The sequence below is a fragment of the Leptodactylus fuscus genome, chromosome 2 (assembly GCF_031893055.1).
Source record: "Leptodactylus fuscus isolate aLepFus1 chromosome 2, aLepFus1.hap2, whole genome shotgun sequence".
In the NCBI taxonomy this organism is placed as follows: Eukaryota; Metazoa; Chordata; class Amphibia; order Anura; family Leptodactylidae; genus Leptodactylus; species Leptodactylus fuscus.
Window position 1 is genome coordinate 49,681,908 of NC_134266.1, and position 144,179 is coordinate 49,826,086.

Sequence of the window (144,179 nt, forward strand, 5' to 3'; positions counted from 1 at the left end):
ACCTGCTGGAGTAAATCATCATTGAAGATGGCCATCATCATCTGAGAGTGCACCAGAGCCCAGGGAGAGGTAAGTAACAGTGTTTTTTTATGTTTGTATCCTCACCTGGGTCTCTGATTATTATACTCTGGGGTCTGAAAAGACCCCAGAGTATAATAATAGTTCATGGGTGGTCCACAATAGACATAATACTGTGTGCAGAGGCCACTATGGGCTATAATACTGTGTGCAGGGGCCACTATGGGGGATAATACTGTGTGCAGGGACCACTATGGCGCATAATACTGTGTGCAGGGGCCACTATGTGGCATAATACCGTGTGCAGGGGTCACTATGTGGCATAATACTGTGTGCAGGGGCCACTATGGGCTATAATACTGTGTGCAGGGGCCACTATGGGGGATAATACTGTGTGCAGGGACCACTATGGGGCATAATACTTTGTGCAGGGGCCACTATGGGGGATAATACTGTGTGCAGGGACCACTATGGGGGATAATACTGTGTGTAGGGGCCACTATGTGGCATAATACCGTGTGCAGGGGTCACTATGTGGCATAATACTGTGTGCAGGGGCCACTATGGGCTATAATACTGTGTGCAGGGGCCACTATGGGGGATAATACTGTGTGCAGGGACCACTATGGGGCATAATACTTTGTGCAGGGGCCACTATGAGGAATAATACTGTGTGCAGGGGCCACTGTGTGGCATAATAGAGAGTGCAGGAATGGGGGTGGGGTCGGATTCTTCGAGGGGGAAGGGCAGGGCCGGCGTCAGCGCACGGCATAGTCGGGCAAGTGCCGGGGCCCGCAGAGCCTCTGGGGGCCCCCCGGCACTTGCCCGCCCCAGCACTTGCCTGTCCCAATATCAGCTCATCGGCGTCGGACGGGCGCCGATGAGCTTAATTAAATACATAAGCGATTAAAGCAGGAGCTGTGTGTGAGCTCAGCTCCTGCTTTAAAGCTGTGGCCCGGCGTGCGTGTGTAGGCACGATGACATCATCACATCGCGCCTACAGACACAAGCCGGGCCGCAGCTTTAAAGCAGGAACTGATCTCACACACAGCTCCTGCTTTAATCGCCTATGTGAATGGAATGAGCGTGGAGAGAGGAGCGTCGGGGGAACGATGGAAGGTGAGTGTAAGTGGTTTTTTTGTATTAATTATTAAGGTGGAACATAATGAAGGGGGCCCATGAAACTGGGGGAGGGGGGAATGGCATGACACTGGGGAAGATGAAGGGGGTGGGGAGAGAACGGCATGAAACTGGGGACAGAGATAGAGGGGGCCCAATGAAACTGGGGGGCAAATGAAGGGGAGGGGGGGAACGGCATGACACTGGGGAAGATGAAGGGGATGGGGAGAGAATGGCATGAAACTGGGGACAGAGATGGAGGGGGGGACGGCATGACACTGGGGCAGATGGGGGGGTGGAACAGCATGACACTGGGGCAGAGACGGGGGCCATGAAACTGGGGCAGATGAAGGGGGAGAACGTGATGAAACTGGGGACAGAGATGGTGGGGGGACATGAAACTGGGGGCAGAGGAAGGGTGTATATGAAACTGGGGGAGAGATGGAGGGGGGGCATATAATTTACGGGTGACTGTAGGAGGATTATACTGTGTGGGAGCACATGATAAATTAATGAGAATGGGCAGAGTCAACATAAGTGGGTGGAGCCAAATTTGCCGCGGCGCGCAGAGCACTCTTTCTACTCTTTAAAAATTGGGAGGTATGGCGTTGGTGACGCCACACTCCTGTGTGACGTCACTCGCTTCATCTGCAACACACAGTGTCTCGACTCCCCCACCTCCTTTACAAGGGGGCCCACTGAGGCTCTGTCGCCCAAGGGCCCATAAAAACCTGGAGCCGGCCCTGTCAAATGTTCACCTTGGCGCCCTGCCATTTCATAGTTACGCCACTGCACCCCCTTATTATTGTCTTGCATGTACCTCAATAATATTTAGCAAAAAAATGATGCACATGTTTGTTATAGAAGTGTTCTAACCTATATCAGCCACTTTCTCACAACTTATGAGGTAAGTGTGAAAGTGTGGAAAACATGAGATAAATCTTGTACATGTCATATTCTTTGACATATGACAGTAGAAGTCTGGTAGGTTCTTCTTTTGTAGGTATGTGTTCACACAACGCAGTACAGCTTGGTTCCATTGCACAGCATGTCTCAGAGCAGACACCAGACTGAGGAGGGAGGGGGCGCAGCGCAATAATGGCAGCAGACGCTTCCTGATTCACTGCTTAGCAACCAGAGCAAGCCAAACACAGCGGAGACTGCGAGACACCCAGAGCACAGGCCTGTCCATGGGGAGAGCGGGTGTCATATTTTAGCAGAGCATTCATTCCCCTGCTCTGCTGTCAGCATACAGGTAAGAAAATAGACAAAAATAATTTCTTTAGTTTTCTGTTCATTTTCTTTTAAGGCCGGGACGTCACTTGGGGTAAACGTGTTACTGTACCTGCAAAGTGGACGGGACTCTGACTAATCCCATCCACACATTGCAGAAAAATATCCCCAGTGCACATGCTGTGATGTCAAAAACTGTTGCGTTTTTGGAAATCTCACCATGTCAATTATATCTACGGAAACGCTGGTGTTTTTTGTATAGATATAATGGAAAGCAGAAAGTCCACTGAGGAAAATTCTGTGAAAAGCATTGCAGGTAAAAAACGTGATGCGTTTCCGCCACAGTTTTTTCCCACAGTGCTTTGTGGCTGTGGCCCGCTACGTGGGGCCTTAACCTAAATGACACCAAAATTTGCTAAGACTGGAGGATTTTTGTGATAATCTCAGTAATGGGGCCACATCATCTAGTAGTCAGGAAATGAAATACATTTATAAAATAAAAATCCATTTCCAACTAACTCTACAACAATCTGCATCGCCTTTGGATACTATACCCACTAGACTATATCTTTAGATATTATACCCACTAGACTATATCTTTGGATACTATATCCATTATACTATACCTTTGTATACTTTACCCACTATACTATACCTTTGGCTACTATATCCACTATACTATACCCACTATACTATACCTTTGTATACTGTGCCCACTATAGTATACCTTTGGCTACTATACCCCCTAGACTATATATTTGGATACTATATCCATTATACTATACCTTTGTATACTATACTATACCCACTATACTATACCTTTGTATACTGTACCCACTATACTATACCTTTGGCTACTATACCCACTATACTATACCCACTATACTCTACCTTTGTATACTGTACCCATTATACTATACCTTTGTATACTGTGCCCACTATAGTATACCTTTGGCTACTATACCCACTATACTCTACCTATGTATACTGTACCCACTATACTATACCTTTGTATACTGTGCCGACTATACTATACCTTTGGATACTATACCCACGATACTACACCTTTGGTTGTTTTACCCACTATATTATACCTTTGTATACTGTACCCACTATACTATACCTTTGGCTGCTATACCCACTATACTATACCTTTGTATACTGTACCCACTATACTGTACCTTTGGCTACTATACCCACTATACTATACCCACTATACTATACAGTACCTTTGTATACTATACCCACTATACTATACCCACTATACTATACAGTACCTTTGTATACTATACCCACTATACTATACCCACTATACTATACAGTACCTTTGTATACTATACCCACTATACTATACCTTTGTATACTATACCCACTATACTACACCTTTGGTTGTTTTACCCGCTATACTATACCTTGGGATACTATATCCACTATCTTTCGAAATTGTACCCACTATACTATATCTTCAGATACAACACCACTGTACTCTATCTTTGAATAATGGGTAATGTTCACACTGACTATGGTTACAGCAATGTTATTATTCCAGGATCTGTTTGGAGATGCAATTTTTATTTCACTGCAAATTCTTAAAAAGTTGCATTTCATAAATGCCCCCTGACAAAAACTGGCCGGAAAATATTACTTTTTTTTATTACAGATTTTGAATTTATGGCTCAAGGAAATAGCTAGCACACAACTCTGGTGATCCTCGGCGCATTATGCTGCGGCAGCTTTCAGATAAACATGCTGTTCAATTTCCCTGATGAAAATTCGGCAGTGACGCCATCCCTTGTGCCCACAGCCTTAGGCCTTATTCATACAAACATAAACCTGTCCATTTTTCATTATTTTTTTTTAGTACTGACATGTGAATATAGCCTATGGGAGATTTATTACATTTTTGGAACACAGCAGTCATGTTTTTCGAATCCGAGACAGCCCCTTTAACCAAAGTATATTTACATGGCAAGCATCAAATGTATTGTTTTTTACATACTTTTTAGACCTTTCTGTAAAGCTTCTAGTAAAAAGTGTGGCTTAGTATAGTTGTAAAAGGTGCTAAATTTATTAAGGATCACGTCTGTATGAATTTTAATTAGAGTTACGTCTTATTTTCAGTAATATTGAGATCCAGGCAGTTATACAGTCGAGTCACATTATTATAACCACAAGTTAATATCCAGAGTAGCTGCCACCATGTACAGCAGCTAGATGAATCAGTAAGGTGCTGGTAGGTTGCGTCAGGTATCCGGAGCCACGCTGACTGTAGTGCATCCCACACTAGCTGGAGGCTGCGTGGGGGAGGATCCACTGAACGAACACAATGATCAAGGTGTTGCCACAGATGCTTAATTGGGTTCATGTCTGGGGAATTAAGGAGCTACGGAAGTACTTGGAGGTCTAGGTTGTACTCTTCCAAGCACATATCTAGCCATGTGACATCTCACATTGTCATCCTGAATAATTACATCTGCCCTAGGGAAGACAAACAGCAAGTATGGGTGTATGTGATCTGCAAGTATGGATTTAGACCTATATCAGTTTGGAGCATCTTCCAGATGGATGAGCGATTCCAGAGAATGCTATGAAAAAATTCCCCATTAGCCACCATTAGCTTGTGTTCTTCCAGCAATGGTTGCAGGCCATTTGTTCTCTGATGTTTCTCGCCTGACTTGCCAATATCTATTTGTTTGATGAATGAAATTGTGATGGAGAAGGCAACCCTTTGCCGATCAGCAGAGGTCCCATTCTGATTCTGCTATGCAAATTGACGCCTTTTTTTCTGATTCATTTGTATAGGTGCATTGACCATCAGCACCAGAGCCCCATACACAGGAGAGTTCACTGACTTATTATTTTAGACACATGTCCGGTTCATGTTTACAGTCAGTTCCTCCACTTTAGCTTGCCACTTGGCTCTTGCGCACCTTTGTAGTCAACATTCACCTCTCATATGAATAACACATGGAGCTCCACAGTTTCCATGTTCTTCTTAATGGTGCCATTTGTCCTTTTCCTACAGCAGCACATGAACAGTTCACAAACTGTGCTATTTCACAACTACAACCACCTATGGCCCAAAAACCAAAGATCACACTTTTTCGTAACTCTGACAAATTGCCCCTTTTACCCACGACAATGAGGAATGACATGTCTTCAGACTATCACACCGCGTAAATACAGTACCCACCAAGTCAGCCCACAACTTATATGGGCTATACACTGCCAACGTAGGTAGGAGATGGTCATAATAATGTGACTTGACTGTGTATTATTGTTATTCTTAAGATTATTTGTGATCTAATACTGTTACTATATCTTTTAACTTAGAGAACTATGGAACCAGGATGCAGTGGTGACTCCATGGAGAACTGTGATTCAGTGATAAATGGCTTCACAGACACTTCAAAAGGTAGTTTGTGCCATTCTACCGAGACAGAGGCCGGCTATAAAAAGATATTTACAGATACAATGCAAGAGAGGGGAATAAAACTGCAACAGAGAACACTAGAAAAGATAAAGATACAAAGACAACGGAGGGAGAAACTTGAGAAGGAATCCCCGGCTGATGCACTGGCGAGGGATTGGTTCAGCCAAGAAAAAGCTTCCGCAGACACAAGAACTTATCTTCTTGACCAGTTGATGTCTTCAGTTGTGCATGGTGTTGAGTCTCTTCTCATGGAGTTGGAAAAGAAAAAAGTTCTCGAAAATGATTCAGTAAAGTTTGACCCAGTGAACTATCTTGGAGAGTTCCTCATGAGACAAAATCCGGAGTTCATTTCTAGGACTGAGAAGTCGGCCTATGTTCGTGGCTTGGAGGAAGTAGTTGCTGATCTGAAAAACAATGTTTTTGATCTTGAATTCAACAGGTAAGAGTAAAGAATGTTGTTTGGCTAAGTCTTACATTGTGAAATCCTCCTGCATACACCTTCATAGAGGGCTCAAATCCACTGTGCAACCTCTTCTTTAACACCCCTCACCTCTCACTAACTCTTAGAATCGGTTTATGACATTTTAGTTTTAAGAAAAGTACGACTCCTAGCATTGACTAAATTGGGTATTAAGCCTGGTACATGGTTATGTTTTTACTATATTCTTTTTTTTACTTCATGGTATTGTCTTATAATACATTTTCATTTACATAGTGCCAACATATTCCATAGCACTTTATATATTATAGGATTCATGTACAGACAATATTAGACAGTACAGGTTATGTCCATTTCTGTGTCAGAGTCTCCATCACAGATCCGTCAGACGAAAAAGTCCTGAAAGCCAAACTTTTTGTCATTCAGACAGACATCCAATGGACACCCAACAGACCCCATTATAATCATAGTATGTGTCCATGATGGAATGGATTGGTTTTTCCATTATTCTGGTCCTCAATTCACACAATATGAGTGAGGGCCCTGCTTGCATGAGCTTACAATCTATGGGCTAGTTCACATGGGGCAAAATTATCAGGATTTTGACGCGGAATCCGTGACTAAATCCTGTCACCTCCCATTGCAATCAATGGGAGCCGGTCATTTCCTTTTTCCGTGAGCGGTTTGTTCCCGCTCGCGGAAAAAAGAAGCGAGCTGCCCTTTCTTCAAGTGGATTTCACGGCTGATTCAGTAAACATTTCAAACTGCATATATTGGATATTACTCTCATTCCCTTATTGTCTTGGTTAGCGCGTTCCAGAAAACTGGTGCAACTTATGAGAAGTCTTGGGGTCAGGAGAGGAAGGCTTAAGAGTATTGAAGAGATTACTCTTAGATCACTGGCAGAATTGAGATCATGAGAATGGTGGTATACAAAGATGAGGAAGGAGATGTAGGGAGGCGCAGCACTGTAAAGGGATTTTTCGGGTGAGAATGAAATATTTAAATTGCTTTCTATGCTGGATGGGCAGCCAGTGCAGTGACCAGCACAGACTGGAGCCATCTTATATTATAGATAATGCATTACATTGTATTAGTCACGACTTTGTTGATGGCAGGCTTGGTCAGCTAAAAGAAGAACTAAAGGAAAACCAAAATAAAAGAGTAAAGGTGGAAAATATCCAGGGCCAGGTAATGGAGAAGAGGAAAGGAGCTTTGTCTTTGCAGTTTCAAGAATGGACTTTGGATGTTAGCAGCAGGATTCCTCTTGCACTGGTAAGTGTAAATATACATGGACATATATGTATCTATACTGGCAAGTCAGTAGATTAATAATGTCCTTTATTTTATAACATTTATGGAATTCGATACAGTGGCATAACTACCGAGGTAGCAGGGGTAGCGGCTGCCACAGGGGTTGGGACATTAGGGGCCCGGCGACAGCCACTACCGCTGCGTTTTTTTTTTCTTAATAGGCCGTTAATGGCGGGAGTTACTCCAGCCGGTAACGGGCCCTATTTACTTACCGATCCTGGCAATGGCCGGGATTGGTAAGTGACGCCACGGGCCCCACAAACTTCATGATTATACTCAGGGTTCTTTTCAGACCCCCGAGTATATTGATTGGAGGTCCAGTGGAGGTGAGGGAACATAACAAACACTGTTACTTACTTCTCCGGGCTGGTTCGGCCCTACTTCTGTGACTCTCCCTGACGTCACATGACCGGGGCCTGTGTCCCGGGTCATGTTGTGTACCGGTTCATGTGACTCCCGGGAAGATGGCCGACACCATCGAAGACGGCAGCGGAGCTGGAGGTAGGTGAGTAACAGTGTTTTTTATGTTGGTACCCCCCTTCGGTCTCCGATTATTATACTCTGGGGTCTGAAAAGACCCCAGAGTATAATAATTGTTCATGGGTGTCTACAGTGAGGCATAATACTGTGTGCAGGGGCCACTATGGGGGATAATACTGTGTACTGGGGCCACTGTGGGGCATAATACTGTGTGCAGGGGCCACCATGGGGCATAATACTGTGTACAGGGGCCTCTATAGGGGATAATACTGTGTGCAGGGGCCACTATGGGGCATAATACTGTGTGCAGGGGCCACTATGGGGCATAATAGAGAGTGCAGGAATGCAGGGGGATTCGGTCGGGGTCTTCGGTGGGCGTCAGTCGAGGGGCCCCCATGTCAAAAGTTCGCCACGGGGCCCCGACGTTCCTAGTTACGTCACTGATTCGATGTATCCATCATTAGTCCTTTCAGTTCAGTGACTGTTTATATAAGGTATATACCTACTTTTAAAGTTTGTAGATCTCAGTAAAGTAAGTCTAATATAATTTTCTCCCTCCTCTCTGAAATTATGCATAATGGATGTAAATGATGCTTCATCAGCTAAGGATAGGGATACAATTTTGTCACATAATTTAATAATTCTGAAAAATTTACATATATATATATGTAGTTAGCTGTCTTTAAAGGCTGTAGTATAGGATGTTATGCCTTAGGTATAATATATAAATATTTAATTTTATATTTCCCCTTCAAATATAGGTACAAAATGCTTTAAAATCCTTTGGTGAGGTCATCTCTCAGTATGCAATAGACAACAAACCAGGTAATTTGAATATCCACTTCTTCAACTAACATTATTTAAAGATGTTTTTCCATAAATATTATATATCACGATTCACGGGATAGGGAATAAATATCTGAGCACTGGAGGTCCCAATGTTAGGCCAATCACAAGGAATGTATATGACACCGTTCTGCCTGCCCTGACCTCTGCCTTGCTTTAAAGGGTTGGTCTTGTTATGGAAACTTATCCCCTATGCAAAGGACAGGGGATAAGTGGGAAACCGCTGGTGGCTGGATCGCCGTGTCCCCCAGTGATTAGGAGGAAAGAGGACCAAATGTCCGCCTTAGGTCTCCTTGTGAATGGAGCACCAATGCTTGAGTGACCAGTGCTCCATTAATTTCATTGGGGCTATAATTCCTACAACCTCATAGAAGTGAATGGAGTGCCGGTCATGCAAGGACACTGGCGATCCATTTACTAGGAGGCCTCAGGGAGACTTTTGTTCTGCCATTTACCTGATCACTGGACTGTCCCCCAACCATGTCTCTGACTGTTCCTTTGGTGCCACGTGTAACCCACATAGGTCAGCTAATACTTCTAGTGTAAGAGGTAGTGACGTGGCGATATCCCAGGGCACCACTTAGACAACACTTTTAGGAGTAGCAAGAAGTCAAACCTGTTCAGTAACACAATGGGACCACATGGGCTGCACTACAAGGAAAAACCACAAAAATGAATGACAAAGTTATACTGGCTCCTGTCACGCATATTTATTATAAACTATAACATTTTGCTGTTACACACACATATGGATATATATAACTATAATTATAACTTCTCTTTGGCAGTATACAATAAGGAGCTGGTGACTGCAGACACAATGGAGCAGAAGATAAATGAGGAAGAATTTGTAGAGGTGAAGGATAATCCTGTCTTTCTGTCCTCTCCTTGTACGCATCACAACTTTATCTAGATATTTTCTAAGTCTTTGTACATCAATTCATCCTACGAATGATTTGTTACTTACTTATTGAATGTGCGATGAATCACACTCTATGCCTTTATTATATTATCTTACCTTTTTCTTTACAGTATGTGTATCCATTTATCAGTCATCTGAGCACAGACGTATTCCAGGAGTTCCTGCACCACATGGCTCAGTGCGCTGACATGTTCCGTGAGACAATTCGCCATGATATTTGGAGACAGAGATTTTCGGAACTGTTTCTTGCATGTGATTCAGGAAAGGTTTGTTCAGTGATGTATTCTAGTTATATATATAGGCTCTGTTCACATATGAGTTGTAGCTTCAGTTCATCATGGACAACACAGTGCTCTGCTAGATCTGTAATCAGAACAGCTCTTGGGACTGCAGGAACCTATGATACAGCAAATTCAGGTTACTAGGTTCACAATTGAGGAGCCATAATACCGTCCATATAATATGGGTAGCTGTCTGAATAAACTTCTATAGATGGAGACTACAAACAGAGCCTTCAATGCAAATGTAAGCACATATCTAAAACAATGTTACATGACCTGCTATGATATATTTGTCTGGACCATTGCAAGCCCATGTGAAACAATCAAATCTACCGGCTGATGACAAAATAAGTTTTTTTGTTGCAGATTTTCTGCAACATTCATGTGACCGGTGGCTATTCACATGACTGTTGTAATAGGCTGTCAAAAAATAGGTCATGATTAGAGATGAGCGAACACTAAAATGTTCGAGGTTCGAAATTCGATTCGAACAGCCGCTCAATGTTCGTGTGTTCGAACGGGTTTCGAACCCCATTATAGTCTATGGGGAACAGATACTCGTTAAGGGGGAAACCCAAATCCGTGTCTGGAGGGTCACCAAGTCCACTATGACACCCCAGGAAATGATGCCAACACCTCTGGAATGACACTGGGACAGCAGGGGAAGCATGTCTGGGGGCATCTAACACACCAAAGACCCTCTATTACCCCAACATCACAGCCTAACAACTACACACTTTACACACTCAATACCACATCTCTGACAGTAGGAAAACACCTTGAAACATGTGTATTTGGCACTTGCAGTGAGGAGAGCTTGTCACCAGCAGTGAATTTGGCCCTTGTAGTAAGTTGAGGTTGGCACCAACATTTGTTTTGAAAATCAGGGTGGATTGAGCCTCTAACCAGCAGAGTTTGGGCAAATTCATGGTGGAGGGAGCCTCTAAACACCCCAGTTTGGGCAAATTCATGGTGGAGGGAGCCTCTAAAAACCCCAGTTTGGACCAATTCATGGTGGAGGGAGCCTCTAACCAGCCCAGTTTGGGCAAATTCATGGTGGAGGGAGCCTCTAACCAGCCCAGTTTGGGCAAATTCATGGTGGAGGGAGCCTCTAAAAAACCCAGTTTGGACCAATTCATGGTGGAGGGAGCCTCTAACCAGCCCAGTTTGGGCAAATTCATGGTGGAGGGAGCCTCTAACCAGCCCAGTTTGGACCAATTAATGGTGGAGGGAGCCTCTAACCAGCCCAGTTTGGACCAATTAATGGTGGAGGGAGCCTCTAACCAGCCCAGTTTGGACCAATTAATGGTGGAGGGAGCCTCTAACCAGCCCAGTTTGGACCAATTAATGGTGGAGGGAGCCTCTAACCACCCCAGTTTGGACCAATTCATGGTGGAGGGAGCCTCTAAACAGCCAAGTTTGGACCAATTCATGGTGGAGGGAGCCTCTAAAAACCCCAGTTTGGACCAATTCATGGTGGAGGGAGCCTCTAACCAGCCCAGTTTGGGCAAATTCATGGTGGAGGGAGCCTCTAAACAGCCCAGTTTGGGCAAATTCATGGTGGAGGGAGCCTCTAACCAGCCCAGTTTGGACCAATTCATGGTGGAGGGAGCCTCTAAAAAACCCAGTTTGGACCAATTCATGGTGGAGGGAGCCTCTAAACAGCCCAGTTTGGGCAAATTCATGGTGGAGGAAGCCTCTAACCAGCCCAGTTTGGACCAATTAATGGTGGAGGGAGCCTCTAAACAGCCAAGTTTTGGGAAATTCATGGTGGAGGGAACCTCTAACCAGCCCAGTTTGGACCAATTCATGGTGGAGGGAGCCTCTAAACAGCCCAGTTTGGGCAAATTCATGGTGGAGGGAGCCTCTAAAAAACCCAGTTTGGACCAATTCATGGTGGAGGGAGCCTCTAACCAGCCCAGTTTGGACCAATTAATGGTGGAGGGAGCCTCTAAACAGCCAAGTTTGGACCAATTCATGGTGGAGGGAGCCTCTAAAAACCCCAGTTTGGACCAATTCATGGTGGAGGGAGCCTCTAACCAGCCCAGTTTGGGCAAATTCATGGTGGAGGGAGCCTCTAAACAGCCCAGTTTGGGCAAATTCATGGTAAAGGGAGCCTCTAACCAGCCCAGTTTGGACCAATTAATGGTGGAGGGAGCCGCTAAACAGCCCAGTTTGGACCAATTCATGGTGGAGGGAGCCTCTAAAAACCCCAGTTTGGACCAATTCATGGTGGAGGGAGCCTCTAAAAAACCCAGTTTGGACCAATTCATGGTGGAGGGAGCCTCTAACCAGCCCAGTTTGGACCAATTAATGGTGGAGGGAGCCTCTAAACAGCCAAGTTTGGACCAATTCATGGTGGAGGGAGCCTCTAAAAACCCCAGTTTGGACCAATTCATGGTGGAGGGAGCCTCTAACCAGCCCAGTTTGGACCAATTAATGGTGGAGGGAGCCTCTAACCAGCCCAGTTTGGACCAATTAATGGTGGAGGGAGCCTCTAACCAGCCCAGTTTGGACCAATTAATGGTGGAGGGAGCCTCTAACCACCCCAGTTTGGACCAATTCATGGTGGAGGGAGCCTCTAAACAGCCAAGTTTGGACCAATTCATGGTGGAGGGAGCCTCTAAAAACCCCAGTTTGGACCAATTCATGGTGGAGGGAGCCTCTAACCAGCCCAGTTTGGGCAAATTCATGGTGGAGGGAGCCTCTAAACAGCCCAGTTTGGGCAAATTCATGGTGGAGGGAGCCTCTAACCAGCCCAGTTTGGACCAATTAATGGTGGAGGGAGCCGCTAAACAGCCCAGTTTGGACCAATTCATGGTGGAGGGAGCCTCTAAAAACCCCAGTTTGGACCAATTCATGGTGGAGGAGCCTCTAAAAAACCCAGTTTGGACCAATTCATGGTGGAGGGAGCCTCTAGCCAGCCCAGTTTGGACCAATTAATGGTGGAGGGAGCCTCTAAACAGCCAAGTTTGGACCAATTCATGGTGGAGGGAGCCTCTAAAAACCCCAGTTTGGACCAATTAATGGTGGAGGGAGCCTCTAACCAGCCCAGTTTGGACCAATTAATGGTGGAGGGAGCCTCTAACCAGCCCAGTTTGGACCAATTAATGGTGGAGGGAGCCTCTAACCAGCCCAGTTTGGACCAATTAATGGTGGAGGGAGCCTCTAACCACCCCAGTTTGGACCAATTCATGGTGGAGGGAGCCTCTAAACAGCCAAGTTTGGACCAATTCATGGTGGAGGGAGCCTCTAAAAACCCCAGTTTGGACCAATTCATGGTGGAGGGAGCCTCTAACCAGCCCAGTTTGGGCAAATTCATGGTGGAGGGAGCCTCTAACCAGCCCAGTTTGGACCAATTAATGGTGGAGGGAGCCGCTAAACAGCCCAGTTTGGGCAAATTCATGGTGGAGGGAGCCTCTAAACAGCCCAGTTTGGACCAATTCATGGTGGAGGGAGCCTCTAAAAAACCCAGTTTGGACCAATTCATGGTGGAGGGAGCCTCTAAACAGCCCAGTTTGGGCAAATTCATGGTGGAGGGAGCCTCTAACCAGCCCAGTTTGGACCAATTAATGGTGGAGGGAGCCTCTAACCAGCCCAGTTTGGACCAATTAATGGTGGAGGGAGCCTCTAACCAGCCCAGTTTGGACCAATTAATGGTGGAGGGAGCCTCTAACCACCCCAGTTTGGACCAATTCATGGTGGAGGGAGCCTCTAAACAGCCAAGTTTGGACCAATTCATGGTGGAGGGAGCCTCTAAAAACCCCAGTTTGGACCAATTCATGGTGGAGGGAGCCTCTAACCAGCCCAGTTTGGGCAAATTCATGGTGGAGGGAGCCTCTAAACAGCCCAGTTTGGGCAAATTCATGGTGGAGGGAGCCTCTAACCAGCCCAGTTTGGACCAATTAATGGTGGAGGGAGCCGCTAAACAGCCCAGTTTGGGCAAATTCATGGTGGAGGGAGCCTCTAAACAGCCCAGTTTGGACCAATTCATGGTGGAGGGAGCCTCTAAAAAACCCAGTTTGGACCAATTCATGGTGGAGGGAGCCTCTAAACAGCCCAGTTTGGGCAAATTCATGGTGGAGGGAGCCTCTAACCAGCCCAGTTTGGACCAATTAATGGTGGAGGGAGCCTCTAAACAGCCAAGTTTTGGGAAATTCATGGTGGAGGGAGCCTCTAACCAGCCCAGTTTGGACCAATTAATGGTGGAGGGAGCCTCTAAACAGCCCAGTTTGGACCAATTCATGGTGGAGGGAGCCTCTAAACAGCCCAGTTTGGGCAAATTCATGGTGGAGGGAGCCTCTAAAAAACCCAGTTTGGACCAATTCATGGTGGAGGGAGCTTCTAACCAGCCCAGTTTGGGCAAATTCATGGTGGAGGGAGCCTCTAAACAGCCCAGTTTGGGCAAATTCATGGTGGAGGGAGCCTCTAACCAGCCCAGTTTGGACCAATTAATGGTGGAGGGAGCCGCTAAACAGCCCAGTTTGGGCAAATTCATGGTGGAGGGAGCCTCTAAACAGCCCAGTTTGGACCAATTCATGGTGGAGGGAGCCTCTAAAAAACCCAGTTTGGACCAATTCATGGTGGAGGGAGCCTCTAAACAGCCCAGTTTGGGCAAATTCATGGTGGAGGGAGCCTCTAACCAGCCCAGTTTGGACCAATTAATGGTGGAGGGAGCCTCTAAACAGCCAAGTTTTGGGAAATTCATGGTGGAGGGAGCCTCTAACCAGCCCAGTTTGGACCAATTAATGGTGGAGGGAGCCTCTAAACAGCCCAGTTTGGACCAATTCATGGTGGAGGGAGCCTCTAAACAGCCCAGTTTGGGCAAATTCATGGTGGAGGGAGCCTCTAAACAGCCCAGTTTGGACCAATTCATGGTGGAGGGAGCCTCTAAACAGCCCAGTTTGGGCAAATTCATGGTGGAGGGAGCCTCTAACCAGCCCAGTTTGGACCAATTAATGGTGGAGGGAGCCGCTAAACAGCCCAGTTTGGACCAATTCATGGTGGAGGGAGCCTCTAAAAACCCCAGTTTGGACCAATTCATGGTGGAGGGAGCCTCTAAAAAACCCAGTTTGGACCAATTCATGGTGGAGGGAGCCTCTAACCAGCCCAGTTTGGGCAAATTCATGGTGGAGGGAGCCTCTAACCAGTAGAGTTGGTGGAAATCAGGGTGGAGGGAGCCTCTAACCAGCAGAGTTGGGGGAAATCATGTTGGAGGGAGCCTAGTATTAGCAGAATTGTGCAACGCTTATGGTGGATGAGTATGAGGATGCGGAGGAATTGGAGAGGTTGAGTACAGACATGGAGTTTCATGTTGGGGTGCTTTACACAGGTGGGCACAAAAATGAAGGCTCTATCCAGTGGTGGTTCATTTTTATCAAAGTGAGCCGGTCGGCACTCTCAGCTGACAGACGGGTGCGCTTGTCAGTGATGATGCCACCGGCTGCACTGAACACCCTCTCAGATAGGACGCTGGCGGCAGGACAGGACAGCACCTCCAAGGCATATAGGGCAAGTTCAAGCCACAGGTCCAACTTCGACACCCAATACGTGTAGGGCGCAGAGGGGTCGGAGAGGACAGGGCTGTGGTCGGAAAGGTATTCCCGCAACATGCGCCTATACTTCTCACGCCTGGTGACACTAGGACCCTCCGTGGCGGCACTTTGGCGAGGGGGTGCCATCAAGGTGTCCCAGACCTTAGACAGTGTGCCCCTCGTTTGTGTGGACCGGTGAGAACTTGGTTGCCTACTGGAGGAACTGCCCTCCCTGCCGCCAACGTCACATGCTGGAAACATCTCCATCATATTCTGCACCAATTGCCTGTGGCAAGCATTGATGCGATTGGCCCTCCCCTCTACCGGAATAAAAGACGAGATGTTGTTTTTATACCGGGGGTCAAGGATAGCAAAGATCCAGTACTGGTTGTCCTCCATGATTTTGACAATACGCTTGTCGGTTGTAAAGCACCCCAACATGAACTCAGCCATGTCTGCCACAGTGTTAGTTGGCATGACTCCTCTGGCCCCACCGGAAAGTTCAATCTCCATTTCCTCCTCATCCTCCATGTCTACCCATCCGCGCTGCAACAATGGGACGATTCGCAGTTGCCCGGAAGCCTCCTGTATCACCATCACATCATCGGACAACTCTTCTTCCTCCTCCTCCTCCTCCTCCATTAAACGCAGTGAAGCGGACAGATGTGTGGACCTACTCTCCAGCTGTGACGGATCGGATGCTATCCCTAACTCCTCTGTGTGATCTGAGTTATCCCTGATGTCAATCAGGGATTCTCTCAGAACACACAAGAGCGGGATTGTAAGGCTCACCATCGCATCCTCAGAGCTCACCCTCCTTGTGGACTCCTCAAAGACCCGTAGGATGTCACAAAGGTCTCTCATCCATGGCCACTCATGGATGTGAAACTGAGGCAGCTGACTTTGTGGCACCCTAGGGTTTTGTAGCTGGTATTCCATCAAAGGTCTCTGTTGCTCAACCACTCTATTCAACATCTGAAACGTTGAGTTCCAGCGTGTGGGGACGTCGCACAAAAGCCGGTGTTGTGGCACATGCAGGCGTTGCTGGAGAGATTTTAAGCTAGCAGCGGCTACTGTCGACTTGCGAAAGTGGGCGCACATGCGCCGCACTTTCACCAGTAGCTCTGGAACATTGGGGTAGCTCTTTAGGAAACGTTGCACCACTAGGTTGAAGACGTGGGCCAGGCATGGAACATGTTGGAGTCCGGCAAGCTCCAGAGCTGCTACCAGGTTCCGGCCGTTATCACAAACGACCATGCCTGGGCCCAGGTGCAGCGGCTCAAACCATATTGCCGTCTCATTGAGGACGGCATCCCTCACCTCGGAGGCAGTGTGCTGTCTGTCCCCCAAGCTGATCAGCTTCAGCACAGCCTGCTGACGTCTACCAACGCCAGTGCTGCAACGTTTCCAACTCGTAGCTGGGGTCAATCTAACAGCGGAGGAGGAGGCGGTGGCGGAGGAGGAGGCGGTGGCGGAGGAGGAGGCGGTAGAGGAGGAGGAGGAGGGGGGTGTTCTTCTCGTGTCCCTGCCAGGAATGTTAGGCGGGGAGACGAGGTACACCGGGCCAGTTTGGGAAGCAGTCCCAGCCTCAACTACATTCACCCAGTGTGCCGTCAGTGAAATGTAGCGTCCCTGTCCGCATGCACTTGTCCACGCGTCGGTGGTCAAGTGGACTTTTGTGCAAAGCGCGGAACTAAGGGCCCGCCTGATGTTGAGTGACACGTGCTGGTGCAAGGCGGGGACGGCACACCGGGAGAAGTAGTGACGGCTAGGGACGGCATAGCGAGGTGCCGCAGTTGCCATCAGGTCCAGGAAGGCGGGAGTTTCAACAAGCCGGAACGCCAACATCTCCTGGGCCAGCAGTTTAGCGATGTTGGCGTTCAAGGCTTGCGCGTGTGGGTGGTTAGCAGTGTATTTCTGCCGCCGCTCCAATGTCTGAGAGATGGTGGGTTGTTGTAAAGAAACGCCTGATGGTGCCTTTGATGGTGCAGGAGAAGGAGATAAGACAGGACCAGGGGAGGATGAGGTAGAAGTCAACAAAGTGGCGGAGGCAGATGAAGTGGTGTCCTGGCTCGTCCTCTGGAGTGCATCGCCAGCACAGTCAGCAGTGGCAGTGGCAGAGGCAGAGGCAGTGGCAGAGGCAGTGGCAGTGGCGTGAACGGCAGGCGGCCTTTGTCCTGCCGTTGCTGCCTGCCACTGATTCCAGTGCTTGGATTCCAAATGACGGCGCATTGAAGTGGTGGACAGGTTGCTCTTCTCAGAGCCCCTAATCAATTTCGAGAGGCAAATTGTGCAGACAACACTATATCTGTCCTCGGCGCATTCCTTGAAAAAACTCCACACCTTCGAGAAACGTGCCCTCGAGGTGGGAGTTTTTCGGGGCTGGGTACGAACTGGAACATCTTGGGAGATTCCGGGTGTGGCCTGGCTTCGCCTAAGCTGCTGACCTCTGCCTCTGCCTCTAGCTACCCTTTTTGGTGCTGCACCTGCCTCAACATCCACACTACTTTCCCCGCTTGACATCCCCCCTGTCCAGGTCGGGTCAGTGTCCTCATCATCCACCACTTCCTCTTCCAACTCCTGTCTCATCTCCTCCTCCCGCACAATGCGCCGGTCAACTGGATGCCCTGACGGCAACTGCGTCACATCATCGTCGATGAGGGTGGGTTGCTGGTCATCCACCACCAAATCGAACGGAGATGGAGGAGACTCTAGTGTTTGAGCATCTGGACACAGATGCTCCTCTGTTAGGTTCGTGGAATCGTGACGTGGAGAGGCAGGTTGAGGGACAATGAAAGGAGCGGAGAACAGCTCTGGGGAGCAGGGACAGTTTGGGTTATTGTTCTGTAAAGCTTCGGAATTTTGGGAGGAAGGAAGACAAGACTGTTGGGTAATAGGAGGAGAGGAGGCAGAGTCTGACTGGCTGCTGGACAATGTGCTGTAAGCGTTCTCTGACAGCCATTGCAAGACCTGTTCCTGGTTCTCGGGCCTACTAAGGTTTGTACCCTGCAGTTTAGTTAATGTGGCAAGCAACCCTGGCACTGTGGAGTGGCGCAATGCTTGCTGCCCCACAGGAGTAGGCACGGGACGCCCTGTGGCTTCACTGCTACCTTGCTCCCCAGAACCATTCCCCCGACCTCGCCCACGGCCTCGTCCACGTCCCTTTCCGGGAGCATTGCGCATTTTGAATTCCTAGTTAGAAATTGGCACTGTATACCAGTAGTAAAAATTGTGGGTGCACGTAACCCCAATATATTCTTTGAATTCCCAGTCAGACACTGGCACTATATGGCAGTAGCAAGAAATGAGGGTATTTGTATTCCCAATATATTCTTTGAATTCCCAGTCAGACAATGGCACTGTATACCAGTAGTAAAAATTGTGGGTGCACGTAACCCCAATATATTCTTTGAATTACCAGTCAGAAACTGGCACTATATGGCAGTAGCAAGAAATGAGGGTATTTGTATTCCCAATATATTCTTTGAATTCCCAGTCAGACAATGGCACTGTATACCAGTAGTAAAAATTGTGGGTGCACGTAACCCCAATATATTCTTTGAATTCCCAGTCAGACACTGGCACTATATGGCAGTAGCAAGAAATGAGGGTATTTGTATTCCCAATATATTCTTTGAATTCCCAGTCAGACAATGGCACTGTATACCAGTAGTAAAAATTGTGGGTGCACGTAACCCCAATATATTCTTTGAATTCCCAGTCAGACACTGGCACTATATGGCAGTAGCAAGAAATGAGGGTATTTGTATTCCCAATATATTCTTTGAATTCCCAGTCAGACAATGGCACTGTATACCAGTAGTAAAAATTGTGGGTGCACGTAACCCCAATATATTCTTTGAATTCCCAGTCAGACACTGGCACTATATGGCAGTAGCAAGAAATGAGGGTATTTGTATTCCCAATATATTCTTTGAATTCCCAGTCAGACAATGGCACTGTATACCAGTAGTAAAAATTGTGGGTGTATATAGCCCCAATTCTATTGCTAGGGGACTTGCAGGGTATTTCTGGGGTGAAGGTGGGGGGGCACACCGTTGGAACGGGTATCGGGGTATATATCGGGTATACGGGAATACACTGACAGTGTATTCCATTCAGGATCCTGGGAAAGCTGGGTTGCGGCGATTGAGCCCGTCAGTGCCACGTTACACTGACAAGCTTCTCCCTGGAATTTAGCTCTTACAAGAGCTGTTGTGGTTGTCTTCTCCTTCCTATCCTAGCCTGTCCCTGCCTACCCAGAATCTAAGCCCTAGCTAGCTGGACGGAAACCTCCGTCCTCGGTGAATTGCAAGCTCAGAATGACGCGAACCTGGGCGGCGCTGTTCTTTTAAATTAGAGGTCACATGTTTTCGGCAGCCAATGGGTTTTGCCTACTTTTCTCAACGTCACCGGTGTCGTAGTTCCTGTCCCACCTACCCTGCGCTGTTATTGGAGCAAAAAAGGCGCCAGGGAAGGTGGGAGGGGAATCGAGTAATGGCGCACTTTACCACGCGGTGTTCGATTCGATTCGAACATGCCGAACAGCCTAATATCCGATCGAACATGAGTTCGATAGAACACTGTTCGCTCATCTCTAGTCATGATCTATTTTTGTCTGTTTTCATGGACCTTCAATACATCCAAATGTGTGAGGAATCTGTGAAAATAAGCGCCTTTTGTGTGAATCCAGCCATACTGGTGACTAGAAAACATTTCCTGCCAACAGAGCAGAGAATGACTTTAATTGATCCCAAGGTCTTTGCTTAGGACAGGTCATTTCAATGCAGCCTACCCTTAGGCTAAGACTCTACACAATGGGCCGCAGCAAAAAAGCACTGCGGGAAAAACTGTGGCAGCAATGCATCACAGTTTTTCCCATATTGCTTTTCATATCAAGTCCAAAGAGGTTTCCTCTGCTGAATTTCTGCTTAAATTATACCTATAGGGAAACCACCGGCGTTTCCATGACAGTTTTGGAAGTCGCAGCATGTCCACTGCACTTATTTTTCTACTGTGTATGGGTGGGATTCGCTAGAATCTCACCTACTATGCAGCGACTGTAAAAAGCCGCGTTTTTTTCAGTTTTCATTTTCAGGTTTCACACTGACAATATATGGGGGCATTCACACGGAGTAACGCCGGGCGTGTATCACAGCCGTACACGCCGGCGTTACGGCAGACTGATGAACACTTCCCATTCACTTCAATGGGAGCGCTCGTAACAGCGGCGTTTACGAGCGCTCCCATTGAAGTGAATGGGAAGTGTTCGGCAGTCTGCCGTAACGCCGGCGTGTACGGCTGTGATACACGCCCGGCGTTACTCCGTGTGAATGCCCCCTATCAGTGTTTCTTATTCTTGTCATGGAAAAGGAGGGTTCCCCACTCTCTAAGCACTCAGATGCTATGATCACTATTGATCACATTACCTAAAGGGTTAATCTGTGGGAATTTGGTTAATCTGGCATTCTATCCAAAGGTGTTAGAGACTTTCAGGTCCTGGCTGTATATTACAGCTGGTACCCGATAGATGTAGCAGGCACAGCATACATAGATTCTCAGTCTCAGTCTCTTTTTGTTGATAATGAAAAGTAGTCAGAATCAAAAAGTGCCAGCAAAATAGCTTTTTAGAGAACTTGTATTAGTCTGTGTGTTTTTGTGCTTGCAGGTTGGCTTCCTAGACAGGCAGAGAGTTCTTTCTCTCTTGGAAACATTCTATGACAATATAAGCTTAAAGGCAGAGACATGGCAGCCGCGCAACCCTCGCCAATGTGAGACCTTATATATGCTTTTTTCCTTTTATTACAGTTTCAATCATTGATATTCATTATTGTACCGTCTCATGTCCACGGACATGTCCTATTATTTGATGACCCGTTAAAATGGACCATCAAAAAAGTAGACATGTGAATAACCCCAATGTGTTCTAAAAACGGCCATGTAATGCACATTACAAAAACATCCATCACACAGCCATCTTTCACTGTTATGTGCATGGGGTCTAAAGCTTACTTACTGTATAGGTTGTCACTAGGGTTGAGCTGATCTTGAGATTTCAAGATTGATTTTAAAATCCGATTTCCGATCATTTTCCAGCCGCTCTCGATCCCGATCGTGAAATTTGCTCGATTGCCAATCGGAATCCGATCTTTTCCCATCCCGATCCTCAACCTTAGTCAATGCTTTTCTATGGGAAAAGTCACTTTTGGGGTTGAGCCGATCTTGAGATAACCTCCGATCTCAATCCCGCTGGAAAAGATCGGGTTGGAATTCCGATCGCGATCGTGAAATTTACTCGATCGCCGATCGGAATTCGATCTTTTCCGATCCCGATCGCTCAACCCTAGTTGTCACTGGACTGGTGCATTTTGCTTTGGATTTCTATTGTGCTAAAATACAGTGTCCTGCTTTGACTTATTTGCTACCTCTCACTTGTTAGGCTGGAGCTAAACATGAGTCTCCATACGTGGCCAAAGATCTCGGAGTTGCCCTCCATCACCTGAAGTACTTTAATACAAGTGAATGGGGAAAGATTGTGATCTTCAGTTTACTGAGTCACAAAAATAAAACCAAAACAAGTCAAATCCATCTCTAGGCAATCTTCTAGAGTGGAGAGTTTAATATTGTCATTCCTATTATATTCTTGGCTGTAGTAGTAATACCAGATGTATTACTACACAGGGGAATATTTATGGCAGCATGGTGGCTCAGTGGTTAGCCTTGCAGTGCTGGAGTCCTGGGTTTGAATCCTGACAAGGACAACATCTGAGAGGAGTTTGTATGTTCTCCCTGAGTCTGAGTGGGTTTCCTCCCACACTCCAAAGACATACTGATATTTACTTTAGTATCTCATGCTGATAGAATAAAGATTACTAGTAGTTATTCTGGCCATGCACATTATATTATCCAAATCTGCCAATTTCAAAGGAATTAGCAAATGCCTATAATGGAAGCCTTACCGTAATCTAGACCCTGCTTTGGACAGTTTGACAATATCTGTAAAGAACTATAGCACTATATAAGTACGAAAAATAACATATGGTGTGTGGCAGCAAATAGCCTGGTCCTCTGTGGAAAAACATAAGTCATTGGGCAAAATCGGTTCCTAACCGTGACTCAGTTTTTTTTTTCACATAGAGAATATGATTGAAATCAACTACTCTTCATATCTGATTTCATTTTTGGTTCTCCTATAGGGCCGGTCATTGAATTGGGAGAAATGGATCCAGCTGATTTCTGGGCTGAGTTCCAGGAAGGAGATAATCAATCCGAAGAGAAAGGGGAAAACCATACTACTACAGTGCCGACTATAGCCAGTAGTTCTGAAGAGGAAGGAGCAAAGGAAACACAGTCAGAGGACACTGGACAAGGTAGAGCAGTATGGTAACATGTGGAATATACAGATGCTCAGAGGTGACTGTGGTCCTGATAACCAGTTATACGCCATGGATATGGAAGAAGCTGTAATTTACCAAGTATTCTTTTAAAAGGTCTTTCTCATGAAGATAACCCTTTTGTAAAAGGAAGCTTGCTTGTTGATTGACAGATCACCATAGATCAGAAAACCTGGCAATCAGCTTTTAATCCCGGGATTGGCGATACATTTTTCCTGCAGTGGCCTCTACAAGGAAAGATCAGCATTACATTTAGATCATTGAAATTATATATACCTAGAGTCTACTATAGTTGGTACTTCTTATAGGACACATAGAAAGGGGTTATATCCATGGGACAAAGTCAGTAATACTATTGGATATGGATATGATAGCAACTAGAATAAAATACTGAAAATTTTCTACGTTTTGTTCCTGTAACCAACTCAAATGCCTATTGGAGACCTATTAAGTAATAATTCAAGGTGTTTATTCACATCTGTAATTTCTGCCTTTTTTTATGAAAATTACATGAACATATTTTTCCTATAATTATTTTTTATAATAGGTATGTGGCAAGAACATGTCAAAACCACAGCAAGAATAACGTTATACAAAAATGACTGAATATTGCAAAATAGACAGGGAAATCATTAATATAGCTTTGTTATTCTATAAATGTACAGGTGCAGTACCTAGAGAAGAGGATACTAAAAACCCGCAAGCTGAAGATACTACAAGAAAAGTGACCCCTCTTATTGAGGGCAAACCCTGGTCCGGTAAGTAACAACATACAGCTCCTAATCGTATATCAGATTAAGGCTAAGACCCCACGTAGCATTTCACAGCAAAAAAGCAGTGAGGAAAAACCACAACGCATTGCCATGGTTTTTCCTGCAGCACTTTTTACAGAAATCTCGCAGAGGTTTCCTCTGCAGACTTTCTGCTTCCATTATACCTATAGAGAAACTTCCAGTGTTTCTGTCTGTAATGGACATGCTGCCACATGGGGCCCCAGCCTTATAATTGATATTTATGTATAGCATATGGTAGGATTACTAAACTATGGATATTTTACAGTCACAGTGTATTAATCTATATCTATGTAGGCAACTTGCTGACTTCAGATCTAGCTATCAGGTATAGCTCATATGGAGATAGAAGTGAAGAGGACTGCTGTGATGCTGGCTCCAAATTCACAGGTAATAAGAACCGATCTACTTTTGCTCCGTACACTGTTAGCACATTAAGGCTGTGTTCACACTGCCATTGTCTTTCCGGTTGATCAGAAAAATGGAAAAAATAAATCCCTATAAAAGGATACAATTAGAAGACTTTTGCTTGTATGTGTCTCCACTTACTTCAAAAAAAGATGGATCTCTTCCAACAGGTTTCTATGTTTTTTGGGTGCAATATTTTTTTTCTGTAAAAAAAGGATACCTGAAAACGCAAAGCCCACTAAAATCAACAAATTATTTAACTTGACACTGGTGGTCAAGACTTGCAATCTATCTCCCCATCAATTTTGTAAGATAGAAATAACATTTCACGTGAGAGGTCCCTAAGACAGGTAGTATTGGAGAGTCAGCGATATATTAAGCCCAGAAAACTCCCTAAGGGGGCATTCACACTACATAACGCCAGCGTGTATCACAGCCGTACACGCCAGTGTTACAGCAGGGCTGCCGAACACTTCTCATTCATTTCTATGGGAGCCGGCATGCGAGCGCTCCCTATAGAAATGAATGGGCTGCTTCTTTCACTGCGAGCAGTCCCATTGAAGTGAATGGGAAGTGCCGGCGTGTACGGCTCGGCATGAGCAGAGCTAGCCGTATACGCCGGCACTTCCCATTCACTTCAATGGGACTGCTCACAGTGAAAGAAGCAGCCCATTCATTTCTATGGGGAGCGCTCGCATGCCGGCTCCCATAGAAATGAATGGGAAGTGTTCGGCAGCCCTGCTGTAACGCTGGCGTGTACGGCTGTGATACACGCTGGCGTTATGTAGTGTGAATGCCCCCTTAGGCCGGGGCCCCACGGGACGTAAACGCCGCGATTTGCCCGCAGCGGAGTTGCTGCTGGAAAAATCGCAGCGTTGTACAGTGCAAGCAAAGAGGGATGGGATTCATGGGAATCCCATGCCCACTTTGCGGAAAAAAACGCAGTCTGGAGACGCTGCGATTTTCAAAACCGTTGCTGTTTTGAAAATCGCAGCATGTCAATTATATCTATGGAAATGTCAGCGGCTTTCACATAGATATAATTGTAACAGAAAGTTCACGGAGGAAAACTCTGCGAACTTTCTGTTGAAAGCGCTGCGAAAAGAACTGCAGTGCGTTCACACGGCGGTTCTTTCCACAGCACCAAAGCGCTGCAATTACGGCCCGTGGGGCCTTAGCCTTAGGCTGAGGCCCCACATTGCAGAAACGCAGCTTTTTTTATGCAGATTTTGTTGCCATTTTTCAAGCCAAAACCATGAACAAAAGGAATGGGAACTCTATAAAAAGCTCTTATACTTCTCCCTTCTGCTCAATCCATTCCTGACTTTGGCTCAAAAATCTGCAACAAAATCTGCAACAAAAAAAGCTGCGTTTCCACAGCGTGGGGCATTAGCCTTAGGCTCCGTTCCCACGGAGTAACGCACCGCGCATTTAGACACGTATACACGTGTCAGAGTGTGAGCGCTCAAAACAGATCCCATTCACTTCTATGTGTGCCGGCTCACGCACGCTACACATTGAAATCAACGGGTTAAAAAGCCTCCATTGATTTCAATGTAAGCCAGCACACATTGAAGTGAATGGGATCTGTTTAGAGCACTCACACTCTGACACGTGTATAAGTGTCTGAATGCGCGGCTCGTTACTCTGTGGGAATGTAGCCATAGCCTTAGACGAAAGCCCCATGTTGCAGAAATGCAGCTTTTTGTTGCAAGTGCTTATACCTTTACCTTCTGCTCAATCCACTCTTGGCTTTGGCTCAAAAAACTTCAGCAAAACATGCAAAATAAAAAAGCTGCGTTTCTGCAACGTGGGGCCTCCGCCTTCAGGCCTGGTGTTTTACACTTGGTAGCTCCAATTACACTACTTGTTTTCCTAAAAAAAAATATGATAAGGTTCCCATTAAACTCTATTCCCAGCAGATCAGTGGTGCAGAGACAGCAAACCGTAGCGGAGAGGGTAGTTACTGAAGCACTGCCCCATTTCCCTGCAGTACCTACAGCAATATTTATCTGGTGCTAGCCAGATAGTTTACAAGTGCCCCTTTATATATAGAGGATATATGTATAATTACATTTCACTACCATTAAACTCAAACCTATCTCACAGAGTCCTTTACAGCTTCGGTATATTCCAGTCTCATGCCCTTTAATATGTTCTGCAATGAGAAAGGTTCACAGTATTTACTAAAATGGCTGTGACGTCCAACGTGCCTTTTAAGACTATTACATTATTATACTCATCATTGTCTGCTGTGCAGGTGGATATTCCTGACCAAAATAATGAGATCTGCTGTATTCATAAAAAATTGCTAACCCTTTATGCTCCGTGCCATGTGAAACTAGTGCGTGAAACCTCTGACATTTACTTTGAAGTGGCCATTCACTGATACTCGTTGTGTTTCATTAGTAGCAAGATCAAAGGAGGCTTCAGGCAGTCTGACCGTACACATAATCTGTCCATTTTAGAAGAAAATGGCTTCTTGGAATTTCCCTGACGCACAACATAAAGATACCAGAGCCTATATAATGAACCTTTTTATGTGCATCCTGGCACTGTACAAAGCTCAAAAGTCTCCATATTTGTTACTTCCTTTGAAGTTTGCTGAGTAGACTGAGAAAATATCAAGTAGTGTTTGGTATTGCAAATAATTAAGAATATATAGATATTCATTTCATTTACTTCCTGTTTTGAAAGGATATTGGCACAACTAACATGAAGCTCCAGATCAAAAATTTCAAAAATATTTCAAAAGTTCCATCATGTAATGTTTTTATTTTAAACTTCCTTTATCAGGATGATAAATCAGCATCCAGCACAGCTATGCTTGGGAAGAATATAGGGGCTTCATGCGCCATTCTTGAAGGGATTGTCCTGGCAAAAATAGACATTTTTTTTTTTTATCGTACTCCCTTTTCCTCGATGCTCCAGTGATTCCTAGCATAGTTTGGTCCTCTCCTTTCCCCGTTGTTGTCTTTGTGGCCCCGTTGGGTGCTCTATGAGTAGTCTGAGGCTGTGCAACCCCCTACTAGATGTAGTGACATCTTTCTCTCATAGGCAGTATTACCTTTTTTAGCAATTTATACTACAGTAGTTTTTCTATGGTTTTGTAGCAGAAGGGCAAACTTTCACTTCCCCCACACACACTGATGCACCTTGGCAGCCCATGTTGCTGCTTCACCAATTGTCCTTCCTTGGACCACTTTCGTAGATAGTAATCACTGCATTTAGTAAACCCCCTCATTTAGACATCACATCACCCCTCATCTAGACAACACATATCTATAGCCCTTGTGAAAGTTGCTCAGATCCTTATGTTTTCCCATTTTCCTGCTTCCACCAAACTGATTCACGTCCTGCCTAATATATCATATCTCTTGACAGTTCCATTGTCTTGAGATGCTTGTGTTTTAATGAAACAAAAATTATCTTATTAATATTAAGTGTAATTTGTTTAATTTTCAGATTTACGAACCATCATCTCAGATATTAATAGCCGTGCCCCATCACGTATCCCTAGTGCTTTCAATGACAGTGCCCTCAACTTGCCCCAGTTTGTTCAGCTGATGGAGACGTTTGTGGGAGAAGACGCTCCTTTGGCCGCTGTAGAAGAGTTCATATCTTTTATACAAAGGGAATACGTTGAGACAGAAGAGGAGAGAATTGCATTGTTGGCAAAAGTATGGTAGATTTTGTTCCAATATATTCATATTTATACCATATTTTCCTTTGGGTCGTTGGCGTTCTTTTTGGATACTCAACCTCCATTGGATTCTCAGGGCAACAGTAAGGAAAAAGAGCCTTAGCTGTGAGCCATGAGAGTGTCTTGCCTGGAAAGATTTTAACAAACTGATGGACATGAATTAAGGATAATGTTTTAATGTGGCCATTATACAATATTCATAAATAGTTGAAGATTAACTTCATGCATAAATATTTTATAAATGGAAAAGCTATTTAAGTTTCCCATAAAATACTACCGTAAGTCTTACATTGCACTATAATATTCTGCCTTATTACTTCACATCTCAAAGGTACGGCAAGATGCTCTTCTTGCAAAACAGAAGCTAGTGCTACAGGCCCTGTTTGAGAAATGGGACAATGATGGATCAGGATTCCTAGAGCTTGAGGAGGTAGAAGGAGTGCTGGTCAAATATAAAGAAGGGATGGAATCTGAGGTGGTGTCCAAAGGTGAGATGTTTTTCTAAACCAACATTTTTGGAAGCCTCTTGCTTCTAAACCAGTTAAATTTCAGTGTAAGTTCTTGTGATACTTCTGGATTATTGGATTTGTCTAGAACAAACCAGGGGGCAAAGGTTAAGTCTAAAGAGATTTTGCACTTTAAAACGGGGACTGTGTTCTGGGAATCTCCAGGTTTTGTCCTTTATAATGGTCTCCCATAACTGATGCTTTGCAGATGACATTCCCAAAGGGAGATAATAAGCAGAAATGTGGTACAAATCCAAGGTCAGGTCCGGGTTAATGCGATATGATCAGTGTTACTCACCTTCCCTGAGCTCCAGCACATCTTCTTTGGGCATCTTCCGGGGTCCTGAATTATGTCATAGACCTCACAGACCTGTAATTGGGCCTGTGGGACATTATAGTGTATGAAGGCCCACTGTGGGAGATTATACTATGTGGAGGGGTCAGTATGAGATATTATACTGCATAGGAGGGGCCGTTATGGGATATTATTCTGTCACAGGGATCTTTGTTGTGTATGGGGCAGGCCTGAGTTTTCTAAACACCCTAAGGTCCATGGTACTCTTAATCCACCCCTGCAGATATCATTTATATATAGATAACATTATTTAATATAGCTGATATCACAGCTTATCTACTCCCCCTTTCTGCACAGGGTATTTCTAGAAAACTATCCCATATATCTCAATGAACAACTTCATACTGTTGTGTATAAGATCCACGTGGCTGCTGTAAAGCCTATCTCTGCTCTTGCCAGTAGCTCTGGCAGAAGGACTGCTTTCATAATCATGTGTAGAAAAAATAGAATACAAAAAATCTACAATCAGTCAAAACGGAGGAAAAAGTAATGTTTCACCATCTGGGTTTAATTATTAAAAAAAAAAAAGTGATTCCGTCACACCATGCATGAACATACCACTATGGACATGCTTTTTGTTGGTCGAGGGATGTCAGTTGCACAGGTTGACCACTATTTAGACACTCATCTATCACACAGATATAGATAGTAGCTATCCAAGCACTCAGACCGATCAGGAGTACAGGGGTCTTTCATCCCCCGTCCTAAATGGAGTGAGGGAACAGCTTTATGCATTTCAATGGGATTGCCCGAGATAGCCAAAGTATAGCACTGAAATGAATGTAGCAGTTTGTGTACTACCCGACCACCACTCCATTCAGGATGGGATGGATATGGATAGAGAATTGCTTGCTTCAAGGGAAAACCCCTTTGGATGCCCTGATACACTTTATCTAGAAAATTACATTGCCCATATGCAAAACCCAAATGAATGTGACATATAGAATTTAATGTATTCATGTCATCAGGTGTAACTTGAAGCTCCTAGGCTCCAATGCAAAATATGTAATGGGACCCCTACTCACCTTGTGTCTTTTAGAATACTATTATATTTTGCATGGCAAAGGAACATTTGGGGCGCCCTCACATTCTTGGGCCAGTTTTGACTGTTACTTCTGCACGCTCTCAAGCAAAACATATGTAATCCTTGAATACATAAAGAATTCATACTTGCATGGCTGTTTTTTTTAACGTGTCTTATTCAATTATAAATTTAGGTATAGATATAAGGTATAGATAGAAAAGAAATGAACAATTCTCACCATATTATCAGCGTGGAGTACATATCAGGCACATACAGCAGAATAAAGGGCAAAATATCATCAGTAGTACATGGTTCATATAAAGGGATCTGGCTCAACAACAAGCAAAATGAAGTGGTAGACAGAAGCCTCTACACCACAGACCCCAGAACCTTTCGAAAGGCATTGTCTCCATTGAAGTATTTTTAATTATTTCTTTTATATAGGAAGGGAAAGTCTTAGCTCCTCACAGTCTCAGCGCGAATCAAGAAAGTTGTCAGTGACGGAGTTCATCAAGTACATCTTGGGTTTAATCCATCAGCTTCCAGGTCCAGAAGAAGAGGTATATGAACATGTGGTGGAGTTTCTAACCACCAGTGTGGAGCGGACTCAGGTGGAGAAGCTACGAGGAGCCTCGCGCAGGAAGTGGCTGCAACACGTTCAGTCGGTTGCTGAAACCAGTGGTGGAAGATTTGAGCCAGTGTACAAAGCTGTATTTCAAGCCATGTATAAGGCATGTCTAAATCAACATGGTGCAAGATACATTAAGTATCCCCGTCAGTAAACATCTAAAGTGTTATTCTCTGTATATGTACAGGATGCCGAGGCGCATGGGAATAATAAGAAGATCAGTGCCAGTATCGCTCTTCTTGAGCAAAGTTCAGTGAGCGAAAAATGGAATGAAGTTCTACGTTATGTCGCATGTACTTCTGAAGATGCCATATATGTATTAAATAAGACTCTTATGAGAGATATGAAGGGTGTGAGGTAAGAAAGTAACCATGTATTTATGGTGGTGTTACTTTAGTGGTTCTCTGCTCTTGTAATAACTTGTTCTTGCTTGGTAGAACAGTAAGGGTTTTATCTCCGTGGACATTCTTAGTCTTCATCACTTCTCACCTCCTTAGTCCAGCTCCAGACTCAAGCACACCATGGTTCTAGTAAGAAGGCTCGTCCTCAAGCCCAATCATCACACAGGCCAAAGGCATCTCTAATAGATACTACACAATATCCATACATCCCTTCCTCCTATTAGCATCAAAACTCCACTTTTATCTCCATCTTACTACTCTTCTCATTGTGACAGCATGGTGCACTGGTGTTACAATGCACACCTTTACCCCTGTAGAATCAGGGCTCACCATTCCTTATGGCCGACAAGAATGAAAATGTTATTTATTTTCACAGCCAGACATTATAGTCTGTCATGGCAGCATCGCAACCCACCATCTGAACAACTGCAGCAACCCATTGGAGGAAACCTGAGTAGTAATACTTGAACTTGTCACTGTAGCTATGAACTCTATCAATTCCTCCAGCTCTCCTCCTGGGCTTGTGCAATGCTGAGGGGGTCTGTAGGGTACCTGATGGCGGTGGTAATATTTTCCCTGGGCATGTCCTAGTTGTGGTTAGCCTTCCTGAGCCTGATGAGAGTGGGAGTATCCATGATGGTCGTGCAGGAATAATACTCAGAGACATGAGGCGTGCAGGAACAGGGTTCAACTTTGCTTGAGATAGAACAGAATATAAATATGGTGGTACACTTCTTGCAATTGTTACCACTGTGAGTTGAGACTGAGCTGCTAGTCTGCTCTTTCTTTGCTAAGGATGTCTATAGTCTAATAGTAGTGTCTATTTCTCTCTAATGTATTGCTAAGGGCCCCTTCACACGGCGTAAGCGCTCGGCTCATTCCGAGCCATACACGCGAGCGCTTCTAAACACTTCCCATTCACTTCAATGGGAGTGCGCGTAAAGCCGGCTTTACGAGCGCTCCCATTGAAGTGAATGGGAAGTGTTTAGAAGCGCTTGCGTGTACGGCTTGGAATGAGCCGAGTGCTTACGCCGTGTGAAGGGGCCCTAATACACTTTTATCAGTTTTGCTTTCTAGATTATTCTGCATTTTATAGATTTGATTTTTTTCCTGCAATCCCCCAATGTTTACTATCTATAAAATATTCAGCTTTGCAGCGGTGGACAGCGGGTCACCACAACATGTGCCTCGTGTTCAATATCATGGTAATATTCAGTTCTGGAATACAGAGCGACCTGAAGAAGAGAGAAAGGGTTCACTCATTGTACTGCCATTAATGGACATGCAGCAGCGAGTATTCGGTGCCCTTAGCATTGACACTCTGAGAGAACTCAAAGACCGGAATATATTCCTCTCACATGAAATCAGTTTTTATCAGGTACGTATGATGAGCATCAGTCCTCTTCTTCTGGATAATGGTTAAGCCACGACTGGTTTTATGTCCTGTCATTTTGTGATTAACCAATTTACGATAGATTTACAATAGCGTCGTCGCTCCGTTGTAGGAGGACCAGAACAGCAGAGAGTTAGACTGATAAAATAACAGTAACACACTGATTGCGGCAGACCCCATTGACTATAATGGGGGTCCATTGAATTTCATGTTGTTTTAAAACTGTAACCGGCAGAGGAATAAGTCCTTTGTGCAGGATTTTATTATCCACCAATTTTCAAGCAGACACTGAGACGGAGATTCCAGCCCAGATGTGAACTTTGCCTTAGCTATATCTAGATATACATAAAAAAAAAAAAACTTTAAGGAGATGTCCACCCTTACAACCAACAAATATATATTACCGCATCACATCCAAAACTCCTCTCCAGTCTTATACACTCACCGGCCACTTTATTAGGTACACCATGCTAGTAAGGGGTTGGACCCCCTTTTGCCTTCAGAACTGCCTCAATTCTTCATGGCATAGATTCAACAAGGTGCTGGAAGCATTCCTCAGAGATTTTGGTCCATCTTGACATGATGACATCACACAGTTGCCGCAGATTTGTCGGCTGCGCATCCATGATGCGAATCTCCCGTCCCACCACATCCCAAAGATGCTCTATTGGATTGAGATCTGGTGACTGTGGAGGCCATTGGAGGACAGTGAACTCATTGTCATGTTCAAGAAACCAGTCTGAGATGATTCCAGCTTTATGACATGGCGCATTATCCTGCTGAAAGTAGCCATCAGATGTTGGGTACATTGTGGTCATAAAGGGATGGACATGGTCAGCAACAATACTCAGGTAGGCTTTGGCGTTGCAACGATGCTCAATTGGTACCAAGGGGCCCAAAGAGTGCCAAGAAAATATTCCCCACACCATGACACCACCACCACCAGCCTGAACCGTTGATACAAGGCAGGATGGATCCATGCTTTCATGTTGTTGACGCCAAATTCTGAGACTACCATCCGAATGTCGCAGCAGAAATCGAGACTCATCAGACCAGGCAACGTTTTTCCAATCTTCAATTGTACAATTTCGATGAGCTTGTGCAAATTGTAGCCTCAGTTTCCTGTTCTTAGCTGAAAGGAGTGGCATCCGGTGTGGTCTTCTGCTGCTGTAGCCCATCTGCCTCAAAGTTCGACGTACTGTGCGGCGTTCAGAGATGCTCTTCTGGCTACCTTGGTTGTAACGGGTGGCTATTTGAGTCACTGTTGCCTTTCTATCAGCTCGAACCAGTCTGGCCATTCTCCTCTGACCTCTGGCATCAACAACGCATTTCCGCCCACAGAACTGCCGCTCACTGGATGTTTTTTCTTTTTCGGACCATTCTCTGTAAACCCTAGAGATGGTTGTGCGTGAAAATCCCAGTAGATCAGCAGTTTCTGAAATACTCAGACCAGCCCTTCTGGCACCAACAACCATGCCACGTTCAAAGGCACTCAAATCACCTTTCTTCCCCATACTGATGCTCGGTTTGAACTGCAGGAGATTGTCTTGACCATGTCTACATGCCTAAATGCACTGAGTTGCCGCCATGTGATTGGCTGATTAGAAATTAAGTGTTAACGAGCAGTTGGACAGGTGTACCTAATAAAGTGGCCGGTGAGTGTATGTCTCCATGGTAACAGACTACACAGAAACCATATGTAGTCTCATTTTGTAGGGATATTCTGTCTCCTACTTTTTGCTAGCATTAGATAAATTAGCAAGTAAGTATAAGGGTAAGTTCACATGGAGATTTTTGGCCAGGATTTTGGGGCCGTATCCACCTCAAAATCCTGAGCAAAAAGACGCCTCCCATTGAAATCAATGGGAGCCGCTCAGGAGTTTTTTCCGGGAGCCGTTTCTTCCGGGTTCCGGAAAAAAGGACCAAGATGCTCATTCTTCAGGCCGAATCGCCTCGCAATTTTGTCTGAAGACACTCCCTCCTCAGGACTAGGCCCATTCATTGGGCCTAATCCGGAGCAGAGTGCGTGGCTGGATACCAGTACAGTTCACCAGCTTTCAGTTGCGGCTACCCCGTTTTTGGACTGGAACCTGAGGTGTCCTCCGCCTCAAGTTCCAGCCCAAAAAACCCGTCTGAACTTACCCTTAGTCTGTAGCTATGAGGACACATAGGTCTACATTGGAGATGTGGAAAGAAATTGGTAAGGTACTGAAGACTCTTTGAAAAGTTGCTTTGCTTATTATTTTAGATACATTGTAATTTCTTGCTAGGCCAATGGTTAGTACTGTTCACTTGGCAATGCGTTTTTTTGGACAGAGCCTTTTGCTTGCCTGGTTCTCCTTCTAACACTAATTTCATCCACCAAATGTGATTTTTTTTTTTTTTACCCCTATAAAACAGTAAAATTATAGTTATAGCAATAGTTTTTGAAGTGATATCATATTGTTGCTTTTATTTCCCTAGGGTGTGACGAATGCCTTCAGTACAGCATACCACCATGTTCAGAGGCAAAGAAATATAGTCCAACTGGTGAGCAGTGCACTGGCTTGGATCTACAGCCGTGCACCTGATATTCGGGCCATAGACACTTACCTGATGGAGCCATGTGTAGATAAGGTACTAATATTTGTTCAGATTATCTGCCAGTAATAAAATATGTTCTTTATGGAGATTCTAGATCTATGTATTTCTAAATACAGTTAGTATGTAGCTTTTATTGGTTGGCCTTAGGCCACAGTCCGACTTTTACTGTGTATGGCCTTTGAGTAAAGTTTAAAATAATCTCTTCTTGGCAGGTCATAGTAATAGTCATGGGATCATAGTAATCTGGAGCTGCTATATATACTAGGTATACAGCTATATATAATGGCCTCAAAGCCGTTTGTAGTTGATACTGGACTGTATTACTACTTACATAGGCGCAAGGATATGTATTCCGGAACATGATGCACACAGACAACAACACAGGAATGTCTGAAATCTACAGTACTCCAACCACAATGCGAAGACGCGACAACTTGTTCAGGTCAGTGTCAGCACACTTTATGAGTGTCTGTCAGTTTGTTGTGCTAGATAGGAATAAAGGGATTTTCCAGGACAAAACTATACGTCTTCAGTTCTCTGCAGCACCAGTGCCACTGCTTCAGTGGTCCCTGCCAGTCTCTGCCTCCTGCAGCGTTCATGACGTAACACGACTGCTACAGCCAATAATTGGCTTCTGCTGGCATATATAGCAGAGGACCAGGGAGCCCAGTGATTGGCTGCAGCAGTCATATGAGTGATCTATTGCTCATGATCGCTGCAGAAATTAACAAACACGCAGCATATTGTTGAACTCTAAATTTGTATCCACTGCTTACCATTAGTTTTTCCAAAGACATACATGTCACTTTACATTGACATAAAGTTTGGCTGAGTTTTCCTTAGAGAGCTAGAAACTGGGTAGCTCAGATTCAAGGAGCCCTGACAGTGTTCTACACTGTGTTTTATAGATAGGTTCCTAGGAGCCCTGACAGTGTTCTACACTATGGTTTATAGATAGGTTCCTAGGAGCCCTGACAGTGTTCTACACTATGTTTTATTGATATGTGCCTAGGAGCCCTGACAGTGTTATACACTATGCTTTAAGACAATTTAAAGTGTGGTTCATACTAAACTTGTTCAACCCGAAATGAATCTTAGTCCCAAACCACCTGAAATGCAACAAATATTTAAAGGTTTGCCCATCTCTACCCATCACCATAGCCCACTGATCCAATGACCTACATATATTAATTGATGCCAATTTTTAACTTGTAATTGTTATGATTTCTTGTATGTTTTACAATTAGGCCGGGTTCACATGATGTATTATGGCACGTAATGTGGTACGTAGATGGCGCGGGAGCTTTTGCGGGCCGTATACGCTCCCATTGTTTTCAATGGGAGCCGGTACCGTATACGCGGCGCTATTTTGCAGCCATGATTTTGCGGCGGCCGCAAAATAGCGCCGCATATACGGTGAACCCGGCCTTACTATTTCATATGTTCATATAACTTGTTTGAAAAAAATCAAATCAATAAATACAAGTTTTCTTTTGTTATATTATGAGAATAATACTAGATATCTGTTTGGACAGGGACTATCTATTTAAATGTGCAGACAGCTCAGAAGTGATCACAAGAGATGCCTATGGAGAGCGCCACATTGCTGTACCCATCCGTGATCTGACAGGAAGAGCTCTTGGAGTTCTGGATCTAAACACAGGCCACTGCAGGGATCTACCAGCTCACGAGTACCAGGACCTACAGAAAATGTTGCAGATGTTACAGGGAGCTTGTTATGAAATTTTGGAAGAAGAACCATCTATAAATAGCCAAAATAGGGCTGTGTTAGGTGAGAGGTCGAGTATTTATACATGTAACTATTGGTTTTTTTTTTATGCACCAACCATTCAAACCAAAACCAGATATTCCATTAGGAAATAAAGAAGATCTTTCCTACTGTCAATTAAGCTTGCTGTGATCTACTGTATATCATAGGAAAGTAAACAGGTCCACAATTAAGGTACTGAGCAGTATTTTTGTAATTTACCACTAGAGAGCAGTATCATCCTGTTTAATGGTGGACATGCTCACACAGTAAGGTATTGCACAGAGATTGTCACTGCTGGGGTTGTTCAATGTTATGTAAATAAAGTGGGATCATTATATAATGAACAGTTGTGCAGTATTGTAATATAGTTTTCAAGATTTTTGCAGATGTCTTAATGGGGGTTATCCAGTTTCTAACATTGATGGCCCTGAAATTTATGGGGCAGCACTGCAGTACCTACCCCGGGCCGCTAGATCTCAGATCATGGTATGTTTTTTAAATCAGATGATTTTTATTAACAAATTTTTCTTTACATAAAAATAAAACAATCGACAAAACAACAGCAACACAACAACAATTCAAAGTAAATATGGAGACACAATCCGACATATAAAGGGGGGGGGGGGAGGGGAGTCCATTAGGACCCCCCTGCTAAATCTCCCGAACTTCCTTTGATTTCCATGCAAAGAATAGCACTCAGGAGATCAAGGAGACAGATAAAGTAGAAGTGAGAGATCTGTTCCTAATCAGAGACAGGGAGGGAAGACCAGGTGTGTCCAAACATGCTCCCCAAATTTTTTAAAATTTAGTTTGGGCCTTTCTCTGTATATACAGTCCTATGAAAAAGTTTGGGCACCCCTATTAATCTTAATCATTTTTAGTTCTAAATATTTTGGTGTTTATAACAGCCATTTCAGTTTGATATATCTAATAACTGATGGACACAGTAATATTTCAGGATTGAAATGAGGTTTATTGTACTAACAGAAAATGCGCAATATGCATTAAACCAAAATTTGACCGGTGCAAAAGTATGGGCACCTCAACAGAAAAGTGACATTAATATTTAGTAGATCCTCCTTTGGCAAAGATAACAGCCTCTAGTCGCTTCCTGTAGCTTTTAATCAGTTCCTGGATCCTGGATGAAGGGATTTTGGACAAACAATTCAAGTTCAGTTAAGTTAGATGGTCGCCGAGCATGGACAGCCCGCTTCAAATCATCCCACAGATGTTCAATGATATTCAGGTCTGGGGACTGGGATGGCCATTCCAGAACATTGTAATTGTTCCTCTGCATGAATGCCTGAGGATTTGGAGCGGTGTTTTGGATCATTGTCTTGCTGAAATATCCATCCCCGGCGTAACTTCAACTTCGTCACTGATTCTTGAACATTATTCTCAAGAATCTGCTGATACTGAGTGGAATCCATGCGACCCTCAACTTTAACAAGATTCCCGATGCCGGCATTGGCCACACAGCCCCAAAGCATGATGGAACCTCCACCAAATTTTACAGTGGGTAGCATGTGTTTTTCTTGGAATGCTGTTTCTTTTTGGACGCCATGCATAACGCCTTTTTTTATAACCAAACAACTCAATTTTTGTTTCCAAAATGAAGCTGCCTTGTCCAAATGTGCTTTTTCATACCTCAGGCAACTCTATTTGTGGCGTACGTGCAGAAACGGCTTCTTTCTCATCACTCTCCCATACAGCTTCTATTTGTGCAAAGTGCGCTGTATAGTTGACCGATGCACAGTGACACCATCTGCAGCAAGATGATGCTGCAGCTCTTTGGAGGTGGTCTGTGGATTGTCCTTGACTCTTCTCACCATTCTTCTTCTCTGCCTTTCTGATATTTTTCTTGGCCTGCCACTTCTGGGCTTAACAAGAACTGTCCCTGTCGTCTTCCATTTCCTTACTATGTTCCTCACAGTGGAAACTGACAGGTTAAATCTCTGAGACAACTTTTTGTATCCTTCCCCTGAACAACTATGTTGAACAATCTTTGTTTTCAGATCATTTGAGAGTTGTTTTGAGTAGCCCATGATGCCACTCTTCAGAGGAGATTCAAATAGGAGATCAACTTGCAATTGGCCACCTTAAATACCTTTTCTTATGATTGGATACATCTGGCTATGAAGTTCAAAGCTCACTGAGGTTACAAAACCAATTTTGTGCTTCAGTAAGTCAGTAAAAAGTAGTTAGGGGAATTCAAATCAATAAAATGATAAGGGTGCCCATACTTTTGCACCGGTCAAATTTTGGTTTAATGCATATTGCACATTTTCTGTTAGTACAATAAACCTCATTTCAATCCAGAAATATTACTGTGTCCATCAGTTATTAGATATATCAAACTGAAATGGCTGTTGCAAACACCAAAATATTTAGAACAAAAAATGATTAAGATTAATAGGGGTGCCCAAACTTTTTCATAGGACTGTATACTCCCCTCTCCAGCCTAATAGTGTTATTAACTCTAGATATCAATTCCACCAGAGAAGGAGGACTCGGGTCCAACCAATGATAAGCAATCAATTTTCTTGCCTGGTATAATACCCTAGACAACCCTATAAATTCCGGGCTTTCCGTGTCCACACCCTCCCCCAAATGACCTAGGAGGCAAACTAATGGTGGGCTAAGAAGTGTAATAGAATACACCTGGCCAAGCAAGGACCGTACTACTAAACTCATGGTATCTAAACACCAAGAGCCATGCTGCCTGGGTAATGGAAATCTGCGAGAGTCCCCCACAGATTTAATATTGATGACCTATCCTAAGGATCAATGTTAGAAACTGGATAGACCCTTTAAAATCTGCACAAACCTAATCCTTTTCCTATGTTCTAGGGAACTGTCAATGGAACTGTAATGTAGATTGAATGACACCTATAGGAAAGAGGGAGGGGAAAGTTAATTGGGGTTACCCTCTTCTTCATGCATTAAAAGTGCCCCTACACATCATACCAAGCGATATTATAACAATAGTTTACCAATAGCTGGAAGCCCTGAGGCAGCATTACTCTTCAGCAGGTGTGGGGTATACACCTGTAACCTAATGTCTTTGCAAAAATGTATTGGAGTATACACATATTCTGCATTCTGGCACATTATAGGTAAAGTCACATCACAGGTAAAGTTTCTCAGTGCTATGAAAATATTACACTCCATTAAATAAAAATACTATTAAAATGCTGCAAAAGTAAAGTAAAACGTTATAGTTGCTGGAATGTGGGGCGGATGGAAATGCAGTTAAAGTAAATAGATTACAGTTTCTATAATGTAACTATAAATGAGTTGTCCCAAAATTGACTTTTATCAGCTATTTACAGAATAGATGTCTGATAGCTGGTGGTTATACGTGTTCCCTGCCACTCCATTCAGTGTCCATGTAGTTGATAGATATTGCCTTGTTCAGTGCTTTGCCCTATTCATACTGAGTGTAATGAAAGGCTGCATGCCCACTACCCTAGTCAATCTCTAGCAGTTCAGGACCCCTGGTCTTATGGGGTTCCCAGCAGTCAGATATCTATCACTTATCCTGTGACTAGGTGATAAACGTTCATTGTGGAACAATCCTTTTAAGACTTAGCTTGATGCTTTGATCTTATATGGGAAAATCCATTTTGACATATGGGAGAGCCAGAGAATCTTGTGGTTATCTACTTCTTTTCTTTCTTTTTATCTATATGACTGCAGAGGCAGAACAAGGACCAGGACAGAGAAAAGTAGGAGTATTATTCCATCGCTTCATGCTGCAAGACCTGAGACAGTGTGTCAGTAAACTAGACCATCAGTCATTTGCTGAACTAAAAAGTTACAAGGAGCCTCCTGTCATGGTGCATAGCATCCTCAAGGCTGTGTTACTTCTGTTTTCTCCAGACTGGGCTGAATCAGAGGAGATCCACAGCTGGAATCGGTGCAAACTGGTAGGTCAGAGATGAGAATAGAAGATGTAGACTATGATACTATACATACAAACAGGGCCGGCTCCAGGTTGGGCGACAGAGCCTCAGTGGGCCCCCTTGTAAAGGAGGCGGGGGAGTCGAGACACTGTGCATTGCAGCGATGAAGCGAGTGACGTCATGCAGGAGTGTGACATCACCAACACCATACCTCCCAACTTTTGAAGAGCAGAAAGAGGGGCAAAATGTGCGGCGCGCTCTGCGCGCTGCGGCAAATTTACCTCCACCCACTTTTATGTTGACCTCACCCATTCTCATCCATTTTTCATGTGCTCCCACACAGTATAATCCTCCTACAGTCACCCGTAAATTATATGCCCCCCCTCCATCTCTCCCCCAGTTTCATATACACCCTTCCTCTGCCCCCAGTTTCATGCCGTTCTCCCCCTTCACCTGCCCACAGTTTCATGTCCCCCGTCTCTGCCCCAGTGTCATGCTGTTCCACCCCCCCATCTGCCCCAGTGTCATGCCGTTCCCCCCCTCCCCTTCATTGGGCCCCCTCCATCTCTGTCCCCAGTTTCATGCCGTTCTCTCCCCCTTCATCTGCCCACAGTTTCATGTCCCCCCGTCTCTGCCCCAGTGTCATGCCGTTCTCTCCCCCCCCCTTCATTTGCCCCCCAGTTTCATGGGCCCCCTTCATTATGTTCCAAACACAAACACTTACACTCACCTTCCATCGCTCTCCCGCCGCTCTCTCCGCTCTCTCACTCCATTCACATAGTTGTAGGCGCGATGTGATGTCATCACATCGCGCCTACACACGCCGAAGCCGGAATGCAGCCTTAAAGCAGGAGCTGAGCGCACAGCTCCTGCTTTAATCGCCTATGTATCGGGACAGGGACAGGCAAGTGCTGGGGGGCCCCCAGAGGGTCGGTGGGCCCCGGCACTTGCCCGACTATGCCGTGCGATGACGCCGGCCCTGCATACAAACTTTCCATTGAAAGGAAAGTGAGACATGATAAATTAAATTTTCAATGCCATTTGCATGCAAGTGGCTCTGGTGATTTGCTTCCTGGGTTGAGTTGGTATAGTCAGGGGTGAACATAGACAGTCCCCATAGAAGGCCCAAATACAAGAATGAACTATTACTATTAACTATTAAGTTAACACCTACACCCAGATTCCGTCCCCGAATCTGCTTGAAAAATGTGGAGAGAAAAGTCCTGTGGGTTTTCATGGGTAACTGCTTAAGTGGATTGGGTTTTCGTTTTTCGTCCCCAAGCAGACCCAAAGAACAGAAACCCAAACACGTGTGAACCTAGCGTCACCTAGTGCAGTTGTATCAGGACTAGAGATTAGAAATTAATGGATGCACCTGGTACTTCTGCTTTGACGGTGGCCGGCCACTTAACCCCCCGCGTGCCGGCTACGTCCATTCATTTCTATGCGAGCGTGCTGTTTGGATCGGCTGATCCGAACAGTACTCGCTCATCTCTAATCAGGACCCAAGGGCCTTAAGGGCCTATAAGATATGTCTTCCCATATGAAGAAACTAGTATTATAAATAATACATCATAGTTGCAGGTCTGGTTTGGATTTTACTTTGGAGCCTAGAAGTTTCATGTTACTTCTCTACCAAGGTATGTGCGACCACCCCGGGAGAACTGTGCAGGAGGCTGGACTGTCACGGTGACCTTATAGGCACCAGAACTCCCAGGAGAGGTGCACAGGGTAATAGGCAGAGTCAGTTAGATGTGACGCCAGTTGGAGTATTGAGACACCCGCTGGTCCCTGGGCTGAGATGGTGATGTGGGTGCCAGTGCTCTACTCCAACAAAGAGCTTTAGCCCAGGGCTTAGCTGTAAGGAAGGCAATGTCCAGGCCAGGATCAGTAGAAGTATTCACTGCTTTATTGTAACAGGCATCTGCTGGTCACTTGTCCTGTAGCAGTGAGCTGTGGCACAGGGGCTTGTAGCTGGCTGACACCTTCCCATGTATTAGCAGAGAGTCTTAGATGTCTGCAGATCCAGCTTCTGGTATACTGCAGGGGCTCAGTTACCTTGTAGAGGTCGGTGCAGGCTGCCAGGGTTATAGCTCTGCTTAGCCTGATATAAGCCTGTCCTCTTACTGATGGTGATGCAGGGCTCTGTCACACAGCTTCTCTGTCCTGCTACTGCTGTGGAAATCCTCACAGCACAGTGTCTGAAACACAAGATGGCCACTGCCACACTTCTCCTTCCTTCTCCTTCCCTGGCTCTTACAGAATACTACTTCCTGTCTCTGCTATGACTATTTCCTGTTCCAGCTACAGATCCACTCACCATAGTGTGTGTTGCTATGGAGACCACAGCTCACTAGGACAAGTGAAACCAGAGAACAATAGCTTAACAACATTACACAAATGAATACAGAATGAACATGGCAACACATACAAACTATCATAACATGTAAGGCACTTATATGGCCAAATAACCATTAGTAACTCCTGTGAGGGGGTTACATCCCTCCCTTCTTGAATGTAGCACGTCCTCGGGCTACCAATAACACAGAAAACAGTCAATGGCTTAAATATCCCATAGTCCAAAGTAAATGGAATAAACGTTAAATAGGTTAGGAACAAATAATAAACATAGAGGTAGAACTTTGGGCAGTCCAAGCATGGTGTCGCCACTATGGCACCAGGTATATGGCTTATTTGTTGAAGTGAAAATAAACAACAGTCTCCAAGGCAGATGATCAGCTGAAATGCACAGTCTACTATGGCTGATCTTGGAATGCTCCTTTAAGGGCTGTAGCGAACTGAGGGTTTACCCTTGTTTACCCTTTGGGATCTCCTTTGAGAAATTGTTTCAGGCTCTGAGGCCTCCTCTCTGTCAACAGGGAGTACCTGAGTATCCGGAGTCTCTGATACAAAGTCCTCTAAGGAAATGGAGTCACTTGTTTCCCTTGACACAGAAGGAGTCTCTCTTTGCAACGGTGTAACCGTAGGTCTCACAAAGAAGTATAAGTTAGGGGAAGCCAGAGCAAGTCCTAATTCTGTACCATGTTGGCCAGGAATGGGTATACAGGGTAATGTCCGTCTTGGTTGTGACAGAGCGTGTGGAGTAGCTGGTAACCGACGGGTCACTCTAGGACTTGTATAAGAGGAGGGACAGACTTTGAGATCATCTCGAGACACTAGCTGGGATGGACCTTCTCCATCCTCTGGAACAATTTTACACACTTTAGAGTTATCATGTGGTGCCTCTTGGACAACATAGGCTTTGTCTTCCCAACGATCCTCTAACTTATGATGCCTAACATGTCGCCTTTTTAGGACCTTATCTCCAGGTTGCAAGGGTTGAGCATTTGCTCCTTTGTCATACTGGAGAGCCTGTTTGTGTCTAGCCTGGTCCAGAGATTTACACACAAGTTCCTGAAGTTCTCTACTAACCCTTAGTCTTTCTGCTACCCAAGTGTCATTTGGTAAAGGTGGGGACCTAACCTCTGTAATCACTCCCATTTGGTGATCAGCGGGGAGCTGCCCTATCTGTCCTCTAAGGAGGTATGCAGGAGTGTACCCTGTGGAATCCTGTCTGGTGTTATTATAGATCTCAGTGATCTCTGGCAATAGCTCTGGCCACTCAGATCGTTTTTCACGGGCAACTGTTCTCAGCATGTTGATAATGATTTGATTGGCTTTTTCACAAAGCCCATTACCCTGGGGATGGTAGGCTGTAGTGCGGATCTTTTGACACCCATAGAGGTTGCAGAACTCTTGAAAAAGCTCTGACTCAAATGCAGGACCTTGATCAGTAAGGATCTTTTCAGGATAACCGTAGGGTCGCCCAAAATGTCTTTGGAATTCCCGAGCTGCTGTTTTACCAGTGAGATCTTTTACTGGGACTACAACCATGAATTTTGAAAAATGATCAATCATTGTTAGTGCATAAGTGTAACCTGACCGACTTGGAGTCAACTTGACGTGGTCAAGCGCTACCAACTCTAGTGGTCTGACTGTGACAATGCCCTGTAGAGGGGCCCGTTGGTTAGATCCTCTCCGCAAAGCACATTGTGCACAATCCCGGCACCACTGTTCAATTTGAGGGCGCATTCCCACCCAGTAGAAACGATCCTTAATGGTTCGTTCTGTCTTTTGGGCATTGAAATGTCCTGACTGATTATGATACGCATCCAAGATCAAAGGAGCGTCTTGTCTTGGTATCACAATCTGAAACACTCGCTCATGGGTACGAGGATTTACATAACGGCGGACCAGTTTTCCCTGCAGATAGGTTAAACGACCGCGCTCTCGCCAAAGATTTTGAAGTTCAGGGCTTGCATTGTTATCTGGACCTATTGAATTTGAATCTTTTAAAAGGTCTTTTAATCTTTGCAATGTTGGATCTTGTTTTTGGACTTGTTCCCAATCCATATGATGGAGGGACTCAACTCGCACGGTCTGAAGGGTACAATATTTGGTCCGGACATTTTGATTAACACGTTGAGTGACTTTATCATAGAAGTCAGGGAGTTCAATTTCTTCCCATATGTCAGGGTCATCTAGGTCATTAGTTGACTCTTGGGGTAACCGAGATAAAATGTCAGCATTAACATTCTCTCTCCCTGCACGGAATTTTAAGGTAAACTGATAATTGGCAAGACGTGAAGCCCAGCGCTGCTCAATTGCTCCCAATTTGGCAGTGCTAAGATGGGTCAGAGGATTATTATCTGTGTATGCAACAAAAGGAGTGGCGGTGAGATAATGATGGAATTTTTCGGTAACCGCCCAAACCAAGGCCAGAAACTCCAACTTAAAGGAGCTATAGTTAGAGTCATTACGTTCAGTCGCCCGAAGCGATCGACTGGCAAATGCAATGGGTCTAATCAAACCTTCTTGTTTCTGGGACAGGACAGCACCAAGTCCAGTTTTACTTGCATCTGTTTGCAGAATGAACGGTTTACTGTAATCAGGGTAAGCAAGGACATTCGGACCGACTAAGGCCGCTTTTAACTCATCAAATGCTTTTTGCATTTCAGGGGTCCATTGGATAGTTGGACTCTTACCAGATCGGGTGGTAGACTGACCTATCAGTACAGCCTGTAAGGGTGCAGCAATTCGGGCAAAGTTTTTTACAAATCGGCGGTAATAACCGGCGAACCCAAGGAATCTACGGATGTCTTTTACCGTTTCAGGAGTTGGCCAGTCGCGTATCCGTTCAGTGTACTGAGGATCTGGCGACACTCCATCAGCGCTCACAATGTGTCCCAGGTATTGGATTTCAGATTTTAGGAGATGGCATTTGGAAGGTTTGAGTTTCAGACCATAGCGATCCAAAGACTCAAACACTCTCGCAAGGTGATCCAAATGCTCTGCATATGTTCTGGAGTAAACAATTATATCATCCAGATATAACAGGACAGACTCAAAGTTTAGATGACCTAAACAGAACTCCATGAGCTGTTGGAATGTGGCAGGCGCATTGCACAACCCAAATGGCATCCGGTCAAATTCAAACAGACCCATTGGTGTTGTGAAGGCAGTTTTTTCAGCATCAGTTGGGGACATAGGGACCTGCCAGTATCCACTGGTAAGGTCCAGGACAGAGAAGTAGGCTGCAGACTGAAGAGCTGCAAGGGACTCCTCTATCCGGGGCAGCGGATATGCATCCTTGTGAGTGATATCATTCAATTTGCGGTAATCCACGCAAAGGCGAATAGTACCGTCCTTCTTTTTGACGAGTACTAAGGGAGCAGCCCAAGGGCTTCGGCTGTCCCTTATAACACCGGAATCCTTCATGTTTTGGAGTAAGCCTTTTACTTGTTGGTATTGTGCTGGGGGAATGGGCCTATGTCTTTCCTTGATGGGAGGATGATCACCAGTTTGAATTGTGTGTTCTACTGCAGTGACATGCCCAAAGTCCATAGGGGACTTGCTGAAAATGTGTTCGAATTCGTGAACTACCCGCAATACCCCTTCCAGCTGAGATGAAGGCGTCTCAGGGGTTCCAAGGTGAATCTCTTGCCACCATTCTTTTTGCTCCCCAGTGGGGTTACATGTGGGTTGTGAATTGGTGGTCTGAGCTCCACAATGGACTCTCTGGAGGCAATCAGCATCCTGAACTCTGGATAATTTGGCAACCACTGTATACCGTGGTAGTGTAACTTCAGAATCCCCAAAATTCAACAATTGTACAGGGACTCGTCCATGGGTCACCTTAGCCAAACTACGGGCAGCAATAACTGTACGATCCGTAGGCATTGACTCGATGAGCACGGAGTAATCCCTGCCTTTGACACCAAACCTGGCCCGGCACCAGACCATCATCACATGACCAGGTGGTAAGATGATGGGTCTAGCGTCAGTCACCCTAGCTTTTCCGATCTCACCTTGGGAAAGTTGGACCTGTTGTTGTTGTACCAAAACCTTAATGGCCTTATGGTAGATGTGTCTCTCTTTTGGAGCGGCTATTTGAAGAGTGTCAGACAAGGCAGCAATGGCTTCATCAAAACAATTAACTAAGACATTGGTCCCAATGATGATGGAGGGAGTGTCTCTGTCTTTGGCAACGTCCACAATGACAATCCCTTGATCCTTCAGTTCGGTTTTGCCAATCTTAAGGGTGGCTAGGAAGTATCCTACCTGTTTAAGTTCTTGTCCATTGCTGGCAATTAGAGTCACATGCTCATGAGGATTGCATGGTTGTAGCTGATCTCGAGACCAATATTTTTCAAACTGGGCAAGGGGCATGGTAGTCATCTGTGATCCCGTATCCAAGAGAGCAGTCAGTGGGATGTTGTTCATATTGATGGAAAGGATATGACGGTCTCCAATGAAACGTCGGCCCCATTCAGGTGATAGTGGACCATGGTGGTGGTTGTCTCCTGGGGGTAGGTCCTCTGCCCCAGGACGGCCTAGTTTAAAGACTGGCATTCTCGTTCAACGTGTCCTGGTAAATGACAACTTCGACAGATGGGCCTTCCGGATGAATCAAACTGGTCCGTGACCCTGCGACCGGGTCGGAATAACGGTCTGCGTGAATACTGACGTGGCGAAGGTCGCTGCCAGTGCCGGGATGAGGGAGACCTCGGTGGTGTCAGCTGAAGGTCCTCCACTTTTTTGCAAAGCTTAATTAGATTCCTTGAAAGTTCAGCGATTTGTCCTTGGAGTTCAATGTTGGAGTCAGAAGGTTGGATCTGTGCGCACTGAGCAATGGATTGTTGGATTACACAGGGCGGAGGTGCTGTAGAAGCTGAGGGCACATTATGCTGCTCCACTGGCATTGTGTCCACTTTAAGGATTTGGATGGCTGTCTCTTTAAATAGGTTGAAGGGTCGGTCAGGGTCTTGAGAGTTAAGCATACGTAGTTGCATTTTAACTGCATCAGGTGTAGCACCCTCGATGAATTGCTCCTTCAGCGTGCAATCATAATTGTGAAGCTCATGAGGATCTAGTTGCGCAACCTGGCGGAGAGCTTCATCCAAGCTCAGAGCATAGTCTCTAAGACTTTCACCTGCGTTCTGCTTGCGGCAAAAGAACCGAGCTTTTAGTTCTGACAGAGTCTTAGTTTCAAATATGGTGTGCAGTTTATCAAAAATTTGCTTAACAGTTTGTTTCTCCTTAACATCCCAGGACTTAACTTCACGGAGGGCTGCTCCTCCCATCTGACCCATTAAGATAGCAACCTTCTGCTCAGCAGTGAGGGGATAAACTTTGAAAGTTGCTTGCATCTTTTCTTTAAAGTCCTTTAGGGTATTTGGCTCGCCTACATAGAGTGGCAGCCATGGCACGCCTGGGTAATAAGGCATTGTGATTGGCATTACTGCAGCTGTGGGGGCTGAAACACTACACCCCTCTTCCTCATTACTGAACCCTTGGTGTTTAAAACTGACAAAATCCCTTTTTTCTTTGTTCCTAAACATACTGGCAGTACGTGGCTCACCTGCTGTTGCCTGTGCTGTAGATTCAGGTATAGCGTGCGATGCAGGGCCAAGATGGCGATATTGCACAGTGTCGCAGTCACAGATCCTTTTTTTCCTGCCGGCAGCTCAAGTGCCTCCCTTCTTTTTCATTGGCACAGCAATCCTGTTCGTGACGCCAACTGCGACCACCCCGGGAGAACCGTGCAGGAGGCTGGACTGTCACGGTGACCTTATAGGCACCAGAACTCCCAGGAGAGGTGCACAGGGTAATAGGCAGAGTCAGTTAGATGTGACGCCAGTTGGAGTATTGAGACACCCGCTGGTCCCTGGGCTGAGATGGTGATGTGGGTGCCAGTGCTCTACTCCAACAAAGAGCTTTAGCCCAGGGCTTAGCTGTAAGGAAGGCAATGTCCAGGCCAGGATCAGTAGAAGTATTCACTGCTTTATTGTAACAGGCATCTGCTGGGTCACTTGTCCTGTAGCAGTGAGCTGTGGCACAGGGGCTTGTAGCTGGCTGACACCTTCCCATGTATTAGCAGAGAGTCTTAGATGTCTGCAGATCCAGCTTCTGGTATACTGCAGGGGCTCAGTTACCTTGTAGAGGTCGGTGCAGGCTGCCAGGGTTATAGCTCTGCTTAGCCTGATATAAGCCTGTCCTCTTACTGATGGTGATGCAGGGCTCTGTCACACAGCTTCTCTGTCCTGCTACTGCTGTGGAAATCCTCACAGCACAGTGTCTGAAACACAAGATGGCCACTGCCACACTTCTCCTTCCTTCTCCTTCCCTGGCTCTTACAGAATACTACTTCCTGTCTCTGCTATGACTATTTCCTGTTCCAGCTACAGATCCACTCACCATAGTGTGTGTTGCTATGGAGACCACAGCTCACTAGGACAAGTGAAACCAGAGAACAATAGCTTAACAACATTACACAAATGAATACAGAATGAACATGGCAACACATACAAACTATCATAACATGTAAGGCACTTATATGGCCAAATAACCATTAGTAACTCCTGTGAGGGGGTTACATATGTCTATCCTCATCATTGCTCTGCTCGTCCGCCCCTGTAGAAGGGTCCTAACAATCCCCCAGTAATTGTGAGTCATGAGATTATCTAGCTCAGATGCTTATGTGAAATCCACCGTAATAGTAGGAATCTGCTTTTAAGGTGGCAGGGGGTTCCCCTACATACTGTACTTAGCCCCCTGCATAGCTGCACAAGTTGCTTATATGTCGTGTTCACCCATGGGTACTGTCTGCACTCCTGCCAAGTGTACAATACCCATGGGTGAACAGGAGACAAAAATAGTACAGTGAATTTTTAAGCGTTCTAAGGTGTTAGGATGTCAACCCTGTTTACAACTTTTTTCAATAGAAACCAGCAGACTTGGGAATTCAGCTGTATCATGTCATACAGACACAATATCAGTGCCTCAAATGTTGAATCCTCTTCACAATTAGCTGCCAAATCATTTATCTGTGTGAACATACCCTTAACATTTTTTCTTTCTATATTTGTAGAAAGTGAACAGTGATTTAATAAGGAAAATATTGTCTTTTGACCCTACTGCCCAGTCTGTACAGTTCAACCCAGAGATCCTGGCTAAGTATATTAAAGGTAAGTAGATTTTTCCATTCATTAAGGCACTGTAGGAACAATATATGTAGAGCCCAGGATAGGTTCAGATCATTCCTATTAAATCAGGAACTGGGGTGCTTTTCCTCACAAAGTTTCCCAATGCTGGAATCTCCAGCATTCACCTGTTACCTGTTGGAAAATATGGCATTAAAGAGGCCCTGTTGCCAGGTCTGAAAAGTCCAATACATCATCTGATCAGTGCTGTCACCCTGAGCATTTTGGTGTTTTGTTTATCCAAATCTGTTCAGCCGTTCCAAAGATATAAGCCCTTTTACTACTGATGCAAACTAGGGTATACTAGCCAAGTGGGTGGTAACACTACATGACATGCAACACACAGAGACCCCATCCCCCCAAGAAACCACCATGTTACTGCCCACTTGGCCAATATACCCTAATATGCATCAATGCTAGATGGGCTTACATCTTTGGAATGGCTGAATGATTTGAATAAAGAAAAGACCAAAATGCTCGGAGTGACAGCGCTGATCAGATGGTTTATGTTACTGGGCTTTTCTGACCCATTGCCAGGTTTTCCATAGTTGTTCAGTTTCCCTGTAGCGCCACAACATGGCAAATGCAGGAATGTACAGTTCTCATTCAAGTCAGTGGGTTGTCTGTGTAACACAGGACAGGGCAGTGAGACATGCTCTTTGTAATTGATCTCTACTCCTATCAAGAAGATGACAATCTGGACCAGGAGATCCATGGGGTGTATGAAAATGGGTTTTCTTACCTAGGCAACCTTAAATATAATCTGATGCACGTAACTGTAATAAGAATGTGTGCTTTTCAAATTGCAAAGACTCCTTACAACATGACTGATGTGTTTCAGGTATTCCTAGAGGAGCAGTCTGGAAACATGGCTCTATCCCTGCAGAGCATCTCTATAACTGGGCCTTCACCTGCCTCTCGCTGATGGAGCTCAGCCAGAAGACGCAGAACGCACAGTCACCATCTCTGGTCACAGCACCAAACTAAATGTGAATTAAAAGAAGCAGAACATAAACCTGTTGTATTCTGTTTGTATGTGATCTATTACTACATGACCTGAATATATTTAACATACACAGACAGAAATCCATAGTGTAGGTGAACGGAATAAACTATGCACTAAGTTCTTGTGTCTTTAAATATATACTTCTGTCTTTACTTCTATTCTTAATATAAAAACCCCCCCAAAAAACATGATAGTCTTCAGTAGTTGATACCTTTTTAATGGCTAACTAATAATGATGACAGATTACAACGTTTCGGAACTCTAGGCTCCTTTCTCAAGTAAATTTAAAAACCATTTCTGAAGGATGCATATTTATATACAAAAGGACACATAGGGATAGAATTGGAGGAGGAAGGGGGGCACAGCTTGAGGAACAAGTTCAGTGGCAGGCCAGATTGAGAGTTTCCGAAACGCTTGAGATGCCCCAACAATCACAGGCATGCTGCGAGGAACAAGTTCAGCAGCAGAACAGCTTAAGAGCTGTCAAAACGCCGGAGCAGGCAAACCATTGACGGCAGCAATTTGCTGAATATAGGCGGATCATCCACTCCAACAACCCGCAGACGAAGTCGCTGGCAGAAGCTAGTACCTGATAAACCCAGTGTTGTGAAAGAGAACTTGCCCTGCATCTGAAAACCAAAATTTAAGGCCATCAATTTTTAGCCTGGGAAACATTACAATGCAAACCTTGTCAGGTGCCACAACTAATCTTAATGGGCAGTGGGGTGTCTGTCAGGAATTTAAAATAGGCTATGGGGGTCGCAGTAAAGTGTTCAAAGAGCGTTTTGGAACAGACCAGTTATACCCATGAACCTCAGAACATGAGCAATGTAGCTCCAGGACAAGCTAGCAAAAACTTTTTCCGTAAAAAAGGCCAATTGGGAGATGGGCTTGTGATGTTGATTGGCCCAAAGAATAATATTACACTGTTTTCTTACGTAATCCAAGGCCCAACTACTTGGGATGAAACCAACTTGGTCAGAGTGTATCAAGGACTGCAGCAGACCATTTAACCTAGAGGCTAAGATCAAGGAAAAAAGCTTATTATTTAAATATAAAAGTGAAATGGGACTATAGTTGAAACTGGAGAGGGGACGGCTTTGTGTCCGTGCAAAAAAAAAGGTTTCCAGGCGGAGGGGCTGCATACAGACACCGGTGGTCACCTTTAAAAACTCATTCAAATAAATGGATTTTAAAATTGGCCGCCGGCAAGCCGTCCCCTGTCCAGTTTCCCCGGGGTTTACAATGGGAACCCCGAGGCGGACAATGGCAGTAGTGTGAACACCACTTAAGGAGATTTTCCATCTGTCAACGGATAGAAGATGTCTGGAGAAAGAAGGGTCTAACATGCCCGATACTTTATTCTCAAGGGAGATAAGCCAGAGAGATGAATGTATCATGATGTTGACAAGTCCCACATGACCCAATCACAGGCTGAAGTGGTCCTTTGGGGCCGCTGACGTCATTCAAGAGGCAAGAAGCGGTTGGACAAGAATGAGGACCCCATGGAAGTAGAAATTGTGCCCGGAAGAGGTAAGTACAACTTTGTTGTGTTCTTTCACCTCCCCTTATTATACTCAGGGGTCTGAAGAGACCTCAGAGCATAATAGTGGTTCATGGGTGGCAAATCCCAAATTTTTGGAAGATTCTTAATGAACCTGGCTTTTTATGAACTGCTTCGCTCACTCATAATTATAATGATGCAGTTTTGTCATTTACCATTCACTACCCTGAGCCCACCTTTTAGCCTTTGTGAGTTTACTGCAGAGAAGTGGTTAAGGTTTTGTGAATAGACTGCGAGATTCCATCTATGTAATAACATTCCAAGTAAGAACATCTTTTTAATAAAAGCTAGATTTGGGAAATGGCATCTGTCTGTTATTCTATCTTGCTGATAATACATTGCCAATGTCAGGTCAGAGCTGTCGTACTGATTCCACCGGGATAAGATGCTCTTGTTATTGTGCTTCCTGATGCCACAGATAATCTGTTCTCGGGTACGTATTCCTGTAAAGGGATAATTAGGGAGAAGCGGCCATGTTTCCAGGAATAATCTTAGAAAAGATATTAAACTGCCAGTACATAACCCATATACTGTTATCCTGATTTCCAAACACAATATGAGAGAGACTTCCATTTATACACTAAAGAATTGATGTGCTGAAAGATCGCTCATTTAAAGCAGGACTTGAAATACTTCTTAAAGAGGACCTTTCACCATATCTGGGCACAGGCAGTGTTATATACTGCCAGAAAGCTGACAGTGCGCTGAATTCAGCGCACTGTCGGCTTTCCCAATCTGTGCCCGGTGTAAAGCGCTATCGGTCCCGGTACCGTAGCGCTTTACAGTCAGAAGGGCGTTTCTGACCATTAGCCAGAGACGTCCTTCTGCCTCGTGGCGCCAATCGCGCTGTGCTGAAGAGCTACGGTACCGGGCCGTAAGCTCTTCACACCGGGCACAGATCGGGAAAGCCGACAGTGCGCTGAATTCAGCGCACTGTCAGCTTTCTGGCAGTATATAACACTGACTGTGCCCGGATATGGTGAAAGGTCCTCTTTAATATAAACTTATTGCTCCTAGATTGCTTCATATTAAAGGGGCTGTACAAGAATTATTATTTATGGCTCACCCTTAGGATATGCCATAAATACATGATCGTTGGGGGCCGACAGGCCGTCCCCACATGGATCAACTAGCTATTCCCAGCCACCTGTACTATACAGTGCATGGAGCCAAAGGCAGATGGTCCGTGCCCCGTTTAGTGGCCAGGAGCCGATACTGCAGCTCAGTTTGTATTGAAGTCATTGAGAGCTCAGCTGCAGTAACTGCACACAGCTACTATACAGGGCAGGAGCCATCTACTTATTACACTATATAGCATGGGGATCAGATGCAGCCCGAATAGCTGATACCATCAAATATTTCTAGCCTATTCTGAAGATGTGTATATTTATATTACCAGTTTTCATGGACATTTTTTTTTTTTTTTTTAACGGTCATAATAATGTAGCTCATACTGTAAATTTGCTTGTTAAATGTACAGAGCCCCTTTTAAAGAGGACCTTTCACCATCGGGGGCACATGCGGTTTAACACACCGCTAGAAAGCCGTCAGTGCGCTGAATTCAGCGCACTATTGGCTTTCCCATTCTGTGCCCCAAGTGAAGAGCTATCGGTGCCGATACCGTGGCTCTTCACTGTCCCTATCCTCACAGTGCTCATCCATAGATGAGCACTGGGGGAGGCGTTCCTCACCGCTCTCACAGTACAGCGCAATGGATGCTGCTGTGAGGAAGGGCGTTCCTGACTGACTGTCAAAAACCCCCTTCTGACAGTGAAGAGCTACAGTACTGGCACCGATAGCTCTTCTCCTGGGGCACAGAACGGGAAAGCCAATAGTGTGCTGAATTCAGCGCACTGTCGGCTTTCTATTGGTGTATTAAACCACATGTGCCTCAGGAGGTGAAAGGTCCTCTTTTGTACAAATCTAAACTGCTACAATCTTAGGCTTGGTTCAACTCTGCATTCGGAGATTCCATTCCCCTCTTTGCATGAAGAATACATTTTTTCGCACTGAAACTGAGAGGAAACTACACAGACCCCATTATAGTCTATGGGTTTCGCGGGTTTCCTAAGGTAACCACTTTTTTATGTGTATTAGGTTTCCATTCGGAGGGTCCCCAAGCGGACCTCCCAAACGGAAACCCAAACACAGATGTGAACCTAGCCATAAAGAAACAAGACAAACTAGTTTATAGCTGTACTAGCTTTTACCCGCGACTTCGTCTGCGGTGATTTGAGAATTGGGCGGACACAGACGTGTGAAACTGTAAAAGTGCTTTAAAAAGTTTGGTGGGCTAGCAAATGTGATGTGATGTATAGTGTATGTAGTGATACAGACAATGTGATGTCTTGTATTGTATATGTAGTGATACAGACAATGTGATGTGTTGTATTGTGTATGTAGTGATACAGACAATGTGAAGTGTTGTATTGTGTATTTAGTGATACAGACAATGTGATGTGTTGTATTGTGTATGTAGTGATACAGACAATGTGATGTGTTGTATTGTGTATGTAGTGATACAGACAATGTGATGTGTTGTATTGTGTATGTAGTGATACAGACAATGTGATGTGTTGTATTGTGTATGTAGTGATACAGACAATGTGATGTGTTGTATTGTGTATGTAGTGATACAGACAATGTGATGTGTTGTATTGTGTATGTAGTGATACAGACAATGTAATGTGTTGTATTGTGTATGTAGTGATACAGACAATGTGATGTGTTGTAGTGTGTATGTAGTGATACAGACAATGTGATGTGTTGTAGTGTGTATGTAGTGATACAGACAATGTGATGTGTTGTAGTGTGTATGTAGTGATACAGACAATGTGATGTGTTGTATTGTGTATGTAGTGATACAGACAATGTGATGTGTTGTATTGTGTATGTAGTGATACAGACAATGTAATGTGTTGTATTGTGTATGTAGTGATACAGACAATGTGATGTGTTGTAGTGTGTATGTAGTGATACAGACAATGTGATGTGTTGTAGTGTGTATGTAGTGATACAGACAATGTGATGTGTTGTAGTGTGTATGTAGTGATACAGACAATGTGATGTGTTGTAGTGTGTATGTAGTGATACAGACAATGTGATGTGTTGTATTGTGTATGTAGTGATACAGACAATGTGCTGTGTTATATTGTGTATGTAGTGATACAGACAATGTGATCTGTTATATAGTGGAAAGCTATATGTAAATGTGAGTGAGTAGAGTGAGGGCTACTCCTGAGGTGACAGTAAGGAGTGTGCAGGCAGGTTGAGGCAGGAAATGCCAGGCAGTGTGTGTGAGTCTATAGCTGGGGCTAGGAGTCCTGCTTTTGTGAGTCTCCTGCTAGGAAGCCATGTTGTTTAGTGGCACCAAAAGTAGCCTGTGACTCAATCCTAAGGGAAAACTATGTCCCCTAGTGGCTCACAGACATTTCACAGATGTTTAAAAAAAAATTACAAAGTATATATACACACATACACACACACACACAAATATAACATATATGTAAGCACTAGTGTTTAAATGCAATGGGTGCCAGCTAAGCAGACCTTGATCTACAGTCACTCATACTCGTTCACTTGTGCTACCGAATTAAGTCACATTGAGACTCCATTCAGTTCCGCAAGTTTATAGATTAAAAAAAAAAAAAAGCTTCCAGACAACCCCTTACCTTAATGTGACAATATGGACACTTATTCCCTATTCAGAGGACAGAGGATAAGTGTCCCCCAGTGATCTGAAGGAGGAGAGGTTGGTGCTACTGGATTATAGAGTCCCAGCAGCCCCATGCAAGTGATTGGAGTGCTGGTCATACAAGTATACTGGCGCTCCAATCACAAAGAGACTTTCAGGGGACTTTCAGTCCCTCATACTCTTAGTCATTGAGGGACCCTGCTTTCAGGCCCCCAGCAATCAGACCCTTATCCCCTGTGCTGTGACTAGGGAAGAATTGTGCATAACGGCACAACTCCTGATTGAAATTAAATATATATGTATAATGTTTAGTTGTAGAATTTAATGTGTTGAATGTATCTATGCCCCACAGGAGCAGGGGAGCAGTGGAACAATGAAAATGCTAGATCTCACAAACCCACTGGGACTTGCTAATAATTCTGCATCTTATAAACAAACTTCCTTCACAAAAATCCTTTACCCTTAAAACATACACAAATTAATCAGCAAATCGGTACAAAAGCAAACATAGGACAGCGTATAGTTTACATATACTGTAATTGTTTATCCTCATGTCTAATGATATCTGTCCTGCTCTGTGGTCCAGAGGTCCCAGGGTGGATGGCGTCAGAGGTGTGTGTTTGGGGGGGGGGGGGGGGGGATGGGGCATGTTCTGCTTTATAACCAGGATCACTAGTGAGCTGGCTGTTGTATTGCAATTCCTGCACAGTATTTGGGTGAAAGTAAGACTGAGGCTACACATTACAGAAATGGCTTTGGCTAAAAAGAAAAAAAATAACTAAACGCCGCAACATCTGCAACACAAAAAAGCTGCGTTTCCACAATGTGGGGCCCGGTAACAAATTCAGTACCAAATTCCTCCTTGTGAACATACATACATCACACATAGGAATTTGACGCTGAATTTGTCAAGCAGCAAAAGTCCGCTTTATTTTTTCTACTTGACACAAATCAATACCAATTTTGACCCTGAATTTGATGTGGAATTCAGAAAAGAGTGCCACTGTATACTGGCGTTATGGGCAGGGCCAAATTCCATGTCCAATTACCCATCAGTGGAAAAGATGTATTTTCCACCTTTCATTCATTTTAATGGGAGTTATCAGGTAGAATCTGCTTGCAGAACGAGAAGGACGCTCCGCTAGCAGAAAAAATCAGCTACTGCTTCCCATTGAAATGAATGGACTTCAGACTTTTCATTAAAAAAAATGGCAGGAAGGCTCAGTGCGAAATCCACCTGAAAATCAGACCGCCCACTTAGGGACTCTGCAATCTGATATCTGAGGTGAGATGCTCATTTCGCCTTATAATAGATAAGCCCCTGAACCCAGGTATTATATTACCCTTTACTTTTTCTTTGTGCCCAATGCTGACTATGTATAAGTCCTGATCTCTTAACCGCATCTGTTGTCAGTTACTGTCCCATATAATTATACTTAACCCTTCCTCTCCTGCTGTCATGCATTCTTAGATCTCTATGAAAACTTCATTGATGATATTTATATATTTGCTTCTTTCTAGTCAAAGACCAACCTTACTGCCCACTGTGCAGGGGCAGCATTGGCATTTTCTCTTGTTGCCTTTTATACTTTATGTCAATCTGCATGTCTTCATAAGAGATCTTTCAGTAGACGGCGATGAGTTCCATACAATGATGAAGTAGGAGCCATCCACTCCCTGCTTCATCATTCATTCCTTCTCTTTCCTGGGAGCTACAGGAGTGATGTGATGACTTATGAAACCTTTGCACTAGGCCCACCAATGTGTTTATAGAGCCCTGATTGTGGTACTGCTGATCTGTATCCTTTTAGACACCTGAGGACCAGACCACGCTGGGATACCTGGAGCACCAGGGACAGGTGAGTATGAATTCCCTCCCCTTACGGTATATGATCACTTTTTTGACCCCCAGAACCCTTCAGCATCGTGGTGTAGGTGCAATGCTCCGTAGATGTGACAATAGATCAGGCCTGCACAGACGTGTGGACAGGTGAGTAAATTCAGCTGACACCTTTTGCAATAGTACAATAAGTAGCGGCCAAAAATAGGAAAATAATGCCATCCCCTAGTTTATTCCATGAGGCACCGCCTGAGGCCAATGCTGAATATGTTCTCTTGCTTAGGTTGTTCAAAGTGAAATTGCTCGCTGTCTGTGATATCACGGATTCCTTCTACTGAAGCCGATGACTGGCCTCTGAGGACATGTGACTGATGAGGCCAATCAGCGGCCTCCGGAAGAGACCCGTGATGTCACATAGTGACATCTTTTGCTCTTCGCTGAGGTCGCTGATTGGCTTCAGCAGTCACATGTGGCTGGGACTTCCACCACATGTCAACACTGGACCGATAAAGACCGGACCACGCTGGGAGGCACCAGAGCACCCGGGAAAGGAGAGTATGATTTTTTAAATATTTTTTTTTCACTACAGTTTTGCCTGGATAATCCTTTAAAGCTTGGTAAAGACCGGTCTAGAGCTACATCATGTCTTTGGCCATGATCTCTGACGAGCAACCAAAGATCGCCGCGTTGTCCTGTGATTCGAATGGTAGTAATGGAGTGACACAGAGAACCCAAGAGTTCTGAAACTGCAACTTGAACAGTTGAAAAGTTGTCTTTTTGCTTGAAGTTGTAGCTGCGGCACCCTTGGGGTTGCAATGCGACTCTATTCACTAATAACATTAGTGAAGGGGTTACAGGGCGAGCCAGCAATCTATGATCACAACCAAAATCTTCTTGTGTAGTCCTAGTAGTCTGGGCATGTAGATAAAAAGAAAAAATACATCTGTAGGTAACTATACAGCTCAGGCTTCCCTAAAAAAGCATGCAAGGAATCAGAAACAAGGACGTTTGCAGATCAGTACAAGGCTTCACAATGCATATTACACAGTGCTACACTATAGATGTTTCCAGCATATAAGATTCGGCCGATGTATTTCTCGCTCAGTACGATCTGATCGCTCACTGCTGATAGAGGAGTCTCTCACGACACTACGAAGTCATTCCCCAGCGAATACAGCTCTGAGCCGCGAAAACTACAATTCCCAGAGACACTTGGGCGACATCCACTAGCTTGCAGTTCCTGTCCGCAGATTCGTAACGCTGCCTCTCGTTTAGCTTTAGTTTTATGTTAGTAGCTGATGCAGACTTATTCACGGACTTATTTTACCTCATTATATGAAACATTGAGACGCTTGTACCCTGACATCTATGTATTACAGAAATTATACATAGTGCCGAATGTGCAGCTCTGTACTCACAGCTTCACTGCGCAGGCAAGATGGCGGCTCCCGGGAAGCAGTAAGTACAAGCAGAGCAGACTTGTTACAGGGTGTAATAGTGACTAGGAGTGTGTGAGGAGGTTATACCCCCAGTCCTGTGTACAGGTGGGACTTATACTTGAGTCTGACTGGACTTCATTATTGTCACGTGGTCCACATCTGGTCTGTGTGTTATCCTAGGCGTGTCAATGGTTGTAGCGTCAGGTGTTGTGATACTACAGCCATCAGAGCATGCTGGGAGTTGTAGTCTTACAGCATCTGGAGAAGCACAGGTTGCAGGTCAGTGCTATGTAAGTATTGGTGTGTATGTCTAACAGTATTTCATGATTGGGCAAAATGGTGCCATATGGAGGTAGAGGCATTGCATATACGTACAGTGTGGCTTGGGTGATATACAACTATGACCTCCAGAAAAGGTGAATCCCCAGGTCAGGTGGGTCTCTGGATTCTGTCAGAGTAGGGCACACCTGGCATAGGAAGATTTAGCACATCAAACACTGCTGATTTAGGCAAGGCTCACGCCTACGCCTGCTCTCTGGTGGGAGATTCTGCTTCCCATTTCGCTTGAAAAATGGGTATTGGGCGGAAACCTTGCGGATTAGGTTTCCGTTCAGGGGTCCCTAAGCAGACCCACTGAACGGAAACCCAGATGCAGGTATGAACCTAGTGAAAGTGTCCCAAAGCCTGATGACTGGTTCCTTTTAGTGGGGGTTATGCCACAAAGAGTATTTATCCTCTGTCCATAGGATACAGGATAGCTATATGTCTGGATATTTCCGTGGTCTGGTCCTTACTCACCGCTGCGCGTGTAGCCTGACTGCAGCCAGGCCGAATGTGTGTGTGTGTGACTGGTGATTACAGACGTTTACCTTCACTTCAATGGGAGCACCAAAAATGGCAGAAGTCAAGCATTCCACTGTGTCCCCATTGAAGTGAAAGGGGGTTCCGTCCACCATCACTCATGCCCACATTTAGCCTGGCTGAATTCACAGTGGAGGGAAGAGACTTTTGTACTTTCTTCATTTCATATCCCCTCTAAGGCTAAGGCATTGCGTACTAACAGCATATTAAAGGGGCTCTATCAGCAGAATTTTGCTGTATGAGCCCCACATATGCGTGAATAGTCTTTAAAAAGGCTATTCAGGCACCGCTAATATAATTTTAAACCCCCCCACCCGTTATAAAATAAAACTATAAAAACATATATGTAAATCAATCATACCACAACGTGCATGATACGACGTCATCTTTGGTCCCTCTTTCCTCTTCTTTCAGCGACGTCCTCCTGTTCTGGCTCTTCTCCACCTTTATCTTCTGTTTTTCCGGCGGGTTGCGTTCAAATTCCGCGCGTGCCCAGTAGCGCTCCCTACGTGAGCATGCACAGTACGCTCGCGAACGTCTTCATATCTGGAAGAAAAGAAGATGAAGGCGGAGAAGAGCCAGGACAGGAGGACGTCGCTGAAAGAAGAGGAAGGAGGGACCGAAGATGACATCGGATCGTGCACGACCGCCCAGCGTACACGTTCAGGTATCATTTACATATATGTTTTTATAGTTTTATTTTAAACCGGGCAGGGGGTTTAAAATAAGATTAGCGGTGCCTGAATAGCCTTTTTAAAGGCTATTCACACGTATGTGGGGCTCATACAGCAACATTTTGCTGATAGAGCCCCTTTAACTATTGCAAAACTCCTGGTGCCTAAACTGACGCAATATACACCAGCAGTTCAGTAGATGGATTCTATTCTTTCAACAATGTCCAACTGCTTCTGCTACATCTCTGCACACAGAAAATGCCTGCTAAGGAAATCACTGGCCATAGACACGATCCATCTAAGGCTGAAGTCCCAAGTTGCAAACAATTTCCTTTTTTGTTGCAAATCTTGCTACTTTGCTTCAAGCCAAAGTCAAGAGCGGCTTCAATTGGAAGTCTATAGGAAGTTCTTATCTACTCCTGGCCTTAGAGCAAAATCTGCAGCTAAAATAGCAGCTTTTCCGCAATGTGGGAACTTAAGGCTGAGGCGCCACGTTGTGGAAATGCAGCTCTTTTTTTTTTTCTTTTTTTTTTTGAGCCACAGCTAGGAGTGGATCGAGTAGGAGGTAGAGGTGTAAGAGCTTCTTATATATTACCAATTCCTTTTCTAGCCATTCTTGGCTTTGGCTGTAAAAAAAAAAAAAAAAAAAACCACAACAAAATTTGCAATAAAAAAAGCTGGGGCATTAGCCTAAGGCCAGGCCCCCACGGGCTGGAAAGGCTGCGATTTGCCCACAGTGGAAACGCCGCGAATCCCATCCCCACTTTGCAGAAAAATAACGCAACGCAGACACGCTGCAATTTCCATAAGCGTTGCGGTTTTGAAAATCGCAGCATGTCAATCATATCTACGGAAATGCCGGCAGCTTCCCCGTAGAAATAATTGTAACAGAAAGTCTGCGGATGAAAACTCTGTGAAGTTTCTGTTCAAAGTGCTTCGGGAAGAACCGTGATGCGTTAACGCCGTGGTTGTTCCCGTAGCGCTTTAGCGCTGCGTTTACGGCCCTTGGGGCCTTAGCCTAAGGGAGTAATACCAGGGGGTCCCCAAGCGGACTCCCTGAATGGAAACCCATGTAGATGTGAACCAGGCCTTACTTTGTGATTGTTGTTTATGGAGAGAGGGGGGAGTGAGCTTACAAACAAAACTTCACAGCATCATGTGACCGTCAAAATCCTGCCGCCTCCCATTGAAATCAATGGGAGCCGGTCATTTCCTTCTTTCATGAGCGGTTTGTTCCCGCTTGCAGAAAAAAGGAGCAAGCTGCCCTTTCTTCAGGCGGATTCAGCCGTGGTGTCCGCCTTGGGACACCACCCTCCGGACTAGGCCCATTCATTTGGGCCTAATCTGGAGCGGAAAGCCGCAACGGGATGCTGGTGCTCTGCACTGAATCCCATCACGGCCGCTTAGACGGAATGTGTTCACATGGAACCCCATGTGAACTAGTCCTAATAATTCTGTTGCACGGTGGGAGGTTCTGTATTCCAGAAATGAAGTATATACTAGTACTGACATATATTTCAGATATAATTCACTCCAGTTTTTTTAGGCAGGAGTTATAGCAAATCTGTATGTCTCAGGCATCCCGCCCCGGCCCTCATTGATCTCTGTCCCGACCTATTTTGTAAGTGGCAGAGTTTTGCCACAATGGCTGTTCACCAAAAATGCTTTACCTTTGTTGTTTCCATGGCAGGAGCAGCAGCGCTCACGTGTCTCACTCATAGTGACGGTTATGAGTTACTGCGGTTGTGTCCCATTAAGTATCTTTTTATATGCTGGTGAAGCCTCTCCCTGGGACAACTGCTTTATTTGTATATATTGGCAATACAGGATGGATTTCCCTAATAAACCTTAGTTATAGCGCTGAGAAAACTTTAGAACCTGGTGTGGCTTAAAAAAAAAAAGTTAATAAAGTATATTTTAAGAATGTTAAACAAACCCCTCCCTGCACAATAGTAAACCATAAACCAAAGGAAAACTACAGGGCTCAGTTCACATAGTTTTTTGGTCAGGAGTTTGGTCAGGAATCCGCCTCAAAATCAGCCTCCAAAAAAAGCCTCCCAATAGAACTCTATTGGGAGGTTTTTTTGGAGGCTGATTTTGAGGCGGATCCTGACCAAATAACTCTGTGTGAATTCAGCCTTTACACCTTAAAGGGGTTCAGAATCTGAAGGTAGATCATCAGTATCAGATTGGTAGGGGTATGACACCTGTCTCCATCGTCTGTTTGCGCCTCTCGAGCATCTCTGTTCCTACTCCACTGAATGGGAGCGGGGCTGCAGTTCCAGTTGTCCAGTGAATTAAAATGGCTCAGAATAGTGATCAAAAACAAAAAATGTGATTTTACCTCACCAGTCCTGCTCCAGCACTGCCCAGTCTCCCTGCTAGTCTCTCTCTTTGCAGCAGCAATGACATTCCAACACAGGGACATATAAGTGCTGCAGCGGGGACCATCAGGGGGCCAAGTAGCATCAGCGCTGCACCTCCCATGAGGCGACCTGATGCGACTGCTTCAGGCGGCGCTATGCAGGGGCCCCGGGGGAGGGCGGCATTTTTGCTGACCTAAGCCAGTCCAGGAGAAGCTGTCCTGGACTGGCTTAGCGTCACCGTCTCAGCAGCCCGGCACAGGAAGCGAGTGGATTGGGGCGGCCCTGTGGATGCAGCGCTGCTCCAGCGGCTGCCCCTCACGCTTAGCAGAGAGCAGGTCCTCTCCGAACCTGCTCTCTGCCTGCAAACTCTACTGGCCCCGCCCCCTCCTCTCGGCCCCGCCCCTCCACTCCGACCGCTCCTCAGGGGGTGGGGGGCGGCTTTCTGACAGCCGCCTCAGGTGGCACAAAGCCTAGCTTCACCCCTGGGTAGCATCAGAATAGTAGCGAAGGAAAGTCCTTGTGAAAGCCCTTTTTTTTTTTTTTTTTTTCTTGCTTGTTTCAAAAATAATTAAAGGTGTATTCCGGCCTAAGATTCTTTTTTAGAAAATGTCTGCTACATAGTAGATGAGGTTGGATAAAGACATTAGTCCATCAAGTCCAACCTATAACCCTACAGTCCCCTACAGTGTTGATCCAGGGGAAGTCAAAAAACCCCATGAGGCTTATGCCAATTGCCCTATTTCAGGGGAAAAAATTCCTTCCCGACTCCAAATCTGGCAGTCAGTATAAAAACCCTGGATCAACGTGTCCTTAGACTCTTAGTGCTATTAATGGGTTAATAAATGCACCCAAATAACTTTAGCAGTGACTTCTGGGTTTCTCTGGGAGCTCCTGGCATCTTCTGCTTTTGTTTATAAGGTGTAGCTTCCTGCTGTCTTAGCTGATGCAAAGCATGATGGTAGTTGTAAGCTTATTCACACTACCACCCTGTCACTCCTTCTCCCACCCTGTCTCCTTAGCTATCCCACCCACCACTAGCCCTTCCAAACTAACTCAGCCCAAACCCACCCCTCCACCCCATCATACTTACCTGACTTCCTTTTGTGGGACGGCTCCTCCTCATCTTTGACTCTGCCTATGTGTGCGTAATAGTCCAGGCAATCCATTTCCACTGCGCAGGCGTAGGAGGCTCAAACGCCGACCAACATCACAGAAGAGGAGGAGGCGTCCCACAGAAGGAATGAGGGAAGGAATGAGGGAAGGGGGGGGGGGGAGTATTGGTGACGTTCTGTTTCCGGAAACTAAATGTGTCGCCGGATAATTAGAAAATATGCCTGGGGCGGCCACATGACTGCCCCAGAGTTATGGGTAAAGGTACTTTTTTTTTTTTTTTTTTTTTTTTTTTTTTTTAACTAAATGATGTAATTTAGAAAGTAGGTGGGGGGAGGGTGTTTAGATTAGTGTAGGAGTTCCACTCTATCCCAGACTTCTCCTTTAAGGCTTTGTTCACACCACATTTTGTGTAAAGGTTTGCTGTAAAGTGCTGTCCAGCTATAAACCTGTCAAATGATTGCAGGTTTATGGCTGTATCCAAATAGAGGGTTCAGCACAGGACACTGCACTTTTCAGAGTTTTTTTTTTTTTCTTTTTCTTAAAGCATTAAAAAATGTGCTTGACAGGGCATAAATGTGGTGTGAACATGGCCTAAGTTAACTTTTGTTTTGTGTATGGAAATGTTTTTAGCCTCTGTAGTTTTAACTATCATTGTCCAGCAGGGGGCAGCAATACGCAACACAACCAGACCTTACACTTCTATAGTGATCGGCTGTATAATGGTCACGTTATCTCATGGTAATAGTACTGTAAGTGAAAGCATGCTTTACATAAAGGGACGCACTGGATAAACCTTACCAGTAAGAACATATTTTAAGCCGGGGTCCGTGCTGTGAAAATTGGTGTTGTAAGTCTGATCTTATAGTCACTGTTAAAGTATCAATAATCAGAAACAAGCTCCATATACTGTACCTCTCCCGACCTGTTAGTGTAAAAATTGTATATCTTTCCTTTACACTTCCTAAAGTACCTCCTTTTACCCGCTGCCTACAACTTGTCTTGCAGTCAAAGCAGACCCTCTTCTCCCTTCCTCAATAGTCACAGCAGTCCCCCCCCCCCCATCACACTCATCAAAATAGGCACCTCCACCCCTTACTGAGAGGTCAGTACATTAGTGATCACAGCAGGACCTCCTCCCCTCACGTAGCAGTATCTCCCCTCTCCATAGACAGTAGTAGCAGCATCTCCCCTCTCCGTAGACAGTAGTAGCAGCATCTCCCCTCTCTGTAGACAGTAGTAGCAGCATCTCCCCTCTCTGTAGACAGTAGTGGCAGCATCTCCCCTCTCTGTAGACAGTAGTAGCAGCATCTCCCCTCTCTGTAGACAGTAGTAGCAGCATCTCCTCTCTCTGTAGACAGTAGTAGCAGCATCTCCCCTCTCCGTAGACAGTAGTAGCAGCATCTCCCCTCTCTGTAGACAGTAGTAGCAGCATCTCCCCTCTCTGTAGACAGTAGTAGCAGCATCTCCCCTCTCTGTAGACAGTAGTAGCAGCAGCATCTCCTCTCTCTGTAGACCGTAGTAGCAGCATCTCCTCTCTCTGTAGACAGTAGTAGCAGCATCTCCTCTCTCTGTAGACAGTAGTAGCAGCATCTCCTCTCTCTGTAGACAGTAGTAGCAGCATCTCCTCTCTCTGTAGACAGTAGTAGCAGCATCTCCCCTCTCTGTAGACAGTAGCAGCAGCATCTCCCATCTCTGTAGACAGTAGTAGCAGCAGCATCTCCTCTCTCTGTAGACAGTAGTAGCAGCATCTCCCCTCTCTGTAGACAGTAGTAGCAGCAGCATCTCCTCTCTCTGTAGACCGTAGTAGCAGCATCTCCTCTCTCTGTAGACAGTAGTAGCAGCATCTCCTCTCTCTGTAGACAGTAGTAGCAGCATCTCCTCTCTCTGTAGACAGTAGTAGCAGCATCTCCTCTCTCTGTAGACAGTAGTAGCAGCATCTCCCCTCTCTGTAGACAGTAGCAGCAGCATCTCCCATCTCTGTAGACAGTAGTAGCAGCAGCATCTCCTCTCTCTGTAGACAGTAGTAGCAGCATCTCCCCTCTCTGTAGACAGTAGTAGCAGCATCTCCCCTCTCTGTAGACAGTAGTAGCAGCATCTCCCCTCTCTGTAGACAGTAGTAGCATCTCCTCGCTCTGTAGACAGTAGTAACAGTATCTCCCCTCTCCGTAGACAGTAGTAACAGTATCTCCCCTCTCAGTAGACAGTAGTAGCAGCATCTCCCCTCTTCGTAGACAGTAGTAGCAGCATCTCGCCTCTCCATCTATAGCAGTAGCAGCATCTCCCCCTCCATCTATAGTAGTAGCAGCATCTCCCCTCTCTGTAGACAGTAGCAGCAGCATCTCCCCTCTCTGTAGACAGTAGCAGCAGCATCTCCCCTCTCTGTAGACAGTAGCAGCTCATCTCCCCTCTCTGTAGACAGTAGCAGCAGCATCTCCCCTCTCTGTAGACAGTAGTAGCAGCATCTCCCCCTCCATCTATAGTAGTAGCAATGTCTCCCATCTCTTTAAAAGGTAATAGCAGCATAGTAGTATCTTCTTTCTCTTTTCTCAGTAATTGCAGCGTCTCCCATCTCCTTGCACAGTAGTAGCAGCATAGTATCATCTCCCCAACATCTTCCATCTCCTTGCACAGTAGTAGCAGCATAGTATCATCTCCCCAACATCTTCCCTCTCCTTACACATTAGCAGCCTTTTCCCTCCTCCAGACCGTTCGTGTTTTTGATTTTTCAAAGTACAGAATGGTTGGGAATATGTAATGTACAGACTACAGTATAAAACATGTAAGGGATACAATTTACACTGTATATAGTGACAATGGACCCCCACTGCGTGTTATGCTGCATAGGGTGTAAAAGTTCATAGGGGTCTTAGGCCCACCAGAAAAGGGACAAGTAGAGATGGGTTTGGGTTCAGTGTTCCCGCAGGGTGGTTTGGCTTGGTTATGGTTAGAGTGGTTAGTACGTATTATATGGAGAGTATAACTCTATATGAAGGGGCTGGAGCAGCATAGTCTTCCCATAGGGAACAGATTCTTAGAAGCTTTTCGTGTCTGTCCGATAGAATTGAGGAGGGCCGCATTATTCATATACCAGCTAAGTCTCCTTTTTTCTTCGGAGCAGTCAAGGCTTATTATGTCGCTGGGAGGAAAGAGGAGGTCAACCTGTGCGAGAGTGGGGCAATATTCCCAATACATTTATTCAGAAATGCCTTTAAGGGGTCTTTTTGTATGTGTAGCCCCATTACTGCCTGTATAAAGTGGTAGACTTGTATTCAAAGACTCTTAACTGTAGGACAGGACTACTAGTTATGGGGCACCCTCAGTAGAAAACGCTTGGATAACTTGGTATAGCATGGGGAATTTTGGTGTACAGCACACCTTGCAATTGTCATGGCTTCATCGCCCCTAATGGGAGGTGCCATTGATAATTTTTAAGATACTCATTGATTTGAGTATGAATTCGTAGACCCATGGTCAGACGAGGACTCTCGTTCAAAATGCTGGCCTATAAAAATGGACTAAAACTTATTCCAGGTTATGTTTCTTCTCTAATCTAGATAAACAGCATATTGCACATTCAGACTAGTAGGAATCTTGATTTGTACTTACTCAGCATTCCCGGTTTTCCAAGAAAATGTGTTGACGATTCTGATTGTGAAATGTACTGTATTTATGTTTTATTATAGAGATACTACCAAATATTCACATCTGGATCTTGTATTTCACAGGTATGGACTTATTCTTCCCAAGAAACTGCAACAGAAAAATGTATGTGCACCCAAACATTCAGCATTTGCCGATGACTCTGATGAGGAGGTGAGCTATTCGGATTGTGCTTTACTCGTACCTTTTGACCCCATAGATACCACAATAGCCAGGTAGTAGAACAGGTAGGTGAAAGAGATCCTAAACCTCTTAAAGACACAGGACGTAATAGTACCTCACAGCCACCAATGCCTTAAGCCAACTGGACATACTATTACGTTATGTGCATGGCTTCCAGAGCGGGTGTTAGCTGTAGCTGACCGCTAACCCCCCTTTCCCAATACCCATGTTTGGAGCTAAGTTACGATAACAAGTTTTAACCCCTTAGATATCACAGTCAACTATGACCGCGGCATTTAAGGGGTTTAGGTGTTATAGTGCCTCCAATCAGCACTCCGAGGCAAGTTCGGGGGTGTCGATGGCTATTTTCAGCATTTTAAGGTCTAACCAGTGACCCTGGTTCTGCCAGAGCCTCATATGTGGTTGATCCTGCCAAGATAAGAAGATATGCCTCCGAATAGACTTCCTGTATACACTGCAATACACGTGTATTGCAGAGTATACTATTGAAGTTTTAGAAGATCGCTAGAGGGACATAAAAACATGTAAAAAAGCAAAAAAAAAGAGTTAATAAAATGTAGCCTATAAGTTCTAGGCACCCTAAAATGATGTCATTACAAAATGCATTTCATCCCGCTAAAAAATAGCCCTCGTGGCTTACATCGCCCAAAAAATACAGCCTAAAATCACCAGATCATTAGAACAAAACTGGCTGGGGCAAGAAGGGAATGTATAAAGCGTATATCTGGATACACCACAGATTTAGAGCTTACAAGCCCCCCCCTCCCCAATCATAGGAGTTACTAGGAAAATAGCAGGCAATTTAGTGTTCCCAATGTATCCTGCGTAGCTTACATATTCACTTTTGAACATCCGCTGTTCTGGTTATTGTTCCGACTCAGGGTCACGTGATTGGAACCAGCACCCAAGTTATACTGCCTTTTCCGCTTTCTCTGTATTCAGTGTGTATTACCTGTACTATGAGGGTTGGCAGACTAGAATAACCCATCCATATTGTACATGTAATACTCATTGGAAAAAGAGAGGTGGGGAGGCGGAGGTGGAGTGACTGATGCTGGGTCCAAACGTTTTACCCTGAGTATTAACTAGCTAGGGAGCCAAGCTTCGGATCACATAAAACTCTGCCAGAAGGTAAGAAGAAACAAAGTTCCATATAACCCCTTTAAGGACCTACCTACATGTTAAAAACCATGAGCACTTATGGCAATACACTCAATGGGGCAGATTTATTACGCCTAGTATGCCAGTTATCATTGGCCAGCTTTGTTATCACTTACACCAGAAATCTGACATAAATGATGCTGAAAGTCTACACTAGCTATAAGCTGTCGTAGATAACGCTTTAGGCGCACGGTCTGCAGATGGTGAGCCTCATTTATTAGGACGCTTGCTCCTTGTCATAAATATGCTTTTAATTCAAGTTATGCATATGTAATTCCTGCAATATACCAAGTCAGAGATTGGTGATATGGACCAGTTTTCTTTTTGGGCAGATTCTTCTGACAGCATGAGTAGGCCGTATCTAAAGCCCCCTAGCAATGATGGATACTGCTTTGTCATAACAAAGGTGATTCATTATTTGGGTTTCTTCCAAAGCAGGGAAGTTTCTAAAGACCACAAAGCCAAGTGTAATGTTTGTATCACGAGAAAACCCAGCGATTGACGTTCTTAGGACACATTGCTAAGAAACTTGATGTTGTCTGTGTAATTGTGGTTACTACTTACATATTCCTAGATCTGTACATTGTCAGGAACACATACTGGCTGATAAAGGAACGTGGCTGCACACGTCAGGGGCCTTGGTATTTTAGGATTAGTTCCTGTTACAAGGAAAATCAAATTGTGTGTGTGTTTATCTGAAGTTGTGTAGTTTATTATGAGGAAATTCATTTTGTAGGGGTGTTGGAGTGATGTTTGCTCCGCAGGGAAATCTAAGGCCCAGCAAACTTTTTTTAATGTGTTTATCTTCTGAAAAATGTGGTCACACAATAGAGGAGATTTGGGGAAATGGTTTTATGTGAGACTTTTCAACACTAAAGGGAACCTCTTAGGGTGATCTAAGACGCTAAACCACCCACAAATCCTTATGGATCGGGGTCTAGTGTCCTAAATAACCTGTGGTACAGCTGTCCGCAGCTGCATTAAAAAACAAAAGCAAGCAAAAAACTTACCTAAAGAGGAGTCTGATCAGCTGCACTCGACTCATTTTTGTTGTTCCCTGTGCAGTGTGGTTCAGTGAAGCCGGGTTTGTACTTTAGTGGCTTCACCAGCCCAACTGCGTAGGTTTAAGGCTACGGCTCCATGTTGCGGAAACTCAGCTTTTTTTGTTGCGGTTTTTTGAGCCAAAACCAGGAGTGGATTGAGCTGAAGGAGAAGTATAATAGCTTTCTGTATATTTCCCATTCCTTTTGTAACCATTCTTGGGTTTGGCTCAAAAAAACCACAACAATATCTGCAATATCTTCCCCATAGGTATAACGGAAACAGAAAGTCCGCAGAGGAAAAATTTCAGTCAGTGATGATCGACTAAAAGCAAACAATCATGCCAAATAGCTGGCTGTAAATTTCTACTAAATTCTGCCATCAGTCGGCCGCAAATGAATGTTTGTGAAATTTAAAATTTCTGATCATTGACCTACGAAAATCTAATGTGTAGAGTCAGCCCAAGTCTCTCCCAATGGTTGGCCCACCCACTGCTATAACACTTAGAATATTATTGTCCAGGTGGGTTGTCCTATCTGCATAACTGTCTGATATTACTTGTCATAAGTCGTAGAAGCAACACTACGACATAAATAGAGAATGCTATAAATAGATAATAAGAGTTTCTGGGTGCACGTAGTGTATGGACTGTTGTAGTACTCTTTTTATATACAACCACAACTTAGTGTTAAAGGGGTTCTCCAGGTGTAGAAAAATGTCACTGCTTTCTTCCAGATTTAGTGAAGTGACTGGGACTGAGCTGGGTATCACATTCGGCACGCAGACATGCGTGGCCCTGTTTGTTGGGGAAACTTGTAGGCCAGTTACAGTTTTTGGCACAAAAATCTGTGACATGGGTATCACTACAAGCTCTATGAGATTTCTGATCCGTGCAGGAGCAAGGCCCTGCTGGAGGATACGGCTGATTTATGACAAGGCATGCCTGGTAAATGAGACACATTCTCCGCTAGAGCAGGGGTTATCAAGAATGGCGTAATAAACACTGATCTTGATAAAGCTCCCTCTGTGGTTTTTTTAATTTTTTTAAAGGGAATGTGTCATCAGAGAATCCCATATGTTTTAATTTCTATGTTAACCGTAATAAAGAATTTATATATATATATATATATATATATATATATATATATATATATATATATATATATATATATATATATATATATATATATAATCATCTCCTAAATATCCTGCAGTTCTGACTCTGGCCACTAAGCCGATTAATATACTGACACTTTCTATTTTATGTAGGTGATTTCTTTGCAGCAGCTTCCTCTCTGATAATAATCACAGCTATGACCTATATGTAGATAAGACACCAGATCCACGATCACAATAGGTGATTTCACAGCTTATCTACTTTGCACAATGATGTCTGCACAGGTCACCGAGCGTGCCTAGAAAACATAGCCGTAGAAATCAATAGTCTATGCCCTATGGTCTATCTGCAGGAAACGGGAAGTCAGCTTATGTTAGGTTTAGTGGTATCAGTTGGAATTATTTTTTAATAGGTGGAACATGGAAAATTAAAAACATTCTAACCAAAAAGTCTTCATAAATATGTTTAACATAAAAACCTGATTTAAACAATAGATGATTTTTATTTCCCTTTAATAGTTATTTCTTGCTAATGAATCATTCACAATGATCTGAAGCAGGTCAATGTGCACTAAGTGTGAGCTGTGACCTAGGACATTAGGACAAAGGTCACCTTCTACTGTAATGTAATGTGTTTCAATAACTGAGGTCAAACTCCAGCCCATTCACAGAAAGAGACTTCACGGACACCGACACTACTGGAGACGACGTACGGCAGAAAGTGTAATAACCTGCAGAACTTTCCTATCGCTGGATCTGGTTATCAGGAGTAATAAAGCTGTTTATAACATAAACATGATAAGATGGTTGAAGCGTATTTCTAGGTATAATACTCAAACTTTAATGAGATTTTCTTGGAATTTTATATTTAAGGGGCTATCTGGTTTCTAAGATTGATGCCCTATCCTCAAGACTAGTGGTACCGAGAGGTCCTGCAGCGCCCCCAGCCAGGGGACAGTTTGTACTGCGATTCCATGTTGTCTTAGTGACATCAACACTTGGGACTCCCACAGATCTATAATAGGCCATAAATCTTAGAAACTGGATAACCCCTTTACAGATGTATCCTTGGGATAGGTCATCAGTATCAGATCAGTGCAATCCAATAGACCATGCTTTTCTATTTCCTAGTTTCTCCTCCTCCTCCCTGCAGTAGGCAGACCACCGTGCATACAAGAAGTTTTGGCTAGAATGTTCTTTTAACCCCTTCCTTACATTGCACGCACACGCACATCATAATGTCATGCAGGGAATGGGGAAGGCAGTGTCTGTGTTATGCAGCAGGAATTGCCGGTAACAGACATGAGCAATTCCAACACCGGTCACGGCTGCTAACCATTTAGTCAATTGTGACCGTGGCATCTCATGGAGGGCAAAATCTGGGAAATGATCCCTGCAGCATCAAAGAGGGGGGTATTAAGGGATCCTATCATCATAAGTGTGTCGATCAGGCAAAATCCTGCAATACAGATTGAGTGATCAAACCCGCCAGGGGACTAAAAATGAAAGAGAATAAAAATAAGTTTTAATAAATTAAAAAAGAAAAAAAAAATTAACAAATAATAAAAGTTTAATCAGCGCGCCTATCTACTTTATAAATAAAAATAAACTACGTATTAATTGTCACCGCAACTGAGAATACCCAAATAATTAAAATATAAATGTATCTATCCCATACATTGAATGCTGTAGCAGAAAAAGAAATTGGAACGTGCAAATCCCCGTTTTTTGGTCACTTCTTCCCTTCCCAAAATTTTTTTATGTGTTTCAAAAAAGTCATACCGTATGTATGTCATAATAGAGAAAAAATAAAGCTAATCCTGCAAAAAAGTGTCCTCCTATGGAAATCTAAAAAATAAATTAAGGGGGTTAGAACATGGTGATGTGAGGCGAATTTTGTTCTGGTAAAAGTTTTTGGGTTTTTTTACGTATTAAAAAAAATTATAGATAGATAGATATATATATATGTGTGTGTGTGTGTGTGTGTAGATTTGGTAACACCGCAATTGTAACCTCGTTTTTTTTTTCCATCTCAGACCCTTTAGATATTTTTTTCCTGCCTTCCCAGTATAAAGTATAGAATATTAAACGGTGCCTCGCCGAGGACAAGCCCTTATGGAAGATAGTATAATATTTAATTACATTTTTTTGTATATCCTATATTAATATAATAAAAATTCCTGTTGGAAGGGGTTAATATAATCAGAAAGTCAACCAACTACATGAAATCCGGTGTCAGCTCCCTCCGTAATGCGCACTGTAAGATTTCATGCATCGCCCAAAAAATCAAATCACTTCATTATTTTCAGTGGGAATCCTGAAACTTTCTTGCTTTTGTTCCCACGGCGTAAAAACTTTGCCCCGGCTCCACAGCAGCGATGACGGATCTTATAGAAACTCTTTATTAAAATGTGTAGAGCGCAGTGATAAAATATAAGGTAATAAGACCTCCTGCTCACCGGGCCCGTAACAGATTCAGAGCCTGATGCTATCTACTTTTCTTTTTCCCCTTTGCTTACTTAATATGACATTTTTTATTAGTAAGGTATTAATTCCTGGCGTGTAGGAGATAAGGGGCAGCGGTGAGGGAGAGATTCATTTCCTGAGACTTATCAGTGGGAAGAGCATCTCTGTCTCCCCGTATTGTATTTATAGCCGGGCTCTAATAAAGTCCAGCCAGGGGACTGCTCGCACTTTACAGCGATTCCACTACTGATAGAGTGGCCCTGGTTTTCTCAGAAACAAGGCCGGTTATTCAGATCTGAAGACAATGGCTGCTGTTTAGTTTGTGATATCGCAGGTCTACTCATTTCCATTTAATACCACTGTAAAATATGTTTGAGTTTTGTCATATATATGTGTCTATCTATATATATATATAAAGTGGCTTGCAAAAGTCTTCATACCCCCTTGAACTTTGTCACATTTTGTCACCTTACAACCACAAACTTAAAGGTACTTTATTGAGATTTTAAGGGATAACCAACACAAAGTATCAGATAATTGTGAAGTGGGTGGGAAATGATACATTGTCTACAATATTAAAATCTGAAAATTGTGACGTGCAAAAGTCTTCAGCCCCCCCTATATCAATACTTTGTAGAGCCGCCTTTCACTTCTATTACAGATACAAGTCTTTTGGGTTTTGTGTCTTCCAGCTTTGTGCATCTACAAACTGAGATTTTTGGCCATTCTTCTTTGCAGGATAGCTGAAGCTCAGCCAGATTGGATGGAGCGTGTGTGAACTGAAACTTTCATGTCTTGCCACAATGGGATTTAGGTCTAGACTGGGCCATTCTAACACATGACTAGTCTGTGATCTGAACCATCCACTGTAGCTCCAGCTGTATGTTTAGGGTCATTGCCTTGCTAGAAGGTGAATCTACTCCTCAGTCTCAAGTCTTTTACAGGTTTTCTTCCAGGATTGCAGTGTATTCAGCTCCATCCATCTTCCCATCAACTCTGGTCAGCTTCCTTGTCCCTGCTGAAGAAAAGCCTCCCCCCAGTATGATTACTGTAGGGGCTGTGCTTGGTATTGCAGCTCAGCCCCATTCATGTGAAGTCACTAACAAGGGAAAAGGCTGCAGTGCTTGTGAGCTCCGTGGCTCCCTTTAAAGGGTTTGTCCTTTTCATGTTGATGACCTATCCATAAGATAAGTTATCAAACACCCAAGCCAGCATAGATCATCTGCCCAAGAAATCTCCAGGTACCAGAAGCTGCTAATGGACAGATGTGTGCAGCACTGCTTCTATTCAAGAAATAGGTACAATGTAGCAGCCCCATCCACTGCATGGCAAATGTAGCTCTGCTCCTGTTATTCAAAAAGGTTCACTAGTAGCTTTTGGTACCTGGAGGCTGCGATTACAGATGATTTGTGCGAGGTCCCCAACAGATCACATACTGATGAATTATCCTGTTGATAGGTCATCAGTTTGAAAATTCACTTTTAGGGCCTGACAGACACTTTAAAAAGCTGATTTGTGAGTGGCAAAAGATAGATCAACAATATGTCGTTCTCTAAAAACTCATTAAAGAGGACCTTTCATGTCCTTGGGCACCTGCGCTTTTATATACCGCTAGAAAGTCGACAGTGCAGTGAATTCAGCGCACTGTTGGCTTTCTCGTTATTTGCCCCTGGTGAACAGCTATCTGTGCTGTTACCATAACTCTTCAGTGTCAGAAGGGCGTTTGTGACAGTCTGTGAGGAACGCCCCTCCTGAAAGTAGAGTCCATAGCTCTGTACTGTCAGAGGGGGCGTTCTTTACCGCCCAGCCATGACACTAAGTGGTGAGAAACACCCTCCCATCTCCTGACAGTACTCGTTCATAGACTAGTACTGAGGGGGTGTTCCTCATCACTGAGCGTCATGGCTGGGCGGTAAGGAACGCCCCCCTTTTTTTGCTTATTAAACTTCTCTGGACATGCGTGTTGCGCACTGAAAAAAAAAAAAATCTGCCACAGTTGTGTTTTGTGGCAGATTTTGACTTCCCTAGTGACTGAAAATCTGAAGCAATTCTGCACTTGTTAGTGTATTCTTATGCTAGATTCACACTAGCGTCACCTCTCATCTACAGAGAGGCGGACCCCATGGACTATATTGTTGGGTGTCTGATGTTATTAAACTAAAATCAGCAAAGGAAAAAGCCTTTATGTAAGACTTTTTCCTTCTCTGATTTTCGGCGGACGTGTAGCCTTAAGCCTTAGCTGACCACTTTATTCGCATGGTGCACTGATACAGCAATTCCTTGTATGCTACTTGAGTAGTGTCAGAAGACATGTCATTGTTTCTTGTATAGTGAGATTTGTATGAAATATCCACATAAATGTTTAACAAGAGGCATGTGATGGATGTGCTGGTGACTTATCTATTCTACTTTTAAATTTCTTTTAGTAACATAGCATTTATTGTTGTTACATATATATGTAATATAAAAGCAGGATCTGGTGAGTTTACATCTATAATACAAGGAAAAGTTATTAGGCTGCATTCACACGGAGTTGTTTGGCTCAGGAATTTGGCAGGAAACTGACTCAAATTCCTTCTCCTAAAAACACCTCACCATAGGACTGTACAAAAGGACAGGTGGAAGAGAAACCCATGGACCCCATAGACTATAATAAGGTCGGCCGGGTTTCCGCCCAGTTTCCGGTTTGAACATTAAATTGGCTTGCTTTAAGGAGTTTTCTTTCCGCCTATTTAAAGGAGAATAGTAGTCAGAGGCCCCGAACGCAAGTGTGAGCGAACCCTTGTGTCTGTGTAATACAGGAACTGTAACTTTCCTATCCTCGGCGGTAAAACGGACACCCAATGGAGGGATTTGGTTCTGAGCAGTCGCTAAGTGCTGATCACTAGGTACAGTAATATGGTCAGAACGGCAGAATGGTCTGCAAGGTGGGATGGGGCTTATTCTAGAAGAGCTTAGACTTTGATGTCTTACTGAGACTGTCCTGGTCACCAGTTAGACGGAGCAGTTAAAATGGGGGCTGTGGAGTCAGTCAGGGAGTCGGGGCCAGTTTTGGCTGCAGTCAGAGAACAGTGACCAACTCCAGCTTCATAATAAAATGGTTATTTATTTTAATTATATTCTACAACTATTAGTATTGTACAATTATTTAGATACGTTGTTTGTTACATATTTACTTTCACAGGAATTCAGTGACTAGATCTTTAGTGAATTGGAGGGGCTTTGCTGCCTCTGTCTGACCATGAATGTCAGCCATTCATGAAGGAGCAAGAGTCAGACTGTTGAAAAATAAAATCTGTGCTTTGGCCTACATAGTCTTCAGCCCGGGTATTTACAGCTCACTCTCAGAGCCTTGTTCACTAAACAGGGGGGCACTAAACAGCTAAATGCAAATATTACCTGCCTCCCATTATCAAATTCCTAAAATTGCACTGGCAGACATTTTTTTGGTATTCGCCTGCTACCTATCCCTCACCTTGGACCATTTCTCTCCTATGACCGTCTTGGTAACCTACTGACTCTCTTGCGTTAGACTAGGACCCCCTTAGCTCTGTTACCAAGTTGATTGTTGATGGGGGCCTAGGAAGTATGAGAGTGGTCAGCCTGCTTCTGTGCCCTATGTCATCTCAGTTACCCAGTGTGTCTTGGAGGTTTGTTAAATAGTTTAATCAGTTTATTATCTAGATTTGTGAGGTGCAGTATGCGGCCCACCAGTATATATACTAGTGTGTGTGATGTATATATCCTTTAAATTTGGCTATATGGTTTGTTTACTGGGTAATATACCGTAGATCATCATGCTATGTTGCTTGTGTCCTTTAGAGAGCAAAGGAACCTGAAATAAGCAATACAAGTGTGATCAGGGCCTAAACAATCTACAGCAGAATTGATCCTCTGCCCCTCTACCCAATCTAAATGTTTATTTTTCTGGGTTTCAGGACTGCAGTCAGGTGTATTCCTGTTTAATGTTCTTATCTGGACTGATGTTTTTTGTAGCTTTCCTTTAGCAGAGGTTTATTTGCTGACCTGTTATATTCACATAGTAAAAAATAATTTCCTTTGTATTCTAAAGCAGCAGGACATAGGTCAGATTATAAAGAATAATATAAGTGTCACCACTATGGCAGCTGCATGCAGGTAGTCTGTACTGGTTACCACCAAGCAGCAATAGGACAGATTCGGGAAGAACTAGTTGGATGCACTTCTTTTATGATATTTAGTTGTAGAACATGAATGTGTCTTTCAACGTAAAAGTAGCCATGTATAAAGTGCTTTACTTCAGATCTGGAAAAAAAATCACAGAAACCGGGTCCATTTATTGACACCTAAGAAACTGTATTGTTAACCTGATATGTAAAGTCTACAGTGTATTTTTTCTTTCTTGCATTGCTTGCAAAAAGAGCATTACCGCAGAGGTAAGTAGTTGCATCCAAAGGCCCCTCAGCCACATAAGAAGACATCAATAAATGTGATACGCTACATTCACATCTGCACCTTCTGCGGACCAGAAAGACGAAAAAATGGTCCATAAAATTAGTAGAGCCCGAATGACTATAACCAATTTATTAACTGAAATCACTGTCTGAAAAAGTCTGACTTTTTCATCCGGTGATATCTCATGGCTCTATGCCAAAAGCACACCCTGCGCAGATGTAAACGTAGCCCTACTCATTTTACTTGGAAGTCAGGTGCTTCAGGTTGTACTATTGAAATTTTAAAAGTAAGAATGTGACTATTTTATAAGTTAATGATAATAGAGACTTCAAACTCCAGTTGCGAGTTCAACAATAATTCCTTTATTTATCACTGATCCCATTTAAGGAAAAATATGTACAGAGATATCCAAACAGAATAAACACTTATAAGACTTATAGAAGAGTGACACAAGATTACAAGTTAGGTGGACAAAAAAATTATATAAAAAAAAGTGAAATAAAAGTAAAAAAAAAAAAAAAATCACAGTAAAGTCACATTAACATGTTAAAGCTCCACCACAAAGTGTGTAATAAATGTTATTTTCCCGTACTCTAAACAGCAATAAAAAAACATTGTTTCCCAAAGTGGCATTTAAAAAACGTCAGACCTCCCCACAAAAAATAAGCCCTTGCACAACTTTGTTAACAATAAAATTATTAAATTATGGGTCTTGGGGTCTTGGAAAGATATGGTAAAATTGCTGTGTTTTATTTTTTCTGTTTCTTTCCAGAAAGTTTCCAAAAGTTAATCAATGTGGTATACCTACCCTATAACATTGCTGTTAAGCACTAACACTTGTCTCACAAAAAACAAGCCCTCGTGCAGTTACAATGATGGAAAAAAAAAAAAAGGCAGAGCTTGGTATGTGACGATTAGAAAACTAGAATGTAAATTGTTACATTATAATCTATGGGAATGGACGCAGATGGAGGAGGTTCTGTCTGTGTCCATTACTCTGCAATAGTTAATGTCTGTTGCTGTCATCCTATGACAGATGACCACAATGGACATTAATAAAAGTGGTATGAACCTAGCCTAACTGCATGTTACCCAGTCTAGATTGCTGATGTATGAATAACCAAAACCAAAATTCAGTGGCATGGCATTTAAAAAGTTGGAGAGTGTTAAAAATAATCATTCATTAATTGTAATTGAGGTATAATGTACAATTAATCGTAACTTTGATTTAGGTCCTGATCATCCAGCCCTATCTTAGTCCCCCTAAGGAGATTGAACTTGCGATCTGATGACTTGAATAATACATTGCACTATCTATGAGGTGCATTGTATTACACTGCCTGCCATATTGTGTCCAGCCATCTATTAGGCCATGCCTTTGGCACAGCCTGATAACATTATATAAAAGGCAAGCCTGGGGGGCTTCCTTAGGGCCTTGGCTGCAATGTGAAGACATCAGACCCATACGATCTAGTTCTAATATATAGAGGAGGGAGCAGCCGCCCTCCAAAACCTTTTAAATGCTGCTATTGACTGCGGAATCTAAAGGGTTCAATATACCACTGATCCTCAGAGTTAGGAGTGGGCGTCTGACCATGAGTGCACAGCCAGGCATCTGCTTCTAACTGCAGGAGACCCCATATTATTCCAGTTCAATTGATGCAAGTCTGTACATTGGTTACTAATGGGTTAGAATATTCCCATCAGACAACCGCTTTACCTAATATAATGTGTTCTTGTTGTGCCGATATGTTTTGTGCCGGGCCCATAAATAACATTAATTAATGAGGAGTCTGACATGTTAATCCATGTTGAAGTACTGGCATTGGTCCATAGGCGAACTTGTGTGACTATGGGTAACCCGTCTTTAGTCAAACAGTATGGGTGAAAATGTTGTTACCTTGAAAAATGGACTAAAATGAAAGCTTTGTCCCTAGAAGTAAAAGACTTTGTGAGGACAAATAAAGAAGACGGACTTGTAACTATGCTCATAGACCTTTAATAAAAGAGCTGTTGATAAGTGAGAATAATATAAAAGGTACAGGAAATTGTAATCTATCAGTGCCTGCAAGACAACAGGAAATTGTACCTATAAACCATTCACAATGCGCTGTTTGTACTGCGGACACTCTAGCCAAACAACAGGCAGGTGGATCGTTTTACCATGCACAGGCGAAACAAAGCGACCAGTCAGCCAAAGAAATCTCGCAAAGTGAAAAAAAATCTACATCTACCATACCTCCGAGACTTGTATTAGGAGTGTCTTCTAGTCTTAGCTAATTCTTCTCTACATAGCATATAAAATGTGTCCCACAAACCTGAATGTAAATGTCTCTGATGGTTGTTACACGTAGACATCGTAGGGGCAGATATTTTACCGTAGCTAAAAGAGTTCTTTGCTTTGGACAACCTATGCTTGTTAGACAGATCCTTTAACAATAGCTGATCACTGAGATGGTCTAGTGATCAGCTGCAATTTGTGGAAAATCTGTGTTTAATTTCCCTGCAGCACCCCTACAGGAGAAGCTAAGTATTACGTAGAATACATTCAAGTTAATGGATTATCTTTGTTCTGAATGACAGGCCCTCCAGAGTGGGATATGTTCTTCACTTTGGCCACGAGATGAGGATAATAAACAGAACATCCCTTTTATTGACCTAGAAAGGTATTTGACATGGGCTTTATATACTGAATAGCCCCTTTATGAAGCCACAGTCTGAGTGACTGCTAATCCAAATGAAATGAATGTGAGTAGTTACTGCATCAATGTAAGTGTATGGAGATTTCCCCATAGTCCCCCACTGGCGATTGTTGGCTGAAATGATGACTGGGTTTGATCCTAGAAACATCTGACAATGGTTTGACTCTGCGCTCCCACCCGAACTGACATGAATGTCTGACCAAGAGTACGTTTTTATGGATAGGTTGTGGAATAAACCTGCTTGTTTGGCCAAACGGGACAAAACGGTAATTCTATATGTATGGCAAGTTGTGTAAGCTGCACAGAAAAGGAGATAAATGTGTATGTATTATGTGTTGTGTCCTCATGTCTACTGATCTAGAGACTGGTTTCTGAAGGCAGATTCTGTAAGTAATGGGTAAACTTGTCATACAGTTTTTAGAAGTTGACGGCAAATTAACTTCACAAAATACACATTGGGGCAGTTTTCATAATAATGTCTTGAGTTCGGCTTAAAAATTGATCATAGTTGCTCATGTTGTATGATATATTTGGCACATCCATAGGGCTAGTTCACATGGGGCAAGAGGGGGCGTATATTTGATGCGGAATCAGCCTCAAAATCCGCCCCCTCTCAGAAGAGGTCTATGTAGACCGCTAACGTTCTTTTTTCCGATAGCGGTTTGTTCCCGCTTGCGGAAAAAAGAAGTGAGCTGCCCTACCTTGAGGCGGACGCCGTGGCGGAAACTGCCGCGGCTTGTCCACATCAAGACAGTCTCTCCGGACTAGGCCCATTCATTTGTGCCTGCTCCAGACTGGGAAGCCGTGACAGTCACGGCTAGGCGCGGCAGGTGCATTTTGGTCCTGATTGTGACTCTGCTTCCCGCATCAAAATCAGGACCAAAATACATGGTCACTAGCCCGTGTGAACTAGGCCTTAGACACGTTCATGCCACAGCTTGGTTGTCTTCTTTAGAACAGTGGCGATTCATACTGCTTCATTCTCTTTGGCATGGTCGATCTAAGTTCCACCCCCATTGCCCTCAGTGTAAGCCATTGCTATTGACAATACACTATATATAATTTCCTCCTTCCTTGTTGCAAATAGGAATAGATTTTTGGAAACGTTGGGGGAGGGGGAGTGAAAGCCGTAGGTTTAGTGGTGGTTAGAGCTGTGGGAGGACATTGTCATACGGACACCGGAACTCATTGAAATGTATGGGTATTAAAACTGACTGCTAGCAAGCCGTCTCCAACTCTGGGGATTAGGACGGAAACCCCTGGGCGGTAGTGTGAACGCCCCCTTAGTTGTTATTCAATACCAGATCATATTATAATGACAAAGCAGAAATATCATTATTATATTTTGGATCCTACCATATAAATATGTGGCTCTTGTTAAAGGCTTTTTCACATGAACACATTTTCTGTCTGGACCCATTCTAGTGAATAAAGCCATGTACTCTGTTTCAGTAAGGATCAGCATTTCAGACTGGAATCCCATGGACATTTTTTACACTTTAGGTCCAAAATAAAATCTGTGTAGATGAGTTTACCATCCTTTATATAAGCATACATTGTGCAAGCCAAGCACACAAGATTAATATGCTAGCAGACACTTCCAGAATATACAGATACATAAGAGTGGAGAACATTGGGCGGTCCAGGCCTCCCAATCCTTCCTGTATGACGGCTCTGTTCTATGCTTGACGCACATATTGGCAGATTCTCTGCATTTTTTGCAACATTGGCCTTTGTTTAACTTCATCTGCAGTTGTTTCATTTACAAATGAGCCGTACCTGGTACACCGAGCCTTATCTGTCCAGTTTACAGAGGGAATGAATCCTATTGAAGAGTCTTACACCAGTGTATATTCTGTAGATACTGCTAAGTCACAGGTATTAGTCATTGTGTACTACAGCAAAATGCTCATAATAAGGTCAGGCTATATTACATCGGGTAGAGAATACATATATGGATTGAAATATTGGGGGTGATATTGAAGTCTATTTCTTAAAGCTACTGTAACAGATAATGGAGGTGTTGACCGGGATTACCAGAAAAATATCAGCTTGTCTTCTACCTTTACTAAGGCTTGGTTCACATCTGTGCACGGGTTTCTGTTTGGGGGTCTGCTTGAGGAAGTTGAGGTTACCCCTGCTATGTCTGTGCATCACATGTTTTATTAATATGCAGGTAAGCTGTAACCTCTTTATTGCTCCAAAGAGCTCTTTGACAACGGTGAAAGCTCAGTGGATCTCCGCGAAGCAGGAGACCATGAGGTCTTCCTCTTTCTTTTCTGTTTTTCCTTAGCTGCTATGGACTCCTAGTATATCTTCTCTTCTCAGCATATGCATGCCTACGTCTGTATTATATTACTGTGTATTATCCTGTACCTGTATTACTGTGCTGCTGTAACATGCTGAAATTTCCCCAATGTGGGACTATTAAAGGATTATCTTATCTTAAGATATAGTTTGGGGAAATATTCAGCTTATATGTTATTCATTTAGATCCCTGTGCTGTTTATGCTCAGGAGTCCAGTGGGCAGTCCTACTAGATTATTGTGGGTGTTCCCTGTATGGGTGTGCATAGAGAGATAGCTGTCAGTAACTACATGGGACCACCCTCTAGACTGCCAAGTATGTCAGGAGCAAGGGATTAAAGGAATAAAATGCAAGTTTTACAGAATCCAGGCTCATAAAACTCCTGCTTCCCATGCATGGGGCTGTATATGCAATGTGACAGCTTCACTATTGCCGATAGGTAATCTGTGCACCCCTGGGAATATTTGCAACACGCCCGGACGGCACACAGTTAAAGTTTTATCAATTTCTCTTGGCACATGAACACTGTGTGTAACAAGGCAATGCCCTAGTTTCCTTTATACTTTACAAATCGCTGGATGAATGCCATAACTTGTGTGCCGGAATGGTTGTATTATTCTGGGACAGGGGGTCGCTAAAGGGGGAGATGCTACACTTTTCCATCAAGTATATTCCTCCCAATGCAAACATTTTACAGCTTCTGTACTGTCATTCACATACTTTTGGTATATTAAGATATTATTTTAGTTGTGAAGTAATATTCACAGTATTGGGGTGCCCAGGTAGCTGTCTCTACTGAGGCCTAGGCCCTGAGGGCACCCCAAAAGGCCTGTCTGCCATAGAAAATATATCAGTACACGAAATGGCAGAAGAATGTATGTATGTGTGTGTGTGTGTATATATATATATATATATATATATATATATATATATATATATATATATATATATATATATATATATATACACACTAGCTGGTACCCGCGAGTTCGTCTGCGGTGACTGTAGAAGTGGGTATATACAGGCGCGGATAAGGTTTTCGTACTGTGTATAAGGTATGGGATATGAAATGTAACTGTGTATCTTGTTTTTTCTGTAATTCTGAGAGCACATGAGACTTTTGTGTTGAATGTAATTTGTATTTCAGCCGCTATACGGTGTTGGTATAAACTGTACATAGTGTCTTTGGGACAGAGGTATTTCAGGTTAACATACTTCGATATACGACATTGTATGGTTTGTTATTTTCCGCCAGTACATGTCAGTTTTGGGCACAGGATACTCTTGAGCAGCCGCATAAAGTCTGGCCCTGTGCATGACAGTTTAGTAACTCCATGTGCCTCTTATTAATAGCAATTAACCCCATCATGTCCCTCACATTAACCCTTGTGTAAGCGTTACTGATATGTGAGAGACTTGGAGGTAATAGTTAAGTATCTTCATTATTGAGGTTTATTAGTAACCCTTATATGGGGCTTATATGGGGTTAATATGAGGGACATGATGGGGTTTATTCCTATTAATATGAGGCACACAGGGGTTAATATGAGGGACATGATGGGGTTTATTCCTAATAATGTGAGGCACACAGGGGTTAATATGAGGGACATGATGGGGTTTATTCCTATTAATATGAGGCACACAGGGGTTAATATGAGGGACATAATGGGGTTTATTCCTATTAATGTGAGGCACACAGGGGTTAATATGAGGGACATGATGGGGGTTATGCCTATTAATGTGAGGCACATGGAGTTACTAAGACTAAACTAATAACCCCAAATGCCGGACATTAATGAGAACAGTAATTCTATGTACCTGTGTGTTTTTCAGTGTCACTTTGCTAGCAGCTTCCTCTTCTCCTCCGGGAATGTTAGGAGGATGCAGACCACTATAGCAGACACAGACCTGAGCGATTAAGCTCCACCCCCTGGGTTTCCTGCACCCCTCTCAAAGGGGAGTGTCCTTATGCTCTAGCAGAGCTCTGAAGAGACTCGGACTTCATTTAACTCTTGCAGGTCCTGGGCTGCTGGTGTGCCAGTGAAATATGGCAGGAGTGCCACTCTTGGCATGTGTGCCAGGGGTTGCTGACCTCTGCTGTAGAGGGTAATATGAATTTTGTGGCTTGCTATGGTCCAAAGTGTGTGAGATTGCAGAAATAGTGATGTGAGTTTGGGTTTTTTGGGGGTCCTGGGAAAAACGTATGTGTGCTATTGTGACGAAAAGTAGCCTATTGCGCAATTGAGTGTAGTGACTATGTTTGTGGAAAATTTCAGCCAAATTGTATGGTCGAAAGTGTGTGAGATTGCAGAAATAGTGATGTGAGTTTGGGTTTTTTGGGGGTCCTGGGAAAAACGTATGTGCGCTATTGTGACGAAAAGTAGCCTATTGCGCAATCGAGTGTAGTGACTATGTTTGTGGAAAATTTCAGGCAAATCGGTGGAGCGGGTTTTGCGTGATTGAGGAACAAACATCTAAACATCTAAACATCCAAACACACAAACCCACAAACATCCAAACTCACAAACTTTCACCTTTATAATATTAATAGGATATATGTATATATTAAAGAAAATGTCTCCCATGTGCAATTATTTGCTTTGCTTCTGTAACATTCATACGTATAGCCCAGCTGTGTGTATGTAAGTGAATGCCGATGACAGGACAGGCACTATTCAATGTTTTATAAGGTGCGCTGTAACAGCTGAATGAGGGAAAAACAATGGCGCTCTACCACCTGCATTCTCAGGGGCCTTCCCTATATTCATCCATGTCTGACAGCAATGACTTATTTGCTGCTGAAAACTGATGCCTTTGTTTTTTAGCTTTTATTAGTTCGACATGTAGTGCATGAGATTGGGATAAGCCATAACATATACCTGTGCTGCGGACATAATAATAAAAATAAATTTTATTTATATAGCGCCAACATATTCCGCAGTGCTGTACAATTTGTAGGGTACAAATACAGACAGAAAGATACATTACAAATAAAGTCATTTCACACAATGGGACTGAGGGCCCTGCTCGCAAGAGCTTACAATCTATGAGGTAGAGGGGGTGACACAAGATGTAGCAGGGGAGGCATTGCTTATGCAGAGGTCAGACACTTTTGTAATAGAGGTGACTGTCATTACACAAACATAAAACTTTATGAACCGTCACCAGTGGTGTCCTGTAACATGTGGATGGAGCTTTAGCTCGGTCTCGGTCTATATGTATCTATTATCTGCTCTAGTAAGGATTATTGTTCCCTTTTAGTACATTAATGAGTACTATGCATTATAGCATGCAAGGCGACTTGACCAAAGATCATCATGTCACCCTGCGACTCCATCAGTAATGTAAGTGAATGGAGTTGCAGTGCAGCGGAGAACAGCTGGACAGATTTTGAGACTAAAAACCCCAAATTGATCATTGAATCACATGACCTTTAATATTTTGTACTCGGTGACAGGTCCTCTTTAACCAACAATATAGATGATGTTATCAGAAAGAAAGATCAATCACTGATTTTTGACGCTGAATTAGGTTTCTTTTTTACTCTTTTTTTTTTTGTGGAAGTACGACAGCCATGATGGAGACCCTAGCACTGGGAACTGCAGATGTAGGACTGGTTTACTGAACGATTTTATGTCCGTATTCTTATGTCATCAGAAACTGTCTACATCTACCATAGCCTTTACATGATTCCCTATTTGCCAATTTCCCTACTTTCCAATGAAGTGGTTCTTTCAGTGCTTTTGTTTTTGAGCCAAAATCCTTAAGGGCTTTTTCCAAAGGTTGATGTTCAGATGAACTGACAAGATGGCAGAGATAAGCCAACATACAAGACAACAGTTGTTTGTGATCTGACCACATTTACTCGGATGTAAATATGATTATTTGTCACCAGCACATCTACCCATGTAAAAAGCAATGTGCTGTCAGCAATATGCAAACTGCTAGACTAGAAAGTAACCCCACACTGGGGGGGAAAGGTCGGGGTCGGTTGGGTCTGGCTGACCAGGTGACAGGCACAGCACAGGCTGATCAGGTGAACAGGGGACTTTTGGAGCAGTGGACATAGCACACGCACTGCTATATTCATTTCAATGGGAGCACCAGAGATAACAGATAGCACTCAACTATATCTGGCACTCCCATTGAAGTGGATGGAGCGATGCCAACACACTGTTCAGAATGGGGGGTGGGTATAAAGTCTCCCATTCTCCTGTGTGGTCGGATCCCCACTGATCTGCAAGTTATCCTTATCCATAGGGTATACCTTGCTTTCTTGGGAAAACTCCTTTATTTTGTGGCTTACTTTAGTTTTTTAACAATATGAAATCCCTTCTACTGTATAGACAGAATCTTAGTATTCCAGTAATGTGTAATAAATGTACGTTTGTTAACTGGTTAACATTATATCTAATTTTTTTTCCTATATTTCTAGATGACTGTTGGAGAAAGTCTACAGAAGGAAGCCCTAAAGAAGCGTGTGATGAAGCAGGTATTGCGTCTTATACATCCTTGGCCACATTACTCTATAGATGTAACAATGACCGGTAAAGGGTAGAAATGGAACAGAAGTTGGTTGCTGTCCTTTATGTGGGATAACAGATGTTTGCACTGTAGATTATTTTGTAGAATTTTTTGAAGTATATACTTTTACTGCAAACCCTTCAGCTTCTTGATCCAGGTTATTCTAATTCTCTCTAAGGCTGAGCTCAGGGCCATCATCTCCAGTACATCGCAGTGGATGAACTGACCTGTGGAAATAGGATTCATGCCACTCATTTCTAATCAGAATGACATTGACAAGATGATGTTTGATAGGCTTGCACTGTGACTATTGACCGCAGATGCCCAGCCTTCTCCAAAAATATGTCTTTTAATTACCACGTTTTTTATCATGTTGCTGAAAATCATCAAGTAAAATTCTTGTGTGTTATATCGGGTTCACACCAGCGTATGTTCGGGGATTCCGTTCCTCTCTCTCCGCATGAAAAATGCGGAGAGAAAAGCGATGCAAGCGTAATTTTTTTTTCTCCCCGTTTTTCGCCCTTTTCAGGCGGAAACCACACGGACCCCATTATAGTCACGTGAGAGGGGAACAGCTTTAGCTTAGTCACGCTATCCTTGTGCTAATCTCATCTCCTGGGCATGACTGACCTCTCCCTCGTGATGGGAATATAAGGGAGATGGCAGTCACATCCATGGGCAAGATCAACAAGGGGGCGGTGGCACTGAAGCTTCTTCCCACCCACATCACTACTTGGGGTAATTTACATGTGACTTTTATAGATTATATTTTATAGATTAGATTATAGAGGCAGCACCAATAGAAAAGTCCTTCATCCTGCACATGAAGGGGCCAGTTTATGGTGTAAAACCCCTCCTAACAGAGTCCCTTTAAATTGAGACTAAACTTCAGGACAACATTTGATTTTCTGGCAGTATTTTTGTCATTAATAAATTCTGTATTATACTTTATTAACAGATTTTGGCTCTTTTCTAACAAATCGTTTATTTTTCACTCTTCCCCTTGCTTCTGTATTGAGAGCTGTTCCTGCCTCTCACTGAATGTTACAGTGTATGGAGTACGGGCTGTGTTACATAGAGAAAATAAGGGGGGAGGGGTCACTTCAACCAGTTCTATCTCGGACATTATAAAACGTACAAACTTGGTTTTTGTGTCGTATGGAAGAGGAGATTCTCTGCAGTGCTATCTAAATTACTTCCAGAGATAGCACTGGTGGATTAGGATATTTATATGCAGCTGTATAATATATCTGATATAAAAATCCCAATGTCCGTTTTATATTGTCCGAAGTATAACTGCTTGCAGTGACCCTCCTATACCCTCATTTTCTCTACATATTACACAGCCCCGTACTCCATACACAGTAACATTTGGTGAGAGGCAGGAACAGCTCTCAATACCAAAACAAGGAGAACAGTGAAAAAATGCAGGAGTTCACAGATAGGATGCAAAATACTGCCTGAAAATCACAAGTTGAATGCTTTAAGTCTTCAAGAAAAAGATTCCCGTTGCCGCTACTCTCTGCTCTGGCCATGTAAGGGTCCTGAATGAGTGTCCCCCTACCTGCAACTATTTATGAGCATAGGTTTTGTAAGCCAGGCAAGCAGTGCACTAATATAAACAGGAGACTATATGTTTCTTTAGTGTCTCTGCAGTTCTCATACATCATGTAAAGTGTTGCAATCTGGTGCCTTGTGTAAGCTGGATCTCTGCATGTATTTTATGGCGGATTCTGGTTATTCTCACTATTACACAGATGAGCCCAGGTGGGATGTTGAACTTGACCTTTCTGGTGGAGATCTAATGGGGTTTATCTGTAATTATTCTGAGATCATTGTAATAAAATATGATGAATTGCAGAAATGTTCATGTTTATATCTCTTTTCCAAGACCAAGCTTGAAATGCAGAGAGCCCTGGAGGAGGATTCTTCTGTATATGAATATGACAGTGTGTATGACGACTTGCAGAAGAAGAAAGAGGAAGACGCAGCTAAGAAGCTATCTGGAAAGGATAGAAAGGTATCCCTTTACCCACCGTGCACAAAGAAGTCTTTTTATTTATTTTATTTTTTTATTGTCTTTGGTTGTGTATATGTAAGAACTTAATAAATGTTGTAATGTCTAACCTCAAAAGAACCCCTCCAAAAAGTTACATTTTTGACATTAAGGGCTAGTTTACACTGAGTCAAATGGGCCGGATTTTGACGTGTCAGAATCTGGCTCAGAAAACCGCCTCCCATTGAAATCAGTGGGAGCTGGTCATTTCCTTTTTCCGCAAGCGGTTTATTCCCGCCCGCGGAAAAAAGAAGCGAGCTGCCCTTTCTTCAGGTAGATTCCGCGGCTGATTCAGCCACAGACATCCGTCTTGCAACACCTCCCTCCCAACTAGGCCCATTCATTTTGGCTTAATCCGTATTGGAATGCCGCAACTGGATGTCGGTGCACTGCACTGGCATCCAGTCGCAGCTAGCTGTTTTTTGGACCAGAATCAGAGGCGGCCTCCACGTCAAATTCCGTTCCAAAAAAACTCGTGTGAACTAGCCCTAACAAAAATAATTTATTTACAGGGGTTGTCCAATATGAGCAAATAGAATTGGTTAAACATAGAAGTTGTACCATTTTCCAATATACTTTCTGTATCAACTCCCCACAGTTTTCTAGATTTCTGCTTCTTGTCATTCATTTTGCTTGCATCCAGTGGATAAGAATTAGTCCATGGTCATGTGATGGATACACAGGTGCACAGCTCATTACCAGGCAGATGTCTAATTACTGTGCTGTGACTATAACGAGCCGTGCATCTGCATGTACATCACATGACCATGGACTGATTTTTATCCACTGGAAGTAAACAGTGAATGACCGCAAGCAGAGATCTAGAAAACCATGAGGGATCGATAAAGTATATTGCAATATTGTTTGACTTTTCAATGTGCAAACAATAAGATTTATTTGCTAAAATTGAACAACCCATTTAAAAAAAAAAAAAAAATCAATCTACAGAAAAAATAAATAAAAGAATTTTCCTCCATAAATATGCCGTAATTCAGCATACAAAAACTGTGAAAATTTGATACTACTGTAAAAAGGTTGCAGTCAGTATGTTGTGTATACTACCTGGTCAATGGTCTCCGAAAAAGAAAAGGATTGCTAAGGGGAAAAATGTTAATCAATTATATGTATGGCAAATCGACACCAATAAAAACTACAACTTCTGGCTCAAACACAAGCCCTTATACAACTTTGATGGAAAAACAAACAAAAGTTATAACTTTTTGGAATATGTTGAAAAATGTGAAAATGACATAAAACATGTGAAGGGAAATAAATTGAAAATACTCAGTGACATTCTAATAAGAGCGTATATATTTTATTATACTCAGCCAAAATATATCCAGAACATCCTGAAAGCAGTGGAGCACAGAAAGAAGGAGCAGGAAAAGAGAATGGAGAAAAAGATCCAGAAAGAACGTGAAATGGAAGGGGACGAGTTTAAAGACAAGGATGCTTTTGTCACCTCTGCTTATAAGAAAAAGCTTCAGGAGAAAGCTGAAGAGGAAGAGCGGGAGAGGAGGGAGGCTGCAATGGAAGGTGAGAAATTCATGTTACTACATTTGTTATATGTCTGGTAGTGAAGACCATAAAAAGGTAATATGTATGAGATCTAGAATTAATAGGTACCCATAGAAAGGATGTCCAGTTTCATGTTGCAGGTGCCCTGTTGAAAGCAGGTTGGTGTCTAGTGCCCTGTTTGGTTGTGTGCAGGAAGAGGGTTTAAAGGGGTTGTCTTTTCTTCGTGGGACAACCTCTTTAAAGGATTTTCCAGTATTAGGATTTTGATGGTCTATTCTTTCACTGGATCACCCCCACCCTACTGATGATCAGGCGTTTGAAGAGGCTGGAGCATTAGTACGGGAGCGAGATTTATAGTAGGTGCCACAGTAATAATGGCATGACACTGTACAAAAGTCTCAGGCAGAGCCAGTCTTTCTGGGATTGCATGAAGAGACAGAAGGATTGGACAAGCCTATATCTACAGAAGATCTGTGCTTAGTTCTCCAAGATGGAGGGAACAACCTCCCTGCCGAGTTCCTTCAAAAACTGCAATTGTATCGAGAAGAAATGATGGAAGGCAAAGGTCACACCAAATAGTGATCAGATTTAGATTTATCTTTTCTTCATTAACTTTGTATGTACTTAAGTGAGAAACATAAACAGTTAAAGGGATTTGTCCAGGGAGTTTAGATTCATTTACCTGATCTGGTGGAATCTTCATGATGGACCAGGGTGGTAGAGATGTTTGGTGTGAGGGTAGTACCGGATTGGGTAAGGAGGAAGGAGGCAGAGCTTACCCAATGGTCAAAGCACTGCTTCCCATTTCATTAGCCATTGGTGAGGGTGAGGCCAAAACCTCTTGGGTCACCATTGAGAGTCAAATCAGTTAAGTGAATCGAAACTTCTACAACAACCATTTTAGCAATTCTATTTCTAAAAGTATTTTTACTTTGCAATATTTTTTCCACACCTGCCTAAAAGTTTTGTACGTTACTGTATAAAATCTCCAGAGGTTTGTGGACATGACAGGCGCTCTCTAAATGGTAATGTTAGCTTTCCCTTCTTCACCATCACAAAGAAAACACAGCATCAATAGTTATCATCCTACCATCTGGTATTTACTACAGGCAGGAGAGCTGTCCTCCATTTATATGGATGCTTGGGAGGTTTTATTGATGTTATGATGCAAATAAATCACAAATGTGCTAGTTTACTAAATTCTAGGACATCTGCAATTGTGTCCGATAAAACATTATAAAAGTGCATTAAATTCACTTCCAATGTCTCTCATTGTTTTAGCATCTCTGGATGTGACGAAGCAGCGAGACCTGAGCGGCTTCTACAGACATCTTCTGAATCAGACTGTGGGGGAAGAGAAAGCTCCTGAATGCAGCTTGAGAAGTACTGAGTAAGGAGCATGTTCATGTCCAGTTGGTCACCGTGTGGATTAGTTTATTAGCATTGGCCTAGCATTGTGCAAACTCAGAGAAAGTAGGTGCATTCATTTAGACATGTGGCATAGCCTTCAACTACCTTGAAATCCTGCAATACTAAGTAGAGGGCAATTCTTGGAGGAAATAGAAGATTCATTTTCTCTGTATTAACTGTTTCTGGACGTCAGCCATACTATTATAGTGGATGTTGGGTGTTTAATATAGCAGCGTCTCAGGAGTATTAACCCTTCTGATATTTCGATCAAACCTGATTAAAGCACTCTTATACATTCAGCTCATAGGTGCCGCCATTTTGGGTATGGTCGCCGTTCCTCAGATTGGGATCCGCCGGTAGCGATCCATTATCATGAAATATCTAAAAATTTTAAAAAATATTTTTACCATACAGTGAACGCCTTGATGACTTCAAGAAATGTTTGGACTTTTTTTTTTAAAGGTATTAAAATGTAACAAAAATTTAGTACATTTGGTATTGCCATATTCATACCATCCTGCAAAATACAGGTAACGTGTCATTTTGGCTACACAGTGTTCACCGTAAAAACGAAGCCCACAAGAAATTTGCAGAAACGCAGTTAATCTCTAATTGCACCCTATTTTAAGTTTTTTTTTTTGTTTGTTTTTGTTGTTTGTTTGTTTGTTTTTTTTTTTGGGGGGGGGGGGGGGTTACAGGTTCCCAGTACATTGTATAGTACCATTGCGAAGTAGAATTTGTCCCACAAAAATTAAGCCCTTGTATGGCTCTGTGAACGGAAGGAGTTATAAAAATTATGGATTTCGTAAGGCAGGGAGTAAAAAACGCAAATTGAAAAGTATCTGCAGTTGAAAGCCATGTAACTTAATTCTGCATGCTGGACCCGATAAATTACTGCTGAGCTCCTCTCTCATTACCATTTAGGAAACAGAGAATGATCATGAAATATTATAAATTATGTTTATTGTTTTATTGTTTCTTAATTTTAGGGTGAAGCAAGAGAAGCCAAGAGGATATTCTGATGAACCTAATAATGGGAACATTGATGCGGATAGTGATTTGGAAACTGAATCCAGTGAGGATGAGGAAAATACTTCAAAGAGATCAAGTAGCCATGACAAAAAGGAACGAAAAATCCATGAGAGACATAGACATACAAGCTCATCAAGTGAGGAAGAGGATGAGTACCACCGAAAGAATGCAAAAAATAAGAAACCAAGTGACAAAGACACAATAGAAAGAGGCAAATCTCATACCCAACGGGGTTATGAGAAAGAAAGAATAGACGATCGTGAAGAAAAGGCAAGGTACAAGGAGCATAGCAGGAGGGAAGACCAAGATTACAAAGAGAGAGAACAAGAGCGCAATAACAAGGATGGAAAACGCGAAAAAGAATATCGTAAGAAAGAGGATGAGGAATATTACACTGAGAAAGACAGACATGGGAAAAACCACAAAGAAAGAGTTAATGAGGACAAATGGAGAGACAGGGCTGATAAAGATCGAACAGATAAATTAGACAGAGAACATCGGAATAAACAGGACAGAGAAAGGTCAGACAGAGATTGGGGGGACAGGTCGGAAAGGGATCGGGGAGACAAGCCGGAAAGAGATCGGGGAGATAGGTCAGACAGAGATCGGACAGGCAGAGATCGGGCAGACAGGTCGGACAGAGATCGGGGAGATTATCCAGATCATGAAAATAGAAGTAGAGCAGAGCGAGATCGTACAGACAGGCGAGAAAGAGAACGTGAAGACAAAACAGACAGAGAGCTGAAGGATAGTTCAGATAAAACCAAGATTCAGAGAGACCATGAAAAGAAAAAGGAAAGCCAGTCATCCTCTGAAGAGAATCGGACTACTGAAAATGACCATGTTTCTGACCCCAAGCGCAAAGTGAACGAAACCACAGAAGAAGACAACTCTTCAACAAGCAAGTTTGCAAAACGCAGTAATGAAGAGACTGTAGTATCCGCCAGAGACCGATATCTTGCAAGACAAATGGCTCGCTCTGCAGTAAAAACTTATGTAGAAAAAGAGGAAGATTAAAAGACATTGATAATTTGGGGAGATCTGCAAGTAACATGTTAAAGAGGACCTTTCATGTCCTCATAGATGTGCGGTATTATATACTGCTAGAAAGGTGTTATTGCACTGAATTCAGCTTTCCCGGTAGGACCCTCGGTGCTGGTGATATCGGTGCTGTTAATTTTGTCATTGACACCTCCCATTGTCAGAATGGTGGGCTTTACAACTCAGCGTCATCTCTGGGCTGTGAGGAACACTCCCCTGTCAGTGCAAGTCTGTTAGACTACAGTCGGGGGATGGGGGCCATGATGCTGAGTTGTAAGGCCGCCCTTCTGATAGAGAATAGATATCGGTGACGTATTTATCAGCACCAGTATCTCCTGCATCAGGGCTCATATTGGTAAAAAACCTGTCGGCTGAATTCAGCGCACTGTAGGCTTTCTAGCGTTATATAATACCGCATATCTATGAGGGCGTGAGAGGTCCACTTTATTATGTTCCTTTTTTTTGTCATCGTTGCATTTCTCTGGTAAGAAATGCGGCTTTTTTTGGAATTTGTATTGTTGATATAACAGATCTATTTATGTCTCTTTTGGGGATTTTTTTTTTTTTGCTTTGGGCAAAAGTTGAATTGAATTTTTCAAGTAAATCCATGTTAAAGTCGTCCTGTGTGGTTTTGCTTTCAAAGATATAAAGTGGAGAGAATAACCATCTACAGAGCGCGCTCATAACGCTGACATGATTTTATTCTCATCCCGTCTTGATGGATTTTAGTTCAGCTTTTGGTATTTTACACTTATCATAAATCATTTTTACTGTTATAGTGACTTTTATGACACATTTCAGAACCTTGTAGATTTTAATTGTGTCGGCTCCAATGAGATGACAATTTATCTGGACAGGTGAACGGTCATGAGAACAGTGAAAGAAATGAGCCAAAGTGTTTTTTTTTTTTTTTGTTAAATCGTTTATCCGATTTGAGAGGATAGGCCATCAATATTAGATACGCGGGGATATGACACCTGAAGATCACTGGTACGGAGGCAGTGCGAGAGAGCAAACGATACACAAATGTAGCAGCAACTGTAGGTACTGTAGCACTGCTTCATTGTTGTCTGTAGGTCAGTGATGCAGTACCTATACTCACCACTATAACTTAGACAGGGTTGAGGGGATATCGTCACTCCTAATTAAGGTGTGTGGAGTCTTATTAAGTCATGAGCGCTCCACTGTGCAAAGGAACATGGGAAGAATATGCAAATCGGACTTCCATGGTGTAAGGTGTGTAACTCCACACACCTTAATGGTGGTTCTCTCCTTATGGAGTGACGATATCCCCTCAACCCTGTCTAAGCTTCTCACCTCTACCAGATCAGTCCTCTCTGCGCAAAGCTGATGAGATGCAAATACATCGAAATGGCTGTCCTTGGCTGAGAAGACTGTATCTGGTATAATCCCAACATCATTGCATACAAAGGCCTCTGAGAAGGTCGGGCATGATGTTAAAGGGAGCGCCCTCTATAGGTTTGTTTGACTGAGACTCTGTCTTCCTAATTACATCATGGAAGATAGACTTGCACATTCTCAGTCAGCGCCCTCTATTGGTGTGCATACTTGAGGCACTGAGATCCTAATTACACCATGGAAGTCAGATTTGCATATTCTTCACATGTACACTATAACTTATACAGCAAGTGAGCAGCAATGCTCTCTTGTACTGCCTTGGTACCAGTGACCTGTGAGGGTCCTGGGTGTCGGACCTCCTCAGATCTAATATTGATGGCCTTGCTTAAGGATAGGCCATCAATCTTAGAAAATGGATAACCCCTTTAAACGTATCTTTTTAAGAATTTTGGCAACTTTTTTTTTTTTTTGTAAATATTTCTCATCAGTATCTTTTTTTTTTTTTTTTTTTTTTTTTTTTAAATTTCTGCAGTTTTTACTCTAGCGCATAAGCCTAATAATAGACAGGCACTATCTGTTCTGTAGATTTCTGTTCAGTTTCATACCTCATTTAAAAAGTCATGAACCTGCTGAAAATTTCTCCCGTAATTCCTTTATTTTTAATTATTGCCACAAAACAAAGAGGAACAAAATCTTTTTTTATTTATTTATTTATTTATTTTTTTTAAATTAAATTGTAAATCTAGAATTACATATTGAAGTAAGTTCCAGGGACCAGAATGTCAGACTTTTGTATTCTCTTGCTTTCTATTCACACAAATTACCAGGTGCGTACTTTATAAGGGGTATCATTCATCATTTTAAGGGTAGGAGTCAGTGTGTGGGAAATCAGAAAATTTAGATTTACAGTATTTCAGCATCTGCATTTTACAGCTCTCCTAGAAAGCCTTAAAAATTACCAAATCTATTCTTCCCCTTGGATTTCCATATGCACCTATTTACAGTTGACATAGCTTGTTAATGAAACCCTGAAACGGCCCATTGACTTTAATGGGGTCCGTGGTTCAGTGAGACATAACCATAACACTGGCAAGTTGGACTGGATCCTTTAAAGAGTATCTTTCACCACCTCAAAAAAGTCCAGCTCTTTATATCAATTAATAACTGCTCCAGTGATCCTGGCAAAGTTGGAATTTTTTTCTCTAGACCCCACCCCATTCCCGAGCAATCAATGGTGTTAGTTTTGGTGCCTGATATGCTATTTATGCTCTGTACTGTCAAGAGGGGGGTGTTAGGCAGGAGTGTGATTCTGAGCTCTGACACTTGCTGCCTGTGATTGGAGCTCTCAATCACACCCCCTGCCTGACACTGCCCACCTGACATTACAGAGCTTAAATAGCACACCAGGTACCAAAACTAACTGCACTTGTTACTTAGTAACAGTGGAGGCTACAGAGAAACTTGATGATTATGGCTTACAGCCAAGGAAAACCCAAAAGTCATTATCTCGGAAATTAGAATAATTAACCCAAAACAGCTGCGAAGGCTTCCTAAGCATTTAAAAAGGTTCAGTAGGCGACACAATCATGGGGAAGACTGCTGACTTGACAGATGTCCAGAAAGCAGTCACTGACCCACTCCACAAGGAGGGTAAGTCACAAAAGGTCATTGCTAAAGAAGCTGGCTGTTCACAGAGCGCTGTATCAAAGCATATGGGAAGAATATGCAAATCTGACTTCCATGATGTAATTAGGAAGTCAGTGCCTCAGTTATGCACACCAATAGAGGGCGCTCACTGAGGATGTGCAAGTCTCTCTTCCATGATGTAATTAGGAAGACAGAGTCTCAGTCAAGCAATCCAATAGAGGGCGCTCCCTTTAACAGAGGGAACAAGGCAACTCGGCCTGAAGAATGAACATCGCTCTTCTTTTTTCCGTGAGCCGGAAGAAACGGCTCCCGGAAAAAGCTCCTGCGCGGCTCCCATTGATTTCAATGGGAGCCGTCTTTTTGATCAGCGTTTTGAGGCGTTTACGGCCTCAAAACCCTGACCAAAAAACTCTGTTTGAACTAAGCCTTAGGAGAGGACAGTAGCCTGTAGATACTGGATATCAAACCTGCAGTGGAGGTACCAGCTCGGCATAGTCTTTCAAAATCAGTGGGTCAGGAGACCTTTGGGGAGCCAAATTGAGAAAACACAAAGTGTACAATCTGCTGGTAGTGGAACCACTCCGAGGTGGGTAAGTGCAGAACCGAAGTGATGTACTCAAAGGGTATAAGTGTCAAAGTCAATGGCTTAACCAGGTCAGCTATATGGAAGAGTCCACGCTCAATCCAGGGGCGAACCATAGCAGCTGTGAATCCCCCCGGGAGGAGTGGGTGATACAAGAAGGAGCTCATCGAAGTGCAGGGCGAGGACAACAGGAAAAGTTTGGAGCAAGTTATACAGATAGCTCTGGTAAAATGAATGGGCCCTAAGAGGGGGATAGATGGAGGGGGAGAGGCCCGGGACCACAGAAATGCATTAGGATGGGTCGGGACCAGTCAGAGTTTCTCAATTTCAACCCATTTCATATAGGCCTGACGAGCCGCCCAGAATAGAATACAACGTAAATGCGAAGCCCAATAATAATGCAGGATATGTGGAACCGCCGGCCCCCCAGTATCTTTACTAGAAACCATCACCGAACGGGAGATACGATGGCGCTTACCATTCCAGATGAACTGGAAGATCACTTTCTGCAAGGCCCGCAACTCAGCGCGGGGAACTGCCACCGGTAAAGTCTCAAAAAAGTTGAGGAGTTTGGGGAGAAGGGGCATTTTAAAAGCTGTGATGCGCCCTATGAGGGAGATATGGAGTGAGCGCCATTTATCAAAGAGCCCATTTAGCTCGCGTAATAAGCTAGGGAAATTAGCAGCATATAGGGTAGAGTAGGATATTTTTCCATGTTATTGGTTACCTTGAGTTTAAAGGGGTTGTCCAGGCTAAACTTTTAAAGTTTAAGGGTCCATTCACATGGAGTAACGTGCCGTGTGATGTGGCACGTATACGGCATGTGAGTCTTTGCGCACCGTAAAAGCTCCCATTGATTTCAATGGGAGCCTGGATCGTATACGCCGCGTTATTTTGCGGCCGTGATTTTGCGCGGCACGTTACTCCGTGTGAATGGATCCTAAATCTGCGGAGGACAGAGACAATAAAAAAATAGGTACTCAGCTGTCCCAGTAACACATGGTGGTTGCGAATTCTGTGCATCTAGCATACTGCTGCCTTCACAGCTTCATTCCTTTATTGTTTTCCCCTCCCCCCTTTCAAAGCTCATGCGATATCTCTTCACCCTTGTGACACTGATGTGCTGCAGAGTCAGTAGTAGATGCTTTCCTTTTCTCTTTATACTAATTCCCAATCTGCAATGTTTCCATCTGCAAACTGTCTTGTGTATTTATCTTGCTATCTATACTTTAAAACCATGCAAATGTCCAACAGTAAAACTCCCCCTCCTCATGTTCTGATCTGCAGTGTAAAACCTCCTTCTTTTTTCTGCTGCTATCTCAACATTTATTGAATAGAAGAAGAGCAGAGAATGACAACACACATAGATGCAGTGTGATCAGTGTCAAATCTATGTTAGAAACAGGATAGCCAGCTATGTAAAAGAGTTACACAGGCTTTACAACAGAAAAATGGTATCAAAAATTTCAGTGCAAAGGTTTCCTTATCCTTTAAGTATGTGTGAATAAAGGGTAGTAGCCGATCCATTTCTTTTGCCTCTTACCTTTTGTTTATATAGATCTTTATGCTCTCAAACCTTTTATATGAAAAACACGAATCTATCATCTGGTGTTACACACCTTCGTGATCCCCAACAAAACTTGGATGAGGGCGCAGTTTTGTATTCAGTGAGGTTGATGTTACAATTGTACATCTTTATTTAGCTTTGACCATCACAATGATGGCAGCTTAAGAGTCCGTAGAGAAAATGATCTTGACTGATGTTACATATCTTCCCCCATTAGTTACTAGTGTCTTGGAAGCTAAAAGAAATATATTGGGGTGTGGAATTGTTGATAAAACAAAGAGTAAAATTGACCCTTTTTTGGGGTCGGTGTAAAGCGAAGTATCCATCAGGTCACAGAATTCTCATATCGCCTTGGTCCTGCCTTGTTAATCCTCCATCACTGCAAGTCTACATTCTGCAGATACAAATGCTCCTTGCTCAGATTCCTGCTCATGGCGGTACATTCTGGAAACAAGTGGAAACTTCTCTCTTTCCCTCTGGGTTTTAAGTCATTGAGCTTATTATGTGTATGAAAAGTCTGACCTCTTTCTTAAATGACTCTTATGACCCAATCTACAACACATGTTACTACTGGATGGCGTTCCAACAGTCTAGTGAGTACCAGGTGGTTCTTGGTTCTGCTGTTCCTTCACTGTGGACCTGGGATATACCGTCTAGGAAATCTTTCTTTTAATTTTTTTCTTTGTGATCTACCATTGGGCATGCTCTTGGGTGGAGCTTCTGTCCATCTAGGGATCCAGAGTTATATGCAATATCCCCTCTTTTTTTCCTCTTTCTTCTCTTTTACCTTTGCCCCCTCATCTCCCCTTCTTTTTCTATAATTCCGTAGCCAGCGCTTCCCCTCCTTCCCTACTGCTCATCCCTTCTCCCTACATAAGACATGACACAATTCTATGATTGATGGCCTATAACATGACCCCCCCCCCCCCACACCACGACTGATCATTGGTCCAGAGGCACCCCAGGAGAGCTCTGCTGCATTCTCGCCATACAAACTGTATCGGCGAGTGTAAGACTCCGTTCCCATGGAGTAACACGTCTCTAATTTAGACACGTAAACACGTGTCAGAATGAGGCGCTACAAAACAGATCCCATTGATTTCAATATGCGCCGGCTTACGCACACTACCCATTGAAATCAATGGGAGGCTTTATAAAGCATTGATTTCAATGTGTAGCGCGCGTAAGCCAGCACCCATTGAAATCAATGGGATCTGTTTTGAAGCGCCTCCCTCTGACACGTGTTCACGTTCCTAAATGAGCAGCGCGTTACTCTGTGGGAACGGAGCCTAAGAAATGCAACACTGCCCCAATGAAGTCTATGCAGTACCTCCACTCGCTGTTACAATTGGTACTTTTATATTGGCTAAAGAAATTTTCTAATAAGATTGCCGGCCACTCATGTAGATATCAGTGGGTTTGTCCAACTTTTATGTTGAATAACAAAATTTCGATGAACTGACTGCTTTCTGCAGGATCAGCCTCTGATCTGAGGGGGCTCTGATGCTTCATTCCATGCTTAGGATTATGGAGATTGTGCTATTTAGAATTGTGACCATGTGTAGGAAACCCTCATTGAAGCACCTTCTGTTAAAAAAAAAAAATAAAAATTGGAACCTCTAGTCTGGACCCTTGGTCATGTGCTGTAAAATCCAGCGTTAGAATAGAAATCTACGCCAGTCTTAAGAAAATTCCTAACTGTGCCCTTGCCATGAATTTTGCAGAATCTACCTAAAATCCTCCAAATTACATCGTATGACCCTAGCCTTAAAAGGTCAATATAAATAATGAATAATAACCAACACTTAGAATAAAAAATAACAATTTCTACATGCTAATAAACATATCACGTCCCAATACTGGGAATAGGCAAACAGTTTGTGTAACAGCCTCTTACCAAATACCAAACCTACCAAGCTTGTAAGAAATCCATACGTGACGCCATGCGGTATGTTGATATATTTATTATGGCAGTAAATTTCTTACAGTAACAGTTACAATACAAGGCACATACTGATGATTTACAATCCGTCTTGGAACATTCATAAGTGGAATGGCTGCATAATTTAATACAGATACATAATGTACAGGTGAATGAATATAATATATAGATATGTACAAATATAACTCCAATTACATGCTCTACTAAAGGCTTTACTATTCCTGATCAACACAAATATATAAATAGATGTATATATATATATACCAATAGCTGGTATCTCTCTGTGAAACCACAGGATGGCTTTGGACGCACACTTTTCACATAGAACCAGCTCATAGTATCACAGTGTCACTAAGTGCCTGCTGTGATTGTGCTATTAAAAAGAATCAGCAATCGGATTACACACGTAATAACAGTCTTCAAAAGATATTCTCTGAAATGGATAGCATCAAGTATTCCGACTGAACAGCATGAACTGACAATGGTACATAATATACAGACTAGTCGTAGAAATGGCTCTTAGTATTGGGCAGAATGCAGGGAACTAGGGACGGGATCAATAGTGAACAGCAAATCTTACCAAGTCTCCCAAATAGGTTACTCACTATTTTGACTGACATATGGATCGGTGATCCTTATGATTGTTGTGGATTTTAGAAGACTCAAAAGCAATCTCAATGTGTTGTAAAGATAAGTTCCTAACATGAGATCTGAGGGTCTGATACCTGCCAACCCCACTGATCATGTTCTCAGCAGCAGATACACAGAGAATAGAGCAGGAAGCAGACAACCCCGTCCTATGTATAGTGGTAGAACTGAGTCACTGCAGCTTAAGTCCTACTTGTGAATAGGAGCTGATCTGCAGTACCAGATGTGACCACTATACAGAGAATGGAGCTGTCTGCTTCCTGCTCCATTCTCTGTACCAGCTGCTGAGACCATGATCAGTGGGGGTGTTAGGTGATGAGTCCCCACCAATTTGGTATGCATGGCCTATCCTTGGAATAAGTCTTCAATATTTTTAGCCCAGCAAACCCATTTAATGCCATTGAAGCTTCCACAGTTAAAGTGCATTGTCTGCACATGTGAATTGATGGAATCACTTTTAGACTGTATATACAATAGAATATAGATGATAGTTCTGGGCCTCTGATTAATATCCCCCTGATGTGACCATGTATATACAGTCCTATGAAAAAGTTTGGGCACCCCTATTAATCTTAATCATTTTTTGTTCTAAATATTTTGGTGTTTGCAACAGCCATTTCAGTTTGATATATCTAATAACTGATGGACACAGTAATATTTCAGGATTGAAATGAGGTTTATTGTACTAACAGAAAATGCGCAATATGCATTAAACCAAAATTTGACCGGTGCAAAAGTATGGGCACCCTTATCATTTTATTGATTTGAATTCCCCTAACTACTTTTTACTGACTTACTGAAGCACAAAATTGGTTTTGTAACCTCAGTGAGCTTTGAACTTCATAGCCAGATGTATCCAATCATAAGAAAAGGTATTTAAGGTGGCCAATTGCAAGTTGATCTCCTATTTGAATTTCCTCTGAAGAGTGGCATCATGGGCTACTCAAAACAACTCTCAAATGATCTGAAAACAAAGATTGTTCAACATAGTTGTTCAGGGGAAGGATACAAAAAGTTGTCTCAGAGATTTAACCTGTCAGTTTCCACTGTGAGGAACATAGTAAGGAAATGGAAGACCACAGGGACAGTTCTTGTTAAGCCCAGAAGTGGCAGGCCAAGAAAAATATCAGAAAGGCAGAGAAGAAGAATGGCGAGAACAGTCAAGGACAATCCACAGACCACCTCCAAAGAGCTGCAGCATCATCTTGCTGCAGATGGTGTCACTGTGCATCGGTCAACTATACAGCGCACTTTGCACAAATAGAAGCTGTATGGGAGAGTGATGAGAAAGAAGCCGTTTCTGCACGTACGCCACAAATAGAGTTGCCTGAGGTATGAAAAAGCACATTTGGACAAGGCAGCTTCATTTTGGAAACAAAAATTGAGTTGTTTGGTTATAAAAAAAAGGCGTTATGCATGGCGTCCAAAAAGAAACAGCATTCCAAGAAAAACACATGCTACCCACTGTAAAATTTGGTGGAGGTTCCATCATGCTTTGGGGCTGTGTGGCCAATGCCGGCATCGGGAATCTTGTTAAAGTTGAGAGTCGCATGGATTCCACTCAGTATCAGCAGATTCTTGAGAATAATGTTCAAGAATCAGTGACGAAGTTGAAGTTACGCTGGGGATGGATATTTCAGCAAGACAATGATCCAAAACACCGCTCCAAATCCTCAGGCATTCATGCAGAGGAACAATTACAATGTTCTGGAATGGCCATCCCAGTCCCCAGACCTGAATATCATTGAACATCTGTGGGATGATTTGAAGCGGGCTGTCCATGCTCGGCGACCATCTAACTTAACTGAACTTGAATTGTTTGTCCAAAATACCTTTATCCAGGATCCAGGAACTGATTAAAAGCTACAGGAAGCGACTAGAGGCTGTTATCTTTGCAAAAGGAGGATCTACTAAATATTAATGTCACTTTTCTGTTGAGGTGCCCATACTTTTGCACCGGTCAAATTTTGGTTTAATGCATATTGCGCATTTTCTGTTAGTACAATAAACCTCATTTCAATCCTGAAATATTACTGTGTCCATCAGTTATTAGATATATCAAACTGAAATGGCTGTTGCAAATACCAAAATATTTAGAACTAAAAATGATTAAGATTAATAGGGGTGCCCAAACTTTTTCATAGGACTGTATATTATGTTACAGTATGATTCCACCAGAAGAAAACTATAGGACTCTATATGAAATTGTAGTTAGCGTCTCACTTCTATCTAGATGAAATCTCAGCGTCCTCTCAAACAGCCATTGTATTGTAGGTGAATTATTCATAGTGTTGAATAGTTTTTTGCTGAGATGTATGAGTATTTGCCTATCTATAATAGATACTTCTTATCAAACGATCCTGCCCCACAAACAACTAAAATTTCTTTAAAATATGTAATTTTTGAAAAAAAAAAATTCTTAAACCATGGTATTGCATCAGTGGGATAGATTTACTAAGCTGAATTTAGCTTAATTTGTGCTAAAACTGGTTTTATATGCTGCGCACCTGATTTATTATGTGCTTTAGGCTCCACGTAAAAAAAACCACTGTGGCTGAGATGCGTTGCAATTTTTTTCAGCAGCGTTTCCCCAACGCGTTTTCCTCTGCAGACATTCTGCCCCATTATACCTATATATAAAACGCCAGCGTTTCGGCAGGTATAATTGACATGCTGCGATTTTCAAAGCAGCTTTTTTTTCCTGTGGATTTATTCCTACAATGTTTGACTGGGATTAGCCAGAATCCCATTCACTTTGCAGATACTGTAAAGCACAGTATGTTTTGCTGCAGTGTTTCCATTTTTGCAACGTTTCCATTTTCTTCAGCCTTACAATTTTTCTTTCGTGAAAAAGGGAACAGGGTTATAGCACAAAAATTATGTTAAAATACTGGTGCAAACAAATTGGTGGTAAAATTTAGACTAGAAAGTCTAAAGCTGCATCCGATTTATCATCCAGCATCCGCCGCTTTGGTAAATCTCCCCATTTTAAGACAGACTAGTCTAAATTTATTCCAGTGTATTTTATTTCTTTCCTTGCAACCCCCTTTTAATATATTCTTTCGATGACTATAACTTTCTACCATGTGTTTATGTGTACAGAATTGGTCACAGGAAGTCAGTGGCATAACTAGGAATGGCAGGGCCCCATGGCAAACTTTTGACATGCCCCCCCCCAACCGACCCCCCTCCTCCACATTTCTGCGCACTCTATTATGCCCCTAGTGGTCCCTGCACACAGTATTGTGTCCCTTAGTGGCCCCTGCACACAGTATTATGTCCCTCAGTGGCCCCTGCACACAGTATTATGTCCCTCAGTGGCCCCTGCACACAGTATTATGTCCCTCAGTGGCCCCTGCACACAGTATTATGTCCCTCAGTGGCCCCTGCACACAGTATTATGTCCCTCAGTGGCCCCTGCACACAGTATTATGTCCCTCAGTGGCCCCTGCACACAGTATTATGTCCCTCAGTGGCCCCTGCACACAGTATTATGTCCCTCTGTGGCCCCTGCACACAGTATTATGTCCCTCTGTGGCCCCTGCACACAGCATTATGTCCCTCTGTGGCCCCTGCACACAGTATTATGTCCCTCAGTGGCCCCTGCACACAGTATTATGTCCCTTAGTGGCCCCTGCACACACAATTATGTCCCATAGTCGCCCCTGCACTCAGTATTATGCTCCACTGTGGACACCCATAAACAATTATTATACTCTGGGGTCTTTTCAGACCCCAGAGTATAATAATCGGAGACCCAGGGAGAATAAAAACATAAAAAACTACTGTTACTTGCCTGTCCCCTGTCTCTGCTGCAGTCCTCCGCTGGCGGCCTTCTTCAATGATGTCGGACGTCACATGACCCAGGACGCAGGCCGGGTTCATGTGACGTCAGACAACTAGGCCTGAAGCCTGCCTGGATCATGGAGAGGTAAGTAACAGTGTTTTTTTATGTTTCTTAGCTCTCCCCGGCCTCTGATCATTATACTCAGGGGTCTGCAAAGACCCCCGAGTATAATGATAGTCTTTGTGGGGCCTGCGGTGTCACTTACTGACCCCGGCCCAGCCAGGATTGGTAAGTAAATAGGGCCCGTTACCGGCTGGAGTAACTCCAGCCGGTAACGGCCTATTAAGAAAAAAGAAAAAACTGCAGCGGTATCGGCTGTCACCGGGCCCCCTAATGTCCCGGGCCCCATGGCAGCTGCCTCTGCTGCTACGGCGGTAGTTACGCCACTGCAGGAAGTTCTGTCTCTTATAACACTATATAATGGCTCTGATATATATGTATAGGTAGCTTATTACCTGTAATGTAACAATATATGTATGCATATGCAGGGATTTCTATGCCTACTGCAATGCAATGGTAAAAGTGGTCAATTGTAACAACTTATAATAACCGAGCCCTGAGAAGAGACTTACTGACCTGTATTAGAACTATACATTTTACTCTATAGATTTCCTTACTTTAGCATTACACCTTAATAATTCGTGTACTGTGTTTGCAAACTATGAATTGAAGGGGACACACATATCCTGTATATACATATACACTTACTGACTCTATGGAGAATAAATCAATGTATCACTCGGCAACAAGTGCAAAACAAGCCACATAAAAGTTTCATGTATAATATAATGTATAGCTATAATTTATACCATCTAATCAATATCTTTTATCACAGCCGAGTCTGCCGGGGTCACTCGTATAGCTGAATTATGCAAATAGAGTATTTGATCCTAAAACTAATATCAGCTACCAAAAAAAGAGTGTAGAATATTCTCAAAAATCCAATGTTTCCTGCTTATATATTCAAACAAACAGCGAATCTACACAAATGTGCAATGAAACATCTGCCGGGAATTTAAGGATGTTCATTTTTATGGTCACGTGTTATAAAAAGCAATATCGTGCAATTACTAGAGATTTAGGTGTATATATATATGGTAAGGTTGGGGTCGGTCAACTTTACCAAATTATACACCAAGGAGGACTTAACTGCTTTTTAAGCGACAGGATCTCTGTCTTTCGGGTCCCCATGCGGTGTAGCTCTACTCACTATATACTCACTATATAATCCTTAATGTAGTTCCCCTTTCCCTACCACTGTTTGAGGACAGTCACCCATGGATATGTCATGTAGTCCGCCTTCATACAGGAAGAGCATGCTCAGTTTCTCTGTTTATTTCCTATATCTGTTTATTATATATTTAATATAGCTGAGCCCGGGCTGATGACATCATAAAAGTGTGCCGGACATCACCAGGAGTGCACCGGATGCTGCAAAAATGCCCAAAAGAGGTAACGGAAGGTAAGTAATGTGTTTTTTTTTATGTATTACTCCTCTGAAGAGATCCCACAGTAAAATAATATCACTTTCTACTTTGACATAACTTCGGCTGTGTTTGTCTTAGAGAGCTAGAAATTTGATAAATAGGATCCTAGGAGCTGTAAGAGTATTCTACACTATGTTTTCTTGATAGGTTCCTAGGAGCCCTGACAGTGTTCGATACTATGTTTTATAGATTGGTTCCTAGGAGACCTGACAGTGTTCTACACTGTGTTTTATTGATAGGTTCCTAGGAGCCATTAGAGTGTTCTACACTATGCTTTATAGATAGATCCGTAGGAGCCCTGACAGTGTTCTACACTATGTTTTATAGATAGGTTCCTAGGAGCCCTGACGGTGTACTACACTATGTTTTATAGATAGGTTTGTAGGAGCCCCGACAGTGTTCTACACTGCTTTATAGATAGGTTTGTAGGAGCCCTGACAGTGTACTACACTATGTTTTATAGATAGGTCTATAGAAGCCCTGACGGTGTTGTACACTGCTTTATAGATAGGTTTGTAGGAGCCCTGACAGTGTACTACACTATGTTTTATAGATAGGTCTATAGAAGCCCTGACGGTGTTGTACACTGCTTTATAGATAGGTTTGTAGGAGCCCTGACAGTGTTCTACACTGTGTTTTATAGATAGGTTCCTAGGAGCCCTGACTGTGTTCTACACTGTTTTATAGATAGGTCCGTTGGAGCCCTGACAGTGTTCTACACTATGTTTTATAGATTGGTTCCTAGAAGCCCTGACAGTGTTATACACTATGTTTTATAGATAGGTTCCCAGGAGCCCTGACAGTATTCTACACTATGTTTTATAGATAGGTTCCCAGGAGCCTTGACAGTGTTCTACATTATACTTTAATCCAATTTAATGTGTGGTTTGTTTCAAACTTGTTCAATCCAAAACGAATCAGGGACCCGAGCCACCAAACCTGAAACAAATCTTGAAAGGTTTGTCCATCTCTAGTCAGTCCATCAGTTGAGGAGCGTACAGAGCAAGGTGCTCCTGGTTTCACTAGTGAGCAGACTGTCACATGCTCCATAGTAAGGACTGGCCTTTATGAGCTGAAGATATATTGAAGCTATGGGTATGCAGACCCTGCAAGAGAGGGCACATGGGAGATGGGTGGTGACAGGTACAGTGCAGATGGTTTATCTACATGATTGCTCAAGTTCTTTTTAAAATAGTTGTATGTTCAGGAAACCCCTTTAAAGGAACTCTAACTATAATCTATAAAGGCCTATTCACACTGTGGAATTTTGTTCTGACTTTGAGGCAGATTCCAACTCAAAATCAGTGCCAAAAGAGTCCCTGATTTTGCCTCCTATTCAATAGGAGGAATATAGTGAAGCAGGACACTAAAAACTAAGTGTTCTGCGCGATCTTCCTGATTCAGCTGCAGCAGCGACAGCACAAGCTGCCCCACTCATAAGACACATTTGTCTGAGCCTATTCAGCGGGAGGAAGCCAAAGTGGAAACCCACAGGTCGACTTTCTGCTGAGGGGTAAAAATGGCGGAGAAAGTGTGACGCAAATTCATCTTCCTTTTTCACCATATAAACTTAGACTAAGAAGATCTGACTAAAATGACTGTGGTTGACCTAAAGGGTGACCAATGGACCTGATGCCACTATCTGAGAAATCTGCCATGTTTTCTAATCCTGCACAACCCCTTTAGCCCCAGACTGAGAATGAAATGTTACCGAGCCTAGAAACATGAAGCCAGACTCCCCTATAAAAGGAACAGACATCCATCGATATTACTACAATAAACATAATAAGATGTATATGAGCTACAGCTGCCATTACTCTGCTATGTTGTATGTGGGGTTTTTTTGCAAGTCTTTCACAAAGGGCTTTTGCTGCATATGACTAGTACATGTATGAACCTTACATTATATTACTTCTGGCATGTCCTATATATATATATATTTCTGCTAACGCTCATAAATCACATACAAGAACACATCCGCCACAAAATATAAAGGATGTCAGAGGTGTAATGAAGTTACTGGACCACCACTTGGCAACGTCCACTTTTAGGCAGAGTTTTCCCAAGCCCTTATTGTCTTTTCAGGACAATCCCAGCAAATTTTGGGATATTTGTTAAGCATGTTTTCCCATTGGGGGAGATTTATTATTCCCCTAAAGAAAAGTTGCAGACTTCAAAAATTGGCAAGTGATGTATTTGTTCCATGGTCACACTGATGGCAGGGCCATTGACCCCACCAGATTTATCACAATTTTTTTTAGGCATGAATGATGCCTGAAATCTGGGCCTGCTATAAGGTGTCATAGACTTCAGTGTAGGCCTATAGCTAGCTAAGGTTTGCGCCTCATTTATGAGTTGGTGTGTGCCTTGTAATACGTCGGGCGAATCCACCATGTGCAGGGATTACCAAAACGGGTGTGCAAAACACTAGTCCTGATAAATCCCCCAATTATTGCTGCTATACAGAATACTGTAGACAACCGCTTCTTGAGCAGAAGACATCCTGGCACACAGATGATCAAACTGGGTCCATTTTCTCCAACCCCAAATGATTGTTTTCGGTAGGGAAAACAGTTTCTAGCCATAAAGTGCCAAAATTTTTTAAAAGCACGGCCTACTATGTAATATGTGGTTGGGATGAGGGTACCAAATCGGGAGCTGTTAATACAGATCAGTTTCCTTTGCTGGTACCTAGAAAGGGGTCCCAAGCATAGGACCCTCCTTTATAATTATTATACACCCTATAGACAAAGGCTGTCCTGATAGTTCAATTCCTTTTAAGGGAATCTATCATGTTGAACATGCTGTTCTATTTCTGGCAGGAAGAGCTGAGCTGATGCACCCTAGACTTAGAAGTCCAGTGGGCGTCCCTACTCTCTTTCCTTGTATAGGTGTGATGGCTGTAGGGCTGCCCACTGGACTCCCAGGGTCAGACATGGCAGGAATATAAATCAACATATTACCAGTCATCCAGAATTGTATATATAGAAGATATATAGAATGAACAATCCCACCCGTCTCTATCACTGCTCAACCAGTCTACATTTCTGACTTCTGTAGGATCCTATAACTCATAGAATATTTTTAGGAAATGAATGGTGTACAACATACATTGCATAATAGCATGACCAAAAGGAAATCTACAAAGCAGTGCGGTATCCATATCGTAGATGAATTTGTATTGAAGGCCATACAGATCCCATTCTTAGGACCTCTTTATACATGGAGGAGACTTCATTACACATTTTATAGCATGACACGGCTAAACATATCTATGATATTCAGCAAAGGTGTAATATGATGTGCGAGCCATGGGTTCTAATGCATCAAAACTTAAATATATGTATGTATACATGTATGTATCTATAGACGTGTTACCAGGATCTATAGAATATAAATGAAGAGCTCAACGGAAAAATGGCCTAAGTCCAAAAATCAATATTGTGAGAAAAACGAAATTTAAAGTTTTAGCCTAAAGCAAACGGGCATTATTGTGGAATATATCTATCCAATGTAATCAGCTAATGAACACCGTTAATCCTAATCATAAATTGTATTATTTATTAAAAAAATTGCAGCTTCATGTATAAATATTATTTATTTAATATTATTAATTAATTACTACTATTATTAAACGATGAAGAATAATAATTACCTGCCTCCCTTTTCGGCGCTAAATATGTGCAAAAGTCGATTTAGAGCCTTTTAAACAATAAGACAAAGTTTTTACTCTAATATAAACAACAGACCGGAAGTCACGATTTCAATGAAAAAATGACCAACGAGAGTGAAGTAAGTAAGTTTGTATTGGACTTAGGCCATTATTCCATTGAATGTAAATTCTTCTGCATTGAAATATATGGACTTAGGTCATTAATCCTAGGTACCTTGTAAACCCAATGCATAGAACGAGGTACAAAGAAGCTTTCTAGGTAATAATTTGAAATATGACAAAATGTGGACTTAGGCCATTTTTCCGTTGAGCTCTTCAAATGTATGTATCTATAGACGTGTAACCAGGTTCTATAGAATATAAATGTATGTATTTATAGACATGTTACCAGGTTAGTCTCTTATTTGCATTTAAACACATCTTTTACGGTAAATCAATGCAGAAAAAAATAATTTATATGAAAATAAAACATCCACAAATTGTTATTAGTGTAATAAATACACTTCATGTGCAATGTTGTCCGGACACAATGATGTGCAGTCTAACATATTCCTCAATATAATATAAAAATATATAGCTAAACTGTTACGATATATTAAATATACTTTAAATTATTTTATAATACTTCTTACAGGAGGCAATCCAAAGCAGACCAGTTATAGACCTCACACCAGGTTGTATTATGGTCCCATACTACCTGCAAGATGTGCAGAGCTCTAACAGGGCACCCATAGACTTCTTTTACTATAGCCCTCGTGTCGCTTTGTAGGCCTCTTTCTTTCAAAATGGTGGTTGACCAATATGAGTAGGAATGGCACAGAATGAGGAGGTTACATGCAAAACCACTATTCATAGGTAAGTATTGTGTCATGGGGTGTCATGAGTCTGACGCTGCGGCATTATGAGAACTTATAGGACCGGCATGATGGGTGTTACTTGTACTAGGCACACTATATTGTCAGTATTCTCTTGAAGGTGCGATCACAAGTTTTACATTACATGTCCCCTTCTCTCAGGAACATATCATGATAGGGATACACAAAACATGCAGACATACATAGTATATAATACAGATAGCCATCAACCCTAAAGGTAGAGATGATAAAACACATAAAGAACAATGAAGACAAGAATCTATAATACAATTTAGCATTAGATTTAGGAAATTATTACAATACATGAAAGTAACAGTTTCCAAGGGGGCTGGTTATCGGATTCTTGCCATTGGGCCATTTAATGAGACTATTCCCCAGGAATGTGCCCGAATGGCCTGGAATGTCCACCCCACCCCTACCCCTTTATGTTCTGTTTCTCAGGTCCCTCCTAGTAAACTAAGACTATCTCAATCTGTATTCTCTAGAAATGTTAGATATTAGGAGTAAGCCTTTAAGGAACATCAGGGACAACCTTCAATTGCTTATTTACTGCCAACCCCCTCTAGATCTGTGACCCCGTGTATAGTGCTCTCTAGTCCGGACTCCTTGGATATGATTATATCCAGAGTTGGGCATATTTCGGTATACATCTGGCTAACAACATGGGCGTTCCACAGAAACCTATCATAAGTACACATCATTAATGGTAAGTACGGTTTTTGTTTTTTCCGGATGGGCGCCGGGGATTATTTTGCTTGGCTTTATGGTTGATGACTATCTGTTTTATTACCTTTGCGTATCTATGTATTTCTATGTACTTTGGTTCGGATATCATGCTCCAGAGCACTAGTGTATTTGTTACTAATAAAAGCTATAATGATTCATTTGCCGTCATGTCAGAGAATATTGTGCTCACTACCAAAAAAGACCATGTTCTCGACATCATAAGACACATGCATACTGCCATTTAGTCATGGACATTTAATATTCTTTGAAGTTGACCCTGTACTTGTTGGGGTTAGAATTGTATGGATGTAACCTGTGCCCAGTCTGCCTCTCTGGCATGATCCAATGCAGCGCGGCGAGTTGAATCATAGACAGTCTGAGGTTTAGAAAGTTTTCCTTAGGCACAGAATGGGGTGCGGCGCTTGCAAACAGGAAAGGACAATGTTTTGTTTCCAGGTTACACAGCATTCATGTGAATACCTCCCAGTGGTATTTCTGTTCTGGTTTCTGGAGTTATACTCTTGATGAAACGCTACCAGGAGACAAAAATATAAGAAGCTAAAATTAGCAGCAATTTTTGGTGAATATTCACATTAGTCACAGTTTACTTTGTACGGCATCCAGTCTGGGGTTGTCCGGCCCTTGTAAAATATCAAATTGAGTAACAATACTCAAGTAATCCTCCCCTGGTTTAAGCTATAGAATCTGTGGCAAAGCACTCTTTGGCTACGGCCCCACGTAACTGGCTGCAGCTAAAAAGCGATGCAAGAAAAAAATGCAGCGGCAACGCGTATTCTTCAAACATGTGTGAGATTCTAGCGAATCCCATCCACTATGAAGGGACTGCAAAAACAGTGTGTTTACACCACATGGAGACCTGGCCTTACTCTGATTTACATGTGAATGAAATGGTGATTTACATAAAAATGGGACACCAAATGAACTGAATAACAGAGACATATTTGGGAACTATAGAATCTACCCCTACAAGGTACCGTATATACTCGAGTATAAGCCGACCCGAATATAAGCCGAGACCCCTAATTTTACCACAAAAAACTGGGAAAACTTATTGACTCGAGTATAAGCCTAGGGGGGAAATGCAGCAGCTACTGGAAAATTTAAAAAATTTAAAATGGTCGGAGTTTTTGGGTGCAGTAGGTGCTGGGGAAGGGGAGGGGGTGTTTTGGTTGTCTGTCTGTCTGCCCCTTCTCTGAGCTTGAGGACTGTTTTTTTTTTTCCCCCACTTGGAATTCAGCCTGGCTGAATATAGGGTATCTGCAGTGCTCCTATTAACCCCTTCCCGACGGAATAGGAGCACTGCAGATACCCTATATTTACCCTGGCTGTAGTCGGGCTGAATTCCAAGTGGGGGGTGGGGGGAACCCAGTCTCGGGGAAGGGGCAGTTAGACAACAGGAAAAATATATTTATAGATTTGTAGAGCGGGTGTTTTCGGACACAGGGATACCTAACGTGTATGTGTTTCACAGCATTAACAGTATTAGTTTTATATGTGTTCTAGGGAAAGGAGGAGGATTTGAATTTTTAATTATTTATTTTTTTTTTTACTTTTTTTCAAATTTTTTGTTTTGTTTTGCGCATTTATTAGACCCCCTAGGGGTCTTGAATCCCAGGGGGTCTGATCACTAATGCTAATGCATTGCAATGCACTGCAAAAATTGTCATTTCTTTTGCAGGCTGCATAGAGCAGTCTGCAAAAGAAAAGCACTGCCGGCCAGGGAGCCTTTACAGAAGTGCTGAGGGGAATCCCTGGCAGGAGTGTTGGGGGAAACCCCGGCAAGAGTGATGAGGGGCGGACCTGAATGAGAACCTCAGCCGGCCGGACCTGAGGGGGAACCACAGCCAGCCGCCAGCAGGAGCATTGAGGGGAATCCCCGGCAGAGGCGCTTCTGCCGGCGGCCGGCCGCAGTTCCTATCTTCAGGATAGGCCTTGAGAGAGTGGTCGCGCCCGCTCCCTCCTCCCTCTAGCAGCATGGCAGCGCCTGCAGGTTCCCCTTGGACCGGGACATCATCGGAGAGCATCTCCACTGTAACACTTACAGCGGAGATGTCAGCACTCATGCCTGCAACCTCTGATTGCAGGGAGCTCTGACATTATCGCTGTAAAAGTTACAGTGGAGGTGCCGGTTGGTATGGCGACCGAGTTACAGACCCGGCATCCGGACCCGGCATACAGACACCGGGCCGGTCTGCAGCATCGCCACGCTCAAACTGCAGAAGTACTTCCGGTACTTCTGCTAGCAGGCCCGAAACACAGATACACGCCGGGTGCGGGACTGAGGTTACGTGGCCAGCGTCTGATGGAGTGTGGGGGCGTGGTCTGCGTTCTGGGCCTGCTAACAGAAGTACCGTAAGTACTTCTGCAGTTTGAAATGAGCAGCATCGCCACGCTCCTGCTATGGCGATGCTGCGGCCCGGTACCCGCCCCGGTGTCTGTAACTATAAATATTGCTGAATTACCGTAATGACTCAAGTATAAGTCGAGCGAACGTTTTAAGCACAAAAACTGTGCTGGTAAAACTCAGCTTATACTCAAGTACATATGGTAATTGGATTAGGTTTATAACCAATTACTCCATATAACAAGAACCATTTTTTTGGCATAAATGACAGGTCATAAGTGAAACTTTTTATTATTCTTAGAGCAAATTAACTGCGCCCTTTCTTACCTCTTTCAGTGAGCCCGGGGTGCTAAACAGTCGATACACCATGTATACTGGCACACAGATGAACGAAGATGTACCGATACAGTAACCAAGCACAACAGACCAGGTTGGGTACGTGTAGTTAAAAAGACGTAGCTCCGGAGGACTGGACAAAAAGCTGCACAAAATAAACTGAAGAAAAAACAAATATCAAATTTAATATCACATTTAATTTCATGTAATTTTAATTTCATTGATCTTCTGTAATATCAGACACAGGGGCGCAACTACCGGGAAAGCAGTGGAGGCAGCTGCCACAGGGCCCGGGACATTAGGGGCCTGGTGACAGCTGCTACCGCTGTGTTTTTTGTTTATTTTCAATAGGCCGTTACCGACCTATTGTTGCGCAAGCCCCACAAGCACTATTATACTCGGGAGTCTTTTCGGACCCCCGAGTATAATGATTGGAGGCCCGGGAGAGGTAAGATAACATAAAAAACTTTCTTACTTACCTCTCCAGGCTCCGGGCAGGCTTCGGCCTACTTGCATAACGTCATATGACCCGCGACGCAGGGCCCTGGTCACATGACCTCCCGGAAGATGGCCGCCAGCGACGGACAATGCAGGGGAGTCGGGAGATAGGTAAGTTACAGTAGTTTGTTATGTTTGTATCAGTCTGGGTCTCCAATTATTATACTCTGGGGTCTGAAAATACCCCAGAGTATAATAATTGTTCATGAGTGTCCACAATGGGACATAATACTGTGTGCTGGGGCCAGTATGGGGACATAATATTGTGTACTGGGGCCAGTATGGGGACATAATACTGTGTACTGGGGCCACTAAGGAAACATAATACTGTGTACTGGGGCCAGTATGGGGACATAATACTGTGTACTGGGGCCACTATGGGGACATAATACTGTGTACTGGGGCCACTATGGGGACATAATACTGTGTACTGGGGCCACTATAGGGACATAATACTGTGTACTGGGGCCACTATGGGGACATAATACTGTGTACTGGGACCAGTATGGGGACATAATACTGTGTACTGGGGCCGCTACGGGGACATAATACTGTGTACTGGGGCCAGCATGGGGACATAATACTGTGTACTGGGGCCACTATGGGGACATAATACTGTGTACTGGGGCCAGCATGGGGACATAATACTGTGTACTGGGGCCAGCATGGGGACATAATACTGTGTACTGGGGCCAGTATGGGGACATAATACTGTGTACTGGGGCCGCTACGGGGACATAATACTGTGTACAGGGGCCAATATGGGGAATTACAGTGTGCGCAGAAATGCGCATGGGGGGGGAGCGGTAGGGGTCAGTTGGTCGAGGTCTTCAGCGTCGGGGGGGGGGGGGGGGGGGCATGTCAAAAGTTTGCCTTGGGGCCCCGCCATTCCTAGTTACACCACTGATCAGACATATTATACGTGTTCGTATATGTAGCCAATTATCCCCACCCCCTTCCCTCCATCAAAGGAGTTACCTCATGAAGACAAACCCCTTTTAAAGAAGACCTTTCATGTCCTCAGATATAGGCGGTATTATATACCGCTAGAAAGCTGACAGTGCACTGAATTCAGTACAGTACGCACCCGGGTGCCGGAGATATCGGTGCTGTTAGTCTCAGCTTTCTAGTGGTATTTAATACCACACATCTCGGAGGACAACAAAGGTCCTCTATAAAATAAGTTAGCTAATAACATGCTGATAGATGAGGATAATCTAAAATTCAGGCTTACTAGGGGTCTGGGGAAGAGAGAACCATGTTCCATGATGTCCATATGTTCTAATAGGACATATACAATAATACAAAGGAATAGTCTTTTTGAAAGAACACCATTAATGGTTGGCTCTCCCAAATGTTCATGTTTATCGCTGTCAAACATGGCGGTGCAGGGGTGATGATTTGGGCTTGTCTTGCAGCCACAGGACCTGGACACCTTGCAGTCATTGAGTTGAGCTCAATGAACTCCTCTGTATACCAAAGATTTCTAGAGTCACATGTGAGGCCATCTGTCGAACACCTGAATCTTGACCAAAACTGAATCATGCAACAGGATAATAATCCCAAACACACCGGCAAATCTATAGTAAAATGGCTGAAAAAGAAAAGAATCAGGTTTTGCAATGGCCCAAAGTCCAGACCTCAATCCAATAGAAATGCTGTGGCAGGACCTTAAGAGAGTTGTGCAGAAATGAATGCCAACAAACATCTATGATCTGAGAAGAGAGGGACAGCCTCCATCCAGAACCATATGGGAGACTGAGAAAGTCATACAGAAAACCATTACTTCAACTTATTGCAGATAAAGGAGGTTCTGCAAGTTATTTTTTTTTAAATGTATTAAAACATAAAAAAGCTGTGTATATATATATATATATATATATATATATATATATATATATATTATATATACTTTGGTACTGACATAATGGTACATAAGCCCTCATTGACTGAACTCCATAAAAGTTATGGGATAACGAAAACACAAACATTCAAAATTCCTTGGTTATTAATGTGATAAGGTCAGACACATGATATGTCTTCTAGAGTAAGATAAACGTAAGTAAATCGACTAACATCATAGCTTATGCATCTATTACTTTCAATACAACATCTATAATAGGGCCGCAGTCTACCCTGTGCCATTATCATTTCATATTTTATGAGCTAGAGGGATCTTTGGGGTCCCCCCAGGGCCCAGTAGCAAATGCTACCACTGCACCCCCTATAGCTATGCCCCTGATTATTTTGCTCCTTCTGTTCATCTTAGTCTGATCTTCCAAGTCAATACATCAGTGACTAGTATGACTGAGAGATGCCTTTATGATGCCTACTATATCCAATAGACTAACAGTTGCCTGTATCAATAACATCTATTTCCAATGACTGACCAATAAGATGTTCAACATGTTGTAAAATAATTTCAGCAGACATCTGCTATATCACATATAGCCCTTTGGCGGTATACAGCCTGAGATGACATTCTCTTAGTAGGTCTGATCTGAACTATTCTTTAACACTGAGCATTAAGACTGTTCTGACTACTCATCTTTATGACATATCAGAAGACTGGGGGGCACATGTCCTCCTATTACTTCTCCAAACCCGGGGTGAACAAGAAGGAGAGGAATGCTGAATCTGGTTTTTGTTTCTTCCGTTACCTTCAGTTACTCCTTCTTCAGGTTCTCTTGCCTTCTTTTTTGTTACCTCTTTTTGTGTGGCCGCCTGTCTTTTGTCTGTACGGTTATCTTACCTACTTCCTATTTATTCTACTGAGCATTTGGCTACCTGCACCACTTATTCCAGAGCTCAGTCCCTGGTAGGTCCATATTTCTGAATACAATATATCACATGTAATCTGCCAGTCCTTCACATCAATCCATACTTATAATGATAATAATAATAATACAGGCGTTGAAAATAGGTAGCTGAACAGGCCAATAACACTACTGGTCACATACATGGAAGGTACATTGTCTAGATAAATATGTAGAACATATGGTAAACTGAGTAAAATATATAAAAGTTGACATAGGTGACCAAGAAAAAAAAAATTACAATAGTTTGCAATTGCAAGTGGTAGAATCCAGTGGTCATCCACTATACGTTATGTGTGTAACCGGGGGCACCAAAGTGACATGGCGGTGTTTTGCATCAGCATTTGTAGTCCAAACCCAGGGGTGTAACCTACAAGTCATGGCCAAAGGTTTTGAGACTGACACAAAGTTTGGTGTTCACGAAGTTTGCTACTTTAGTGTTTATGGTGGCAGTATACATAAGCTCTAAGATTGTTGTAAAGAGAGTTCAGATGAATAGCAATATATTGTAAAGACATTTCCTGCCATGGAAATTAATTTAATCACAAAAATTGCATTTCAACAGAATTTCGACCCACAAAATGATCTGCCACAAAATGATCTGCTAGCATCAGTTCAGCGAGCTTTAAGGGAATGCTTAAAATCACTGTCTTCTTCTGTTTACCTCTAAGGAAACGTGTAGTCATGATTGCCTTGCATTGACAGGGCTTTACAGGCAAGGGCATTGCTGCTTACATGACTGACCATTTATCAGTTCATGCAATTCATAGAGAGGTTCAATTGCTTTGAAGAAGGCTTTAGGACACCCAAGAAAGTCCAACCAGTGCCAGGACTGTCTCCTTAATAGAATTCAGCTACAGGATCAGTTCAACACCAGTGCAGAGCTTGTGCACGAATGGCGACAGGCAAGTGTCAATGCATCATGGTGAGGCAAAAGCTTTTGGAGGTTTGCCTGGTGCCAAAAAGAGCAGCAAAGAAGCCACTTCTCACCAAGAAAAAAAACAAGGACAGGGCGTGCAGGAATTGGACTATACAGGACTGGGGTAAAATAATCTCTGATGAAGCCACTTCTGACGGTTTGGGACATCTGGAAGAAAAATTGTTTGGAAAAGAAAATGTGAAGACTACCATGAGACCTGAGTCCAACATTAAAGCATTAAGACTAGAGATGAGCGAGTACTGTTTGGATCAGCCGATCCGAACAGCACGCTCGTATAGAAATGAATGGACGTAGCCAGCACGCGGGGGGTTAAGCGGCCAGCCGCCGTCAAAGCGGAAGTACCAGGTGCATCCATTCATTTCTATGGAGCGTGCTGTTCGAATCGGCTGATCCGAACAGTACTCGCTCATTTCTAATTAAGACCATTCATATTTGGGGTGGCTTCTCATGCATGGAGTGGGCTCAGAATGGTGTCTAAACATTGTCCAAGAGAAACTTCTCCCAACCATCCAGGAGCAAGTTGGTGAAGAACAATGCTTTCTCCAGCATGATGGAGCACTGCAACACAAGGCAAAAGTGATGACTAAGGGGCTCAATGAACAAATCCCAGTGAGGGCTTGTGGTCAATCCTCAAAAATGGACAAATAGAAACCACAAATAATGAGAAACTCCAAGCACAGATTAGACAAGAATGGGTGGTTGTCACTCAGATTTTGTCCCACAAGCTGAAACCCAACATGCTCGTCCGAATTACAAAAGTCTTGAAAAATAAGATTCAACACTGTAAATATTGAGTCTTTGCATAAATCTGATGTATTTGTTCATAAAACTTTAAAAACTTCTTATTAAATGTATATAACTGTACTTCAGTATACCACAGAAACAAATGCAATGAATCAACAAACTGTGAAAACTAAAACTTGTGTCCACAATAGAGATGAGCGAACACTGTTCGGATCAGCCAATCCGAACAGCACGCTCCCATAGACTGAATAGAAGCACCTGTGACGCTGACTTTGCCGGCTGCCGGCCGGCGTCACAGGTGCTTCCACTCATTTCTATGGGTGCGTGCTGTTCGGATCGGCTGATCTGAACAGTGTTTGCTCATCTCTAGTCCACAACTATACATAAGGAATATAATGCACAAATATGCACCTCCTCCTGGTTTTGGCTTACAAATACTGACCATATACTGCTGAATGAATGCGGCCTTAAAAGGGGTTTTCTGGGCAAAAAAATATATTTTTAAATAAGGTCTGTTAGTGCTATTAATGGGTTAATAAGTGCACCCATAGAACTTTAGCAGTGTTTTGAGTGATTTCTGGGCGTCTCTACGAGCTTCTGCATTTGCTTACTTGGCTGTGTAACTTCCACACTACCTCCCTCTCACTCCCCTCCCTTTCCCTGTCTCTCCCTTACACCCCCTCCCTGTCTCCTTAGCTATGCCGCCCACTTCTAGCCTTTCCTAACTAACTAGCCCACCCCTCCACCCCATCATACTTGCATGTCTTCCTCTGTAGACTTCCCTTTCCCATCCCCATTTGCTATCTATAATAGTGGTTTCTTGTTATATTGTACAGGGGTCTCTGGACCAGCTCATGCTCCAGGGCTTAGTAGCAATTGCTAATTCTCCCCTATAGTTACACAGATTAGCATCTACAAGTGTCCTTCAGATACTGACCCGTAATGTGTTATTACAAGTTTAATAAGATGAAGCGTATGACTAGTTTATATAAGACGTCTGTGCTTTCTATAAGAGTTTATATTAAGATAACTGTCTCCACTCTCCCTCCTTCACACCGCAGATATGGTTTTAGTAGTTGTGTATATGTAGTGGCCACAACATTACTGTATTCATCCTCCTTACCCCATGGATACACAGCTCTCTATTTTATAGCTATTTTTACACTTGTCATAAAAGTTAAGAGAGTAAACAGGAGCCGCTGCAAAGTTTCATCTTATCATAAACCTGTTCTACTAACTCATCTGCCCCATGCTGCAAACTACACGGCGCTCCCACATCTGCCTTCCTCCAGGTTCCCTAGGGTGAATATGGCAGACAAGAGGTTAATAACGATAATAAAACTGGCTAAAGAGGGTTAAGACACTATTTAAGGCCTCCAAAGGGTGCCAGCTTCATGTCAGGTTGCAGGATGATGTTGTTCAGGCCTCTGTATTCCAGCTCATGCGTTGACGCTTTTATAACACATATATCTCTGGTGCCAAGTAGACTAAATGATCTCCGTGTTGTTATCACAACCATTATGCGTAGTGAAGTTGTGATGGGGTAAACTACATGAATAACATTTGGCTACAACGGCCTGCAATACAATCCGTTCTCCGTAACGCAAAGTGTAAGACATAACCAGACCTCATAGCGGGCACTTGATGGAATTACCGACATACAAATGTGGCTCTAGGAAGCTGCACAGGTTTTATACCATAAGGGTGCGTTCACACTTGTGTATTTAGGTCAGTATTTTGGATTAGTATTTGTAAACAAAAAACAGGAGTCAAAGCTACAAATACAAGAGACAATTTCCATTCCATTTTAGTTGTATTCATAATTTGTCTGGAGCAGTGGCCTTGAACAAGGTACACGCCAGCAAAACTACAAAATTCACTTTGCAATTATATTTGTAATGTATCACATTTTTAATTTATTTATCAAACCCAGATAGTGAAATATAGTGAAATATACCACTTTTTTAAATTTGTTTTTATTTTAAGATTGTAGATTTTTTTTATTCTATTTTCTGTTTGTGATTATGGAGAGATGCCATCTTGTCTGAGCTTTGTATTTGGTCTGTTAACAGCATTTAGTGATATGCTTTACAGCATAGTCACGGCCATAGGCAGCAGTGGTGTGGAACTGACTAACTGGAGGCATGCTCTGTGGAGGGAGAGAAGTAGTTAAAGAGGACCTTTCATGTCCTCGGGACCTGCTGTTTTATAGACCACTAGAAAGATAACAGTGGGATGAATTCAGCGCACTATCGGCTTTCCTGTTATGTGCCCCTGGTGAAGAGATATCAGTGCTGATACCGTAGCTCTTCAGTGTCAGAAGGGCGTTTCTGACAGTCTGTCATAAACACCCTTCCACTCAGTAGAGTCCATATCCCTGTACTGTCAGAGGGGGTGTTCCTTACTGTCCAGCAATGACACTGAGTGGTGAGGAACACCCCAAGTACTAGTCTATGGATGAGTACTGTCAGGAGGGAGTGTTCCTCACCGCTCAGGGTCATCACTTGGCGGTAAAGAACAGCTCCGCTGACAGTACAGGACTCACAAGGCAAACAAATCTGGGGCAACACAGTGGCTCAGTGGTTAGCACTGCAGCACTGGAGTCCTGGGTTCGAATCCTGCCAAGAGCAACATCTGCAAGGAGTTTGTATGTTCTCCCTGTATTTGCATGGATTTCCTCCCATACTAATACAAAGACATACTGATAGGGAAAAATGTACATTGTGAGCTCTATATGGGGCTCTCTATCTACATTTTAAAAAAAGCAAACAAATCTTACCATACAGTGATTAATGTTACCACACAGCACCTATATTACTCTCACAAATGCAACACACATAAAACCCTTTAGAAGAAATACCACTGTGCAGGTCACCATACTTCCCAAGCAATGCAACAGAAAATACCGCCCTACCACATACCACAATGCGGTAGTGCATAATTCCCTAGCAGACAAAATGCCACAGTTAGCCAAAGGCCCCAGGCAATGAATCACTTCCAAAAAAGCTCTGAGGAAAAGACCGCAGCAGAAACATATTGCGTTTTTTCCTTAACATTTTTTACAGGAAAACTCTACAGACTTTCTGCCCCTATTATACCAGCAATTTTTCCTGTATTTTAAAAACGCAGCATTTTCGCTGCAGATTTTTTTTATCTGCAATGTGTGGCTGGGATTAGCCAGTATCCCACCCACTTTGCAGGTGATGTAAAACACAGAGTTTTGGGGGGGGTTTGCCGCAGTGTTTCCACCGAGGCCAAGACGCTACATTTCTGCAATGTGGGGCTCAGTCCTAAGCACAAAATATCTCCAAAATTGGCACACACCACAATACATCTCAGAATACCATACCATAAGCACCAAAAACACATCACAGTGCTGCAAAAATAGTTGCTCAGAAGTGGTTGGTATTATTAGAGTGGTTTTGACGTTGGAGCTCTTGCTTTGTGCAGATGTCTGGTGCCTTATACATTTGTAGTTCTGCTGTTTCAATGATCCACCATCTGGATGTCACTTTAGACTTTCAGACATTCCAATTAAATTTTCTTCTTCAGTCAAGAAACTGAATCAATGCCACCCTATTCAGCTCTGTAGAGCACTCAGACTCCTACTATCTGCTTCCGCCTACCTATGTAGTTAGAGTTGATCCTCCCACTGCTATAACATCACTCCTCCTACTTGAGCTGCACTACAGGGAACTGAAGGCCCGCCCACAGTGCAGCAACTCGCTCATTTGCATAAGACTTCAAGGCTGTTTTTCTCCCATTTTATAAAAGTCACATACATAACATAGGTATGTTGTTTATCAATGTTATGTGCTCTTTTTAAAGGTACACTCTTTCTAAAAAAAAAATTAAAAAAAGGTCTGTTTTTTTCCACATCCATGGTTTGGGTTTGATATTGCAGTACAGGCCTAGTCACTTTAAGACGAGCTGCTATACCAGACATAGCCCATGGAAAAAAAATCATCTGGACAGCTAAGGTTTGGCTTACAATGGCTTTCATTGATAAATAAAAATGTGAATTCTGATTATATATAACAAAAGTTCATTAGAAAATTAGCATATCTGATGTTTCATGTCTAGTGACAATGATATAGCTCAGGACGGTTACACATTATATAAACCGGATGACCCTAAAAATCTATGAGCACAAAGTCACCTTCACAGCTATTACCAGGAAGCCATTTATAGACTCTGCGTCTTCTCTATCACATGTAACGCTGTCGTGTAATTGCTATAAGTTGTACATTATACCCTTGAACTGTATAAAATACTAAATGTACATTATCCTAAATTGTATACAATATGTAAGATTATGTGGTACATACATTGCATTTAGATTCCTTGTAACTAAGGCTATATATATATATATATATATATATATATATATATATATATATATATATATATATATATATCTCAGAAAGATCTATATCCAATTATAAGGTCTTTCTCACTGAATCCTTAGGATCCTGAAATAGTTGAGTACAAGCCTTTAGCACCTGTTGCATTGAGCCATAGACTAGATGAGCAGAGCAGGGAACATTGCTATTGCCTGAGGGATCTCTAAAGAACATTTTTTTCTTGCATAAGGACTACTGGGAAGCATTATTTCTTGTGTGAGGGCTACTGCAGAGCATTATTAGGTGCCTGGGGCCATTGGGCATCATTATTATGTACCTGGGGGAAACTTGGAAGCATTACTAGGGGACCACTGAGGAGCATTATTATGTGTCTAGAGGCCACTGGGGAGCATTATTAAGTGACTGGGAGCAGTGGGGATCATGAGGCTCCGTTCCCACGGAGTAACGCGCTCATTCCGTGTCAGAGTGAGCGCTTCAAAACAGAATCCCATTGACTTCAATGGGTTCCATCTTACGCGCACTACACATTGAAATCAATGGGACCTAAAATTAACCCAAAATCGACATTGGCTTATGTGATTATGAAGTTGAAGGTGAACGGTGATTGTCAGAATGTGCCCCCGAAACTGCAGCCGTCCAAAATCAGTGAAAGAACTTACCTGTCTTCTCCAAGCCGAATGGAATAAAATACCACTAGCCGTCATACAAGGACTTGTGGAAAGCCCCGGAGGGCTGAGGCTGTATTTGCCACTAGTGGAGGTTCTACCAACTATTGAATATGAATAAATGTTGTTTTCTATTCTACCACAGGTGTCCAAATACTTATTGGTAGACAGTGTATATTAGGTGGGAAGCACAGTGTCATGTATTCACATGGTGCAGTTAAAACTGCTTTGTGAACAAACATAGCAAAATGACAGCTAAAAACCATAGCAAAACTGTGGTTTCTTAAAATATATTTGGTTGGGGGTCTGAAAGGAAACACTGACCTAAACAATAGAAAAACAACGAACTTACCAGAAGAAACAGTGGGCATATAGCCACCCAGCATATCCTCCAAAACCAGCCTGGAGTGAAACCCAACATTTCCCTTACGTCACGACAAAACTGGTTAACACCTGAAACAAACCCAGATAAGATTATTCCTGTTTGTTTCCAGTAACTCTAGTGAACTACTGATACTAGGCCCACAGACAGACAGTGATACCCTATGTAATACATACCATAAAACCAGGACACCGCAATGGCCTCCAGGAATACCACAGTCAGGACTGCCGGACCAGTGGCATACTCCTCAAATAATTTCACAACGTAAGCACCGCCCTGGATTGGAGAATTAAAAGTTCCAAGTCAATTAGTTTGTTTCTTAAGATATAAGACAGGTGTCACACAAACAACTAAGGGGTTGTCCTAATGGTAAAATATTTGTAAAAAAAAAAAGAATGGCATAAAAACCTTAAGTAGTGATACCGACCCCCCACAGCTCCTTCTACCTGCTCCCTTTCAACACTCAGAAAATGACTACTCAGCCATCACTGGACATGGAGGGGTCACGCTTTAGTAGTGAGTGGCTGAGTGGTCATTTGGGACAAAGAAGTAGATAGCAGTGACCAGGGAAGTGTCAGCATAGGAACAGTGGGGGATGAATGAGGTGATATTGTACCTTTTGTTTTTTTATGCCATTGTGACCTTTTTTGCTCCTCTGTTTCCAGCACAGTTGGAATTTTTTTTTTAGCTCCCACCATTCCCAAGCAATAAGTCCCTGATGTGCTATGTAAGCTCTGTACTGTCATGTGGTGGTGTCAGGCAAGGGGGTGTTAGTCAGAGCTTCAATCAGAGACTGGCAGTTCAGAACTGCACCCTTTCTCTGCTCCTGCCTGACACTGCCCTCCTGACAGTACAGAGTCTAAAAAGCATATTGGGCACCAAAACTAACAGCACTTATTGCTCAGGAAAGTTGAGGACTAGAGAAAAAATTCCAACTGTGCTGGAATCAGAGAAGCGGCACCTATTAACTGATACAAAGAGCTGGACTTGGCAGTGAAAGGTCCTCTTTCCATAAAAATTTTACTGACCAGGCAATCCCTTTAAGTAAATATTCTTTTGTGAACATTTATTTTAACGTGACTTGGTGTTAAGAAGCCAACTTTAACTTTAAAGTGAATATGGAAGTAAAAGCAAAGGCTGTAATAATACCAGGGACATAACGTATAAGAAAATAATCCATGATGTACTAAGCCAACCATTGTACTAAAACGGCCATCTAGTGTCTCAGTTACCCTCTCACCTGCGCTGTATTGCTCTCATCCATGATATACTAGTACTCCTTTCTGCCAGGTGTCAGCATCTCCTCATTCACATAACCCATCTGTATACTTGGTGACAATGTGCTGATGGCCGTACCAGACTCAAAGTTTACTGTCTACAATATGAAAGCACCCTCCACCTTTTACTATGCGGTAGAGATCCTTTCTTATAAAGTAATCGTAACCATTTAAGTAAACCGTATTAAAGGCGTTGGCCATTTTCGTTTTATACTCAAAGGGGTCCTGTATAGCACCCAGTGGTGCCAAGTAACTATGGCGTACTATTTATGTTTACAATATGGCCAGGTTTCTTTATCTGGCGGACACAAGGTCCATGAGGGGAAGAGTTGAATTGGTGGAACTCAAATTCTTGACCACCCCTTTTTTTTACAAAGAAACAATGTAATATATCTTGACTCCATTATTATTCATTAAACATAATATTGTATTGTTATGAATGACTCTGCCTTTGGCATCGAGGACGTGTGGGCATGAACGGGAACTTGGCAGCATTAGGTCAACCTAATCGGCTAAATTTGATTTTCGAGTGTTCTCTATGAAAGTTCTGGAAAGTTATTTAAAGAAGCACAAAGTTCATAAAGTTCACATTCATGTCTCTAGTTCTTGCAACACCCACATTGTTCTCATCCCCCTGACAAATCTATGTATATAAGTACACACTAATAAATAGCAAAACCTTATCTCCTGGATCACAGAATTGTTATTCTTACTCACAAATGTCAGGGTAGACAGGGCCCCGAGGAAGCAGACAGAAATCAAGAGGAAGACAAAAAGTTCTCGTCTCTTGCCCCATATGTGTGGGAACTCATCCAGTACTGCAGTAATAATGCCTTCCAGTCCTGCAAACTACAGACGACACAAAACACTGCATGTTAGAAGTTCAATATAGAATTGATAAGGAAAAACAATCTTTAGTAACTTGTGCATTGGATATTGTCCATACTGTCTGCAAAGGAAATCAAAACTGTACATAGAGCCATGTTTGGGTCACTCTCGCCACTTTGTCCTATGGACAGCTCCTTTAATAAAACTACGGGTAGGACGGGGGGGGGGGGGACCATCACTCATTGCTAGTATTGTAATAGTGCTTCCCACAGGTAATATTATATGTGTATATCACCTGTGGGGGGCACTACTAGGGAACTATTACAGTCCCCCCAGTTAATAACATTACCTGAGTTTGGGAGAACACTATAACTGTAATAGTGCCCCCTACAGGTAATGTTATCTGTGTGTGGGGGGGACTAATTACCTGTGGGGGGCACTACTAGGGCACTATTACAGTTATATTGCTTCCCACAGCTCATAACACCATATGTGTGTGAGGGGACTGTTATTAACTTTTGTGGGGTACTATTATAGTAATAGTTCCCTAATAGCGCCCCCCACAGGTAATGTTATTAACTGGGGGCACTATTATTGTAACAGGTAGAATTACCTGTGTGTGTGACTACTAACTGTGGCGGGCATTGCTAGGGCTCTATTACTGTTATAGTGCCCCCCCCTCACCCCAGTTTGTAACATTACCTGTGTGTGAGGGGCTGTTATTAACTGTGGTGGGGCACTATTTCTGTTCAAGCCTTAATAGTGCCCCCCACAATTAAAAATATCCCTTCCTCCCTCATACTGTTATTATAATTCGAACTACCTTACGCTTACAGTAGGTTCTCACTAGATTTCGGGTTTTCGTTCACATGGGTCTTCAGCCTAAATTAGGTTTGCTATACGACTTAAATGGGTGGATGATCTGGGTCTTATAAAGAATCTATTATATATCTACATTTTTACACAATATTTTAAAAATTTTTTCTCAGTGGTGCTATCCAAACCTGAAATATGATTGGAATAGGGACATAAGACATATTAATAAAGTCTATGATCTTTTCTTTCTCCCATCTGCTAAATTTTCTATTTTAGGTTTGTGAGTCGAAAGCCCAGAGGCAGGTTATGATAGATTATTTCTTAAAGTGTAACTCCCATTTTATTTATTTTTGTCTATTGTGTCAGGGTTTTTGATGAACATTTTTATAATATACTAACCTATCTAGCTTCCTTTTAATAGAAAGCAGGCTGTAAGATTCCCATTAGCAATGCCCTAACTGAGCACTACTAGGATGACTCTGTTCGTACACATGTACTCAATGCATCATGTAGAGCTGAAGCATTTACCAAAGGGGGATGGTCACTTCAAATGGCTGTATCTCCAGTTTTATACCACCTAGAAATATGGTTCTGGTCGGACAAGAAAGCTGAGATTCTCAGAAGAAGCTGTAAAAGAGTTCGAAAAACCACACTCAGGAATGTGATTTTTATATGCAGAAAGAACTGTTGCATATTAAGTTCAAATTCTCAACTGTATTTTTAACTAGTGATATCTCAGTTTGTTTTATGCCTAGTACTGCAACCTGATCTTTCATATGATACCAGAACTATTTTTCTAGGTGGTATAAAACTGGAGATACATTGGAAGTAAATGATTCAGCTCTGCTTCTTCACAGTACAATGGTGTATGGACTTTCCCTAGTAACAGCTCAGGTGGAGGGGGGCTAAGGAGGATGTTACTCCCTGTTTTCTCTTACAAAGGAAGTTAGATAGGTTAGATTGCAAAATATTGTATTGTAAAAAAAAATTGGTTGGCCACTGAAGGACTACAATTCACGATAGATAAAAATTGATAAATTATATGCTATCTTTTGAAAAGTGGAATATTACAGAACTTTTTCTTCCTTAGTTGGAGATTATAACTATTTTTTCATTATTTTTGTTCCCCTCATGGACAAACAAATACTATCATGTTTGTTACTATTGTGAGATCGTATAAAGATTAAATACATTTTATTCTGCATTTACATAATCTTACAATAGTACTAAACATTTTTAAAAAAATTAAAAATTCTGGACACACGTTTTAAAAAAGAGCAAGAAACAACATCAGATAAAGCAGTTGGGATACATGAGTAGCGATTAGTATTTGTAGCGTCACCCCAACACGTTCCTATATTGGTATTTCTTACCGTACTGTCCAGTCCAAGTGTAATCAGCATTAAGAAAAAGACAACGGCGAAGAAGGTGGACGCTGGCATGTTGGCTATGGCCTCTGCATAGGTGATGAACAGAAGACTAGGTCCTAAAATAATAGATTACACCACAACTTACTAGGTTTAGCAAATAATCTCATGAATGTAAAATACATCAATTGTAACTTAATTTAGCCTTTAAATACATCCATTTAGCATAAATGTCAGTATGGATATTCACCGATCAATCAACTGAAGTGAATAAAATTGGTTAACTCATGACAATGGTAACTGTCAAGGGATCAAGGGACATACAGTATTACAAAGCAAGTGAGCAGTCAGGTCTTGAAGATGATGTGGTAAAAGCAGGAAGAAAAGGATATGGGTCAGAGTGGCTATAACATTGGCGAATTGTGAAGACTAAACAATGGGTTCTGGTCATCTCCAAAATAGCAGCCTTTGTGGGTGTTTCTAAAATGTGGTGCTTAGCACCTAGAAAAATTGATCCAAGGACAACTGGTGAACTGGTGACAGAGACATGGGCACTCAAGGGTATTTGATTTAAGGGTCCCTTGGACTCATCATCAATAATAGTGGCAATAGACCGGCATTAAGCAAAGTGGCAATACACAGTCAAAGTGGCAATACACAGTGGCTCCACAGTCAACTCTATATGAGGTTAATTCTTCTGCAGGATCTTTGGGGCCCATTACTGTGTAATAGACTTGTAGCATGCAAGAACTGACGGACATATATTGAGACACCCAGCATGATGACTTTAGGTACATGAACGACTGAAGAAATGCAAAAACACACAAAGCAATTTGGAGTCCAGTCTTTACAGACGAGCACAACGTCATCTGCCCTTTCATTCTTGCAGTGGTTAGTGCTTAGAAAATTTCATCCAATAAAGGACAAATATTGAACTGTCTTGGACACTCAGGGGTAATTGATAAAGGTGGAGGGTGAAGATTGGTCTGTTACATCACATCCCACAAAAAAAGTTGCTGTCGTACAAATAGCTAAAAAGGCTAATAATGGCTATAATAGCAAACTGTTTTCTGGCTTCTTTCTGTGTAGCTACAGATCCTTGACAGTACCCAAGCTGACCCCTGTCCCTTTCTAGAAGCACCGACAATAGGCATGTAAGAAAGGGAACTGGACAAAGCAGCAAAGAATGAATTTAACCTGGTCTGCTATATTACATTTTCTTTTACATGTTGTGGATGGTTGGGTTTTGGTGTATCCTTTACCTGGGAAATAGTGTGATGCCCTGGGCAATGTGCTACTGGGAAACCTTAAGTCCTGATACTCATGTAGATGTGACTGTTAACCTATACCACCTCCCCAAATACTGTTTAGTTTCAACCATGTCATGCCAAGCAATATTCCCTAATGGCACAAACTCCTTGCAGCAGGATAATTCCCCCTGTCATACTGCAAAGATTGTTCATAAGTGGTAGGAGCAACATGACAGCTCAAGGAGCAGACTTGGTCTCCAGATTCCCCAGATCTCTATCTGATCGAGAATCTCTATAATGTTCTTAAAAACCAAATCAAATCCATAAACTCACCAGCTTGTAGCTTACAGGATTTAAAGGATCTGCTGCCTGTCTCTTGGTGCCAGTTAGCACAGGACACTTTCAGAGGACTTGTGGTGTCCACGCCTTAATAGGTTAGAGTTTTTTTTGGTGATTTGCAGAATCAAATGGTCATAGCGCTGTTTAACTAAAACACATTTCTACCAAGCATAATGTCAAACTGAGGTCCACTGGCCACATTATCAATAAGATCTATCATGTTATTTGTAAATCAGCCCATGAATCATAGAGAAGAGGCAAGTGACTGATTCCAAAGGCAGCTCCACAAGAGGTCATCTTCAGCAGGACCTTTGGGGCCCATTACCATGTGACAACCTTGTAACATACAGAAATGGAAGGACATAGACTGAGACAGCTAATATGCTTACCAAAGATCTCAACTGTCAATACTTAAGGTACAAGAACAAATGAAAAAACAACCAAACAACAATGCAAGTTGAAGACGTCCAATCTCTACAGAAGGTCACCTGTCCTCCAACTTTTGCAGGGCTCTCCATGCTAACCTGCAACTGGCTTCTCTGGAAGCTGCCCTTCAGACTTCCTTAATTCCTGCACATGCCAGAAGTACCATCAGCTAGTTCCACACTCAGTGACTTTGCATAGTTTTTTCCAGTTGTATGGCCAATGCAGTCTATCGAGCTGGTGGTCAGTAACAGCCTGAACCCAAAGGTTCTGTGGTGTGTCGCCTTAGCAATAGGGATCACTTACATATCTATAAGTTGACGAAAAAAATGCTAAACTTTGTGGGGTGCCAAGGAATCTTGGTTGGGGAATCAAAAAGACACATGCCCATCAAAAAGACAGGCGCCTATCAAAATGACACTCATATGTCACGGTCATCAAGTCTGACCTTTCCAAGGTCTAACTATATAATATAATGGAGGTGAGACAACCCCCTAGGCTTGTGGTCACATTTATCATATAAGAGATAAGGATTTACTTCCTGATACAGAATGGAGCATTTGTAACTTTTAGGCCAATGTCTATTTATTTTGCCATCATCAATTATCTACCAGTAACTCTGAAGAAAACCCTGAGGAACTACAGGAGAAGCAAGGAAATTTCTTTTAGCACAAAGTGAGCTTGTATATACAATACTGTGCAAAAGTACAAGTGTAAATAGTTTTTTTTTGTCAATTAACAAAGTGAAGTGAATGAAGAAAAGAGAAATCCAAGTCATATCAATATTTGGTGTGGCCACCCTTTGCCATCTATTCCTCTAGGTACATTTGCAGACATCTTCCAAATATCTTGGCGTACTAAGCACAGATCTTCTGTAGATGTAGGTTTGCTCCAATCCTTCTGTCTCTTCATGTAATCACAGACAGACTGGATGATGTTCAGATCAGGGCTTTGCAGTGGCGTTGCATCACTTCCAGGACTCCTCCTCCAAAGAGCAAAGGTCACACCAAATATTGATGGGATTTAGATTTCTCTTTTCTTCAATCATTTAATTTTACACTTCTATTTTTGGAACCTTCCTTACTTCATAGCGCTGTATCTAATATACACTACACACCCTGCAGATATCCATAGTATAATACACCCTGTTATATAACACTTCAGACGGCTGCTGGCCATGGAGTTTGGCTGTATGGCTGGAGGATATTGTTGTCCTCATTAAGGACACTGAGCGCTGGGTGTTTGCTGTGTCTTCCTACATCAGTCAGATATCTGAAATAGTTTGCAGTTCACTGGTTGATGTGATGGTCAGTGACTCTGACAGTGAAGTATGCAGACAGCCAGACTAACCCATCTGTAATCTCTGTCCTGGCCAGTGCCATGGACTGGCACAAATACTTTGTCTCTTTCTGAAAACTAAAAACTCAATAAGCCATAATGTAACACGCAGGACTAATGTTCTCCTATATTACTGCTTCATCGTTTCACAGTGTTAATTTAACATAGACTTGCTCCAGGGAATAGTCACAAGCAACAGATCTTTTCATATATTTCTGCAACTGCAAATACATTCCATACAAATAGATGGAGTTGTTTTTTCCTGAACTTGCATGGGTTTCTGCTAGCCACTTTAGGATATATGGGGCAGTCACAGAAAAGATATACTAGGTTAATTATTTATAAACAGCCTTATAATAAATTAGTTATGATTAGTCTCATCAATGGCAACATATCAACTAAACAGAAGAATTATGGCTAGCTTCATAAAAGGAAGTTGTATACTAGTCTGAGCAATGGATACATTATGAAAATATACAATTAGTCTAATCAATAGAAGATGTGTGACTATCCACATCGATTGAAGACGTGTGCCTATCCTCCTCAATAGAAAACATGTGACTATTCTCATCAATAGAAGACATGTGACTATCCTCCTCAATAGAAAACGTGTGACTATCCTCCTCAATAGAAAACATGTGACTATCCTCCTCAATAGAAAACATGTGACTATCCTCATCAATAGAAGACGTGTGGCTATCCTCCTCAATAGAAGATGTGTGACTATTCTCATCAATAGAAGACATGTGACTATCCTCCTCAATAGAAAACATGTGACTATCCTCCTCAATAGAAAACGTGCGACTATCCTCCTCAATAGAAGATGTGTGACTATCCTCATTAATAGAAGACATGTGACTATCCTCCTCAATAGAAGACATGTGACTATCCTCCTCAATAGAAGATGTGTGACTATCCAAATCAATAGAAGACGTGTGACTATCCTCATCAATAGAAGACGTGTGTCTATCCTCCTCAATAGAAAACATGTGACTATCCTCATCAGTAGAAGACGTGTGTCTATCCTCCTCAATAGAAGATATGTGACTATCTTCATCAATGGGAAATATAAGTAACCACATAAATAGAAGAATTCTGACTATCCTCATCATTTGAATATATAATTAGCCTCATCATAAGAAGAACTGTGACTAGCCACATCAAAATAGATGTTGTTCCGGTAAGTGTAACGTCTATGACTTTATCACCAACTCTCCTTTTAACTTACCTGTATCTTTGGCAACTTCTGAGACATCCAAGTTTCTCATTTCAGCCATATATCCCAAAACCGTAAATATGACAAAGCCGGACATAAAACTGGTCATGCAGTTCACTGAACTTGTCACCAATGCATCTCTGTAATGTACAGTAAATAGGGGTATTAAGTTGGGATAAGCAAAGGAATATTTCTAAATCACATACTTAAAATTAAAGGGGTGTTCCACTTCCTTTTTTACCCTAGAGGAAGACTTAAGATAACAAATTCCAAATTCTCATTTGTCTGTTTGTCCAGAGATCCAGCGGAGAGTCTCCATTTGGTCTCATCGGTCCTAGTTTACCTTCTGCTGTACACAAATGTGTCAGCCAATGAATGGATGGGCGCTGATGTCCTGAAACATCACTGCGCTCCTGTGCGGGCCAAGGGTCAGGAAGACTGGGGACCCAAATGGAAACGCTAAGCCGGATCCCTGGCAGAATGGACACGCGAGTATGAAGTATGAGTTATTTTAAGCCTCCCTGTTATACACAGTTGGAAAGCTGACAGAGTATGGAATTCTGGTACCTGGTTGCAGAGATATCAGTACTGTTAGTTTCAGCACCAATATTCACTGCGCTGCCAGAGGGGCTGGCCTACAACTCAGAGTCAGTGTCTCAAGAGACCCCAGAGTATAATAAAGGCTCTTTCGGGTTCGGAATGAATCAAAACTTGCAGGTGAACCTTGCAAATATTCACAAAACAAATCTTGCAAAGCTCTCCCATCACTACTCACCAATATTTTACTCCTTGAATCTCTATTTAATTTTACTCTCATGAAAATAAGCTTTTCTAGAAAAAAATTTTTAAATTGAATTTAAAAAAGTTAACAGAAAATTAGAAAAAAAACCTGAAAATCTGCTGACTGTGTATCATGTAATAAAATAGGCAGTATAACAGAAATGAATGAGAATGTTGATGTAATACTAACTGGTAGCAGTTGTTGTGAAATTTATTGTAGCTAGCGAAGGCCAATAAAACTCCAAACCCAGGACCCAGTGAGAAGAAAATCTGCGCTGCCGCATCCACCCAGACCTGCGGAGGTACAAAGTACACGGATGAAAGGAAATTCAATTTAACGGTTGAAATAAAGCAATATTTATCTATGGATAGAGAACATAATGAAATCATAGCGGGCACACCTCATAGTCTAATCCAGACAGATGCTTAAAATGTACTCTGATTTTTTTTATTTTATTTAATAACACAGAAAACTGGAATTTAACCATTGTACATGGTGGATCAGGGGTTGGATCTCTCCTTTCTATAGAGATCTAATTCATTGTTCCATAGCTGTATAACGCTGGCTATGCTATGAGATAGTTGTCGTCTGATATCTCTACTAAGCCATAAATATGGACACGAGCTTGTATGTTATGTCAATGGGGAGAGAAGACGTTGCAGCCATCTCTTCTGGTAGCAGATTACAAATGAACTACCAGGGTCTCCATCACTATATTGGCTGATTGCGATAAAACCAGAGTAACCGGATTGTCATCTAATATGTTTGGCCATTTTAATCTTGGTCAAAGCTACAGAAATTGGCAGAGATAACAAACTTTTCTCTTCACCACTAAGTATGAAACAGTGGACACCCAGCAAACATCATAGTAGTCTATGTCCACAGTTAACTGCTGTTTCGTGACCCAACTCTCCGTTGGTTGGGTCCACTGGCGGAGCCAAACATTGGAGAGTCAGGTGCAGATGTGAACCTAGCCTCTGTCACAGATTCCCCATGAAAATCAATGGAGAGAAAAGTCCTGCACAGAGTATAAATCTGGTAGAGACCCAGTGGACCCCATTATAGTCTATGGGGCCGCAGGTGTTAAAGGGTAACCACTGCTTTAGGGGCTGGGCTCTCCATCGTTCAGGACTCCATTTTTGTGAAATATCATTATCCATCCATACATTGCTGAAAGGTATCAGCAGCAGAAATGCGATTTCATGTTTTTGTAAATCACAGCATGTCAGTTATGTCTTAGGAAACGCTGGTGGTTTCCGTATAGGGTTAACTGAAGCAGAAAGTCCACAGACGAAAGTTTTTTGGCTGTGACTCGCTATGTGTGCCCTTAGCCTAAATCATTATCAGATAGGAAAGGCTGCATAGTTAGAAATATACCCGCCAACACCACAGTGTCCCACTATTGCTAAATCCCAACCTTACAAATCCCCTCTTGAAATATCAAGTTAAATCTGCTCTGAGAATAGCTATAAAGCATACATGTGCACAGTCAGTCAGCTATTGGTCATACTGTAGCACGGCTTAGGGCAGCAAATACAATAAAACCTATGGGCATCATTTTATATTTTAAGGTTCACTAAATAGAAAAAAAAGTTTAGTTTGCTAAGAAAACAATGTCCAAATCTAACAATGTACAATGACTGTCAAGCTGTATTGTATCACTATAGCGAAGACTAATACAATCTCTTCATTAGGAGAACCAAAAAGAAAAGAGGTCCCAACAAATATTCTTTCCAGGCAGACAAAAGACTTGGCCATCTAACTAGGATAATAGGAATGATCTAAAGTGTAGATGACATCCTATCATTGTCTGATGCTGAGTACATGTCCTAACCAAAACCAAAATAATTACCTCGCAGCAGCAGCAGCATATGTCTAGTATACACCACAAATATTGTCTTTAGAAATACTGGCCTTATGACACTTATAGTTAACCAAATTACAATGCTAAAATAGTGCTTAAAGAGAGTCTATCAGCACAACCTAGAATATCAACCCAGGCCCACTGAACGATAGGCTAGGGTCTCCTGAATCAAACAGTCTTGCTGTTGCTCTTTGGATGGCAACACATTGCTCCAAAGAGCTCATTTTCATATTGACAAAACTTGATATCTTGGCTCCGGTGTCCTTCCAGTATGGTCCGGTCCTGCTGAAATGAAATTCCTCACTGGCTGTGATGTCCTCGGTCCCTTCTGCTAAAATCACTGATTTGTCTCAGTGGTCACGTGTTGCAGGGACTTCCACCGGAAGAGAACAACGGACCAGGAGGACTGGACTGCACTGGGAGACACTGGAGCATTGGGGACAGTTTCATCTCCCCTGACCTATATAAATGATAAAATTTTTGCCCAGACAACCCCTTTAAGTAGCAATGCCACATGATGTAAATATCGCCATATAATGCTTAAATAATACAATGACCACACAATAGGTCCATTCATAAAGCAATCTAATAATAGTGTCATACAATACTTAAATAATACTACTATAATATTAATAAATATATGGTGGTCACAAGCTTTGGGTGCAAGGCAATCTAGGACCCTCCCTTCAGCAGGGGCAGGTGATGTAACATGTCCCATTATTGGAACCATTGAGCTCCTTGGAACTTAGAAGTGAAGACAGTCCCAATACAGTCCTATGAAAAAGTTTGGGCACCCCTATTAATCTTAATAATTTTTAGTTCTAAATATTTTGTTGTTAGCAACAGCCATTTCAGTTGGATATATCTAATAACTGATGGACACAGTAATATTTCAGGATTGAAATGAGGTTTATTGTATTATTGTACTAACAGAAAATGTGCAATATGTATTAAACCAAAATTTGACCGGTGCAAAAGTATGGGCACCTCAACAGAAAAGTGACATTAATATTTAGTAGATCCTCCTTTTGCCCTAGTCGTTTCCTGTAGCTTTTAATCAGTTCCTGGATCCTGGATGAAGGTATTTTGGATCATTCCTCTTTACAAAACAATTCAAGTTCAGTTAAGTTTGATGGTCGCCGAGCATGGACAGCCCGCTCTCAAATCATCCCACAGATGTTCAATGATATTCAGGTCTGGGGACTGGGATGGCCATTCCAGAGCATTGTAATTGTTCCTCTGCATGAATGCCTGAGTCGATTTGGAGCGGTGTTTTGGATCATTGTCTTGCTGAAATATCTATCCCTGGCGTAACTTCAACTTCGTCACTGATTCTTGAACATTATTCTCAAGAATCTGCTGATACTGAGTGGAATCCATGCGACCCTCAACTTTAACAAGATTCCCGGTGCCGGCATTGGCCACACAGCCCCAAAGCATGATGGAACCTCAACCAAATTTTACAGTGGGTAGCAAGTGTTTTCCTTGGACTGCTGTTTTTTTTGGACACCATGCATAATGCCTTTCTGTACGACCAAACAACTCAATCAGTCACAGGACCTTCTTCCAAAATGAAGCTGACTTGTCCAAATGTTCTTTTACATACCTCAGGCGACTCTGTTTGTGGCGTGCTTGCAGAAACGGCTTCTTTCTCATCACTCTCCCATACAGCTTCTCCTTGTGCAAAGTGCGCTGTATTGTTGACCGATGCACAGTGACACCATCTGCAGCAAGATGATGCTGCAGCTCTTTGGAGGTGGTCTGTGGATTGTCCTTGACTGTTCTCACCATTCTTCTTCTCTGCCTTTCTGATATTTTTCTTGGCCTGCCACTTCTGGGCTTAACAAGAACTGTCCTTGTGGTCTTCCATTTCCTTACTATGTTCCTCACAGTGGAAACTGACAGGTTAAATCTCTGAGACAACTTTTTGTATCCTTCCTCTGAACAACTATGTTGAACAATCTTTGTTTTCAGCTAATTTGAGAACGGGCTGTCCATGCTCGGCGACCATCAAACTTAACTGAACTTGAATTGTTTTGTAAAGAGGAATGGTCCAAAATACCTTCATCCAGGATCTGATTAAAAGCTACAGCAAGCGACTAGAGGCAAAAGGAGGATCTACTAAATATTAATGTCACTTTTCTGTTGAGGTGCCCATACTTTTGCACCGGTCAAATTTTGGTTTAATGCATATTGCACATTTTCTGTTAGTACAATAAACCTCATTTCAATCCTGAAATATTACTGTGTCCATCAGTTATTAGATATATCCAACTGAAATGGCTGTTGCTAACACCAAAATATTTAGAACTAAAAATGATTAAGATTAATAGGGGTGCCCAAACTTTTTCATAGGACTGTAGGTGTCACTTTTTCAGAATGCATGCAAACTCAACCAGTTCACTTATTTTTGCCATGGGTACACTGAAAGAAGTTAACAATGTAGGGACAAAGTGAGTTCGGAATGGTGGGACTTTACATATGTTATGTATATCATACCGAAGTGGTCAACAACTTGTTCCAGTCAGGTTGTAGGTAGAATAAAACTCCCCTCCAAGCACCAGGGAGTGTCGCCCCTCGTATTAATAGCATGGCAAGTACAATGTATGGAAATGTTGCAGTAACCCACACCACCTGTAAAGAAGACAGAGAAGCTCAGCTATTATTGGCTTTCTATAGAAGTCCTTCAAAAGTAAAAATTCTATATCTAATTAATTATACAAGATCAATAATTATATAATATGATCCAAAATAATTAAAGGGAGTCTCCCCCCCCCCCCCCCAAGTATATCCAATTGTCACCTATGACAATGACAGGTATTTGTAATGTGCTCTTCTCCCCAAGGGACTTAACGTGCTGAGAGTTCTGTCCACTAGGGGAATTAGTGGCTCCCATACAGGCGCCAAACCCCAACACCGACAAGGGTCAGTTACAGAGCACACTACAGTGATAACTATCATAGCTTTATGTATGACACTTTTGGATCTTTGGAGAAAGAAAACTTTGAATTCTTATTCAATTTAAGCAATTGGTGCACTGGGGGTGAGACTTCAGCTCCTTGGAGCACTGCTCTTAGCACTCAGACCCCTACTGCCTCCTGCCTGTGTTTCCCAGTGCAGTCCTCCCACTGTTGATCCTCCCACTGTTTTTACTTCACTCATCCAGTTTGAGGGGCAAGAGGAGAGTTCCCTGGACTAAAAGCCCGCCCCCAGTGCACCATCTGCATAAGACATCTATGTTGGTTTTCTCCAAATCTCCCATCTCCTGCTTTCACCACCCCATGCAGTGAGAATTGATCTTCTGACTGCTATAACACCACCCATCCTTCTTAAGCAGCACTCCACCAAACTGAAGGCCCACCCCCAGTGCACCAACTGCCTCATCTGCATAAGATGATATTGTGGTATACATAACAAAGATATGATGTTTATCACTGTAATGTGCTCTGTCTTCCGGTGGTGGCAGCTGAATAGGCTTGGAGGAGATGATAGACTCCCTTTAATCAGTTTATGTGAACCCAGTGTTGGTAACTTTTTTTTTTTCACCCAAACCTTGCCCAATTCCAGCTCCAACTCCACAGCCCTCTTCTTAAACCAATCTCTTATATCATTATCAGTTTTTGTACTGACCTTTCCTGAAGTTTTCACCCCTTTCCATATGCTGAAGTACACGATAGTGAAGATAAGGAGAAGACAGAGACAAAGCTGCCAACTGATTCCTCCAAGTTCCTGTAGACCTTTTGATTTGTGTATCTGCAGCACTAGTCGACTGGAAGCAGAAATAATACCGTAAGTCTTATCCTTATTAGTGATGAATAGATCTATAATGTCATAAAAATCACAGGTAAGTGTCATGGGATGGAAGCTCATAGTGCTGCTATACTAACTGTCCACTAGGATATACCATCGCTGGGGGTCTATACAATGGAATCCCCCAATCTCAGCCTTTTACTGACTACATGGGTTTGTTCAGATTACTTTCTTATATATTCGGCCTGTACCCATATGGGACCATTTTTATTTTATGTTCACATATCATTAGCAGAGATATAGTATCTATCAGCAGGCATTACCATAAGACATCCATTGGGTCCTTTCAAGACCAAAGATTGTCTGAACACGACAAAACCTCTGGTTGATGACATCACTTGGCTTCCTCAAGTTAAATAGTATTTTCCCGGGGTAACACGGTGGCTCAGTGGCTAGCACTGCAGCGCTGGAGTACTGGGTTCGAATCCTGCCAAGGACAACATCTGCAAGGGGTTTGTATGTTTTCCCCATGTTTGTGTGGATTTCCTCCCATACTCCAAAGACATACTGATAGGCAAGAATGTAAATTGTGATCCCTGTATGCGGTTCACAATCTACATTTAAAAAAAATATATAGTGTTTTCCTATGAGATAACGCTGTTTTTCTCAATATGCAAATTAGCTCTTTGGAGCAACGAGGGAGTTGCCGCATATCTCTTTGGAGCAATGGGTTAAAACTATTTTTATACAATACATGGACACGTTTATATATAATATTCTGGAATTTGGCATGACATATATACATATTATTATACATCGTGTTATGAATATTTACGTTTTTGGGGGGTTTTTAACATCTGATCACTTATAGAAAATGTCATCTCATATTTTTCATGGTAAACATCTGTTATGTCGCTGTCTGTGATATTATTGGATGGCCTAATATTAAGTCCTATTAAAGAAATGTTATGTTTGCTCTATTTCTTCTTACAGTCTACTTACATCAGAGCTGGAAAGCATAAGGTTGGTGCATTAGTCAGACTGACTTGTCACTTATTTCCAGATACTTTTCACTGCAAGACATTTTGTACTTTTGGACCATTCCAACTCCCCTCATAATCCCTTAGACTTCACCACACTTACATGCACTTACGTGTAAAACTCCTCTGCCGGTGATATAGAGTTGTTGGCCCACGTCACGCTACTATTGTGAAAATAGTTGGTGCAGTTTTCCGTATTCCACTCGTTGTGGCAGCTGGTCCAAGGCAACTCAGACCGAAATGAGAATATGAGGTAGTAGAGAGCCCAGGCCATGATGGTGTTATAATAAGAAGCTATATAAAATGCTATGATACAGATAGCATAGCCAATTCCTGGAGAGTGAACAGAGACAGCAGAATAGTTCATAAGACCAAACTTCACTATACCATTTATATACATGTATATCAGTGACAGAATGAGGGTTGTATCAGACCAGTGGATAAAGGAATCTCGCCCAGTAGGGTTATCTAGGAGGGGCATCATTAAAGTGAATTACATAGGGCACAGCAACATGGAAGTCCCTTTGACATACATGATGATGAGATGATGCTGTAGCAATACTATATATACACTGACATACATGATGATGAAATTATGTTGTAGCAGTACTATATATACACTGACATACATGATGATGAAATGATGTTGTAACAGTACTATATATACACTGACATACATGATGATGAAATGATGCTGTAGCAGTACTATATATACACTGACATACATGTTGATTGGATGCTGCTCTAGTAATGCTGTCTATACACAAGCAGATGATGAGATAATGCATAATAATATTATATAGACACTGACAGACATGATAAAGAATTGATGCTGTAGAAATACTATATATAAACTGAAATATATGATGATGCTGCAGTAATACTGTATATATACTGTCATATATGTTGATGAGGCACTGCTCTAGTAATACTATATATGCACTGGGAAACGATAAGAAAATTCTGTAATAATATTGTATAGAAACTAACAGATATGTTGATATGAAGCTACTGTATTAATACTGACCAGGGTAGCCATAGCCTAAGGCTAGGTTCACACCTGCACTGGGCTCTCCATTGTTCGGGTTCACCGGGGGAACCAAATAACGGAGAAGCCGTCCACTAAAACAGAGGTTACCCACATACCCCATAGACTATAATGGAGTCAGCTGGGTGTCCATCAGGTTTCCACCGT

General features: G+C 42.8%; 3 protein-coding genes across 4 annotated transcripts in view; 2 read left to right on the forward strand and 1 right to left on the reverse strand.

The window, feature by feature from the left end:
- The first annotated feature begins 2,320 nt into the window (after positions 1-2,320).
- Positions 2,321-51,010, forward strand: EFCAB5 (EF-hand calcium binding domain 5). The gene is made up of 21 exons (XM_075263735.1): positions 2,321-2,392; positions 5,704-6,242; positions 7,361-7,517; positions 8,798-8,861; positions 9,671-9,738; positions 9,915-10,070; positions 21,288-21,390; positions 22,816-22,989; positions 23,679-23,771; positions 24,102-24,194; positions 27,678-27,892; positions 28,247-28,403; positions 30,245-30,531; positions 30,616-30,785; positions 31,979-32,207; positions 34,686-34,838; positions 35,141-35,247; positions 36,341-36,597; positions 40,276-40,505; positions 49,912-50,008; positions 50,865-51,010. The coding sequence occupies exons 2-21, from the start codon at positions 5,710-5,712 to the stop codon at positions 51,008-51,010; spliced, it is 3,489 nt and encodes a 1,162-aa protein (XP_075119836.1). The 5' UTR covers positions 2,321-2,392; positions 5,704-5,709.
- Positions 51,011-59,558: 8,548 nt separating this feature from the next.
- Positions 59,559-95,937, forward strand: NSRP1 (nuclear speckle splicing regulatory protein 1). The gene is made up of 7 exons (XM_075263770.1): positions 59,559-59,585; positions 68,306-68,393; positions 88,086-88,142; positions 90,066-90,194; positions 91,559-91,766; positions 93,030-93,138; positions 94,148-95,937. The coding sequence occupies exons 1-7, from the start codon at positions 59,566-59,568 to the stop codon at positions 95,205-95,207; spliced, it is 1,671 nt and encodes a 556-aa protein (XP_075119871.1). The 5' UTR covers positions 59,559-59,565; the 3' UTR covers positions 95,208-95,937.
- A 17,575-nt stretch (positions 95,938-113,512) lies between these two features.
- Positions 113,513-144,179, reverse strand: part of SLC6A4 (solute carrier family 6 member 4) — a 68,461-nt gene continuing 37,794 nt past the window's right edge. Inside the window, exons 4-14 of one of the 2 annotated variants that reach the window (XM_075263762.1) lie at positions 143,098-143,317; positions 141,825-141,963; positions 140,694-140,828; positions 136,520-136,623; positions 135,562-135,689; positions 130,990-131,102; positions 128,690-128,821; positions 126,872-126,971; positions 126,666-126,766; positions 116,278-116,445; positions 113,513-114,117 (exon numbers count right to left, since the gene is read on the reverse strand). In XM_075263762.1, the coding sequence (XP_075119863.1) occupies positions 114,043-114,117; positions 116,278-116,445; positions 126,666-126,766; positions 126,872-126,971; positions 128,690-128,821; positions 130,990-131,102; positions 135,562-135,689; positions 136,520-136,623; positions 140,694-140,828; positions 141,825-141,963; positions 143,098-143,317 (1,415 nt within the window). In that variant the 3' untranslated portion in view covers positions 113,513-114,042. Of the gene's footprint in view, positions 114,118-116,277; positions 116,446-119,242; positions 119,381-126,657; positions 126,767-126,871; positions 126,972-128,689; positions 128,822-130,989; positions 131,103-135,561; positions 135,690-136,519; positions 136,624-140,693; positions 140,829-141,824; positions 141,964-143,097; positions 143,318-144,179 lie in introns of those variants that run through there. The other variant, XM_075263764.1, reaches the window with a different exon arrangement.

Coding starts and splice junctions, on each gene's coding strand:
- EFCAB5 (XM_075263735.1), top strand. CDS start 5,710: ATGGAACCAGGATGCAGTGGTGACTCCATGGAGAACTGTGATTCAGTG. Junction 36,598..40,275: donor CCAAAATAGGGCTGTGTTAG/GTGAGAGGTCGA, acceptor ATATGACTGCAG/AGGCAGAACAAGGACCAGGA. Junction 50,009..50,864: donor CCTGGCTAAGTATATTAAAG/GTAAGTAGATTT, acceptor GATGTGTTTCAG/GTATTCCTAGAGGAGCAGTC.
- NSRP1 (XM_075263770.1), top strand. CDS start 59,566: ATGGCGGCTCCCGGGAAGCA. Junction 59,586..68,305: donor ATGGCGGCTCCCGGGAAGCA/GTAAGTACAAGC, acceptor TGTATTTCACAG/GTATGGACTTATTCTTCCCA. Junction 90,195..91,558: donor TATCTGGAAAGGATAGAAAG/GTATCCCTTTAC, acceptor TATTATACTCAG/CCAAAATATATCCAGAACAT.